Raw genomic sequence first — 115,843 nt, 5'->3', positions numbered from 1 at the left:
TTCCCCACGTGACAACATCAAAACAGGTTTGGCGCAAAATGATCTCCTTCCTCGCATTGGTCAGATGGATTGTGATTCGTAATAATCTGTGCTTTACACTATGCAAGAATATCCATTAGGAATTTACATGATATACCTGTCAGACTATGGAATTTACACAACTCTTTTCTGATGGCAGGGATTCGTTTCAGTGACTTGGGTCTTCCTTACTTTATTCATGAAAATGTGACTCTACGTGGGATATTCACCCGCACATCCGACTAGCATCACCACCCTGGATGGTTCCAACCTAGAATATGTGGACATCTATAAGTACCTAGGTGTCTGGCTAGACTGTAAACTCTCCTTCCAGACTCATATCAAACATCTCCAATCTAAAATCAAATCTAGAGTCGGCTTTCTATTCCGCAACAAAGCATCCTTCACTCACGCCGCCAAACTTACCCTTGTAAAACTGACTATCCTACCGATACTCCCAGAGATGGGATATTGACAGTACCAGGGATAGGATATTGATACTACCAGGGATGGGATATTGACAGTACCAGGGATAGGATATTGATACTACCAGGGATGGGATATTGACAGTACCAGGGATAGGATATTGATACTACCAGGGATGGGATATTGACAGTACCAGGGATAGGATATTGATACTACCAGGGATGGGATATTGACACTACCAGGGATGGGATATTGACAGTACCAGGGATAGGATATTGATACTACCAGGGATGGGATATTGACACTACCAGGGATGGGATATTGACAGTACCAGGGATAGGATATTGATACTACCAGGGATGGGATATTGACAGTACCAGGGATAGGATATTGACACTACCAGTGATGGGATATTGACACTACCAGGGATGGGATATTGACACTACCAGGGATGGGATATTGACAGTACCAGGGATAGGATATTGATACTACCAGGGATGGGATATTGACAGTACCAGGGATAGGATATTGACACTACCAGTGATGGGATATTGACACTACCAGGGATGGGATATTGATACTACCATGGATAGGATATTGATACTACCAGGGATGGGATATTGGCACTACCAGGGATGGGATATTGACAGTACCAGGGATAGGATATTGATACTACCAGGGATGGGATATTGACACTACCAGGGATGGGATATTGACAGTACCAGGGATAGGATATTGATACTACCAGGGATGGGATATTGACAGTACCAGGGATAGGATATTGACACTACCAGTGATGGGATATTGACACTACCAGGGATGGGATATTGACACTACCAGGGATGGGATATTGACAGTACCAGGGATAGGATATTGATACTACCAGGGATGGGATATTGACAGTACCAGGGATAGGATATTGACACTACCAGTGATGGGATATTGACACTACCAGGGATGGGATATTGATACTACCATGGATAGGATATTGATACTACCAGGGATGGGATATTGATACTACCAGGGATGTGATATTGATACTACCAGGGATGGGATATTGAGACTACCAGGGATGGGATATTGACACTACCAGGGATGGGATATTGATAGTGATATTGACACTACCAGGGATGGGATATTGATGCTACCAGGGATGGGATATTGATAGTGATATTGACACTACCAGGGATGGGATATCGACACTACCAGGGATGGGATATTGATAGTGATATTGACACTACCAGGGATGGGATATTGACACTACCAGGGATGGGATATTGATAGTGATATTGACACTACCAGGGATGTGATATTGACACTACCAGGGATGGGATATTGATAGTGATATTGACACTACCAGGGATGGGATATTGATACTACCAGGGATGGGATATTGACACTACCAGGGATGGGATATTGACACTACCAGGGATGGGACATTTATAGTGATACTACCAGGGATGTGATATTAATACTACCAGGGATGGGATATTGATACTACCAGGGATGGGATATTGATACTACCAGGGATAGGATATTGATACTACCAGGGATGGGATATTGATACTACCAGGGATGGGATATTGATACTACCAGGGATGGGATATTGATACTACCAGGGATGTGATATTGATACTACCAGGGATGGAATATTGATACTACCAGGGATGGGATATTGACACTACCAGGGATGGGATATTGACACTACCAGGGATGGGATATTGATAGTGATATTGACACTACCAGGGATGTGATATTGACACTACCAGGGATGGGATATTGATAGTGATATTGACACTACCAGGGATGGGATATTGATACTACCAGGGATGGGATATTGACACTACCAGGGATGGGATATTGACACTACCAGGGATGGGATATTGATAGTGATATTGACACTACCAGGGATGTGATATTGACACTACCAGGGATGGGATATTGATAGTGATATTGACACTACCAGGGATGGGATATTGACACTACCAGGGATGGGATATTGACACTACCAGGGATGGGATATTGACACTACCAGGGATGGGATATTGATAGGGATATTGATACTACCAGGGATGGGATATTGACACTACCAGGGATGGGTTATTGACACTACCAGGGATGGGATATTGACACTACCAGGGATGGGATATTGATAGTGATATGGATACTACCAGGGATGGGATATTGATACTACCAGGGATGGGATATTGACACTACCAGGGATGGGATATTGACACTACCAGGGATGGGATATTGATAGTGATACTACCAGGGATGGGATATTGACACTACCAGGGATGGGATATTGATACTACCAGGGATAGGATATAGACACTACCAGGGATGGGATATTGACACTACCAGGGATGGGATATTGATAGGGATATTGATACTACCAGGGATGGGATATTGACACTACCAGGGATGGGATATTGACACTACCAGGGATGGGATATTGATAGTGATACTACCAGGGATGTGATATTAATACTACCAGGGATGGGATATTGACACTACCAGGGATGGGATATTGATACTACCAGGGATAGGATATTGACACTACCAGGGATGGGATATTGATACTACCAGGGATGGGATATTGATACTACCAGGGATGTGATATTGACACTACCAGGGATGGGATATTGATACTACCAGGGATGGGATATTGATACTACCAGGGATGGGATATTGATACTACCAGGGATGGGATATTGATACTACCAGGGATGGGATATTGATACTACCAGGGATGGGATATTGATACTACCAGGGATGGGATATTGACACTACCAGGGATGGGATATTGACACTACCAGGAATGGGATATTGATAGGGATATTGATACTACCAGTGATGGGATATTGACACTACCAGGGATGGGATATTGACACTACCAGGGATGGGATATTGATAGGGATATTGATACTACCAGGGATGGGATATTGACACTACCAGGGATGGGATATTGACACTACCAGGGATGGGATATTGACACTACCAGGGATGGGATATTGATAGTGATATGGATACTACCAGGGATGGGATATTGATACTACCAGGGATGGGATATTGACACTACCAGGGATGGGATATTGATACTACCAGGGGTGGGATATTGATACTACCAGGTATGTGATATTGACACTACCAGGGATGGGATATTGACACTACCAGGGATGGGATATTGATACTACCAGGGATGGGATATTGATACTACCAGGGATGGGATATTGATACTACCAGGGATGTGACACCAAATAAATATTTCCTGCCACCCTGCCACCCTCTTACAAGAAGAGGGGAAAGTAGCACTATCTGATGAGAAAAGTATCTTTCTAAACTATTTTGAACTCAAAATAAATGCTGTATTTATTAACAATGCCAAACACAATTCCAGTCAAAATAGAAAATTGTATGAAACAATTTTGTAAAGCTGTTTTTAATATATACAGTTTATTAGGCACACCCATCTAGTCGGGCCAACCCACCATTTTGCCTCCAGAACAGCCTGAATTCCCTCCAGGCATGGAAACGTTGCTCAATTGGTATCAAGGGACCTTGACATGTGCCAGGAAAACTTCCCCAAATCTTTACACCCCCGTCACCAGCCTGTACCGTTGTCACCGGGCAAGATAGGTCCATGAACTCATGCTTCTTTCGCCAAATCCTAACTCTGACATCAGCACGATGCAACAAAAACCGTTATTCATCATACCAGGCAATGCTTTTCCACTCCTCAATTGTGCCCACTGGAGCCACTTCTTGTTTTTAGCCGATAGGAGTGGAACCCGGTGTGGCCGTCTGCTGCAATAGCCAATCCGTGACAAGGATCGAGGAGTTGTGTGTTTCCGAGATGCCGTTCTGCGCACCACTGTTGTTCTGTTACTTGCCTGTTTGTGGCCCGCTTTCTAGCTGGATGTTTTTTGTTTGTCGCACAATTCTCGGTAATGATAATTAGATTTTTGATATCGATAATGGAAAAAAATGTACATTGATAATGACATTATTGATATAAATCATTCAATTGTTTTTATATAAAAAAAGAGCTTGATACAAAATGTTTAAAAAATATATTAATAATTCTAATTTGTATATATATACAAATATTTTTTTATATCAATAATATAATTTTCTATATCAATAATTGTCTCGTGTATTTTAAGGCAGAAAAATGTGAAGACTGTGCAAGGTGTGTGTAGACTTTCGAGTCACTGTATGTAGGAAGGAGCATGCAAATGCAATCCCACCCCATGGTCATTATTTGATTTTTTTTATATAAAAAATGAAATTATCACTTTTCAAAAATTTGAATCATTGATATATTTTTTTATATGAAAAATGTAATTATTGATAAAATAATACAATTATTGATGTTTTTAAAAAGTCATTCATATACAGTACATTAAAACAGCCATAACCATGACTTTATCCAACTCAATATGCTGCCACTATCATAGTATCCCGGTAGTCTTCTTTTCCACCCGTGGCCCCCAAAACAGAGTGCCAAGAGGTCTGAACCTTTATTGCACAGAATCCTGGACCTACCCTTTAATCACTACATTATAAACTCAACAGATCAAAACACAAGTATGTAGAACATTTACAGTAGCCAACAATAAAATGGATAAGAACCTAGAAAGTGTTTATGATTTACCTTTATTGAAGGGGAAACTCAACAACAAAAAAACCAAGACGACCAGAGGCACCAGTAGATAGTTGAACCAATAGCTCTGCGTCGCGTCTCAGGGCTACAAGACAGTGTTTAGGTAGGTGACCTAACTATAAGCTCTCAACTTAAAAAAAAAAAAAAAAAGAATCATCATCAAAGATAGAAAGCTTTCATTGAATAATTTCCCCATTTGCTCTTTGTATCCACTTCCTATGGGTAACATCCAACCTATTCCTAGAACATGCATAAAATACATTACATTTCTTTTGTTTGTTTGTTGCTGTTTGTTGACATACCGAGCAGCGTTTGTTTGTCTGTTCACACATTTGGATACGAGGTGGTAAATATTCCTCTCAGGCCCATGTGTCGCAAACAATATTAAAAAGCATAACACTGCTTGCCATCGAAATGGCATCGAATTCTTGATAAAATGCACTACTTTAGACCGGGATTCACAGGGATATTCCCCTAGAAGACCGGGATCCACAGGGATATTCCCCTAGTAGCCCGGGATATTCCCCTAGTAGACCGGGATCCACAGGGATATTCCCCTAGTAGACCGGGATCCACAGGGATATTCCCCTAGTAGACCGATATCCACAGGGATATTCCCCTAGTAGACCGGGATCCACAGGGATATCCCCCTAGTAGACCGGGATCCACAGGGATATTCCCCTAGTAGACCGGGATCCACAGGGATATTCCCCTAGTAGACCGGGATCCACAGGGATATTCCCCTAGTAGACCGGGATCCACAGGGATATTCCCCTAGTAGACCGGGATCCACAGGGATATTCCCCTAGTAGACCGGGATCCACAGGGATATTCCCCTAGTAGATCAGGATCCACAGGGATATTCCCCTAGTAGACCGGGATCCACAGGGATATTCCCCTAGTAGACCGGGATCCACAGGGATATTCCCCTAGTAGACCAGGATCCACAGGGATATTCCCCTAGTAAACCGGGATCCACAGGGATATTCCCCTAGTAGACCGGGATCCACAGGGATATTCCCCTAGTAGACCAGGATCCACAGGAATATTCCCTTAGTAGACCAGGATATTCCCCTAGTAGACCGGGATCCACAGGGATATTCCCCTAGTAGACCAGGATATTCCCCTAGTAGACCGGGATCCACAGGGATATTCCCCTAGTAGACCAGGATATTCCCCTAGTAGACCAGGATATTCCCCTAGAAGACCGGGATCCACAGGGATATTCCCCTAGTAGACCAGGATATTCCCCAAGTAGACCGGGATCCACCCCTAGTAGACCGGGATCCACAGGGATATTCCCCTAGTAGACCGGGATCCACAGGGATATTCCCCTAGTAGACCAGGATATTCCCCTAGTAGACCAGGATCCACCCCTAGAAGACCGGGATCCACAGGGATATTCCCCTAGTGGACCAGGATATTCCCCTAGTAGACCGGGATCCACAGGGATATTCCCCTAGTAGACCAGGATATTCTCCTAGTAGACCAGGATATTTCCCTAGAAGACCAGGATCCACAGGGATATTCCCCTAGTAGACCAGGATATTCCCCTAGTAGACCGGGATCCACAGGGATATTCCCCAAGTAGACCGGGATCCACAGGGATATTCCCCTAGTAGACCGGGATCCACAGGGATATTCCTCAAGTAGACCAGGATCCACAGGGATATTCCCCTAGTAGACCGGGATATTCCCATAGTAGACCAGGATATTCCCCTAGTAGACCGGGATCCACAGGGATATTCCCCTAGTAGACCAGGATCCACAGGGATATTCCCCTAGTAGAACAGGATCCACAGGGATATTCCCCTAGAACATCTCTGGTTAAAAGTAGTGTATATAGGGAATAGACTGCCATTTCAGACACAGCCAACAACATCACACACCAGTTGGTGTATCCTGAAGAGACACGTCTGTCCGGTTTGGTCAGGTGTCTTCAACGTCCTCAGAACAACATGGATGGAACGCAGTCTAGTGGTTTAGTCTGATAACCAAGAGGCCAGTCGGCACGGCCGTATACGGTTGTTGCATGCTCAACATGAAGAGTTCAGAACCCATGAAAGACTTACATTAAAATGTTGTGTTTTTTCCCGCACTTAAATTAAACTAGTACACACGTTGACTGTCCGAGCAACAAACACTATCTTTTTAATAGCACATAAATGAAGGAGTGAAAATGGGGGCAAAATGAGTCTAATTCAATAACAAAATGAACAAAATAATGAAAACAAGCAATTGAAGTTGACTCCAGCTACGACGACGTTCTCCTTCCGATGATCCGTTCAGACCAGTCATCACATGGCGTATTTCTGCGTCCATTCTCTTGCTATTCTGCTGTATCTGTAAGAGGGAAAACAAACAAAAACAATAGAGGCAGCTTCCCAAACGGCACCCTATCGGCTGCACTACTTTTCACCAAAGCCGTACTAGGGTACAGTCACCATGTTTCCTGGTCTGCCAGGGGAACGTCCCTACGGATCCTGGTGTGCCAGGGGAACGTCCCTGCGGATCCTGGTCTGCCAGGGGAACGTCCCTGCGGATCCTGGTCTGCCAGGGGAACGTCCCTGCGGATCCTGGTCTGCCAGGGGAACGTCCCTGCGGATCCTGGTCTGCCAGGGGAACGTCCCTGCGGATCCTGGTCTACCAGGGGAACGTCCCTGCGGATCCTGGTCTGCCAGGGGAACGTCCCTGCGGATCCTGGTCTGCCAGGGGAACGTCCCTGCGGATCCTGGTCTGCCAGGGGAACGTCCCTACGGATCCTGGTCTGCCAGGGGAACGTCCCTGCGGATCCTGGTCTGCCAGGGGAACGTACCTACGGATCCTGGTCTGCCAGGGGAACGTCCCTACGGATCCTGGTCTGCCAGGGGAACGTCCCTGCGGATCCTGGTCTGCCAGGGGAACGTCCCTACGGATCCTGGTCTGCCAGGGGAACGTCCCTGCGGATCCTGGTCTGCCAGGGGAACGTACCTACGGATCCTGGTCTGCCAGGGGAACGTCCCTACGGATCCTGGTCTGCCAGGGGAACGTCCCTGCGGATCCCTACGTCCCTGACCGAGTCTGTAAGACCTACATGTTTCAAGCAGGACACCATAGTGCCTGCGCACAAGAATGTCAAGGTAATCTGCCTAAATGAGGCATCACTACAGACCCTGGTTCGATCCCAGGCTGTATCACAACCGGCCGCGATCGGGAATCCCATAGGGCAGCGCACAATTGGCCCAGCGCCGTCCGGGTTAGGGGAGGGTTTGGCCAGGGTAGACAGTCACTGTAAATAAGAATTTGTTCTTAACTGACTTGCCAGGTTAAATAAATGTTAAATATATATACAGAGGGGCAAAATAGTATTTAGTCAGCCAACAATTGTGCAAGTTCTCCCACTTAAAAAGATGAGAGAGGCCTGTAATTTTCATCAACTATGACAGATAAAATGAGAAAACAAATCCAGAAAATCACATTGTAGGATTTTTAATGAATTTATTTGCAAATTATGGTGGAAAATAAGTATTTGGTCACCTACAAACAAGCAAGATTTCTGGCTCTCACAGACCTGTAACTTCTTCTTTAAGAGGCTCCTCTGTCCTCCACTCGTTACCTGTATTAATGGCACCTGTTTGAACTTGTTATCAGTATAAAAGACACCTGTCCACAACCTCAGTCACACTCCAAACTCCACTATGGCCAAGACCAAAGAGCTGTCAAAGGACACCAGAAACAAAATTGTAGACCTGCACCAGGCTGGGAAGACTGAATCTGCAAAAGGTAAGCAGCTTGGTTTGAAGAAATCAACTGTGGGAGCAATTATTAGGAAATGGAAGACATACAAGACCACTGATAATCTCCCTCGATCTGGGGCTCCACGCAAGATCTCACCCCGTGGGGTCAAAATGATCACAAGAACGGTGAAAATCCCAGAACCACACGAGGGGACCTAGTGATTGACCTGCAGAGAGCTGGGACCAAAGTAACAAAGCCTACCATCAGTAACACACTACGCCGCCAGGGACTCAAATCCTGCAGTGCCAGACGTGTCCCCCTGCTTAAGCCAGTACATGTCCAGGCCCGTCTGAAGTTTGCTAGAGAGCATTTGGATGATCCAGAAGAAGATTGGGAGAATGTCATACGGTCAGATGAAACCAAAATATAACTTTTTGGTAAAAACTCAACTCGTCGTGTTTGGAGGACAAAGAATGCTGAGTTGCATCCAAAGAACACCATATCTACTGTGAAGCATGGGGGTGGAAACATAATGCTTTGGGGCTGTTTTTCTGCAAAGGGACCAGGACGACTGATCCGTGTAAAGGAAAGAATGAATGGGGCCATGTATCGTGAGATTTTGAGCGAAAACCTCCTTCCATCAGCAAGGGCATTGAAGATTAAACGTGGCTGGGTCTTTCAGCATGACAATGATCCCAAACACACCGCCCGGGCAACGAAGGAGTGGCTTCGTAAGAGACACGGGACATTATTTTGCTTTGTCTCGGCTGTAGACAATGATCGTGTGTACAGGTCCCCGACTGAAAGCAGACAGGAACATGTTATGTTTATCAACTTCCCAGTGAGCCAAAAAAACATGTTGAAAATAACGTATTTTCACTGGGTTATACAGAATGAAAAATGTCCTGACATCTGCAGTATATAAAATGACACTGAAGGGATGTCTCCAACAGACGGCAGTACAGGATACTTACTTGTCACTATCTGCTTTATAGATGCGTGCAATCTCTGGTACTAGAGGGTCGTCTGGGTTGGGATCACATAACAGGGAGCAAATGGAGAGCAGAACTGCAGAGGAAGACAGTTACAAGAGTTAGAAACCCCGTTTCTCAGCAGTGTAACTGGGAACGGGAGCAATGGGGGGGGTTGGATCCCCATTACAGACGACTCTCACGTAGACATCTAGGCCATGTGATGTAGTGACGTCTGATTTCTTATGATACACACACACACAGAGGCACATTAAACATTGTAGAAAACATCTCCACAATCTTCATTGAAATAACTTTGTAGTCCGAGACCAGGCTTAATCTGTGTCCGGTAAACTGCCCCATAATGCACCTTCAGTGAATCTGTCCTTCACAGAGTGGTCCTAACTCACCTTTAGAAATGGTTAAAGCCGGCGACCACTGTGATCGGAGAATATCCAAACAGATACTGCCGTTACTGTTAATATTGGGGTGGTAAATTCTTGTGGTAAACGCTAACTGGGGGAGAGAGAGAGACAAATATTAATTCAACAAAATGCTAATATATTTAGTAAATCACCCCTCCTACCACACATTAACTAGTAAATCACCCCTCCTACCACACATTAACTAGTAAATCACCCCTCCTACCACACATTAACTAGTAAATCACCCCTCCTACCACACATTAACTAGTAAATCACCCCTCCTACCACACATTAACTAGTAAATCACCCCTCCTACCACACATTAACTAGTAAATCACCCCTCCTACCACACATTAACTAGTAAATCACCCCTTCCTACCACACAACATTAACTAGTAAATCATCCCTCCTACCACACATTAACTAGTAAATCACCCCTCCTACCACACATTAACTAGTAAATCACCCCTCCTCCCACATATTAACTAGTAAATCACCCCTCCTACCACACATTAACTAGTAAATCACCCCTTCCTACCACATATTAACTAGTAAATCACCCCTCCTACCACACATTAACTAGTAAATCACCCCTTCCTACCACACATTAACTAGTAAATCACCCCTCCTACCACACATTAACTAGTAAATCACCCCTCCTACCACACATTAACTAGTAAATCACCCCTTCCTACCACACAACATTAACTAGTAAATCATCCCTCCTACCACACATTAACTAGTAAATCACCCCTCCTACCACACAACATTAACTAGTAAATCACCCCTCCTACCACACATTAACTAGTAAATCACCCCTCCCTACCACACATTAACTAGTAAATCACCCCTCCTACCACACATTAACTAGTAAATCACCCCCTCCTACCACACATTAACTAGTAAATCACCCCTCCTACCACACATTAACTAGTAAATCACCCCTCCTACCACACATTAACTAGTAAATCACCTCTCCTACCACACATTAACTAGTAAATCACCCCTCCTACCACACATTAACTAGTAAATCACCCCTTCCTACCACACATTAACTAGTAAATCACCCCTCCTACCACACATTAACTAGTAAATCACCCCTCCTACCACACATTAACTAGTAAATCACCCCTCCTACCACACATTAACTAGTAAATCACCCCTCCTACCACACATTAACTAGTAAATCACCCCTCCTACCACACATTAACTAGTAAATCACCCCTCCTACCACACATTAACTAGTAAATCACCCCTTCCTACCACATATTAACTAGTAAATCACCCCTCCTACCACACATTAACTAGTAAATCACCCCTTCCTACCACACAACATTAACTAGTAAATCACCCCTCCTACCACACATTAACTAGTAAATCACCCCTCCTACCACACATTAACTAGTAAATCACCCCTCCTACCACACATTAACTAGTAAATCACCCTTCCTACCACACATTAACTAGTAAATCACCCCTTCCTACCACACATTAACTAGTAAATCACCCCTTCCTACCACACATTAACTAGTAAATCACCCCTCCTACCACACAACATTAACTAGTAAATCACCCCTCCTACCACACATTAACTAGTAAATCACCCTTCCTACCACACATTAACTAGTAAATCACCCCCTCCTACCACACAACATTAACTAGTAAATCACCCCTCCTACCACACATTAACTAGTAAATCACCCCTCCTACCACACATTAACTAGTAAATCACCCCCTCCTACCACACAACATTAACTAGTAAATCACCCCTCCTACCACACATTAACTAGTAAATCACCCCTCCTACCACACATTAACTAGTAAATCACCCCTTCCTACCACACATTAACTAGTAAATCACCCCCTCCTACCACACATTAACTAGTAAATCACCCCTCCTACCACACATTAACTAGTAAATCACCCCCTCCTACCACACAACATTAACTAGTAAATCACCCCTCCTACCACACATTAACTAGTAAATCACCCCTCCTACCACACATTAACTAGTAAATCACCCCCTCCTACCACACAACATTAACTAGTAAATCACCCCTCCTACCACACATTAACTAGTAAATCACCCCTCCTACCACACATTAACTAGTAAATCACCCCTCCTACCACACATTAACTAGTAAATCACCCCTCCTACCACACAACATTAACTAGTAAATCACCCCTCCTACCACACATTAACTAGTAAATCACCCCTCCTATCACACAACATTAACTAGTAAATCACCCCTCCTACCACACATTAACTAGTAAATCACCCCTCCTACCACACATTAACTAGTAAATCACCCCTTCCTACCACACATTAACTAGTAAATCACCCCTTCCTACCACACATAAACTAGTAAATCACCCCTCCTACCACACATTAACTAGTAAATCACCCCTCCTACCACACATTAACTAGTAAATCACCCCTCCTACCACACATTAACTAGTAAATCACCCCTCCTACCACACATTAACTAGTAAATCACCCCTCCTACCACACATTAACTAGTAAATCACCCCTCCTACCACACATTAACTAGTAAATCACCCCTTCCTACCACACATTAACTAGTAAATCACCCCTTCCTACCACACAACATTAACTAGTAAATCACCCCTCCTACCACACATTAACTAGTAAATCACCCCTTCCTACCACATATTAACTAGTAAATCACCCCTCCTACCACACATTAACTAGTAAATCACCCCTCCTACCACACATTAACTAGTAAATCACCCCTCCTACCACACAACATTAACTAGTAAATCACCCCTTCCTACCACATATTAACTAGTAAATCACCCCTCCTCCCACATATTAACTAGTAAATCACCCCTCCTACCACACATTAACTAGTAAATCACCCCTTCCTACCACATATTAACTAGTAAATCACCCCTTCCTACCACACATTAACTAGTAAATCACCCCTCCTACCACATATTAACTAGTAAATCACCCCTCCTACCACACAACATTAACTAGTAAATCACCCCTCCTACCACACATTAACTAGTAAATCACCCCTCCTACCACACATTAACTAGTAAATCACCTCTCCTACCACACATTAACTAGTAAATCACCCCTCCTACCACACATTAACTAGTAAATCACCCCTCCTACCACATATTAACTAGTAAATCACCCCTCCTATCACATAAACTAGTAAATCACCCCTCCTACCACACATTAACTAGTAAATCACCCCTCCTACCACATATTAACTAGTAAATCACCCCTTCCTACCACATATTAACTAGTAAATCACCCCTCCTATCACATAAACTAGTAAATCACCCCTCCTACCACATATTAACTAGTAAATCACCCCTCCTACCACATATTAACTAGTAAATCACCCCTTCCTACCACATATTAACTAGTAAATCACCCCTCCTACCACACATTAACTAGTAAATCACCCCTCCTACCACACAACATTAACTAGTAAATCACCCCTCCTACCACACATTAACTAGTAAATCACCCCTCCTACCACACATTAACTAGTAAATCACCCCTCCTACCACACATTAACTAGTAAATCACCCCTCCTACCACATATTAATTAGTAAATCACCCCTCCTACCACACATTAACTAGTAAATCACCCCTTCCTACCACATATTAACTAGTAAATCACCCCTCCTACCACACATTAACTAGTAAATCACCCCTTCCTACCACATATTAACTAGTAAATCACCCCTCCTACCACACATTAACTAGTAAATCACCCCTTCCTACCACACATTAACTAGTAAATCACCCCTCCTACCACACATTAACTAGTAAATCACCCCTCCTACCACACATTAACTAGTAAATCACCCCTCCTACCACACATTAACTAGTAAATCACCCCTCCTACCACACAACATTAACTAGTAAATCACCCCTCCTACAACACATTAATTAGTAAATCACCCCCTCCTACCACACATTAACTAGTAAATCACCCCTCCTACCACACATTAACTAGTAAATCACCCCTCCTACCACACATTAACTAGTAAATCACCCCTCCTACCACACATTAACTAGTAAATCACCCCTCCTACCACACAACATTAACTAGTAAATCACCCCTCCTACAACACATTAATTAGTAAATCACCCCTCCTACCACACAACATTAACTAGTAAATCACCCCTCCTACAACACATTAATTAGTAAATCACCCCTCCTACCACACATTAACTAGTAAATCACCCCTCCTACCACACATTAACTAGTAAATCACCCCTCCTACCACACATTAACTAGTAAATCACCCCTCCTACCACACATTAACTAGTAAATCACCCCTCCTACCACACAACATTAACTAGTAAATCACCCCTCCTACAACACATTAACTAGTAAATCACCTCTCCTACCACACATTAACTAGTAAATCACCCCTCCTACCACACATTAACTAGTAAATCACCCCCTCCTACCACATAACATAAACTAGTAAATCACCCCTCCTACCACACAACATTAACTAGTAAATCACCCCTCCTACCACACATTAACTAGTAAATCACCCCTCCTACCACATATTAACTAGTAAATCACCCCTCCTACCACACATTAACTAGTAAATCACCCCTCCTACCACACATTAACTAGTAAATCACCCCTCCTACCACACATTAACTAGTAAATCACCCCTCCTACAACACATTAATTAGTAAATCACCCCTCCTACCACACAACATTAACTAGTAAATCACCTCTCCTACCACATATTAACTAGTAAATCACCCCTCCTCCCACATATTAACTAGTAAATCACCCCTCCTACCACATATTAACTAGTAAATCACCCCTTCCTACCACATATTAACTAGTAAATCACCCCTTCCTACCACACATTAACTAGTAAATCACCCCTCCTACCACATATTAACTAGTAAATCACCCCTCCTACCACACAACATTAACTAGTAAATCACCCCTCCTACCACACATTAACTAGTAAATCACCCCTCCTACCACACATTAACTAGTAAATCACCTCTCCTACCACACATTAACTAGTAAATCACCCCTCCTACCACACATTAACTAGTAAATCACCCCTCCTACCACACATTAACTAGTAAATCACCCCTCCTACCACACATTAACTAGTAAATCACCCCTCCTACCACACATTAACTAGTAAATCACCCCTCCTACCACACATTAACTAGTAAATCACCCCTCCTACCACACATTAACTAGTAAATCACCCCTCCTACCACACATTAACTAGTAAATCACCTCTCCTACCACACATTAACTAGTAAATCACCCCTCCTACCACACATTAACTAGTAAATCACCCCTCCTACCACACATTAACTAGTAAATCACCCCTCCTACCACACATTAACTAGTACATCACCCCTTCCTACCACATATTAACTAGTACATCACCCCTTCCTACCACACATTAACTAGTAAATCACCCCTCCTACCACATATTAACTAGTAAATCACCCCTCCTACCACACAACATTAACTAGTAAATCACCCCTCCTACCACACATTAACTAGTAAATCACCCCTCCTACCACACATTAACTAGTAAATCACCCCTTCTACCACACATTAACTAGTAAATCACCCCTCCTCCCACATATTAACTAGTAAATCACCCCTCCTCCCACATATTAACTAGTAAATCACCCCTCCTCCCACATATTAACTAGTAAATCACCCCTCCTCCCACATATTAACTAGTAAATCACCCCTCCTACCACATATTAACTAGTAAATCACCCCTTCCTACCACATATTAACTAGTAAATCACCCCTCCTCCCACATATTAACTAGTAAATCACCCCTCCTCCCACATATTAACTAGTAAATCACCCCTCCTCCCACATATTAACTAGTAAATCACCCCTCCTCCCACATATTAACTAGTAAATCACCCCTCCTCCCACATATTAACTAGTAAATCACCCCTCCTACCACATATTAACTAGTAAATCACCCCTTCCTACCACATATTAACTAGTAAATCACCCCTTCCTACCACACATTAACTAGTAAATCACCCCTCCTACCACACATTAACTAGTAAATCACCCCTCCTACCACACATTAACTAGTAAATCACCCCTCCTACCACACAACATTAACTAGTAAATCACCCCTCCTCCCACATATTAACTAGTAAATCACCCCTCCTACCACACATTAACTAGTAAATCACCCCTTCCTACCACACATTAACTAGTAAATCACCCCTCCTACCACATATTAACTAGTAAATCACCCCTTCCTACCACACATTAACTAGTAAATCACCCCTCCTCCCACATATTAACTAGTAAATCACCCCTCCTCCCACATATTAACTAGTAAATCACCCCTCCTACCACATATTAACTAGTAAATCACCCCTTCCTACCACATATTAACTAGTAAATCACCCCTCCTACCACATATTAACTAGTAAATCACCCCTCCTACCACACATTAACTAGTAAATCACCCCTCCTACCACACATTAACTAGTAAATCACCCCTCCTACCACACATTAACTAGTAAATCACCCCTCCTACCACACATTAACTAGTAAATCACCCCTCCTACCACACATTAACTAGTAAATCACCCCTCCTACCACACATTAACTAGTAAATCACCCCTCCTACCACACATTAACTAGTAAATCACCCCTCCTACCACACATTAACTAGTAAATCACCTCTCCTACCACACATTAACTAGTAAATCACCCCTCCTACCACACATTAACTAGTAAATCACCCCTCCTACCACACATTAACTAGTAAATCACCCCTCCTACCACACATTAACTAGTAAATCACCCCTCCTACCACACATTAACTAGTAAATCACCCCTTCCTACCACATATTAACTAGTACATCACCCCTTCCTACCACACATTAACTAGTAAATCACCCCTCCTACCACATATTAACTAGTAAATCACCCCTCCTACCACACAACATTAACTAGTAAATCACCCCTCCTACCACACATTAACTAGTAAATCACCCCTCCTACCACACATTAACTAGTAAATCACCCCTCCTACCACACATTAACTAGTAAATCACCCCTCCTACCACACATTAACTAGTAAATCACCCCTCCTATCACATATTAACTAGTAAATCACCCCCTCCTACCACACATTAACTAGTAAATCACCCCTCCCTACCACACATTAACTAGTAAATCACCCCTCCTACCACACATTAACTAGTAAATCACCCCTCCTATCACATATTAACTAGTAAATCACCCCTCCTACCACACATTAACTAGTAAATCACCCCTCCTACCACACATTAACTAGTAAATCACCCCTCCTACCACACATTAACTAGTAAATCACCCCTTCCTACCACATATTAACTAGTAAATCACCCCTCCTACCACACATTAACTAGTAAATCACCCCCTCCTACCACACATTAACTAGTAAATCACCCCTTCCTACCACATATTAACTAGTAAATCACCCCTCCTACCACACATTAACTAGTAAATCACCCCTCCTACCACACATTAACTAGTAAATCACCCCCTCCTACCACACATTAACTAGTAAATCACCCCTCCCTACCACACATTAACTAGTAAATCACCCCTCCTACCACACATTAACTAGTAAATCACCCCTCCTACCACACATTAACTAGTAAATCACCCCTCCTACCACACATTAACTAGTAAATCACCCCTCCTACCACACATTAACTAGTAAATCACCCCTCCTACCACACATTAACTAGTAAATCACCCCTCCTATCACATAAACTAGTAAATCACCCCTCCTACCACACATTAACTAGTAAATCACCCCTCCTACCACATATTAACTAGTAAATCATCCCTCCTACCACATATTAACTAGTAAATCACCCCTCCTACCACACATTAACTAGTAAATCACCCCTCCTACCACACATTAACTAGTAAATCACCCCTCCTACCACACAACATTAACTAGTAAATCACCCCTTCCTACCACATATTAACTAGTAAATCACCCCTCCTACCACACATTAACTAGTAAATCACCCCTCCTCCCACATATTAACTAGTAAATCACCCCTCCTACCACACAACATTAACTAGTAAATCACCCCTCCTACCACACATTAACTAGTAAATCACCCCTCCTACCACACATTAACTAGTAAATCACCCCTCCTACCACACAACATTAACTAGTAAATCACCCCTCCTACCACACAACATTAACTAGTAAATCACCCCTCCTACCACACAACATTAACTAGTAAATCACCCCTCCTACCACACATTAACTAGTAAATCACCCCTCCTACCACACATTAACTAGTAAATCACCCCTTCCTACCACATATTAACTAGTAAATCACCCCTTCCTACCACACAACATTAACTAGTAAATCACCCCTTCCTACCACACAACATTAACTAGTAAATCACCCCTCCTCCCACATATTAACTAGTAAATCACCCCTCCTACCACATATTAACTAGTAAATCACCCCTTCCTACCACACATTAACTAGTAAATCACCCCTCCTCCCACATATTAACTAGTAAATCACCCCTCCTCCCACATATTAACTAGTAAATCACCCCTCCTCCCACATATTAACTAGTAAATCACCCCTCCTCCCACATATTAACTAGTAAATCACCCCTCCTACCACACATTAACTAGTAAATCACCCCTCCTCCCACATATTAACTAGTAAATCACCCCTCCTCCCACATATTAACTAGTAAATCACCCCTCCTACCACATATTAACTAGTAAATCACCCCTTCCTACCACATATTAACTAGTAAATCACCCCTCCTACCACATATTAACTAGTAAATCACCCCTCCTACCACACATTAACTAGTAAATCACCCCTCCTACCACACATTAACTAGTAAATCACCCCTCCTACCACACATTAACTAGTAAATCACCCCTCCTACCACACATTAACTAGTAAATCACCCCTCCTACCACACATTAACTAGTAAATCACCCCTCCTACCACACATTAACTAGTAAATCACCCCTCCTACCACACATTAACTAGTAAATCACCCCTCCTACCACACATTAACTAGTAAATCACCTCTCCTACCACACATTAACTAGTAAATCACCCCTCCTACCACACATTAACTAGTAAATCACCCCTCCTACCACACATTAACTAGTAAATCACCCCTCCTATCACATATTAACTAGTAAATCACCCCTCCTACCACACATTAACTAGTAAATCACCCCTCCTACCACACATTAACTAGTAAATCACCCCTCCTACCACACATTAACTAGTAAATCACCCCTTCCTACCACATATTAACTAGTAAATCACCCCTCCTACCACACATTAACTAGTAAATCACCCCCTCCTACCACACATTAACTAGTAAATCACCCCTTCCTACCACATATTAACTAGTAAATCACCCCTCCTACCACACATTAACTAGTAAATCACCCCTCCTACCACACATTAACTAGTAAATCACCCCCTCCTACCACACATTAACTAGTAAATCACCCCTCCCTACCACACATTAACTAGTAAATCACCCCTCCTACCACACATTAACTAGTAAATCACCCCTCCTACCACACATTAACTAGTAAATCACCCCTCCTACCACACATTAACTAGTAAATCACCCCTCCTACCACACATTAACTAGTAAATCACCCCTCCTACCACACATTAACTAGTAAATCACCCCTCCTATCACATAAACTAGTAAATCACCCCTCCTACCACACATTAACTAGTAAATCACCCCTCCTACCACATATTAACTAGTAAATCATCCCTCCTACCACATATTAACTAGTAAATCACCCCTCCTACCACACATTAACTAGTAAATCACCCCTCCTACCACACATTAACTAGTAAATCACCCCTCCTACCACACAACATTAACTAGTAAATCACCCCTTCCTACCACATATTAACTAGTAAATCACCCCTCCTACCACACATTAACTAGTAAATCACCCCTCCTCCCACATATTAACTAGTAAATCACCCCTCCTACCACACAACATTAACTAGTAAATCACCCCTCCTACCACACATTAACTAGTAAATCACCCCTCCTACCACACATTAACTAGTAAATCACCCCTCCTACCACACAACATTAACTAGTAAATCACCCCTCCTACCACACAACATTAACTAGTAAATCACCCCTCCTACCACACAACATTAACTAGTAAATCACCCCTCCTACCACACATTAACTAGTAAATCACCCCTCCTACCACACATTAACTAGTAAATCACCCCTTCCTACCACATATTAACTAGTAAATCACCCCTTCCTACCACACAACATTAACTAGTAAATCACCCCTTCCTACCACACAACATTAACTAGTAAATCACCCCTCCTCCCACATATTAACTAGTAAATCACCCCTCCTACCACATATTAACTAGTAAATCACCCCTTCCTACCACACATTAACTAGTAAATCACCCCTCCTCCCACATATTAACTAGTAAATCACCCCTCCTCCCACATATTAACTAGTAAATCACCCCTCCTACCACACATTAACTAGTAAATCACCCCTCCTACCACACAACATTAACTAGTAAATCACCCCTTCCTACCACATATTAACTAGTAAATCACCCCTCCTACCACACATTAACTAGTAAATCACCCCTCCTCCCACATATTAACTAGTAAATCACCCCTCCTACCACACAACATTAACTAGTAAATCACCCCTCCTACCACACATTAACTAGTAAATCACCCCTCCTACCACACATTAACTAGTAAATCACCCCTCCTACCACACAACATTAACTAGTAAATCACCCCTCCTACCACACAACATTAACTAGTAAATCACCCCTCCTACCACACAACATTAACTAGTAAATCACCCCTCCTACCACACATTAACTAGTAAATCACCCCTCCTACCACACATTAACTAGTAAATCACCCCTTCCTACCACATATTAACTAGTAAATCACCCCTTCCTACCACACAACATTAACTAGTAAATCACCCCTTCCTACCACACAACATTAACTAGTAAATCACCCCTCCTCCCACATATTAACTAGTAAATCACCCCTCCTACCACATATTAACTAGTAAATCACCCCTTCCTACCACACATTAACTAGTAAATCACCCCTCCTCCCACATATTAACTAGTAAATCACCCCTCCTCCCACATATTAACTAGTAAATCACCCCTCCTCCCACATATTAACTAGTAAATCACCCCTCCTCCCACATATTAACTAGTAAATCACCCCTCCTCCCACATATTAACTAGTAAATCACCCCTCCTACCACATATTAACTAGTAAATCACCCCTTCCTACCACACATTAACTAGTAAATCACCCCTCCTACCACATATTAACTAGTAAATCACCCCTTCCTACCACATATTAACTAGTAAATCACCCCTCCTCCCACATATTAACTAGTAAATCACCCCTCCTCCCACATATTAACTAGTAAATCACCCCTCCTCCCACATATTAACTAGTAAATCACCCCTCCTCCCACATATTAACTAGTAAATCACCCCTCCTCCCACATATTAACTAGTAAATCACCCCTCCTACCACATATTAACTAGTAAATCACCCCTTCCTACCACATATTAACTAGTAAATCACCCCTTCCTACCACACATTAACTAGTAAATCACCCCTCCTCCCACATATTAACTAGTAAATCACCCCTCCTACCACATATTAACTAGTAAATCACCCCTTCCTACCACATATTAAACTAGTAAATCACCCCTCCTACCACATATTAACTAGTAAATCACCCCTCCTACCACACATTAACTAGTAAATCACCCCTCCTACCACACATTAACTAGTAAATCACCCCTCCTACCACACATTAACTAGTAAATCACCCCTCCTACCACACATTAACTAGTAAATCACCCCTCCTACCACACATTAACTAGTAAATCACCCCTCCTACCACACATTAACTAGTAAATCACCCCTCCTACCACACATTAACTAGTAAATCACCCCTCCTACCACACATTAACTAGTAAATCACCCCTCCTACCACACATTAACTAGTAAATCACCCCTTCCTACCACATATTAACTAGTACATCACCCCTTCCTACCACACATTAACTAGTAAATCACCCCTCCTACCACATATTAACTAGTAAATCACCCCTCCTACCACACAACATTAACTAGTAAATCACCCCTCCTACCACACATTAACTAGTAAATCACCCCTCCTACCACACATTAACTAGTAAATCACCCCTCCTACCACACATTAACTAGTAAATCACCCCTCCTACCACACATTAACTAGTAAATCACCCCTCCTACCACACATTAACTAGTAAATCACCCCTCCTACCACACATTAACTAGTAAATCACCCCTCCTACCACACATTAACTAGTAAATCACCCCTTCCTACCACACATTAACTAGTAAATCACCCCTCCCTACCACACATTAACTAGTAAATCACCCCTCCTACCACACATTAACTAGTAAATCACCCCTCCTACCACACATTAACTAGTAAATCACCCCTCCTACCACACATTAACTAGTAAATCACCCCTCCTACCACACATTAACTAGTAAATCACCCCTCCTACCACATATTAACTAGTAAATCACCCCCTCCTACCACACATTAACTAGTAAATCACCCCTCCCTACCACACATTAACTAGTAAATCACCCCTCCTACCACACATTAACTAGTAAATCACCCCTCCTACCACACATTAACTAGTAAATCACCCCTCCTACCACACATTAACTAGTAAATCACCCCTCCTACCACACATTAACTAGTAAATCACCCCTCCTACCACACAACATTAACTAGTAAATCACCCCTCCTACCACACATTAACTAGTAAATCACCCCTTCCTACCACACATTAACTAGTAAATCACCCCTTCCTACCACACATTAACTAGTAAATCACCCCTCCTACCACACATTAACTAGTAAATCACCCCTCCCTACCACACATTAACTAGTAAATCACCCCTCCTACCACACATTAACTAGTAAATCACCCCTCCTACCACACATTAACTAGTAAATCACCCCTCCTACCACACATTAACTAGTAAATCACCCCTCCTACCACACATTAACTAGTAAATCACCCCTCCTACCACACATTAACTAGTAAATCACCCCTCCTACCACACATTAACTAGTAAATCACCCCTTCCTACCACACAACATTAACTAGTAAATCACCCCTCCTACCACACATTAACTAGTAAATCACCCCTCCTACCACACATTAACTAGTAAATCACCCCTCCTACCACACATTAACTAGTAAATCACCCCTCCTACCACACATTAACTAGTAAATCACCCCTTCCTACCACATATTAACTAGTAAATCACCCCTTCCTCCCACATATTAACTAGTAAATCACCCCTCCTACCACACATTAACTAGTAAATCACCCCTTCCTACCACACATTAACTAGTAAATCACCCCTCCTACCACACATTAACTAGTAAATCACCCCTCCTACCACACATTAACTAGTAAATCACCCCTTCCTACCACATATTAACTAGTAAATCACCCCTTCCTCCCACATATTAACTAGTAAATCACCCCTCCTACCACACATTAACTAGTAAATCACCCCTTCCTACCACACATTAACTAGTAAATCACCCCTCCTACCACACATTAACTAGTAAATCACCCCTCCTACCACACATTAACTAGTAAATCACCCCTCCTACCACACATTAACTAGTAAATCACCTCTCCTACCACACATTAACTAGTAAATCACCCCCTCCTACCACACAACATTAACTAGTAAATCACCCCCTCCTACCACACAACATTAACTAGTAAATCACCCCTCCTACCACACATTAACTAGTAAATCACCCCTCCTATCACATATTAACTAGTAAATCACCCCTCCTACCACACATTAACTAGTAAATCACCCCTCCTACCACACATTAACTAGTAAATCACCCCTCCTACCACACATTAACTAGTAAATCACCCCTCCTACCACACAACATTAACTACATGCAGCATCACGAGGCTGCAGTCCAGAACAATAAAAATGTCCCTAAGTGTAACCACTGACAGGGACTTAGGAACGAGCCCCTTTCCAAACCTATGTGAAGGGACATGGACCCTTACCTTAGGGGGTTTGAAAGGATAGTCTGTGGGGAAATGAATGGTGAGGAAGAAAACGCCCCCCTGATATGGACTGTCATTCTGAAAGGAGAGAAAGAACGTCTGTCATGACGACTGATCCAACCACCTGTACGTCCAGGAAAATGTTATACCTTCGTCAAAACAGACATTCAAGACTTTAGAGTTCTCCCGTTCTAGTGGGATACGTGACTGGTACTCACAGGTCCCATGATCGTGGCTTGCCAGTGAAACACTGGCGGAAGGAGAGGGGGAGAAGGAGAGTTAGTGCACATTCAGGGTCATTGTAAATCTTTAACCAGTGTTTCTTAACGCACCTTTGATCAGGTGTATTAGTGCTTTTGGGCAAAAAACTAAAATATTCAGCCCTTTGGTTCTCCAGGACCAAGATGAAGAATAACTGCCTTCAACAGTTCCATAAAATGATAAAGTCTAAGACACCTACTGTCATCTCCCACTGGTCCTGCTGAGCACTGTGCTGGAGGGTCACGAGCCAGATCATTCAGCTCCTGCAATGGAATAAGAGAGACCAGGAACACTTAGCTCTAAACCAATCAACAAGAGAGACCAGGAACACTTAGCTCTAAACCAAGCAACAAGAGAGACCAGGAACACTTAGCTCTAAACCAAGCAACAAGAGAGACCAGGAACACTTAGCTCTAAACCAAGCAACAAGAGAGACCAGGAACACTTAGCTCTAAACCAAGCAACAAGAGAGACCAGGAACACTTAGCTCTAAACCAAGCAACAAGAGAGACCAGGAACACTTAGCTCTAAACCAATCAACAAGAGAGACCAGGAACACTTAGCTCTAAACCAAGCAACAAGAGAGACCAGGAACACTTAGCTCTAAACCAATCAACAAGAGAGACCAGGAACACTTAGCTCTAAACCAAGCAACAAGAGAGACCAGGAACACTTAGCTCTAAACTAAGCAACAAGAGAGACCAGGAACACTTAGCTCTAAACCAATCAACAAGAGAGACCAGGAACACTTAGCTCTAAACCAAGCAACAAGAGAGACCAGGAACACTTAGCTCTAAACCAATCAACAAGAGAGACCAGGAACACTTAGCTCTAAACCAAGCAACAAGAGAGACCAGGAACACTTAGCTCTAAACCAAGCAACAAGAGAGACCAGGAACACTTAGCTCTAAACCAAGCAACAAGAGAGACCAGGAACACTGAGCTCTAAACCAAGCAACAAGAGAGACCAGGAACACTGAGCTCTAAACCAAGCAACAAGAGAGACCAGGAACACTGAGCTCTAAACCAAGCAACAAGAGAGACCAGGAACACTTAGCTCTAAACCAGAGGCAGACATTTTGAATGATTAAAGCAACACGGTGAGCTCCAGTCTGAGAACAAAGAAGAATGAATGCCAGCCTATCAGCCCAGTGACAGGCTATCAGCCCAGTGACAGGCTATAATCCCAGTGACAGGCTATAAACCCAGTGACAGGCTATAAACCCAGTGACAGACTATAATCCCAGTGACAGGCTATCAGCCCAAAGTAGCCTACACCTACTACATACTCAGTAGCAAAACGTTTGGCAAAAGGAAAACAAGTGTTTTGTATTTGAAAGTTCAGGTAGTCCCTCCTCGTTGCTGTTTGTTTTCTTCCATTTGGTGCATACTAGTAGTGAATACAACCCAACTGGGTGTTCTTGTGAAAGGAAGATGCCATTTCTCCAAGAACCAGTCAGACGGTCATTCAACACCACCTATACAATGAGGTAAAGCATACCATGACCTCTACCATGACCTCTACCATGACGGAAAGTTGTTGTGCTGTTCACATTTACAGAAAACAGACCTATGGGCCCTGGTCAACAGTAGTACACTACCCTATGGGTCCTGGTCAACAGTAGTACACTACCCTATGGGTCCTGGTCAACAGTAGTACACTACCCTATGGGCCCTGGTCAACAGTAGAGCACTACCCTATGGGTCCTGGTCAACAGTAGTACACTACCCTATGGGTCCTGGTCAACAGTAGTACACTGCCCTATGGGCCCTGGTCAACAGTAGTACACTACCCTATAGACCCTGGTCAACAGTAGTACACTACCCTTTGAGTCCTGGTCAACAGTAGTACAGTACCCTATGGGACCTGGTCAACAGTAGAGCACTACCCTATGGGTCCTGGTCAACAGTAGAGCACTACCCTATGGGACCTGGTCAACATTACTACACTACCCTATGGGTCCTGGTCAACAGTAGTTCACTACCCTATGGGCCCTGGTCAACAGTAGTTCACTACCCTATGGGTCCTAGCTATGGGTCCTGGTCAACAGTAGTACACTACCCTATGGGTCCTGGTCAACAGTAGTTCACTACCCTATGGGTCCTAGCTATGGGTCCTGGTCAACAGTAGTACACTACCCTATGGGGCCTGGTCAACAGTAGTACACTACCCTATGGGCCCTGGTCAACAGTAGTACACTACCCTATGGGCCCTGGTCAACAGTAGTACACTACCCTATGGGCCCTGGTCAACAGTAGTACACTACCCTATGGGTCCTAGCTATGGGTCCTGGTCAACAGTAGTACACTACCCTATGGGTCCTGGTCAACAGTAGTACACTACCCTATGGGCCCTGGTCAACAGTAGTACACTAGCCTATGGGTCCTGGTCAACAGTAGTACACTACCCTATGGGTCCTGGTCAACAGTAGTACACTACCCTATGGGTCCTGGTCAACAGTAGAGCACTACCCTATGGGTCCTGGTCAACAGTAGAGCAGTGCAAAGCCAACCACCATTTTGACTGTTGACAACAATGTGATGGAGGAAGCAGCGGAGTTAGGAGATGAGAAAACACGACTTTTAACTGTCTAAGAAAACTGAGGAGAGAGGACACCAAATGAATGAAGTCTAGAATCAACAGCCTAACTGTTAAATGTGCCTGGCTTTAGAAATCATCCATATATACAATGCATTTGGAAAGTATTCAGACCACATTTTGTTACGTTACAGCCAGAAACAGGGTTTTACAAACACGCGCAATTTAAAAAAAAAAGCGATTACAGCCTCGAGTCTTCTTGGGTATGACGCTACAAGTTTGGCACACCTGTATTTGGGGAGTTTCTTCCATTCTTCTCTGCAGATCCTCTCAAGATCTGTCAGGTTGGATGGGGAGCGTCGCTGCACAGCTATTTTCAGGTCTATCAAGAGACAGTAGATTGGCTTCAAGTCCGGGCTCTGGCTGGGCCACACAAGGACATTCAGAGACTTGTCCCAAAGTCACTCCTGCATTGTCTTGGCTGTGTTCTTAGGGTCATTGTCCTGTTGGAAGATGAACCTTCATCCCAGTCTGAGGTCCTGACCAGGTTTTCATCAAGGAGATCTGTACTTTTCTCCGTTCATCTTTCCCTCAATCCTGACTAGTCTCCCAGTCCCTACCACTGAAAAACATCCCCACAGCATGATGCTGCCACCACGCTTCACTGTAGAGATGGTGCAATGTTTATATACAGGGGGTACCGGTACAGAGTCAATGTGGAGGCTATATACAGGGAGTACCGGTACAGAGTCAATGTGGAGGCTATATACAGGGGGTACTGGTACAGAGTCAATGTGGAGGCTATATACAGGGGGTACCGGTACAGAGTCAATGTGGAGGCTATATACAGGGTGTTACGGTACAGAGTCAATGTGGAGTCTATATACAGGGGATACTGGTACAGAGTCAATGTGGAGGCTATATACAGGGGGTACCGGTACGGAGTCAATGTGGAGGCTATATACAGGGGGTACCGGTACAGAGTCAATGTGGAGACTATATACAGGAGGTACTGGTACAGAGTCAATGTGGAGGCTATATACAGGGGGTACCGGTACAGAGTCAATGTGGAGGCTATATACAGGATGTTACGGTACAGAGTCAATGTGGAGGCTATATACAGGGGGTACCGGTACTGAGTCAATGTGGAGGCTATATACATGGTGTTACGGTACAGAGTCAATGTGGAGGCTATATACATGGTGTTACGGTACAGAGTCAATGTGGAGGCTATATACATGGTGTTACGGTACAGAGTCAATGTGGAGGCTATATACAGGGGGTACCAGTACAGAGTCAATGTGGAGGCTATATACAGGGGATACCGGTACAGAGTCAATGTGGAGACTATATACAGGGGGTACCGGTACAGAGTCAATGTGGAGGCTATATACAGGGGGTACCGGTACAGGGTCAATGTGGAGACTATATACAGGGGGGTACTGGTACAGAGTCAATGTGGAGGCTATATACAGGTTATTACAGTACAGAGTCAATATGGAGGCTATATACAGGGGGTACCGGTACAGGGTCAATGTGGAGGCTATATACAGGGGGTACCGGTACAGAGTCAATGTGGATGCTATATACAGGGGGTACCGGTACAGAGTCAATGTGGAGGCTATATACAGGGGCTACTGGTACAGAGTCAATGTGGAGGCTATATACAGGGGGTACTGGTACAGGGTCAATGTGGAGACTATATACAGGGGGGTACCGGTACAGAGTCAATGTGGAGGCTATATACAGGGGGTACCGGTACAGAGTCAATGTGGAGGCTATATACAGGTTATTACAGTACAGAGTCAATATGGAGGCTATATACAGGGGGTACCGGTACAGAGTCAATGTGGAGGCTATATACAGGGGGTACCGGTACAGAGTCAATGTGGAGGCTATATACAGGGGGTACCGGTACAGAGTCAATGTGGAGACTATTAGTTGAGCCAATATGTACATGACGGTAGGGATAAAGTGACCATGCATAGATAATAAACAGCGAGTAGCAGCAGGACCTCGACTTGGCGTTGCGGTACCACTTGCCGTGCGGTAGCAGACAGAACCGTCTGACAATTTGTCAGAATCCATTTGTCAGACTCTGCCTTCAACAGAGCTGTGCCTTGACACAATCCATTTGTCTGACTCTGCCTTCAACAGATCTGTGCCTTGACACAATCCATTCGTCTGTCTGTGCCTTCAACAGATCTGTGCCTTGACACAATCCATTTTAGAATAAGAATGTAAGGTAACAAAATGGGGAAAAGCCCAAAGGGGTCTGACTGCTTTCTGAAAGCTCTGTATGAAAGATGACAGAACCTGCTTCTGTTTTGAGTGTTTGTTTAATAGCCTACTGATTCCGTGAGCACCGACCACAACATGTCGCAAACAATTTAACCAATCTGTAAGGTAACAAAATGTTACGATGTTCAGAGTTTGTTATAACAAATGTATTGATACGATTATGATAGGCTATAGGTCAGGCCCTATTGATCACGGGCATGTGACGCATACGTTACACGTGAAGAGAGTCGGGGTTGACGGAATGTTTTTCCTAAACAAATGAGGGATTTCAGGATGATAATTACAGCCATTTCTGACTGAAAAGGTATGTTGCAGCTTCAGCGCGATAACATCCAAGTGTTAATGTGGTGGTCGCTGCAGCAGGGAGGAGAGACGGAGACAATGGGTGCTGGTCACTAGCAGTCCTTTTTAACATGGTGCAGCAAGTCTGAGCCAGACCCACAGGCCCAATCAAATCAATTGCGGGTCAGACTCCCTCTAGTCATTTGTGTGTCTTAATTATTTAATCAAACAGTGTGCTTAAAGCATCAGACAACCTCAGTGCATATAGTTGATTGGATTAAAACACATAGGATGCGTGTAAATATGGAAAAATACATGATAGAAAATTATGACCAATCAATTGTTCTAAAGAACATTTGGTCATTGGTCTACCAAAATGTTTTAGTTGGGGACAGCTCTGTTAATAAATAAAAAAATGTAACCTTCATTTAACTAGGCAAGTCAGTTAAGAACAAATTCGTATTTAAAATGACGGCCTACCGGGGAACAGTGGGTTAAACTGCCTTGTTCAGGGGCAGAAAGACAGATTTTTACCTTGTCAGCTCGGAGATTCGATCCACCAACCTTTCGGTTACTGGCCCAAAGCTCTAACCACTAGGTTACCTGCTGCCCCTATTAATAATGTTTACATACTGTAGTCATGGCCATCCTAGACAACTATTGCTGTACCTACACTGCAGTCTAGTCATGGCCATCCAAGACAACCTATTGCTGTACCTACACTGCAGTCTAGTCATGGCCATCCAAGACAACCTATTGCTGTACCTACACTGCAGTCTAGTCATGGCCATCCAAGACAACCTATTGCTGTACCTACACTGCAGTCTAGTCATGGCCATCCAAGACAACCTATTGCTGTACCTACACTGTTGAAGGGTTGTAAAAGCTTGCTGCCATTGGACTCTGGAGCAGTGGAAACGTGTTCTCTGGAGTGATGAATCACACTTCACCACCTGGCAGTCGAAAGGATGAATCTGAGTTTGGCAGATGCGGGCTTGACACTTTAGTTACAATGAAGGGACATCTTAACGCTACAGCATTGTGGGAACAGTTTGGTGAAGGCCGTTTCCTGTCTCAGCATGACAATTTGCATTTATTAGCACTAACTTCATTGGCAGGAACTTATCCCCGTAAGTTCCTGCCAAGGCAGCAGCTACTCTTCCTGGGGTTTATTATGGATCCCCATTAGTTCCTGCCAAGGCAGCAGCTACTCTTCCTGGGGTTTATTATGGATCCCCATTAGTTCCTGCCAAGACAGCAGCTACTCTTCCTGTGGTTTATTATGGATCCCCATTAGTTCCTGCCAAGACAGCAGCTACTCTTCCTGGGGTTTATTATGGATCCCCATTAGTTCCTGCCAAGGCAGCAGCTACTCTTCCTGGGGTTTATTATGGATCCCCATTAGTTAGTGCCAAAAAAGCAGCTACTCTTCCTGGGGTTTATTATGGATCCCCATTAGTTCCTGCCAAGACAGCAGCTACTCTTCCTGGGGGTTTATTATGGATCCCCATTAGTTCCTGCAAAGACAGCAGCTACTCTTCCTGTGGTTTATTATGGATCCCCATTAGTTCCTGCCAAGACAGCAGCTACTCTTCCTGGGGTTTATTATGGATCCCCATTAGTTCCTGCCAAGACAGCAGCTACTCTTCCTGGGGTTTATTATGGATCCCCATTAGTTCCTGCCATGGCAGCAGCTACTCTTCCTGGGGTTTATTATGGATCCCCATTAGTTCCTGCCAAGGCAGCAGCTACTCTTCCTGGGGTTTATTATGGATCCCCATTAGTTCCTGCCAAGGCAGCAGCTACTCTTCCTGGGGTTTATTATGGATCCCCATTAGTTCCTGCCAAGGCAGCAGCTACTCTTCCTGCGGTTTATTATGGATCACCATTAGTTCCTGCCAAGGCAGCTACTCTTCCTGGGGTTTATTATGGATCCCCATTAGTTCCTGCCATGGCAGCAGCTACTCTTCCTGGGGTTTATTATGGATCCCCATTAGGTCCTGCCAAGACAGCAGCTACTCTTCCTGGGGTTTATTATGGATCCCCATTAGTTCCTGCCATGGCAGCAGCTACTCTTCCTGGGGTTTATTATGGATCCCCATTAGTTCCTGCAAGGCAGCAGCTACTCTTCCTGGGGTTTATTATGGATCCCCATTAGTTCCTGCCAAGACATCAGCTACTCTTCCTGGGTTCCAAACACGGTAGAGCACTTACATTACACATAAAACAAAAGATCAGATGACATTATTACACCACTACATATCTACAATACAACATGTATAATACCACCATATAACAATACTACAATGTATGCGTATGTATGTACCTGTGTGTGTGGGTCTCTTCACAGTCACAGCTGTTCCATAAGGTGCATTTATACCAGTTTTTTATATATTTTGATGTGGAATAGAATTCCATGTAGCCATGGTTATATGTAGTACTGTGGAATAGAATTCCATGTAACCATGGTTATATGTAGTACTGTGGAATAGAATTCCATGTAGCCATGGTTCTATGTAGTACTGTGGAATAGAATTCCATGTAGCCATGGTTCTATGTAGTACTGTGGAATAGAATTCCATGTAGCCATGGTTCTATGTAGTACTGTGGAATAGAATTCCATGTAGCCATGGTTCTATGTAGTACTGTGGAATAGAATTCCATGTAGCCATGGTTCTATGTAGTACTGTGGAATAGAATTCCATGTAGCCATGGTTCTATGTAGTACTGTGGAATAGAATTCCATGTAGCCATGGTTCTATGTAGTACTGTGGAATAGAATTCCATGTAGCCATGGCTCTATGTAGTACTGTGGAATAGAATTCCATGTAGTCATGGTTCTATGTAGTACTGTGGAATAGAATTCCATGTAGCCATGGCTCTATGTAGTACTGTGGAATATAATTCCATGTAGTCATGGTTCTATGTAGTACTGTGGAATAGAATTCCATGTAGCCATGGCTCTATGTAGTACTGTGGAATAGAATTCCATGTAGTCATGGCTCTATGTAGTACTGTGGAATAGAATTCCATGTAGCCATGGCTCTATGTAGTACTGTGGAATAGAATTCCATGTAGCCATGGTTCTATGTAGTACTGTGGAATATAATTCCATGTAGCCATGGTTCTATGTAGTACTGTGGAATAGAATTCCATGTAGCCATGGTTCTATGTAGTACTGTGGAATATAATTCCATGTAGTCATGGCTCTATGTAGTACTGTGGAATAGAATTCCATGTAACCATGGCTCTATGTAGTACTGTGCGCCTCCCATAGTCTGTTCTAGCTTGGGGACTGTGAAGAGATCTCTGATAGCATGTCTCGTGGGGTATGCATGGGTGTCTTGAGCTGTATGCTAGCATTTTAAAAACAGACAGCTCTGTGCATTCAGCTTGTCAACACTTCTTACAAAAAAAAAAAGTAGTGATGACGTCAATCTCTTCTACTTTGAGCCAGGAGAGATTGACATGCATATTATTCATGTTAGCTATCTGTGTACTTTTAAGGGCCAGCTGTGCTGTCCTGAGGCAATTGCAATTTTCTTAAGTCCCTCTTTGTGGCACCTGACCACACGACTGAACAGTAGCCTAGGTGCGACAAAACTAGGGCCTGTAGGACCCGCCTTGTTGATAGTGTTATTTTTTATTTATCCATTATTTTACCAGGTAAATTGACTGAGAACACAATCTCATTTGCAGCAACGACCTGGAGAATAGTTCCAGGGGAGAGGAGGGGGATGAATGAGCCAATTGTAAACTGGGGATTATTAGGTGACCGTGATGGTTTGATGGCCAGACTGGGAATTTATTAAGGCAGAGCAGCACACTGATACTGATACTGTTGTATCAATATGTTTTGACCATGACAGCTTACAATCCAGGGTTACTCCAAGCAGTTTAGTCACCTCAATTTGTTCAATAACAAGATTTTGTTGAGGTTTATTAGGGTTTAGTCCTAAATACAATGCATTTAGTTTTGGGAATATTTGGGACTAACATCTTGCCACCGATTCTGGAACTAACTGCAGCTCTTTGCAGCTGGGGGAAAATGAAATGCACACAATGCTACAGTCCAATCAAGTTGAGGGAGCGTACAACTGGAATGCTGTCTCCAGGAATGTCCACCAGAGCTGTTACCTGATCATTTAATGTTAATTTCTCTACCATAAGCCGCCTCCAACGCAGTACGTCCAAACAACCAGCGACCACGGAGTTTGTGTGGCATTACCTATGTTGTATTTATGTAACTTAATTTAAGCCCCTTTAACACTGTTTTAAAATGACTTTAAATCAAATATGAACCGTTAACTACACCTGCTGATGTGTAACAGTGAGTGATAACCAGTGATGCCTGTATTCATGTGCCCCCCCAAACCCACCCCAGGGGACTCTCCATTGGGATATCAATGGCCCAACCTCATCAAAACGGCTGATGTGTCGCTGGCTAGTGGCTTATAGAGGAGCAGGTTCAGATAAGAGTACATGAATTAGATCCACACATTTATATTCAGTTACATTGTTAGTGACCCACCTAGCTAACGTTTTATCCACCTAGCTAGTTACCCCGTCTCTTACATGTACATTTTACTAACGTTTCGTTACCGGTAACTGTTAACTAGGTCTGGTTGTGATGGCTATCTACCGTTCAGCTAACATCTAGCTGGCAGCACAACAACAACGACGACTGAAATTCCCCTAATGTTAGCTAGACGTCCCTTAACATTAGCTAGACGTCCCCTAATGTTAGCTAGACGTCCCCTAATGTTAGCTAGACGTCCCTTAACGTTAGCTAGACGTCCCCCTAACGATAGCTAGACGTTCCTTAACGTTAGCTAGACGTCCCCCTAACGATAGCTAGACGTCCCCCTAACGATAGCTAGACGTCCCCCTAACGATAGCTAGACGTCCCCCTAACGTTAGCTAGACGTCCCCTTAACGTTAGCTAGACGTCCCCTTAACTAGATTGTATCAACAAAAAAAATCATAATGTATAAATTACAGGCTATTCTTTAGGTGCTGAAATCAGTAGTTTGACACCCAAATAACTAGTAATACATATGGTACTAGCTAGGTAGCTACATACTACCTAACGAGTTAGCCAGTCTAGTGTCAACAAACCGATGGTACAGATGGAAAGACAAAATACTATTTGGATATGGGAACGGGGCGTTAGCTAGCTATAGCTAACTTTAGCCATCATTAAAAACGTTAACTAGCGATAGCTAACGACGTACATCAACAATCGAGCTAACGAACGTTTTTTTTGGTTTTCACTAAAGCAACCTAGTGAGCCCGTTACCTTGTGGATCCTTTTCAGCGCCATCCTCACTCCGAGAGAATTACAAGCAATGTTGGAAAAAGCAAATCTTCCCCGAGTTTGCCCCCAACTGGGCAACTGACGCTGTATAACAGGGTAAATAACCTGACGGAAGGACAAATTCAGTGTTATCTGACGTTAGGCGTCGACCCCCTAATAAAGCTAGATGGGTGGACGTTAAGCGTCGACCACTAAAAAAGCTAGATGGGCTGACGTTAGGCGTCGACCACTAATATAGCTAGATGGGGTGACGTTAGGCGTCGACCCCCTAATAAAGCTAGATGGGTGGACGTTAAGCGTCGACCACTAAAAAAGCTAGATGGGCTGACGTTAGGCGTCGACCACTAATATAGCTAGATGGGGTGACGTTAGGCGTCGAACCCCCTAATATAGCTAGATGGGATAACGTTAAGCGTCAACCTCCTAATATAGCTAGATGGGGTGACGTTAAGCGTCGAACCCCCTAATATAGCTAGATGGGATGACGTTAGGCGTCGAACCCCCTAATATAGCTAGATGAGATGACGTTAGGCGTCGACCCCTAATATAGCTAGATGGGGTGACGTTAAGCGTCGAACCCCCTAATATAGCTAGATGAGATGACGTTAGGCGTCGACCCCCTAATATAGCTAGATGGGATGACGTTAAGCGTCGAACCCCTAATATAGCTAGATGGGATGACGTTAAGCGTCGAACCCCTAATATAGCTAGATGGGATAACGTTAAGCGTCAACCTCCTAATATAGCTAGATGGGATGACGTTAGGCGTCGACCCCCTAATATAGCTAGATGGGATGACGTTAGGCGTCGACCCCCTAATATAGCTAGATGGGATGACGTTAGGCGTCGACCCCTAATATAGCTAGATGGGATAACGTTAAGCGTCGAACCCCTAATATAGCTAGATGGGATGACGTTAAGCGTCGACCCCCTAATATAGCTAGATGGGCTGACGTTAGGCGTCGACCACTAATATAGCTAGATGGGGTGACGTTAGGCGTCGACCCCTAATATAGCTAGATGGGGTGACGTTAAGCGTCGAACCCCCTAATATAGCTAGATGAGATGACGTTAGGCGTCGACCCCCTAATATAGCTAGATGGGATAACGTTAAGCGTCGAACCACCTAATATAGCTAGATGGGATGACGTTAAGCGTCGACCCCCTAATATAGCTAGATGGGATGACGTTAAGCGTCGAACCCCCTAATATAGCTAGATGGGATAACGTTAAGCGTCAACCTCCTAATATAGCTAGATGGGGTGACGTTAGGCGTCGACCCCTAATATAGCTAGATGGGATAACGTTAAGCGTCGAACCCCCTAATATAGCTAGATGGGATGACGTTAAGCGTCGACCCCCTAATCTAGCTAGAAGGGATGACGTTAAGCGTCGAACCCCCTAATATAGCTAGATGGGATAACGTTAAGCGTCAACCTCCTAATATAGCTAGATGGGGTGACGTTAAGCGTCGACCACTAAAAAAGCTAGATGGGATAACGTTAAGCGTCAACCTCCTAATATAGCTAGATGGGGTGACGTTAAGCGTCGACCACTAAAAAAGCTAGATGGGCTGACGTTAGGCGTCGACCACTAATATAGCTAGATGGGGTGACGTTAGGCGTCGACCCCTAATATAGCTAGATGGGATAACGTTAAGCGTCGAACCCCCTAATATAGCTAGATGGGATGACGTTAGGCGTCGACCCCCTAATATAGCTAGATGGGATGACGTTAAGCGTCGACCCCCTAATATAGCTAGATGGGATGACGTTAAGCGTCGAACCCCTAATATAGCTAGATGGGATGACGTTAAGCGTCGACCCCCTAATATAGCTAGATGGGATGACGTTAAGCGTCGACCCCCTAATATAGCTAGATGGGATGACGTTAAGCGTCGAACCCCTAATATAGCTAGATGGGATGACGTTAAGCGTCGACCCCCTAATATAGCTAGATGGGATGACGTTAGGCGTCGACCCCCTAATATAGCTAGATGGGATAACGTTAAGCGTCGAACCCCCTAATATAGCTAGATGGGCTGACGTTAAGCGTCGACCCCCTAATATAGCTAGATGGGCTGAAGTTAAGCGTCAACCTCCTAATATAGCTAGATGGGATGACGTTAAGCGTCGATCACTAGAGTGTTATTCATGAGTAAAACAGGCTCCTATCGATCACTAGAGGGTTACTCATGAGTAAAACATGCTCCTATCGATCACTAGAGGGTTACTCATGAGTAAAACAGGCTCCTATCGATCACTAGAGGGTTACTCATGAGTAAAACAGGCTCCTATCGATCACTAGAGGGTTATTCATGAGTAAAACAGGCTCCTATCGATCACTAGAGGGTTATTCATGAGTAAAACAGGCTCCTATCGATCACTAGAAGGTTTTTCATGAGTAAAACAGGCTCCTATCGATCACTAGAGGGTTATTCATGAGTAAAACAAGCTCCTATCGGTCACTAGAGGGTTATTCATGAGTAAAACAGGCTCCTATCGATCACTAGAGGGTTATTCATGAGTAAAACAGGCTCCTATCGATCACTAGAGGGTTACTCATGAGTAAAACATGCTCCTATCGATCACTAGAGGGTTACTCATGAGTAAAACATGCTCCTATCGATCACTAGAGGGTTACTCATGAGTAAAACAGGCTCCTATCGATCACTAGAGGGTTACTCATGAGTAAAACAGGCTCCTATCGATCACTAGAGGGTTATTCATGAGTAAAACAGGCTCCTATCGATCACTAGAGGGTTATTCATGAGTAAAACAGGCTCCTATCGATCACTAGAAGGTTTTTCATGAGTAAAACAGGCTCCTATCGATCACTAGAGGGTTATTCATGAGTAAAACAAGCTCCTATCGGTCACTAGAGGGTTATTCATGAGTAAAACAGGCTCCTATCGATCACTAGAGGGTTATTCATGAGTAAAACAGGCTCCTATCGATCACTAGAGGGTTACTCATGAGTAAAACATGCTCCTATCGATCACTAGAGGGTTACTCATGAGTAAAATGAGTTTCTCATGAGTTTCTATTGGACAAATTCAGATAGTTCCTCCCTGTTTCATCCTGTTTCCTTCCGTTTGGTTCCTAGTGAATAAACCCCAGATAAACTGCAAGTCAGGTCCAGGAGAGCAGAGAGTTGTGATCTACTGGTGTAGAAGTCAGGTGCAGGAGAGCAGAGAGTTGTGATCTTCTGGTGTAGAAGTCAGGTGCAGGAGAGCAGAGAGTTGTGATCTACTGGTGTAGAAGTCAGGTGCAGGAGAGCAGAGAGTTGTGATCTACTGGTGTAGAAGTCAGGTGCAGGAGAGCAGAGACTTGTGATCTACTGGTGTAGAAGTCAGGTGCAGGAGAGCAGAGAGTTGTGATCTACTGGTGTAGAAGTCAGGTGCAGGAGAGCAGAGAGTTGTGATCTACTGGTGTAGAAGTCAGGTGCAGGAGGGCAGAGAGTTGTGATCTACTGGTGTAGAAGTCAGGTGCAGGAGAGCAGAGAGTTGTGATCTACTGGAGTTGAAGTCAGGTGCAGGAGACCAGAGAGTTGTGATCTACTGGTGTAGAAGTCAGGTGCAGGAGACCAGAGAGTTGTGATCTACTGGTATAGAAGTCAGGTGCAGGAGAGCAGAGAGTTGTGATCTACTGGAGTTGAAGTCAGGTGCAGGAGACCAGAGAGTTGTGATCTACTGGTGTAGAAGTCAGGTGCAGGAGAGCAGAGAGTTGTGATCTACTGGTGGAGAAGTCAGGTGCAGGAGAGCAGAGAGTTGTGATCTACTGGTGTAGAAGTCAGGTGCAGGAGAGCCAGTGTCTTCATCCTTTAACCTCTCCTATTCTCTTCTCTGTTCATGAGGTCTACAGTCCACCAGACTCCAGCACCCCCCAGTCAGTGTCTGTCCGTCTGACAGGAGACCCACAGAACAGCTGCAGCTCATCCGGGGATGTAGCCATTAGAACAGAGGTGGCCAACTTGTCTTCCTAGTCGATCAACAAACATTTCTGTAGAAAAGCCAACGATAAAGGCCCTGTGCATTAGTGTTGTGTGGTTGGTAGACAGGTGCACTTATTCCATAGGCCCTGTGTATTAGTGTTGTGTTGTTGGTAGACAGGTGCACTTGATTCAGAAGGCCCTGTGCATTAGTGTTGTGTTGTTGGTAGACAGGTGCACTTGATTCAGAAGGCCCTGTGTATTAGTGTTGCGTTGTTGGTAGACAGGTGCACTTGATTCAGAAGGCCCTGTGCATTAGTGTTGCGTTGTTGGTAGACAGGTGCACTTGATTCAGAAGGCCCTGTGCATTAGTGTTGCGTTGTTGGTAGACAGGTGCACTTGATTCCATAGGCCCTGTGCATTAGTGTTGCGTTGTTGGTAGACAGGTGCACTTGATTCAGAAGGCCCTGTGCATTAGTGTTGCGTTGTTGGTAGACAGGTGCACTTGATTCAGAAGGCCGTGTGCATCCCCATTTTATTTATCTGTTGCTAAATCGAGTGTGCCTACTGCTCTAGCCAATCGGATAGCTCAAATCACAGCGCCTACAGATTCCATGGCGCTGGTCACAGCGAAGTTTGATACAAGCCTACGTGAGATTTCATCACTTTCAAAACCATGACCAGAGAGAAACTGTCAAAGAGTACAGCAGAGAGTTGCTGTTTTTACTGACCGAGTTCATGTTTAAGTTGTTATTCAGCACTGTCAACGCAGTTTTATTCAACACTATTATAAAACGTAAACTATGCTTCTCCCAATGTCCACAGACGCTGCAGCTGCCATGAATGATTAGCCGAGTCGTGTCTATTTTAATATAGAGGAGTATTTCACTTTCTCTGGTAATAGGAACAACATGAATTAATGCACGAGGAAGATGAGGTGCGACTGGAGTTGACCATCAGGTGGAAGACGGGTGTCCCCTCTCTCTGGTCGGTGTCTCACCGGAGGAAAGGCCATCAGGTGGAAGACGGGTGTCCCCTCTCTCTGGTCGGTCTCACCGGAGGAAAGGCCATCAGGTGGAAGACGGGTGTCCCCTCTCTCTGGTCGGTCTCACTAGAGTTACCATCAGGTGGAAGACGGGTGTCCCCTCTCTCTGGTCGGTCTCACTAGAGTTGACCATCAGGTAGAAGACGGGTGTCCCCTCTCTCTGGCCGGCCTCACCGGAGGAAAGGCCATCAGGTGGAAGACGGGTGTCCCCTCTCTCTGGCCGGTCTCACCGGAGGAAAGGCCATCAGGTGGAAGACGGGTGTCCCCTCTCTCTGGTCGGTCTCACCGGAGGAAAGGCCATCAGGTGGAAGACGGGTGTCCCCTCTCTCTGGCCGGTCTCACCGGAGGAAAGGCCATCAGGTGGAAGACGGGTGTCCCCTCTCTCTGGTCGGTCTCACCGGAGGAAAGGCCATCAGGTGGAAGACGGGTGTCCCCTCTCTCTGGTCGGTCTCACCGGAGGAAAGGCCATCAGGTGGAAGACGGGTGTCCCCTCTCTCTGGTCGGTCTCACCGGAGGAAAGGCCACCAGGTAGAAGACGGGTGTCCCCTCTCTCTGGCCGGCCTCACCGGAGATAAGGCCATCAGGTAGAAGACGGGTGTCCCCTCTCTCTGGTCGGTCTCACCGGAGGAAAGGCCATCAGGTGGAAGACGGGTGTCCCCTCTCTCTGGTCGGTCTCACTAGAGTTGACCATCAGGTGGAAGACGGGTGTCCCCTCTCTCTGGTCGGCCTCACCGGAGGAAAGGCCATTAGGTAGAAGACGGGTGTCCCCTCTCTCTGGTCGGTCTCACTAGAGTTGACCATCAGGTGGAAGACGGGTGTCCCCTCTCTCTGGTCGGTCTCACTAGAGTTGACCATCAGGTAGAAGACGGGTGTCCCCTCTCTCTGGTCGGTCTCACCGGAGGAAAGGCCATCAGGTAGAAGACAGGTGTCCCCTCTCTCTGGTCGGTCTCACTAGAGTTGACCATCAGGTAGAAGACGGGTGTCCCCTCTCTCTGGTCGGTCTCACTAGAGTTGACCATCAGGTGGAAGACGGGTGTCCCCTCTCTCTGGTCGGTCTCACCGGAGGAAAGGCCATCAGGTGGAAGACGGGTGTCCCCTCTCTCTGGCCGGTCTCACCGGAGGAAAGGCCATCAGGTGGAAGACGGGTGTCCCCTCTCTCTGGTCGGTCTCACCGGAGGAAAGGCCATCAGGTGGAAGACGGGTGTCCCCTCTCTCTGGTCGGTCTCACCGGAGGAAAGGCCATCAGGTGGAAGACGGGTGTCCCCTCTCTCTGGTCGGTCTCACCGGAGGAAAGGCCACCAGGTAGAAGACGGGTGTCCCCTCTCTCTGGCCGGCCTCACCGGAGAAAAGGCCATCAGGTAGAAGACGGGTGTCCCCTCTCTCTGGTCGGTCTCACCGGAGGAAAGGCCATCAGGTGGAAGACGGGTGTCCCCTCTCTCTGGTCGGTCTCACTAGAGTTGACCATCAGGTGGAAGACGGGTGTCCCCTCTCTCTGGCCGGTCTCACCGGAGGAAAGGCCATCAGGTAGAAGACGGGTGTCCCCTCTCTCTGGTCGGTCTCACCGGAGGAAAGGCCACCAGGTAGAAGACGGGTGTCCCCTCTCTCTGGTCGGTCTCACTAGAGTTGACCATCAGGTAGAAGACGGGTGTCCCCTCTCTCTGGTCGGTCTCACTAGAGTTGATCATCAGGTAGAAGACGGGTGTCCCCTCTCTCTGGCCGGTCTCACCGGAGGAAAGGCCATCAGGTAGAAGACGGGTGTCCCCTCTCTCTGGTCGGTCTCACTAGAGTTGACCATCAGGTGGAAGACGGGTGTCCCCTCTCTCTGGTCGGCCTCACCGGAGGAAAGGCCATCAGGTAGAAGACGGGTGTCCCCTCTCTCTGGTCGGTCTCACTAGAGTTGACCATCAGGTAGAAGACGGGTGTCCCCTCTCTCTGGTCGGTCTCACTAGAGTTGACCATCAGGTGGAAGACGGGTGTCCCCTCTCTCTGGTCGGTCTCACTAGAGTTGACCATCAGGTAGAAGACGGGTGTCCCCTCTCTCTGGCCGGTCTCACCGGAGGAAAGGAGAGAGCAGGGACCGTGAGAGGTGGACCATCTGCTGCTGTCTCCCTCCCACTGAGACAAATGCTGTGTTCAAAACAACTTGGAACTCGGAAATCTCTGACTTACGATTTCAGTGCATTGAATACAACTGGAAACTCAGGAAAAAAACGAGATCTGACTGGAAAAAAATCTCTTTGAACGGTCACCCAACTCAGAACTCCAAATCAGAAACTCGGACGTCTTTCTCGAGCTCCGACTTCACGACCTGAAGATCACTGACATCATGATTTGACCTTGTCCCCCCCCCACACCATGATTTGACCTTGCCCCCCCCCCACCACATCATGATTTGACCTTGTTTCCCCCCTCCCACATCATGATTTGACCTTGTTCCCCCCCCCCACATCATGATTTGACCTTGTTCCCCCCCCCCCCCCACATCATGATTTGACCTTGTTTCCCCCCCCCCCACATCATGATTTGACCTTGTTCCCCCCCCCACATCATGATTTGACCTTGTTCCCCCCCCCCCCCCCCACATCATGATTTGACCTTGTTTCCCCCCCCCCACATCATGATTTGACCTTGTTTCCCCCCCCCCCACCACATCATGATTTGACCTTGTTTCCCCCCCCCCCCCACCACATCATGATTTGACCTTGTTTCCCCCCACATCATGATTTGACCTTGTCCCCCCCCACATCATGATTTGACCTTGTTTCCACCCCACATCATGATTTGACCTTGTTTCCACCCCACATCATGATTTGACCTTGTTCCCCCCCCCCCCACATCATGATTTGACCTTGTTTCCCCCACCACATCATGATTTGACCTTGTTTCCCCCACCACATCATGATTTGACCTTGTTCCCCCCCCCCACATCATGATTTGACCTTGTTCCCCCCCCCCCCCACATCATGATTTGACCTTGTTTCCCCCACCACATCATGATTTGACCTTGTTTCCCCCACCACATCATGATTTGACCTTGTTTCCACCCCACATCATGATTTGACCTTGTTTCCACCCCACATCATGATTTGACCTTGTTCCCCCCCCCCCACATCATGATTTGACCTTGTTTCCCCCCCCCACATCATGATTTGACCTTGTTTCCCCCACCACATCATGATTTGACCTTGTTTCCCCCACCACATCATGATTTGACCTTGTTCCCCCCCCCCACGTCATGATTTGACCTTGTTTCCCCCACCACATCATGATTTGACCTTGTTCCCCCCCCCCCCACATCATGATTTGACCTTGTTCCCCCCCCCCCCACATCATGATTTGACCTTGTTTCCCCCACCACATCATGATTTGACCTTGTTCCCCCCCCCCACATCATGATTTGACCTTGTTTCCCCCACCACATCATGATTTGACCTTGTTCCCCCCCCCACGTCATGATTTGACCTTGTTTCCCCCACCACATCATGATTTGACCTTGTTCCCCCCCCCCCTCACATCATGATTTGACCTTGTTCCCCCCCCCCCACGATTTGACCTTGTTTCCCCCACCACATCATGATTTGACCTTGTTCCCCCCCCCACATCATGATTTGACCTTGTTTCCCCCACCACATCATGATTTGACCTTGTTCCCCCCCCCCACATCATGATTTGACCTTGTTCCCCCCCCACATCATGATTTGACCTTGTTCCCCCCCCCCCCACATCATGATTTGACCTTGTTTCCCCCACCACATCATGATTTGACCTTGTTCCCCCCCCCCACATCATGATTTGACCTTGTTTCCCCCACCACATCATGATTTGACCTTGTTCCCCCCCCCCCCCACATCATGATTTGACCTTGTTTCCCCCACCACATCATGATTTGACCTTGTTCCCCCCCCCCACGTCATGATTTGACCTTGTTTCCCCCACCACATCATGATTTGACCTTGTTCCCCCCCCCCCCACATCATGATTTGACCTTGTTCCCCCCCCCCCCACATCATGATTTGACCTTGTTTCCCCCACCACATCATGATTTGACCTTGTTCCCCCCCCCCCACATCATGATTTGACCTTGTTTCCCCCACCACATCATGATTTGACCTTGTTTCCCCCACCACATCATGATTTGACCTTGTTCCCCCCCCCCTCACATCATGATTTGACCTTGTTCCCCCCCCCCCCCACGATTTGACCTTGTTTCCCCCACCACATCATGATTTGACCTTGTTCCCCCCCCCACATCATGATTTGACCTTGTTTCCCCCACCACATCATGATTTGACCTTGTTCCCCCCCCCCACATCATGATTTGACCTTGTTCCCCCCCCACATCATGATTTGACCTTGTTCCCCCCCCCCCCCACATCATGATTTGACCTTGTTTCCCCCACCACATCATGATTTGACCTTGTTCCCCCCCCCCACATCATGATTTGACCTTGTTCCCCCCCCCCCCACATGATTTGACCTTGTTTCCCCCACCACATCATGATTTGACCTTGTTTCCCCCCCCACGTCATGATTTGACCTTGTTTCCCCCACCACATCATGATTTGACCTTGTTCCCCCCCCCCTCACATCATGATTTGACCTTGTTCCCCCCCCCCCACGATTTGACCTTGTTTCCCCCACCACATCATGATTTGACCTTGTTCCCCCCCCCACATCATGATTTGACCTTGTTCCCCCCACCACATCATGATTTGACCTTGTTTCCCCCACCACATCATGATTTGACCTTGTTTCCCCCACCACACCATGATTTGACCTTGTCCCTCCCCCACATCATGATTCGAACCCCCCCAGAGCCGCCAGTTGTCTTGAAACCATCAGATACCATAAATCCAGTACAATAAGGATGATTTGACCTTGTTCCCCCCCCCCACGTCATGATTTGACCTTGTTTCCCCCACCACATCATGATTTGACCTTGTCCCCCCCCCCCCCCACATCATGATTTGACCTTGTTTCCCCCACCACATCATGATTTGACCTTGTTTCCCCCACCACACCATGATTTGACCTTGTCCCTCCCCCACATCATGATTCGAACCCCCCCAGAGCCGCCAGTTGTCTTGAAACCATCAGATACCATAAATCCAGTACAATAAGGATAATCATTTCAGAGTTCCTGCTCAGCGCTACACCGACTGATCTAATTTCTCATCAAAGCTTGAGTTGGGAGACATAATATGGTGTGAACAATACAGCCAGGTCAAGCCAGAGAGACAATATGCTGTGAAAATGTAACTTTTTATTAGGTTAATGTTACATTTTTTAAAATAAACGTTGTGGCGGTTGAGCTCGGGTTGGTTTTGACAAAGTGTTCTTGACTCAGAAAAGGTTGGTGCCCATTGCATCGGGGTATAACGGTAGCAAAACCAAGTTCAAGGTAGTCCCTTCGTTTCCGGTTTCTTCCGTTTGGCGCCTAATGAATAAAGGTCTACTTGATTACCGGAGTGTCCCCCCCAAAAAATGGCACCCTATTCCCTAAAATAGTGCACTACTTTTGACCAGAGCCCATAGGGAATAGGGGGGGGGGGGGGCCATTCGGGACAGCCCCGCTGTTAGAACCTGGGCTGGTATAAGGCGACGCGGCCACTGAGACAGCCTGACGCCAGCTGGCAGTGGGTTGGGGAGAACTTGGTGGTCAGGACCACATCACTGTGGGAGTAGATGGACCGCACCTCTCGGAGACAGCTGGTCTGGACGGGAAGGCAGTCAGACAGCTCCATACAGTTCTCATCGAAGGACAGCAGCCGTACTCCGTACCTGCTGGGACAAAACTTGATTACAAAAGTGGAAAATTGTGTCCGAGCTCCAAATAGACCCCAATCCCGGGGATTTGATAGCCTAAGCAATATGACAATAAGTGCACCGTGCCCTCTGATAGGCTAAGCAATATGACAATAAGTGCACCGTGCCCTCTGATAGGCTAAGCAATATGACAATAAGTGCACCGTGCCCTCTGATAGGCTAAGCAATATGACAATAAGTGCACCGTGCCCTCTGATAGGCTAAGCAATATGACAATAAGTGCACCGTGCCCTCTGATAGGCTAAGCAATATGACAATAAGTGCACCGTGCCCTCTGATAGGCTAAGCAATATGACAATAAGTGCACCGTGCCCTCTGATAGGCTAAGCAATATGACAATAAGTGCACCGTGCCCTCTGATAGGCTAAGCAATATGACAATAAGTGCACCGTGCCCTCTGATAGGCTAAGCAATATGACAATAAGTGCACCGTGCCCTCTGATAGGCTAAGCAATATGACAATAAGTGCACCGTGCCCTCTGATAGGCTAAGCAATATGACAATAAGTGCACCGTGCCCTCTGATAGGCTAAGCAATATGACAATAAGTGCACCGTGCCCTCTGATAGGCTAAGCAATATGACAATAAGTGCACCTTTCCCTCTGATAGGCTAAGCAATATGACAATAAGTGCACCTTGCACCTTGCCCTCTACCCGTAGGGGGAGCAGATGTCATAATACTCTCTACCCGTAGGGGGAGCAGATGTCATAATACTCTACCCGTAGGGGGAGCAGATGTCATAATACTCTCTACCCGTAGGGGGAGCAGATGTCATAATACTCTCTACCCGTAGGGGGAGCAGATGTCATAATACTCTCTACCCGTAGGGGGAGCAGATGTCATAATACTCTCTACCCGTAGGGGGAGCAGATGTCATAATACTCTCTACCCGTAGGGGGAGCAGATGAGCCGCCCGTCAGGACTGAAGCACAACTCCTTGATGTAGCCCCTCCCCACGTTAGCCTCCTCGATGTAGTGGGTCAGACGTAGAGAACAGCGCGGGGAGACGGGGGGACGTGTAGGGGAGCCATCCTGGAACTCATACACACATGTCCACTGGAGAGGAGAGAGAGAGGGGGGGAGGGGAGAAAAGGAGGGAGGAGGAGAGAGGGGGAGAGAAGAGGAGAGAGGGGGAGGGAAGAGGAGAGAGGGGGAGGGAAGAGGAGAGAGGGGGAGAGAAGAGGAGAGAGGGGGAGAGAAGAGGAGAGAGGGGGAGAGAAGAGGAGAGAGGGGGAGAGAAGAGGAGAGAGGGGGAGGGAAGAGGAGAGAGGGGGAGGGAAGAGGAGAGAGGGGGAGAGAAGAGGAGAGAGGGGGAGAGAAGAGGAGAGAGGGGGAGAGAAGAGGAGAGAGGGGGAGGGAAGAGGAGAGAGGGGGAGGGAAGAGAAGAGAGGGGGAGGGAGGGGGAGAAGAGAGGGAGGATAACAGGAAGACAGAGGAAGAGTGGAGAAACAGAAGAGGGTTAGAGACTAAACGTAACCTGCTCATCAATGCTGACAGACAGAGCATGTCCAAGTGCAATCTTAAATGGACCCCAAAGCCCTCGTGGAGATCTGAGAGGATTTGATTGGTACAAGCAATAATGAAACGTCCACCGAGCCAATCAAAGGGCAAGGTGGAGATACAGGGCCTTCAGAAAGTATTCACACCCCTCGACTTATTCCACATTTTGTTGTTACAGCCGGAATTAAAAAATAAACTCACCCATCTACACATAATAATGACAAAGTGAAAACCTGTTTTTTTAGAAATGTTAGCAAATTTATTGAAAACGAAATCCAGAAATATCGAATTTACATAAGTATTCACACAGCTCAGTCAATACTCTGTCAAGCCCCTTTGGCAGCTAAAACAGCTGAGAGTCTTTCTGGGTAAGTTTGAGAGTCTTTCTGGGTACGTTTGAGAGTCTTTCTGGGTAAGTTTGAGAGTCTTTCTGGGTAAGTTTGAGAGTCTTTCTGGGTAAGTTTGAGAGTCTTTCTGGGTAAGTTTGAGAGTCTTTCTGGGTAAGTTTGAGAGTCTTTCTGGGTACGTTTGAGAGTCTTTCTGGGTAAGTTTGAGAGTCTTTCTGGGTACGTTTGAGAGTCTTTCTGGGTACGTTTGAGAGTCTTTCTGGGTAAGTTTGAGAGTCTTTCTGGGTAAGTTTGAGAGTCTTTCTGGGTACGTTTGAGAGTCTTTCTGGGTACGTTTGAGAGTCTTTCTGGGTACGTTTGAGAGTCTTTCTGGGTAAGTTTGAGAGTCTTTCTGGGTAAGTTTGAGAGTCTTTCTGGGTACGTTTCTTTAAGACATTTCCACACCTGGATTCTGAAACATTTACCAATTACTATTTTTCTTTTTTTAAATTGTTGAAACTCTGTCAAATTGGTTGTTGATCAATGTTAAGACAACCATTTTCAGGTCTTACCATAGACTTAACTAGACTTAAGTCAACACTGAAACTCGGCCACCGTCCAATGTGTGATTCATAACTCTACCATGCTCAAAGGGATATTCAGTGGTGTAAAGATACTTCAGTAGTACTACTTCAGTAGTTTTTTGGGGGATATCTGTACTTTACTATTTATATTTTTCACTACTTTTACATTCCTAAAGAAAATAAAATTACTTTTTACTCCAGACATTGTCCCTGACACTCAAAAGTATTAGTTACATTGTCCCTGACACTCAAAAGTATTAGTTACATTGTCCCTGACACTCAAAAGTATTAGTTACATTGTCCCTGACACTCAAAAGTATTAGTTACATTGTCCCTGACACGCAAAAGTATTAGTTACATTGTCCCTGACACTCAAAAGTATTAGTTACATTGTCCCTGACACTCAAAAGTATTAGTTACATTTTGAATGGCCAGCAGGACAGGAAATTGATCCAATTCACAAACTTATCAAGAGAACATCCCTGGTCATCACTACTGCCTCTGATCTGGAGGACTCACTAAACAGAGAACATCCCTGGTCATCCCTACTGCCTCTGATCTGGAGGACTCACTAAACAGAGAACATCCCTGGTCATCCCTACTGCCTCTGATCTGGAGGACTCACTAAACAGAGAACATCCCTGGTCATCCCTACTGCCTCTGATCTGGAGGACTCACTAAACAGAGAACATCCCTGGTCATCCCTACTGCCTCTGATCTGGAGGACTCACTAAACAGAGAACATCCCTGGTCATCCCTACTGTCTCTGATCTGGAGGACACTAAACAGAGAACATCCCTGGTCATCCCTACTGCCTCTGATCTGGAGGACTCACTAAACAGAGAACATCCCTGGTCATCCCTCCTGCCTCTGATCTGGAGGACTCACTAAACAGAGAACATCCCTGGTCATCTCTACTGCCTCTGATCTGGAGGACACTAAACAGAGAACATCCCTGGTCATCCCTACTGCCTCTGATCTGGAGGACTCACTAAACAGAGAACATCCCTGGTCATCCCTACTGCCTCTGATCTGGAGGACTCGCTAAACAGAGAACATCCCTGGTCATCCCTACTGCCTCTGATCTGGAGGACTCACTAAACAGAGAACATCCCTGGTAATCTCTACTGCCTCTGATCTGGAGGACACTAAACAGAGAACATCCCTGGTCATCCCTACTGCCTCTGATCTGGAGGACTCACTAAACAGAGAACATCCCTGGTCATCCCTACTGCCTCTGATCTGGAGGACTCGCTAAACAGAGAACATCCCTGGTCATCCCTACTGCCTCTGATCTGGAAGACACAAATGCTTAGTTTGTAAATGATGTCTGAGGGTTGGAGCGTGCCCCTGTCTATTTGTAAATTAAATTAAATAAAAAATAAAAAATCATGCCATCTGCTTTGCTTAATATAAGTGAATTAATTTACTTTTACTTTTCATACTTAAGTATATTTAGAACCAAATACTTTATAGACTTTTACTGAAGTATTATTTAACTGGGTGATTTTCACTTTTACTGGAGTAAATGCTCTATAGGGAAAGAACGCAGGTTCTAGAACGCCCTTCAGGCCAATCAGAAACAAGTATCCAAGAAGCCATGGTATAATTTGAATGAATTTGGAAAACATGCCATTATGGGGTTATTGTGTGTCGACCAGAGAGAAACACAACCTCAACTTAATACATTTTACATTCAGGTTGTAACACACAAGACTTTGGCGTTACGAGAAAGAAGAATCATGAAGTAGATGATGTAGAGGAGAGGTGTGTGTTGATGTAGGGGAGAGGTGTGTGTTGATGTAGGGGAGAGGTGTGTGTTGATGTAGGGGAGAGGTGTGTGTTGATGTAGGGGAGAGGTGTGTGTTGATGTAGGGGAGAGGTGTGTGTTGATGTAGGGGAGAGGTGTGTGTTGATGTAGGGGAGAGGTGTGTGTTGATGTAGGGGAGAGGTGTGTGTTGATGTAGGGAGAGGTGTGTGTTGATGTAGGGAAGAGGTGTGTGTAAATGTAGGGAAGAGGTGTGTGTAAATGTAGGGAGAGGTGTGCGTTGATGTAGGGGAGAGGTGTGTGTTGATGTAGGGGAGAGGTGTGTGTAGATGTAGGGGAGAGGTGTGTGTTGATGTAGGGGAGAGGTGTGTGTTGATGTAGGGGAGAGGTGTGTGTAGATGTAGGGGAGAGGTGTGTGTTGATGTAGGGGAGAGGTGTGTGTAGATGTAGGGGAGAGGTGTGTGTTGATGTAGGGGAGAGGTGTGTGTTGATGTAGGGGAGAGGTGTGTGTTGATGTAGGGGAGAGGTGCGTGTTGATGTAGGGGAGAGGTGCGTGTAGATGTAGGGGAGAGGTGCGTGTTGATGTAGGGGAGAGGTGCGTGTTGATGTAGGGGAGAGGTGTGTGTTGATGTAGGGGAGAGGTGTGTGTTGATGTAGGGGAGAGGTGTGTGTTGATGTAGGGGAGAGGTGTGTGTTGATGTAGGGGAGAGGTGTGTGTTGATGTAGGGGAGAGGTGTGTGTTGATGTAGGGGAGAGGTGTGTGTTGATGTAGGGGAGAGGTGTGTGTTGATGTAGGGGAGAGGTGTGTGTTGATGTAGGGGAGAGGTGTGTGTTGATGTAGGGGAGAGGTGTGTGTTGATGTAGGGGAGAGGTGTGTGTTGATGTAGGGGAGAGGTGTGTGTTGATGTAGGGGAGAGGTGTGTGTTGATGTAGGGGAGAGGTGTGTGTTGATGTAGGGGAGAGGTGTGTGTTGATGTAGGGGAGAGGTGTGTGTTGATGTAGGGGAGAGGTGTGTGTAGATGTAGGGGAGAGGTGTGTGTTGATGTAGGGGAGAGGTGTGTGTAGATGTAGGGAGAGGTGTGTGTAGATGTAGGGGAGAGGTGTGTGTAGATGTAGGGGAGAGGTGTGTGTTGATGTAGGGGAGAGGTGTGTGTTGATGTAGGGGAGAGGTGTGTGTTGATGTAGGGGAGAGGTGTGTGTTGATGTAGGGGAGAGGTGTGTGTTGATGTAGGGGAGAGGTGTGTGTTGATGTAGGGGAGAGGTGTGTGTTGATGTAGGGGAGAGGTGTGTGTTGATGTAGGGGAGAGGTGTGTGTTGATGTAGGGGAGAGGTGTGTGTTGATGTAGGGGAGAGGTGTGTGTTGATGTAGGGGAGAGGTGTGTGTTGATGTAGGGGAGAGGTGTGTGTTGATGTAGGGAGAGGTGTGTGTAGATGTAGGGAGAGGTGTGTGTTGATGTAGGGAAGAGGTGTGTGTTGATGTAGGGGAGAGGTGTGTGTTGATGTAGAGGAGAGGTGTGTGTTGATGTAGGGGAGAGGTGTGTGTTGATGTAGGGAGAGGTGTGTGTTGATGTAGGGGAGAGGTGTGTGTTGATGTAGGGGAGAGGTGTGTGTAGATGTAGGGAGAGGTGTGTGTAGATGTAGGGAGAGGTGTGTGTAGATGTAGGGAGAGGTGTGTGTTGATGTAGGGGAGAGGTGTGTGTAGATGTAGGGAGAGGTGTGTGTTGATGTAGGGGAGAGGTGTGTGTAGATGTAGGGGAGAGGTGTGTGTAGATGTAGGGGAGAGGTGTGTGTAGATGTAGGGGAGAGGTGTGTGTAGATGTAGGGGAGAGGTGTGTGTAGATGTAGGGGAGAGGTGTGTGTAGATGTAGGGGAGAGGTGTGTGTTGATGTAGGGGAGAGGTGTGTGTTGATGTAGGGGAGAGGTGTGTGTTGATGTAGGGGAGAGGTGTGTGTTGATGTAGGGAGAGGTGTGTGTTGATGTAGGGGAGAGGTGTGTGTTGATGTAGGGAGAGGTGTGTGTTGATGTAGGGAGAGGTGTGTGTAGATGTAGGGAGAGGTGTGTGTAGATGTAGGGGAGAGGTGTGTGTTGATGTAGGGGAGAGGTGTGTGTAGATGTAGGGGAGAGGTGTGTGTTGATGTAGGGGAGAGGTGTGTGTTGATGTAGGGGAGAGGTGTGTGTAGATGTAGGGGAGAGGTGTGTGTTGATGTAGGGGAGAGGTGTGTGTTGATGTAGGGGAGAGGTGTGTGTTGATGTAGGGAGAGGTGTGTGTAGATGTAGGGGAGAGGTGTGTGTAGATGTAGGGGAGAGGTGTGTGTTGATGTAGGGGAGAGGTGTGTGTTGATGTAGGGGAGAGGTGTGTGTTGATGTAGGGGAGAGGTGTGTGTTGATGTAGGGGAGAGGTGTGTGTTGATGTAGGGGAGAGGTGTGTGTTGATGTAGGGGAGAGGTGTGTGTTGATGTAGGGGAGAGGTGTGTGTTGATGTAGGGGAGAGGTGTGTGTTGATGTAGGGGAGAGGTGTGTGTTGATGTAGGGGAGAGGTGTGTGTAGATGTAGGGGAGAGGTGTGTGTTGATGTAGGGGAGAGGTGTGTGTTGATGTAGGGGAGAGGTGTGTGTTGATGTAGGGGAGAGGTGTGTGTTGATGTAGGGGAGAGGTGTGTGTTGATGTAGGGGAGAGGTGTGTGTTGATGTAGGGGAGAGGTGTGTGTTGATGTAGGGGAGAGGTGTGTGTTGATGTAGGGGAGAGGTGTGTGTAGATGTAGGGGAGAGGTGTGTGTTGATGTAGGGGAGAGGTGTGTGTTGATGTAGGGGAGAGGTGTGTGTAGATGTAGGGAGAGGTGTGTGTAGATGTAGGGGAGAGGTGTGTGTAGATGTAGGGGAGAGGTGTGTGTATATGTAGGGGAGAGGTGTGTGTTGATGTAGGGAGAGGTGTGTGTTGATGTAGGGGAGAGGTGTGTGTTGATGTAGGGAAGAGGTGTGTGTTGATGTAGGGGAGAGGTGTGTGTTGATGTAGGGGAGAGGTGTGTGTTGATGTAGGGGAGAGGTGTGTGTTGATGTAGGGGAGAGGTGTGTGTTGATGTAGGGGAGAGGTGTGTGTTGATGTAGGGGAGAGGTGTGTGTTGATGTAGGGGAGAGGTGTGTGTTGATGTAGGGGAGAGGTGTGTGTTGATGTAGGGGAGAGGTGTGTGTTGATGTAGGGGAGAGGTGTGTGTTGATGTAGGGGAGAGGTGTGTGTTGATGTAGGGGAGAGGTGTGTGTTGATGTAGGGGAGAGGTGTGTGTTGATGTAGGGGAGAGGTGTGTGTTGATGTAGGGGAGAGGTGTGTGTTGATGTAGGGGAGAGGTGTGTGTTGATGTAGGGAGAGGTGTGTGTTGATGTAGGGGAGAGGTGTGTGTTGATGTAGGGGAGAGGTGTGTGTTGATGTAGAGGAGAGGTGTGTGTTGATGTAGGGGAGAGGTGTGTGTTGATGTAGAGGAGAGGTGTGTGTTGATGTAGGGGAGAGGTGTGTGTTGATGTAGGGAGAGGTGTGTAAATGTAGGGAGAGGTGCGTGTTGATGTAGGGGAGAGGTGTGTGTTGATGTAGGGAGAGGTGTGTAAATGTAGGGAGAGGTGCGTGTTGATGTAGGGGAGAGGTGTGTGTAGATGTAGGGGAGAGGTGTGTGTTGATGTAGGGGAGAGGTGTGTGTTGATGTAGGGGAGAGGTGTGTGTTGATGTAGGGGAGAGGTGTGTGTTGATGTAGGGGAGAGGTGTGTGTAGATGTAGGGGAGAGGTGTGTGTTGATGTAGGGGAGAGGTGTGTGTAGATGTAGGGGAGAGGTGTGTGTAGATGTAGGGGAGAGGTGTGTGTTGATGTAGGGGAGAGGTGTGTGTTGATGTAGGGGAGAGGTGTGTGTTGATGTAGGGGAGAGGTGTGTGTTGATGTAGGGGAGAGGTGTGTGTTGATGTAGGGGAGAGGTGTGTGTTGATGTAGGGGAGAGGTGTGTGTTGATGTAGGGAGAGGTGTGTAGATGTAGGGAGAGGTGTGTAAATGTAGGGAGAGGTGCGTGTTGATGTAGGGGAGAGGTGTGTGTTGATGTAGGGAGAGGTGTGTAAATGTAGGGAGAGGTGCGTGTAGATGTCGGGGTGCAGTGTGGTGAAAGTTACCTCCTGGGGGTTTTGGGGGGTCAGGTGACTCACCTCCTGGTCATCCATGTTGGAGGAGCAGCGTATGAGGGCAGCCCAGCCTTTAGGGTGAAGCTGGAGAGACGTGATGCAGTTCCCCCTGTCCCTCTCTCCTGGGATCTCTGGAGTCAACACCTCCAAACTATTCCTGGGGGAGAGACCTGGGAGAGGGAAGAGGGGCAGCAACATGAAGTTAACACGAGGGCTGGCACCACGACCTCCTAACCGCGTAGGTTAGTGTTAACACGAGGGCTGGCACCACGACCTCCTAACCGTGTAGGTTAGTGTTAACACGAGGGCTGGCACCACGACCTCCTAACCGTGTAGGTTAGTGTTAACACGAGGGCTGGCACCACGACCTCCTAACCGCGTAGGTTAGTGTTAACACGAGGGCTGGCACCACGACCTCCTAACCGTGTAGGTTAGTGTTAACACGAGGGCTGGCACCACGACCTCCTAACCGCGTAGGTTAGTGTTAACAAGAGGGCTGGCACCACGACCTCCTAACCGCGTAGGTTAGTGTTAACACGAGGGCTGGCACCACGACCTCCTAACCGCGTAGGTTAGTGTTAACACGAGGGCTGGCACCACGACCTCCTAACCGCGTAGGTTAGTGTTAACACGAGGGCTGGCACCACGACCTCCTAACCGCGTAGGTTAGTGTTAACACGAGGGCTGGCACCACGACCTCCTAACCGCGTAGGTTAGTGTTAACACGAGGGCTGGCACCACGACCTCCTAACCGTGTAGGTTAGTGTTAACACGAGGGCTGGCACCACGACCTCCTAACCGTGTAGGTTAGTGTTAACACGAGGGCTGGCACCACGACCTCCTAACCGTGTAGGTTAGTTATGTGTAGTTATGGGTAAAGACAGTCATAACCAATAAAATGTAACCGCTGTCATTACTGTGACCGCTGTCATTGCTGTGACCGCTGTCATTGCTGTGACCGCTGTCATTGCTGTGACCGCTGTCATTACTGTCACCGCTGTCATTACTGTCACCGCTGTCATTACTGTGACCGCTGTCATTGCTGTGACCGCTGTCATTGCTGTGACCGCTGTCATTGCTGTGACCGCTGTCATTGCTGTGACCGCGTCATAAAGCCTTAGTCTACACATCACATTACATTACTTAACATAGAGGGGGGAATGTAACACACTGACAGTCAACACAACACACTGACAGTCAACACAACGTTACACACTGACAGTCAACACAACGTTACACACTGACAGTCAACTAGGGCTGACCCCATTTAGTCGACTGGTAAATTGTTTGGTCGACAGATTTCATTAGTCGATTACGAAACATGTTCAAGGTGCACAAGACGGAGGTCTGATTGGCTCCTGTCTCAGTGGACTGATCCATTGCGGAAGCCGATTGGCTCCTGTCTCAGTTGAACTGATCCGTTGCGGAAGCCGATTGGCTCCTGTCTCAGTGGACTGATCCGTTGCGGAGGCCGATTGGCTCCTGTCTCAGTGGACTGATCCATTGCGGAAGCCGATTGGCTCCTGTCTCAGTGGACTGATCCATTGCGGAGGCCGATTGGCTCCTGTCTCAGTGGACTGATCCATTGCGGAAGCCGATTGGCTCCTGTCTCAGTGGACTGATCCGTTGCGGAGGCCGATTGGCTCCTGTCTCAGTGGACTGATCCGTTGCGGAAGCCGATTGGCTCCTGTCTCAGTGGACTGATCCGTTGCGGAGGCCGATTGGCTCCTGTCTCAGTGGACTGATCCATTGCGGAGGCCGATTGGCTCCTGTCTCAGTGGACTGATCCATTGCGGAAGCCGATTGGCTCCTGTCTCAGTGGACTGATCCGTTGCGGAGGCCGATTGGCTCCTGTCTCAGTGGACTGATCCATTGCGGAGGCCGATTGGCTCCTGTCTCAGTGGACTGATCCGTTGCGGAAGCCGATTGGCTCCTGTCTCAGTGGACTGATCCGTTGCGGAGGCCGATTGGCTCCTGTCTCAGTGGACTGATCCATTGCGGAGGCCGATTGGCTCCTGTCTCAGTGGACTGATCCGTTGCGGAGGCCGATTGGCTCCTGTCTCAGTGGACTGATCCATTGCGGAGGCTGATTGGCTCCTGTCTCAGTTGAACTGATCCGTTGCGGAGGCCGATTGGCTCCTGTCTCAGTGGACTGATCCGTTGCGGAGGCCGATTGGCTCCTGTCTCAGTGGACTGATCCATTGCCGAGGCCACGGGGAAGGCACAGCCCATCACTCTAAGACAAGTGATACTGAAATTGCACATATTGACATTACGTAAGAACAACGGTACAACTAATAAATTAATATTATTTTATAACAAATGCGCTTTCTCCTGGGTTGGATACAGGCGCCGTCTGCGGTTCTGAAACGTAATCTCCAGTGCGCTGTTGGCACCTTTCTCTTTGTCACGTGCATAGTAGCAAAGTTCCCCAGCAGATTGGGAACAATGTGGCAGCGGGGGCAGCAGAGATGAGGAAACAGTCCTTTACAGTAGCCTAATTATCAACAACAACAACAACAACTGGGGAGAGAGGAAACTCACTCAACTCTTAATGAGGTCTATAATCAATACTGTTCAACGTGCCTGGTTTTATAAATGATCCATATATAATCAACAGAATGACAGATCTTACTTCTGTTGCCTGTTTGTTAATATTATTATATGAATAGAGTATTAGGTTAATAATATTATATGAATAGAGTATTACGTTAATAATATTATATAAATAGAGTTTTAGGTTAATAATATATAAATAGAGTTTTAGGTTAATATTATATAAATAGAGTTTTAGGTTAATATTATATAAATAGAGTATTAGGTTAATAATAATGATTACATGGAGCTCTGATCCTCATGTAACGGCAAAATGTTGGATAAAGTAATTTCACCAACCAGCTCCTTTACCCTCCTTTGTCTGGATCTCCAGTAGTTTCCACAACTAAGTCAAATGTCTTCCACACATCTGACTTTCTCTTTCCCTCCTGAGCAACCAGTAAACATTTGCCTGTTTTGAGTATATTTGTCACGTCCCCTGCATCCATTTTGCTGTCATGTTACGGTGTTCAGTTTATAACCAATTTATTGACGTGATTATGATCGGTCAGAGGCTATTGATCACATTGAATGCGATGCTCACATGTATCACAAAGAGAGCAAGGGTTGAGGGAATATGGAATGTTTGTCCAAAACAAAATGAGGTATTTCAGTAACTTTTCAGTCAGAAACTAAATGTCTGTAATGATGTAGCAGCTTCAGCACGGACAGAGCTATAAACAACTTGCTGCGGTTCGCTGCAGTACCGAGGAAAGAGACGACCAATCACACAGGCACTCGCTGTCATTGTTTTGTTTTTTAACACCATGTGACCATCAGGCTCTTTCTTGAGTCATGTGTCTTAGTTATTTAATCAAACAGTGTGCTTAAAGCATCAGACAAGCTCAGTGCATATAGTTGATTCTATTCAAACACAGAATGTGTGTGTGTGTGTGTTATATATATATAAAACTCTGAAAAAAAATAAACGTTCTCTCATTGTCAAATGCATTTATTTTCAGCAAACTTAACATGTGTAAATATTTGTGTGAACATTCAACAACAGACAAACTGACATGTGATTAACAGAAATGGAAAAATGAGTCCTTGAACAAAGGGGGGGTCAAAATCAAAAGTAACAGTCAGTATCTGGTGTGGCCACCAGCTGCATTAAGTACTGCAGTGCATCTCCTCTTCATGGACTGCACCAGATTTGCCAGTTCTTGCTGTGAGATGTTACCCCACTCTTCCACCAAGGGACCTGCAAGTTCCCGGACATTTCTGGGGGGGGAGGGGAATGGCCCTACCCCTCACATTCCGATCCAACAGGTCCCAGATGTGCTCCGGGCTCTTCGCTGGCCATGGCAGAACACTGACATTCCTGTCTTGCTGGAAATCACGCACAGAACGAGCAGTATGGCTGGTGGCATTGTCATGCTGGAGGGTCATGTCAGGATGAGCCTGCAGGAAGGGTACCACATGAGGGAGGAGGATGTCTTCCCTGTAACGCACAGCGCTGAGATTGCCTGGAAGGACAACAAGCTCAGTCCGATGATGCTGTGACACACCGCCCCAGACCATGACGGACCCTCCACCTCCAAATCGATCCCGCTCCAGAGTACAGGCCTCGGTGTAACGTTCATTCCTTCAACGATAAATGCGAATCCGACCATCACCCCTGGTGAGACAAAAGGCGATGTTGTTGCCGGTGATGTCTGGTGAGGACCTGCCTTACAACAGGCCTACAAGCCCTCAGTCCAGCCTCTCTCAGCCTATTGCGGACAGTCTGAGCACTGATGGAGGGATTGTGCGTTCCTGGTGTAACTCGGGCAGCTGTTGTTGCCGCCATCCTGTACCTGTCCCGCAGGTGTGATGTTCGGATGTACCGATCCTGTGCAGGTGTTGTTACACGTGGTCTGCCACTGCGAGGACGATCAGCTGTCCATCCTGTCTCCCTGTCTTAAGCGTCTCACAGTACAGACATTGCAATTTATTGCCCTGGCCACATCTGCAGTCCTCATGCCTCCTTGCAGCATGCCTAAGGCACGTTCACGCAGATGAGCAGGGACCCTGGGCATCTTTCTTTTTGTGTTTTTTCAGAGTCAGTAGAAAGGCCTCTTTAGTGTCCTAAGTTTTCATAACTGTGGCCTTAATTGCCTACCGTCTGTAAGCTGTTAGTGTCTTAACGACCGTTCCACAGGTGCATGTTCATTAATTATTTATGGTTCATTGAACAAGCATGGGGAAACAGTGTTTAAACCGTTTACAATGAAGATCTGTGAAGTTACTTGGATTTTTACTAACTATCTTTGAAAGACGCGGTCCTGAAAAAGGGACGTTTCATTTTTGTTGCCATACTACGGTCCTCTGCCATACTACGGTCCTCTGCCATACCCTCGACGGCAGAGCCTCTCTCGCCCGTCCTCTCTTTCTGGTCTCTGCAGTGACCCCTTCAGTTATCAAGTCTCCTCAACATCAATCTTTTCCTGGCTGCCATTTCCTCCACCATCACTTCAACCTCTTGTTTGCTCTAGTTTTTTGTTTATTTCCCTGGTTATCCATTTTGTTTTTGATATAGCTAGTCTGATGGCTATAATGTGTGAGAAAAAAATTACATGTTTTTTTGTGCATAAAGGGTTCGCAAGCCAACAAAAAAAAATATAATTTTGAGACATAAAGCAGATAAATAAATGTAATAAAATAGAAAAATCAACACTTTATTATAGTTAATTATTATATTAAATCTTATCCTCCCTGTCACATAGGTTTATTAATTGGTTTCAAGCACGTCACTAATGTCAAAATAAGTTTATAAGATAGTTTTGTAAGTGCACTTAGTTTTGTAAGTGCACTTACATACGTAAGTGCACTTACAAAACTATCTTATAAACTTATTTTTTTTCTAACTTTATACGTTTTTTTTCCGTAAGTAATGTTTTGTGAATCCAGTCCCTGGTCTCCTGCTCCACTCCGTTGGTGGAGTTCATTAGGTGTTTATTCCCTCGACCTAATAGCTTGTGTCTGAATGGTTGTTCTACAATAGGACTGTTGTCTGACTGGTTGTTCTACAATAGGACTGTTGTCTGAATGGTTGTTCTACAATAGGATTGTTGTCTGAAGTAAGCCCAGCATGCCTCTAACTGACCTTCTCTGTGAGGGTGGATCTTGCTGGAGTCGTTACCCTGTCGAGGAGCTCCACTTGACCTCGACGCAGACGCTGAGCCATCTAGAGACAGATTCACAATAAATCGCCTGAGGTGATAATGATGGGGGGGGGTGATGCAGTGACATGGTCTCACCTGAGCTGAGGGAGGTGAGGGTGGGGTGGTGCAGTGACATGGTCTCACCTGAGCTGAGGGGGGTGAGGGTGGGGTGGTGCAGTGACATTGTCTCACCTGAGCTGAGGGAGGTGAGGGTGGTGCAGTGACATGGTCTCACCTGAGCTGAGGGTGGGGTGGTGCAGTGACATGGTCTCACCTGAGCTGAGGGAGGTGAGGGTGGGGTGGTGCAGTGACATGGTCTCACCTGAGCTGAGGGTGGGGTGGTGCAGTGACATGGTCTCACCTGAGCTGAGGGAGGTGAGGGTGGGGTGGTGCAGTGACATTGTCTCACCTGAGCTGAGGGAGGTGAGGGTGGGGTGGTGCAGTGACATGGTCTCACCTGAGCTGAGGGAGGTGAGGGTGGGGTGGTGCAGTGACATTGTCTCACCTGAGCTGAGGGGGGTGCGTCTGGCCCGCAGCATACGGTAGCTGCCCACCTCCAGAGACTGTGTGAGGTCCAGGTCGTGAAGGATCAGCAGGTAGCCAGATGAAGTGGAGATCAACATCTTGGAACAGTCTGGAGTCAGACGCATTCTCATCAGGTAGCGCGTGTGGAAGAACTTCTTGTGGGGGCAGCCATCCTCTGTAAACCTACAGGTAGAGGAGAGAAGAAGAGTCAGCCATCCTGTGTAAACCTACAGGCAGAGGAGAGAATAGTCAGCCATCCTGTGTAAATCTACAGGTAGAGGAGAGAATAAGAGTCAGGGGCTGCATCCTAATTGGCACCCACCGTATTCCCTAAATAGTGCACTCCTTTTGACCAGAAACCTATGGTAGTACACTATATTGAGAATAGCATGCTATTTGGGACACAGCCTGTCTGTTGTACAAACACCGGCCTATCACCGATAACACCGACCGATAACACCGGCCTATCACCGATAACACCGACAGATAACACCGGCCTATCACCGACAGATAACACCGGCCTATCACCGACAGATAACACCGACAGATAGCGCCGGCCTGTCACCGACAGATAGCACCGGCCTGTCACCGACAGATAGCACCGGCCTGTCACCGACAGATAGCACCGGCCTGTCACCGACAACACTGACCGATAACACTGACAGATAACACTGAGCTCAACGTAGACAGAAAACAACCTTACTGTGTTATTCTAAAGTGAAATCAAAACATTATTATGAAAGTCAACTTACTAATTAAACATGCTGTAGTGGAAACGTGTATACGCACTGACACACACACACACACCTGTTGGTGTCCCAGGTGATGACGTTTCCGTCAAAGCCAGAAGTGACAAGGAGTCGTGTGTTGGTGTCGTACTCTATGTTCTTGACCCAGCTGGCGTGACCGTGCAGAGAGCACACTTTAGAGTTGAGCTTCCTCAGGTCCCACAGAGCTATGGTGGTGTCATCAGAACAGGTGGCAAACAAACGGTTGTCCAGAAACCTGTAAAGAGAAGAGCAGAACATACATTATAATAACAATAGCGTACGTAGGCGATTCCTTGCCTCCTAATTCCTTGCCACCTTCTCTATCGTATTGGAGGAGAAGGTCCAGGGTCCCTCCCCTCAGACCTTATCGTCTAATGAGTTTTGAAACAGACACAAGAGAGGAATCAAGCTTGGATTCATTGAGATAGACATGTAGGCCGAACCATGAGACATATGTGAATTGATTGCTCCCCATCTATCTTCAGAGTTCATTCTGTTAGGTGACCTAAACTGGGATATACTTATCACCCCGGCAGTCCTACAATCTAAACTAGATGCCCTCAATCTCACACAAATTTTCAAAGAACCTACCAGGTACAACCCTAAATCCATAAACATGGGCACCCTCATAGATATTATCCTGACCAACTCGCCCTCTAAATACACCTCCGCTGTTTTCAATCAGGATCTCAGCGATCACTGCCTCATTGCCTGCATCCGCTATGGATCCGCGGTCAAACGACCACCCCTCATCACTGTCAAACGCTCCCTAAAACACTTCTGCAAGCAGGCCTTTCTAATCGACATGGCGCAGGTATCCTGGAAGGGTACTGACCTCATCCCATCAGTAGATGATGCCTGGTTGTTCTTTAAAAGTGCTTTCCTCACCATCTTAAATAAGCATGCCCCATTCAAAAAAATGTAGAACTACGAACAGCCCATGATTCACTCCAGACCTGACTGCCCTTGACCAGCACAAAAACATCCTGTGGCATTCTGGATTAGCATCAAATAGTCCCCGCGCCATGCAACTTTCAGGGAAGTCAGGAACCAATATACACAGGCAGTTAGGAAAGCTAAGGCTAGCTTTTTCAAACAGACATTTGCATACTGTAGCTCTAACTCCAAAACGTTCTGGGACACTGTAAAGTCCATGGAGAATAAGAGCACCTCCTCCCAGCTGCCCACTGCACTGAGGCTAGGAAATACTGTCACCGCCGATAAATCCACGATCATCGAGAATTTCAAAAAGCATTTCTCTACGGCTGCCCATGCTTTCCTCCTGGCTACCCCAACTCCGGCCAACAGCTCCGAAACCCCCCCACAGCTACTTACCCGAGCCTCCCCAGCTTCTCCTTCACCCAAATCCAGATAGCAGATGTTCTGAAAGAGCTGCAAAACCTGGACCCGCACAAATCAGCTGGGCTAGACAATCTGGACCCTCTCTTTCTAAAATTATCCGCCGCCATTGTTGCAACCCCTATTACTAGTCTGTTCAACCTCTCTTTCGTATCGTCCGAGATTCCCAAAGATTGGAAAGTTGCCGCGGTCATCCCCCTCTTCAAAGGGGGTGACACTCTAGACCCAAACTGCTACAGACCTATATCCATCCTGCCCTGCCTTTCTAAAGTCTTCGAAAGCCAAGTTAACAAACAGAATACCGACCATTTTGAATCCCACCGTACCTTCTCATCTTTGCAATCCGGTTTCCGAGCTGGTCACGGGTGCACCTCAGCCACGCTCAAGGTACTAAACGATATCATAACCGCCATCTGTAAAAGACAGTACTGTGCAGCCGTCTTCATTGACCTGGCCAAGGCTTTCGACTCTGCCAATACGGTGATTGACAGACTCAATAGCCCTCGTTTCTCAAATGACTGCCTCGCCTGGTTCACCAACAACTTCTCAGATAGAGTTCAGTGTGTCAAATCGGAGGGCCTGTTGTCCATGCCTCTGGCAGTCTATGGGGGTACCACAGGGTTCAATTCTCAGGCCGACTCTTTTCTCTGAATATATCAATGATGTTGCTCTTGCTGCTGGTGATTCTCTGATCCACCTCTACGCAGACGACACCAGTCTGTGTACTTCTGGACCCTCCTTGGGCACTGTGTTAACTAACCTCCAGACGAGCTTCAATGCCATACAACTCTCCTTCCGTGGCCTCCAACTGCTCTTAAAACACTAGTAAAACTAAATGCATGCTCTTCAACCAATCGCTGCCCGCACCTGCCCGACTAGCATCACTACTCTGGACGGTTCTGACTTAGAATATGTGGACAACTACAAATACTTAGGTGTCTGGCTAGACTGTAAACTCTCCTTCCAGACTCATATTAAGCATCTCCAATCCTAGATTAAATCTAGAATCGGCTTCCTATTTCGCAACAAAGCATCCTTCACTCATGCTGCCAAACATACCCTCGTAAAACTGACTATGCTACCGATCCTTGACTTTCGGCAATGTCATTTACAAAATAGCCTCCAACACTCTACTCAGCAAACTGGATGTAGTCTATCACAGTGCAATCCGTTGTGTCACCAAAGCCCCATATACTACCCACCACTGCGACCTGTATGCCCTCGTCAGCTGGCCCTCGCTACATATTCGTCACCAAACCCACTGGCTCCAGGTCATCTATAAGTCTTTGCCCGCAGCACCCACCCGTAGCACGCGCTCCAGCAGGAATATTCCACTGGTCATCCCCAAATATTCCACTGGTCATCCCCAAAGCAAACACCTCCCTTGGCCGCCTTTCCTTAGAGTTCTCTGCTGCCAATGACTGGAACGAATTGCAAAAATCGCTTAAGTTGGAGACTTATATTTCCCTCACTAACTTTAAACATCAGCTAACCGATCGCGGCAGCTGTACAGTCCATCTGTAAATTGCCCATCCAACTACCTCATCCCCATATTGTTTTTATTTACTTTTTTTTGCTCTTTTGCACACCAGTATCACTACTTGCACATCATCATCTGCTCATCTATCACTCCAGGGTTCATTTGCTAAATTTTAATTTCTTCGCTACTATTGGCCTATTTATTACCTTAACTCCTCACACCATTTGCACACACTGTATATAGAATTTTCTACTGTATTATTGAATGTACGTTTGTTTATCCCATGTGTAACTCTGTGTTGTTGTTTGTGTCACACTATTTTGCTTTATCTTGGCCAGGTCGCAGTTGTAAATGAGAACTTGTTCTCAATTGGCCTCCCTGGTTAAATAAAGGTGATCTGGTCTACCTGGTTAAATAAAGGTGATCTGGTCTACCTGGTTAAATAAAGGTGATCTGGTCTACCTGGTTAAATAAAGGTGATCTGGTGTCTACCTGGTTAAATAAAGGTGATCTGGCCTACCTGGTTAAATAAAGGTGATCTGGTCTACCTGGTTAAATAAAGGTGGAGGAAGAAAAATAAATAAATAAACCCACTGCAGGATGCCATAGCAGTCTAGATATAGATATATAGCCATGTATCAGAGCTGGAGCAGACCTGGGGAGACTACTTACAGGACAAACAGGAAGACAAATAGACCAACAGGAGGATAGACAGACAGACAAATAGACCAACAGGAGGATAGACAGACAGGAAGACAGACAGACAGGAGGACAGACAGACAGGAGGACAGACAGACAGGAGGACAGACAGACAGACAGACAAATAGACCAACAGGCAAATAGACCAACAGACCGACAGACAGACAGAGAGGAAGAAAGACAGACAAATAGACAGAGACAGACAGGACCGACAGGAAGACAGACAGACAAATAGACCAACAGGCCGACAGGAGGACAGACAGACAGGAGGACAGACAGACAGGAGGACAGACAGACATGAGGCGGGTTGGGAACCAGCTAGCAGTATCTCTGGTCCAGGGAGTTTGTGTCCTGCTCAAGACTCAGCATCAGTTAGTCACATGGAAAAGCCTTGGACCAGAGATGGGGAACACCCAGCCTGCATACCTGATGATACAGACAGACAGGAAGACAGACAGACAGGAAGATAGACAGACAGGAGAGAACAGGAGAACAATTACAAACCTTTCCTTGGGGACCTACATTCATTTTCACAATTGTTTTCTAGCCCTGAATTAGTAGACAAGGGCTTGATAACTAGTTGACAAGGGCTGGATAACTAGTCGACAAGGGCTGGATAACTAGTCGACAAGGGCTGGATAACTAGTCGACAAGGGCTGGATAACTAGTCGACAAGGGCTGGATAACTAGTCGACAAGGGCTGGATAACTAGTCGACAAGGGCTGGATAACTAGTCGACAAGGGCTGGATAACTAGTCGACAAGGGCTGGATAACTAGTCGACAAGGGCTGGATAACTAGTCGACAAGGGCTTGATAACTAGTAGACAAGGGCTTGATAACTAGTCGACAAGGGCTGGATAACTAGTCGACAAGGGCTGGATAACTAGTCGACAAGGGCTGGATAACTAGTCGACAAGGGCTGGATAACTAGTAGACAAGGGCTGGATAACTAGTAGACAAGGGCTGGATAACTAGTAGACAAGGGCTGGATAACTAGTAGACAAGGGCTGGATAACTAGTAGACAAGGGCTGGATAACTAGTAGACAAGGGCTGGATAACTAGTTGACAAGGGCTGGATAACTAGTTGACAAGGGCTTGATAACTAGTAGACAAGGGCTGGATAACTAGTAGACAAGGGCTGGATAACTAGTAGACAAGGGCTGGATAACTAGTAGACAAGGGCTGGATAACTAGTAGACAAGGGCTGGATAACTAGTAGACAAGGGCTGGATAACTAGTTGACAAGGGCTGGATAACTAGTTGACAAGGACAAGTTGAATGTGGTGTGATAACTCTGGAAGAGTTAAAAATACATGGAACGTCTGGATGTACCTGAGGAAAGGTTTGAGAAAGGCTGGGATAGAGAACACCAGTATCTGGGCGTTAAGAGACGTTGTCAATGAGGAGGTGCATTAAAGGCCCATGAAACTCCCATTCAAACTCCCATTCAAACTCCCATTCAAACTCCCATTAGACAGCTCTGCAAGTGTTATGTCAAAAATGTCTGACCTCTGACCTCTGCCTGGCAGTAATGATTGATTGCTGTTGTGCTGAATAGGCACATTTTTGTATGCTTGTACATTTTTACTTAGCCATTCTTTGGAAGGACATGTTGGCCATAAATGATCGTAGTTGCTCAGCGACACTTGGTAAATAAATAACATATTTTGACGTAAAGCTTGCAAAGCTGTCTATTGGGAGTTTGAATGAGAGTTTCCCAGGGTGTTTGAGAGGAGACACGACATACTCATCGTCGACATCTCTAAACGCCCAGATACTGGGGCAGAGAACACACCGCTATCTATGGTACCTGATGTTATTGACACAGTCTTCATGAGCCTCCACCAGGGTCTTGATGTGCTTGGAAGAGATGGGATCGAACAGGAGAACCTCCGTCTGTTCACAGGCCACTGTCAGGACAGACCTGGGGAGTGGTGAGATATAAGGTCACAACAACAGGCCCAGTCTGTATTGTGTTCTGTGCTCTGTGTTCTGTGTTCTGTGTTCTGTGTTCTGTGTTCTGTGTGGGCCCCAGGAAGAGTAGCTGCTGCTTTTGCAGCAGCTAACGGGGATCCTAATACAATACCAAAATACCTCGCCTAGGTCAACTTGTGTAATGTAAAATGTCTGTCTGTGGATTGTGACACCTGATCATACAACTTTGGCTTTCCTATTACCATTTTGCACAAATATGGATAAAACTTCGGTCTAAAAATGAACAAACACGTAACATCCATTTTCATCCTGCCCTTACCCGTCGGGGGAGTATTCCAAATTGAACACTGCGCCATGAGTTTGGGTACTGAGATTGACCGAGTCTGCAGCCGGACTCATGGAAGAATACAAGTTCGTCATTGTCCTAAAGTTATCTCTAGATGGATCCACGAACAGCCCTCTCCTTATAGTCCTGCTCTGTAGCATGGAGAACAGGCTGTTGGAGCTACTCTCAGGAGCTACCCTCCCTTGTCCCGAGGCGCCTTGTACATTCGGCTGACACCGGGGATTGTCCTGCGCGGCTGCAGAATCCGCCCTGGAGCTTCTCGGGTGAAGACTACTCTCCTCTCGGCTGCTCTGCGGAGGACGCGCCGGTGTCTTGTCTTCATCGGCGGAATCATCTGTCTGCGGGTCCTGTTCCTTGTCCGACACCCGGCTGCTGGACGTGTCCTGCGACTCGTCCGGGTCCACGCCGTCGCTCTGCTGCTCAGAGCTCATTGTGGCTGTTATCGCCAACGGGTGCCTGTGCAGGCCCCTTGTTTCACAGATAGTGTCTCGGTTCAACAACGAATTGTGCAATTATTGTATCTCGAATACACCTTACCTCTACTCCGTTAGGACAATCCCCACCCCCCACCCCCCCAACAAAAAAAACGTGGGTGGAATTTGACGAAACTAGACAAGAGACGGAATGGCTATTTGATGTAGCTAACCACACAACACTGGAGCAAAATAAACCAAGTGCTGTGACGGAGTTCAGCTTCCTTCTTCTTCTTCCGCGGAATTTCAGTGGTCAAAACGAAGATAATACATTGGATACCTCCACCTAGTGGACATAGTTATACTTTCATTTCATAAAACAGTTTCATAAACAACAGTCTAAATCAAATTTGATTTGTCACAAGCACCGAATATAACGAGTGTAGAGTTAACCGTGACATGCTCCTGTAAGAGTTCTCCCCAACGATGCAGAATAAAAATAAATTAAAATAAAATAAGTAACACAAGAATGGAGCTTTATACAGGGATTACAATATCAATGCTATTACCAGATCAAATGTTGTATTTATTTATTTATTTGTATATACACCTTTATTTAACTTGGCAAGTCAGTTAAGAACAAATTCTTATTTACAATAACGGCCTACCAATATGCAGAGGTACGAGATATTTGAGGTAGATACGTACATGAAGGCAGGGTAAAGTGACTAGACATCAGAATATATAATAATAAGGTATTAGAGGTAGATATGTACATGAAGGCAGGGTAAAGTGACTAGACATCAGGATAGATAATAATAAGGTATTAGAGGTAGATATGTACATGAAGGCAGGGTAAAGTGACTAGTCATCAGGATAGATAATAATAATGTATTAGAGGTAGATATGTACATGAAGGCAGGGTAAAGTGACTAGTCATCAGGATAGATAATAATAAGGTATTAGAGGTAGATATGTACATGAAGGCAGGGTAAAGTGACTAGACATCAGGATAGATAATAATAAGGTATTAGAGGTAGATATGTACATGAAGACAGGGTAAAGTGACTAGACATCAGGATAGATAATAATAAGGTATTAGAGGTAGATATGTACATGAAGGCAGGGTAAAGTGACTAGTCATCAGGATAGATAATAATAAGGTATTAGAGGTAGATATGTACATGAAGGCAGGGTAAAGTGACTAGTCATCAGGATAGATAATAATAAGGTATTAGAGGTAGATATGTACATGAAGGCAGGGTAAAGTGACTAGACATCAGGATAGATAATAATAAGGTATTAGAGGTAGATATGTACATGAAGGCAGGGTAAAGTGACTAGACATCAGGATAGATAATAATAAGGTATTAGAGGTAGATATGTACATGAAGGCAGGGTAAAGTGACTAGACATCAGGATAGATAATAATAAGGTATTAGAGGTAGATATGTACATGAAGGCAGGGTAAAGTGACTAGACATCAGGATAGATAATAATAAGGTATTAGAGGTAGATATGTACATGAAGACAGGGTAAAGTGACTAGACATCAGGATAGATAATAATAAGGTATTAGAGGTAGATATGTACATGAAGGCAGGGTAAAGTGACTAGTCATCAGGATAGATAATAATAAGGTATTAGAGGTAGATATGTACATGAAGGCAGGGTAAAGTGACTAGTCATCAGGATAGATAATAATAAGGTATTAGAGGTAGATATGTACATGAAGGCAGGGTAAAGTGACTAGACATCAGGATAGATAATAATAAGGTATTAGAGGTAGATATGTACATGAAGGCAGGGTAAAGTGACTAGACATCAGGATAGATAATAATAAGGTATTAGAGGTAGATATGTACATGAAGGCAGGGTAAAGTGACTAGACATCAGGATAGATAATAATAAGGTATTAGAGGTAGATATGTACATGAAGGCAGGGTAAAGTGACTAGACATCAGGATAGATAATAATAAGGTATTAGAGGTAGATATGTACATGAAGGCAGGGTAAAGTGACTAGACATCAGGATAGATAATAATAAGGTATTAGAGGTAGATATGTACATGAAGGCAGGGTAAAGTGACTAGACATCAGGATAGATAATAATAAGGTATTAGAGGTAGATATGTACATGAAGGCAGGGTAAAGTGACTAGACATCAGGATAGATAATAATAAGGTATTAGAGGTAGATATGTACATGAAGGCAGGGTAAAGTGACTAGACATCAGGATAGATCATAATAAGGTATTGGAGGTAGATATGTACATGAAGGCAGGGTAAAGTGACTAGACATCAGGATAGATAATAATAAGGTATTAGAGGTAGATATGTACATGAAGGCAGGGTAAAGTGACTAGACATCAGGATAGATAATAATAAGGTATTTGAGGTAGATATGTAGTACATGAAGGCAGGGTAAAGTGACTAGACATCAGGATAGATAATAATAAGGTATTAGAGGTAGATATGTACATGAAGACAGGGTAAAGTGACTAGACATCAGGATAGATAATAATAAGGTATTAGAGGTAGATATGTACATGAAGTCAGGGTAAAGTGACTAGACATCAGGATAGATAATAATAAGGTATTTGAGGTAGATATGTAGTACATGAAGGCAGGGTAAAGTGACTAGTCATCAGGATAGATAATAATAAGGTATTAGAGGTAGATATGTACATGAAGGCAGGGTAAAGTGACTAGACATCAGGATAGATAATAATAAGGTATTAGAGGTAGATATGTACATGAAGGCAGGGTAAAGTGACTAGACATCAGGATAGATAATAATAAGGTATTAGAGGTAGATATGTACATGAAGGCAGGGTAAAGTGACTAGACATCAGGATAGATAATAATAAGGTATTAGAGGTAGATATGTACATGAAGGCAGGGTAAAGTGACTAGACATCAGGATAGATAATAATAAGGTATTAGAGGTAGATATGTACATGAAGGCAGGGTAAAGTGACTAGTCATCAGGATAGATAATAATAAGGTATTTGAGGTAGATATGTACATGAAGGCAGGGTAAAGTGACTAGACATCAGGATAGATAATAATAAGGTATTTGAGGTAGAAATGTAGTACATGAAGGCAGGGTAAAGTGACTAGACATCAGGATAGATAATAATAAGGTATTAGAGGTAGATATGTACATGAAGGCAGGGTAAAGTGACTAGTCATCAGGATAGATAATAATAAGGTATTAGAGGTAGATATGTACATGAAGGCAGGGTAAAGTGACTAGTCATCAGGATAGATAATAATAAGGTATTAGAGGTAGATATGTACATGAAGGCAGGGTAAAGTGACTAGACATCAGGATAGATAATAATAAGGTATTAGAGGTAGATATGTAGTACATGAAGGCAGGGTAAAGTGACTAGACATCAGGATAGATAATAATAAGGTATTAGAGGTAGATATGTACATGAAGGCAGGGTAAAGTGACTAGTCATCAGGATAGATAATAATAAGGTATTAGAGGTAGATATGTACATGAAGGCAGGGTAAAGTGACTAGTCATCAGGATAGATAATAATAAGGTATTAGAGGTAGATATGTACATGAAGGCAGGGTAAAGTGACTAGACATCAGGATAGATAATAATAAGGTATTAGAGGTAGATATGTACATGAAGACAGGGTAAAGTGACTAGACATCAGGATAGATAATAATAAGGTATTAGAGGTAGATATGTACATGAAGGCAGGGTAAAGTGACTAGTCATCAGGATAGATAATAATAAGGTATTAGAGGTAGATATGTACATGAAGGCAGGGTAAAGTGACTAGTCATCAGGATAGATAATAATAAGGTATTAGAGGTAGATATGTACATGAAGGCAGGGTAAAGTGACTAGACATCAGGATAGATAATAATAAGGTATTAGAGGTAGATATGTACATGAAGGCAGGGTAAAGTGACTAGACATCAGGATAGATAATAATAAGGTATTAGAGGTAGATATGTACATGAAGGCAGGGTAAAGTGACTAGACATCAGGATAGATAATAATAAGGTATTAGAGGTAGATATGTACATGAAGGCAGGGTAAAGTGACTAGACATCAGGATAGATAATAATAAGGTATTAGAGGTAGATATGTACATGAAGGCAGGGTAAAGTGACTAGACATCAGGATAGATAATAATAAGGTATTAGAGGTAGATATGTACATGAAGGCAGGGTAAAGTGACTAGACATCAGGATAGATAATAATAAGGTATTAGAGGTAGATATGTACATGAAGGCAGGGTAAAGTGACTAGACATCAGGATAGATAATAATAAGGTATTAGAGGTAGATATGTACATGAAGGCAGGGTAAAGTGACTAGACATCAGGATAGATCATAATAAGGTATTGGAGGTAGATATGTACATGAAGGCAGGGTAAAGTGACTAGACATCAGGATAGATAATAATAAGGTATTAGAGGTAGATATGTACATGAAGGCAGGGTAAAGTGACTAGACATCAGGATAGATAATAATAAGGTATTTGAGGTAGATATGTAGTACATGAAGGCAGGGTAAAGTGACTAGACATCAGGATAGATAATAATAAGGTATTAGAGGTAGATATGTACATGAAGACAGGGTAAAGTGACTAGACATCAGGATAGATAATAATAAGGTATTAGAGGTAGATATGTACATGAAGTCAGGGTAAAGTGACTAGACATCAGGATAGATAATAATAAGGTATTTGAGGTAGATATGTAGTACATGAAGGCAGGGTAAAGTGACTAGTCATCAGGATAGATAATAATAAGGTATTAGAGGTAGATATGTACATGAAGGCAGGGTAAAGTGACTAGACATCAGGATAGATAATAATAAGGTATTAGAGGTAGATATGTACATGAAGGCAGGGTAAAGTGACTAGACATCAGGATAGATAATAATAAGGTATTAGAGGTAGATATGTACATGAAGGCAGGGTAAAGTGACTAGACATCAGGATAGATAATAATAAGGTATTAGAGGTAGATATGTACATGAAGGCAGGGTAAAGTGACTAGACATCAGGATAGATAATAATAAGGTATTAGAGGTAGATATGTACATGAAGGCAGGGTAAAGTGACTAGTCATCAGGATAGATAATAATAAGGTATTTGAGGTAGATATGTACATGAAGGCAGGGTAAAGTGACTAGACATCAGGATAGATAATAATAAGGTATTTGAGGTAGATATGTAGTACATGAAGGCAGGGTAAAGTGACTAGACATCAGGATAGATAATAATAAGGTATTAGAGGTAGATATGTACATGAAGGCAGGGTAAAGTGACTAGTCATCAGGATAGATAATAATAAGGTATTAGAGGTAGATATGTACATGAAGGCAGGGTAAAGTGACTAGTCATCAGGATAGATAATAATAAGGTATTAGAGGTAGATATGTACATGAAGGCAGGGTAAAGTGACTAGACATCAGGATAGATAATAATAAGGTATTAGAGGTAGATATGTAGTACATGAAGGCAGGGTAAAGTGACTAGACATCAGGATAGATAATAATAAGGTATTAGAGGTAGATATGTACATGAAGGCAGGGTAAAGTGACTAGTCATCAGGATAGATAATAATAAGGTATTAGAGGTAGATATGTACATGAAGGCAGGGTAAAGTGACTAGTCATCAGGATAGATAATAATAAGGTATTAGAGGTAGATATGTACATGAAGGCAGGGTAAAGTGACTAGACATCAGGATAGATAATAATAAGGTATTAGAGGTAGATATGTACATGAAGGCAGGGTAAAGTGACTAGTCATCAGGATAGATAATAATAAGGTATTAGAGGTAGATATGTACATGAAGGCAGGGTAAAGTGACTAGTCATCAGGATAGATAATAATAAGGTATTAGAGGTAGATATGTACATGAAGGCAGGGTAAAGTGACTAGACATCAGGATAGATAATAATAAGGTATTAGAGGTAGATATGTACATGAAGGCAGGGTAAAGTGACTAGACATCAGGATAGATAATAATAAGGTATTTGAGGTAGATATGTACATGAAGGCAGGGTAAAGTGACTAGACATCAGGATAGATAATAATAAGGTATTAGAGGTAGATATGTACATGAAGGCAGGGTAAAGTGACTAGGCATCAGGATAGATAATAATAAGGTATTAGAGGTAGATATGTACATGAAGGCAGGGTAAAGTGACTAGACATCAGGATAGATAATAATAAGGTATTAGAGGTAGATATGTACATGAAGGCAGGGTAAAGTGACTAGACATCAGGATAGATAATAATAAGGTATTAGAGGTAGATATGTACATGAAGGCAGGGTAAAGTGACTAGACATCAGGATAGATAATAATAAGGTATTAGAGGTAGATATGTACATGAAGGCAGGGTAAAGTGACTAGACATCAGGATAGATAATAATAAGGTATTAGAGGTAGATATGTACATGAAGGCAGGGTAAAGTGACTAGACATCAGGATAGATAATAATAAGGTATTAGAGGTAGATATGTACATGAAGGCAGGGTAAAGTGACTAGACATCAGGATAGATAATAATAAGGTATTAGAGGTAGATATGTACATGAAGGCAGGGTAAAGTGACTAGACATCAGGATAGATAATAATAAGGTATTAGAGGTAGATATGTTCATGAAGGCAGGGTAAAGTGACTAGACATCAGGATAGATAATAATAAGGTATTAGAGGTAGATATGTACATGAAGGCAGGGTAAAGTGACTAGACATCAGGATAGATAATAATAAGGTATTAGAGGTAGATATGTACATGAAGGCAGGGTAAAGTGACTAGACATCAGGATAGATAATAATAAGGTATTAGAGGTAGATATGTACATGAAGTCAGGGTAAAGTGACTAGACATCAGGATAGATAATAATAAGGTATTTGAGGTAGATGTGTACATGAAGGCAGGGTAAAGTGACTAGACATCAGGATAGATAATAATAAGGTATTTGAGGTAGATGTGTACATGAAGGCAGGGTAAAGTGACTAGACATCAGGATAGATAATAATAAGGTATTAGAGGTAGATATGTACATGAAGGCAGGGTAAAGTGACTAGTCATCAGGATAGATAATAATAATGTATTAGAGGTAGATATGTACATGAAGGCAGGGTAAAGTGACTAGTCATCAGGATAGATAATAATAAGGTATTAGAGGTAGATATGTACATGAAGGCAGGGTAAAGTGACTAGACATCAGGATAGATAATAATAAGGTATTAGAGGTAGATATGTACATGAAGACAGGGTAAAGTGACTAGACATCAGGATAGATAATAATAAGGTATTAGAGGTAGATATGTACATGAAGGCAGGGTAAAGTGACTAGTCATCAGGATAGATAATAATAAGGTATTAGAGGTAGATATGTACATGAAGGCAGGGTAAAGTGACTAGTCATCAGGATAGATAATAATAAGGTATTAGAGGTAGATATGTACATGAAGGCAGGGTAAAGTGACTAGACATCAGGATAGATAATAATAAGGTATTAGAGGTAGATATGTACATGAAGGCAGGGTAAAGTGACTAGACATCAGGATAGATAATAATAAGGTATTAGAGGTAGATATGTACATGAAGGCAGGGTAAAGTGACTAGACATCAGGATAGATAATAATAAGGTATTAGAGGTAGATATGTACATGAAGGCAGGGTAAAGTGACTAGACATCAGGATAGATAATAATAAGGTATTAGAGGTAGATATGTACATGAAGGCAGGGTAAAGTGACTAGACATCAGGATAGATAATAATAAGGTATTAGAGGTAGATATGTACATGAAGGCAGGGTAAAGTGACTAGACATCAGGATAGATAATAATAAGGTATTAGAGGTAGATATGTACATGAAGGCAGGGTAAAGTGACTAGACATCAGGATAGATAATAATAAGGTATTAGAGGTAGATATGTACATGAAGGCAGGGTAAAGTGACTAGACATCAGGATAGATCATAATAAGGTATTGGAGGTAGATATGTACATGAAGGCAGGGTAAAGTGACTAGACATCAGGATAGATAATAATAAGGTATTAGAGGTAGATATGTACATGAAGGCAGGGTAAAGTGACTAGACATCAGGATAGATAATAATAAGGTATTTGAGGTAGATATGTAGTACATGAAGGCAGGGTAAAGTGACTAGACATCAGGATAGATAATAATAAGGTATTAGAGGTAGATATGTACATGAAGACAGGGTAAAGTGACTAGACATCAGGATAGATAATAATAAGGTATTAGAGGTAGATATGTACATGAAGTCAGGGTAAAGTGACTAGACATCAGGATAGATAATAATAAGGTATTTGAGGTAGATATGTAGTACATGAAGGCAGGGTAAAGTGACTAGTCATCAGGATAGATAATAATAAGGTATTAGAGGTAGATATGTACATGAAGGCAGGGTAAAGTGACTAGACATCAGGATAGATAATAATAAGGTATTAGAGGTAGATATGTACATGAAGGCAGGGTAAAGTGACTAGACATCAGGATAGATAATAATAAGGTATTAGAGGTAGATATGTACATGAAGGCAGGGTAAAGTGACTAGACATCAGGATAGATAATAATAAGGTATTAGAGGTAGATATGTACATGAAGGCAGGGTAAAGTGACTAGACATCAGGATAGATAATAATAAGGTATTAGAGGTAGATATGTACATGAAGGCAGGGTAAAGTGACTAGTCATCAGGATAGATAATAATAAGGTATTTGAGGTAGATATGTACATGAAGGCAGGGTAAAGTGACTAGACATCAGGATAGATAATAATAAGGTATTTGAGGTAGATATGTAGTACATGAAGGCAGGGTAAAGTGACTAGAAATCAGGATAGATAATAATAAGGTATTAGAGGTAGATATGTACATGAAGGCAGGGTAAAGTGACTAGTCATCAGGATAGATAATAATAAGGTATTAGAGGTAGATATGTACATGAAGGCAGGGTAAAGTGACTAGACATCAGGATAGATAATAATAAGGTATTAGAGGTAGATATGTACATGAAGGCAGGGTAAAGTGACTAGACATCAGGATAGATAATAATAAGGTATTTGAGGTAGATATGTACATGAAGGCAGGGTAAAGTGACTAGACATCAGGATAGATAATAATAAGGTATTAGAGGTAGATATGTACATGAAGGCAGGGTAAAGTGACTAGGCATCAGGATAGATAATAATAAGGTATTAGAGGTAGATATGTACATGAAGGCAGGGTAAAGTGACTAGACATCAGGATAGATAATAATAAGGTATTAGAGGTAGATATGTACATGAAGGCAGGGTAAAGTGACTAGACATCAGGATAGATAATAATAAGGTATTAGAGGTAGATATGTACATGAAGGCAGGGTAAAGTGACTAGACATCAGGATAGATAATAATAAGGTATTAGAGGTAGATATGTACATGAAGGCAGGGTAAAGTGACTAGACATCAGGATAGATAATAATAAGGTATTAGAGGTAGATATGTACATGAAGGCAGGGTAAAGTGACTAGACATCAGGATAGATAATAATAAGGTATTAGAGGTAGATATGTACATGAAGGCAGGGTAAAGTGACTAGACATCAGGATAGATAATAATAAGGTATTAGAGGTAGATATGTACATGAAGGCAGGGTAAAGTGACTAGACATCAGGATAGATAATAATAAGGTATTAGAGGTAGATATGTTCATGAAGGCAGGGTAAAGTGACTAGACATCAGGATAGATAATAATAAGGTATTAGAGGTAGATATGTACATGAAGGCAGGGTAAAGTGACTAGACATCAGGATAGATAATAATAAGGTATTAGAGGTAGATATGTACATGAAGGCAGGGTAAAGTGACTAGACATCAGGATAGATAATAATAAGGTATTAGAGGTAGATATGTACATGAAGTCAGGGTAAAGTGACTAGACATCAGGATAGATAATAATAAGGTATTTGAGGTAGATGTGTACATGAAGGCAGGGTAAAGTGACTAGACATCAGGATAGATAATAATAAGGTATTTGAGGTAGATGTGTACATGAAGGCAGGGTAAAGTGACTAGACATCAGGATAGATAATAATAAGGTATTAGAGGTAGATATGTACATGAAGGCAGGGTAAAGTGACTAGTCATCAGGATAGATAATAATAATGTATTAGAGGTAGATATGTACATGAAGGCAGGGTAAAGTGACTAGTCATCAGGATAGATAATAATAAGGTATTAGAGGTAGATATGTACATGAAGGCAGGGTAAAGTGACTAGACATCAGGATAGATAATAATAAGGTATTAGAGGTAGATATGTACATGAAGACAGGGTAAAGTGACTAGACATCAGGATAGATAATAATAAGGTATTAGAGGTAGATATGTACATGAAGGCAGGGTAAAGTGACTAGTCATCAGGATAGATAATAATAAGGTATTAGAGGTAGATATGTACATGAAGGCAGGGTAAAGTGACTAGTCATCAGGATAGATAATAATAAGGTATTAGAGGTAGATATGTACATGAAGGCAGGGTAAAGTGACTAGACATCAGGATAGATAATAATAAGGTATTAGAGGTAGATATGTACATGAAGGCAGGGTAAAGTGACTAGACATCAGGATAGATAATAATAAGGTATTAGAGGTAGATATGTACATGAAGGCAGGGTAAAGTGACTAGACATCAGGATAGATAATAATAAGGTATTAGAGGTAGATATGTACATGAAGGCAGGGTAAAGTGACTAGACATCAGGATAGATAATAATAAGGTATTAGAGGTAGATATGTACATGAAGGCAGGGTAAAGTGACTAGACATCAGGATAGATAATAATAAGGTATTAGAGGTAGATATGTACATGAAGGCAGGGTAAAGTGACTAGACATCAGGATAGATAATAATAAGGTATTAGAGGTAGATATGTACATGAAGGCAGGGTAAAGTGACTAGACATCAGGATAGATAATAATAAGGTATTAGAGGTAGATATGTACATGAAGGCAGGGTAAAGTGACTAGACATCAGGATAGATCATAATAAGGTATTGGAGGTAGATATGTACATGAAGGCAGGGTAAAGTGACTAGACATCAGGATAGATAATAATAAGGTATTAGAGGTAGATATGTACATGAAGGCAGGGTAAAGTGACTAGACATCAGGATAGATAATAATAAGGTATTTGAGGTAGATATGTAGTACATGAAGGCAGGGTAAAGTGACTAGACATCAGGATAGATAATAATAAGGTATTAGAGGTAGATATGTACATGAAGACAGGGTAAAGTGACTAGACATCAGGATAGATAATAATAAGGTATTAGAGGTAGATATGTACATGAAGGCAGGGTAAAGTGACTAGACATCAGGATAGATAATAATAAGGTATTTGAGGTAGATATGTAGTACATGAAGGCAGGGTAAAGTGACTAGTCATCAGGATAGATAATAATAAGGTATTAGAGGTAGATATGTACATGAAGGCAGGGTAAAGTGACTAGACATCAGGATAGATAATAATAAGGTATTAGAGGTAGATATGTACATGAAGGCAGGGTAAAGTGACTAGACATCAGGATAGATAATAATAAGGTATTAGAGGTAGATATGTACATGAAGGCAGGGTAAAGTGACTAGACATCAGGATAGATAATAATAAGGTATTAGAGGTAGATATGTACATGAAGGCAGGGTAAAGTGACTAGTCATCAGGATAGATAATAATAAGGTATTTGAGGTAGATATGTACATGAAGGCAGGGTAAAGTGACTAGACATCAGGATAGATAATAATAAGGTATTTGAGGTAGATATGTAGTACATGAAGGCAGGGTAAAGTGACTAGACATCAGGATAGATAATAATAAGGTATTAGAGGTAGATATGTACATGAAGGCAGGGTAAAGTGACTAGTCATCAGGATAGATAATAATAAGGTATTAGAGGTAGATATGTACATGAAGGCAGGGTAAAGTGACTAGTCATCAGGATAGATAATAATAAGGTATTAGAGGTAGATATGTACATGAAGGCAGGGTAAAGTGACTAGACATCAGGATAGATAATAATAAGGTATTAGAGGTAGATATGTAGTACATGAAGGCAGGGTAAAGTGACTAGACATCAGGATAGATAATAATAAGGTATTAGAGGTAGATATGTACATGAAGGCAGGGTAAAGTGACTAGTCATCAGGATAGATAATAATAAGGTATTAGAGGTAGATATGTACATGAAGGCAGGGTAAAGTGACTAGTCATCAGGATAGATAATAATAAGGTATTTGAGGTAGATGTGTACATGAAGGCAGGGTAAAGTGACTAGACATCAGGATAGATAATAATAAGGTATTAGAGGTAGATATGTACATGAAGGCAGGGTAAAGTGACTAGTCATCAGGATAGATAATAATAATGTATTAGAGGTAGATATGTACATGAAGGCAGGGTAAAGTGACTAGTCATCAGGATAGATAATAATAAGGTATTAGAGGTAGATATGTACATGAAGGCAGGGTAAAGTGACTAGACATCAGGATAGATAATAATAAGGTATTAGAGGTAGATATGTACATGAAGACAGGGTAAAGTGACTAGACATCAGGATAGATAATAATAAGGTATTAGAGGTAGATATGTACATGAAGGCAGGGTAAAGTGACTAGTCATCAGGATAGATAATAATAAGGTATTAGAGGTAGATATGTACATGAAGGCAGGGTAAAGTGACTAGTCATCAGGATAGATAATAATAAGGTATTAGAGGTAGATATGTACATGAAGGCAGGGTAAAGTGACTAGACATCAGGATAGATAATAATAAGGTATTAGAGGTAGATATGTACATGAAGGCAGGGTAAAGTGACTAGACATCAGGATAGATAATAATAAGGTATTAGAGGTAGATATGTACATGAAGGCAGGGTAAAGTGACTAGACATCAGGATAGATAATAATAAGGTATTAGAGGTAGATATGTACATGAAGGCAGGGTAAAGTGACTAGACATCAGGATAGATAATAATAAGGTATTAGAGGTAGATATGTACATGAAGGCAGGGTAAAGTGACTAGACATCAGGATAGATAATAATAAGGTATTAGAGGTAGATATGTACATGAAGGCAGGGTAAAGTGACTAGACATCAGGATAGATAATAATAAGGTATTAGAGGTAGATATGTACATGAAGGCAGGGTAAAGTGACTAGACATCAGGATAGATAATAATAAGGTATTAGAGGTAGATATGTACATGAAGGCAGGGTAAAGTGACTAGACATCAGGATAGATCATAATAAGGTATTGGAGGTAGATATGTACATGAAGGCAGGGTAAAGTGACTAGACATCAGGATAGATAATAATAAGGTATTAGAGGTAGATATGTACATGAAGGCAGGGTAAAGTGACTAGACATCAGGATAGATAATAATAAGGTATTTGAGGTAGATATGTAGTACATGAAGGCAGGGTAAAGTGACTAGACATCAGGATAGATAATAATAAGGTATTAGAGGTAGATATGTACATGAAGACAGGGTAAAGTGACTAGACATCAGGATAGATAATAATAAGGTATTAGAGGTAGATATGTACATGAAGTCAGGGTAAAGTGACTAGACATCAGGATAGATAATAATAAGGTATTTGAGGTAGATATGTAGTACATGAAGGCAGGGTAAAGTGACTAGTCATCAGGATAGATAATAATAAGGTATTAGAGGTAGATATGTACATGAAGGCAGGGTAAAGTGACTAGACATCAGGATAGATAATAATAAGGTATTAGAGGTAGATATGTACATGAAGGCAGGGTAAAGTGACTAGACATCAGGATAGATAATAATAAGGTATTAGAGGTAGATATGTACATGAAGGCAGGGTAAAGTGACTAGACATCAGGATAGATAATAATAAGGTATTAGAGGTAGATATGTACATGAAGGCAGGGTAAAGTGACTAGTCATCAGGATAGATAATAATAAGGTATTTGAGGTAGATATGTACATGAAGGCAGGGTAAAGTGACTAGACATCAGGATAGATAATAATAAGGTATTTGAGGTAGATATGTAGTACATGAAGGCAGGGTAAAGTGACTAGACATCAGGATAGATAATAATAAGGTATTAGAGGTAGATATGTACATGAAGGCAGGGTAAAGTGACTAGTCATCAGGATAGATAATAATAAGGTATTAGAGGTAGATATGTACATGAAGGCAGGGTAAAGTGACTAGTCATCAGGATAGATAATAATAAGGTATTAGAGGTAGATATGTACATGAAGGCAGGGTAAAGTGACTAGACATCAGGATAGATAATAATAAGGTATTAGAGGTAGATATGTAGTACATGAAGGCAGGGTAAAGTGACTAGACATCAGGATAGATAATAATAAGGTATTAGAGGTAGATATGTACATGAAGGCAGGGTAAAGTGACTAGTCATCAGGATAGATAATAATAAGGTATTAGAGGTAGATATGTACATGAAGGCAGGGTAAAGTGACTAGTCATCAGGATAGATAATAATAAGGTATTAGAGGTAGATATGTACATGAAGGCAGGGTAAAGTGACTAGACATCAGGATAGATAATAATAAGGTATTAGAGGTAGATATGTACATGAAGGCAGGGTAAAGTGACTAGTCATCAGGATAGATAATAATAAGGTATTAGAGGTAGATATGTACATGAAGGCAGGGTAAAGTGACTAGAAATCAGGATAGATAATAATAAGGTATTAGAGGTAGATATGTACATGAAGGCAGGGTAAAGTGACTAGACATCAGGATAGATAATAATAAGGTATTAGAGGTAGATATGTACATGAAGGCAGGTTAAAGTGACTAGACATCAGGATAGATAATAATAAGGTATTTGAGGTAGATATGTACATGAAGGCAGGGTAAAGTGACTAGACATCAGGATAGATAATAATAAGGTATTAGAGGTAGATATGTACATGAAGGCAGGGTAAAGTGACTAGGCATCAGGATAGATAATAATAAGGTATTAGAGGTAGATATGTACATGAAGGCAGGGTAAAGTGACTAGACATCAGGATAGATAATAATAAGGTATTAGAGGTAGATATGTACATGAAGGCAGGGTAAAGTGACTAGACATCAGGATAGATAATAATAAGGTATTAGAGGTAGATATGTACATGAAGGCAGGGTAAAGTGACTAGACATCAGGATAGATAATAATAAGGTATTAGAGGTAGATATGTACATGAAGGCAGGGTAAAGTGACTAGACATCAGGATAGATAATAATAAGGTATTAGAGGTAGATATGTACATGAAGGCAGGGTAAAGTGACTAGACATCAGGATAGATAATAATAAGGTATTAGAGGTAGATATGTACATGAAGGCAGGGTAAAGTGACTAGACATCAGGATAGATAATAATAAGGTATTAGAGGTAGATATGTACATGAAGGCAGGGTAAAGTGACTAGACATCAGGATAGATAATAATAAGGTATTAGAGGTAGATATGTTCATGAAGGCAGGGTAAAGTGACTAGACATCAGGATAGATAATAATAAGGTATTAGAGGTAGATATGTACATGAAGGCAGGGTAAAGTGACTAGACATCAGGATAGATAATAATAAGGTATTAGAGGTAGATATGTACATGAAGGCAGGGTAAAGTGACTAGACATCAGGATAGATAATAATAAGGTATTAGAGGTAGATATGTACATGAAGTCAGGGTAAAGTGACTAGACATCAGGATAGATAATAATAAGGTATTTGAGGTAGATGTGTACATGAAGGCAGGGTAAAGTGACTAGACATCAGGATAGATAATAATAAGGTATTTGAGGTAGATGTGTACATGAAGGCAGGGTAAAGTGACTAGACATCAGGATAGATAATAATAAGGTATTAGAGGTAGATATGTACATGAAGACAGGGTAAAGTGACATCAGGATAGATAATAATAAGGTATTTGAGGTAGATATGTACATGAAGGCAGGGTAAAGTGACTAGGCATCAGGATAGATAATAATAAGGTATTAGAGGTAGATATGTACATGAAGACAGGATAAAGTGACTAGACATCAGGATAGATAATAATAAGGTATTAGAGGTAGATATGTACATGAAGGCAGGGTAAAGTGACTAGACATCAGGATAGATAATAATAAGGTATTAGAGGTAGATATGTACATGAAGGCAGGGTAAAGTGACTAGACATCAGGATAGATAATAATAAGGTATTAGAGGTAGATCTGTACATGAAGGCAGGGTAAAGTGACTAGACATCAGGATAGATAATAATAAGGTATTAGAGGTAGATATGTACATGAAGACAGGGTAAAGTGACATCAGGATAGATAATAATAAGGTATTTGAGGTAGATATGTACATGAAGGCAGGGTAAAGTGACTAGACATCAGGATAGATAATAATAAGGTATTTGAGGTAGATATGTAGTACATGAAGGCAGGGTAAAGTGACTAGACATCAGGATAGATAATAATAAGGTATTAGAGGTAGATATGTACATGAAGGCAGGGTAAAGTGACATCAGGATAGATAATAATAAGGTATTAGAGGTAGATATGTACATGAAGGCAGGGTAAAGTGACTAGACATCAGGATAGATAATAATAAGGTATTAGAGGTAGATATGTACATGAAGGCAGGGTAAAGTGACTAGACATCAGGATAGATAATAATAAGGTATTAGAGGTAGATATGTACATGAAGGCAGGGTAAAGTGACTAGACATCAGGATAGATAATAATAAGGTATTAGAGGTAGATATGTACATGAAGGCAGGGTAAAGTGACTAGTCATCAGGATAGATAATAATAAGGTATTAGAGGTAGATATGTACATGAAGGCAGGGTAAAGTGACTAGACATCAGGATAGATAATAATAAGGTATTAGAGGTAGATATGTACATGAAGGCAGGGTAAAGTGACTAGACATCAGGATAGATAATAATAAGGTATTAGAGGTAGATATGTACATGAAGGCAGGGTAAAGTGACTAGACATCAGGATAGATAATAATAAGGTATTAGAGGTAGATATGTACATGAAGGCAGGGTAAAGTGACTAGACATCAGGATAGATAATAATAAGGTATTAGAGGTAGATATGTACATGAAGGCAGGGTAAAGTGACTAGACATCAGGATAGATAATAATAAGGTATTAGAGGTAGATATGTACATGAAGGCAGGGTAAAGTGACTAGACATCAGGATAGATAATAATAAGGTATTAGAGGTAGATATGTACATGAAGGCAGGGTAAAGTGACTAGACATCAGGATAGATAATAATAACGTGAGGTAGATATGTACATGAAGGCAGGGTAAAGTGACTAGACATCAGCATAGATAATAATAACGTGAGGTAGATATGTACATGAAGGCAGGGTAAAGTGACTAGACATCAGGATAGATAATAACAAGGTATTAGAGGTAGATATGTACATGAAGGCAGGGTAAAGTGACTAGACATCAGGATAGATAATAATAAGGTATTAGAGGTAGATATGTACATGAAGACAGGGTAAAGTGACTAGACATCAGGATAGATAATAATAAGGTATTAGAGGTAGATGTGTACATGAAGGCAGGGTAAAGTGACTAGACATCAGGATAGATAATAATAAGGTATTAGAGGTAGATATGTACATGAAGACAGGGTAAAGTGACTAGACATCAGGATAGATAATAATAAGGTATTAGAGGTAGATATGTACATGAAGGCAGGGTAAAGTGACTAGACATCAGGATAGATAATAATAAGGTATTAGAGGTAGATATGTACATGAAGGCAGGGTAAAGTGACTAGACATCAGGATAGATAATAACAAGAGTAAAATGAAGAACATGATGAATATAAAAGTTTTCTTTACAATAAAAACTGTTTTGTTGTTGTTGTTGTTGTTGTATTTTATAGTGATCTGCACCACAATGAAATTGAAGAGCTGCAAGCTGACACATTCCAGGGACTGACTTCCCTACGGTCTCTGTGAGTACACTGGTCTGGGTGGGCGGGTGGGCGGGTGGGCGGGTGTGTGTGTGTGTGTGTGTGTGTGTGTGTGTGTGTGTGTGTGTGTGTGTGTTTGTTGTCGGTATGCATGTTTGTGTTATAGGTGTGTGTGTATTTATATAGTGTATGTGAATGTGTGTGGGTTTTAGGTAAGTGTCAGTGTGTCTGTAGCGTGTCCATAGCGTGCCTGTAGTGTGTCTACAGTGTGTCTATAGCGTGTCTGTAGTGTGTGTACAGTGTGTCTATAGCATGTCTACAGTGTGTCTGTAGTGTGTCTACAGTGTGTCTATAGCGTGTCTGTAGTGTGTCTACAGTGTGTCTATAGCGTGTCTACAGTGTGTCTGTAGTGTGTCTATAGCGTTATTATGTAGCGTGTCTATAGTGTGTCTATAGCGTGTCTATAGTGTGTTTATAGCGTGTCTATAGTGTGTCTATAGCGTGTCTATAGTGTGTCTATAGTGTGTCAATAGCGTGTCTATAGTGTGTCTATAGTGTGTCTATAGTGTGTCTATAGTGTGTCTATAGCGTGTCTATAGCATGTATATAGCGTGTCTATAGCGTGTCTATAGCGTGTCTATAGCGTGTCTGTAGCGTGTCTATGGCGTGTCTGTGGTGTGTCTATAGCGTGTCTACAGTGTGTCTATAGTGTGTCTATAGCGTGTCTATAGTGTGTCTATAGCGTGTCTATAGCGTGTCTATAGTGTGTCTATTGTTGTGTCTATTGTTTGTCTAAAGCGTGTCTATAGCATGTCTATAGCGTGTCTATAGCGTGTCTATAGCGTGTATATAGTGTGTCCAGTGTGTCTATAGCATGTATATAGTGTCTATAGCGTGTCTATAGCATGTATATAGCGTGTCTATAGTGTGTCTCTAGCGTGTCTATAGCATGTATATAGCGTGTCTATAGTGTGTCTATAGCGTGTCTATAGCATGTATATAGCGTGTCTATAGCGTGTCTATAGCGTGTATATAGTGTGTCCAGTGTGTCTATAGCATGTATATAGTGTCTATAGCGTGTCTATAGCATGTATATAGCGTGTCTATAGTGTGTCTCTAGCGTGTCTATAGCATGTATATAGCGTGTCTATAGTGTGTCTATAGCGTGTCTATAGCATGTATATAGCGTGTCTATAGTGTGTCTATAGCGTGTCTACAACAAAAGTGGATGTTCTGAGTCCATGTCAGGGGTTAAATTATGTAAGAGGACAATTGTTGGGGGATCTGGTCCTTTAATTGTGTATCTAGCGAATGAGGAATGTTTATTTTATATATATGTATGTATATATACATATATATATATATATATTTATATATTTGTATATACATTTTCTTGTATTATTACAATTCAAATTACAATACAATAACAACAAAAACATAGGATATCTTTACACATTTTCTCTGAAGAAACATAAAATAACAGATTAAAGTAAAATAATAAAATCCCTACACATGAATTGAGTTACCTAAAATAAAATAACTAAGGTACGGGGTTACAAATGTACAAATCTATGAGAGATTTGTAAGAATACAGTGTTTTTGTTGTTGTTGTTGTTGTTGTTATTGACTAATTCTCGAGATTTGATGAAATATTGGATTTCAGACGGAAATATGTTGCATTTGAGGACAGACTTCCAATATGTGTTGTTGTGTATATAAAATATAACAGAGATAAAATACTAATTCAGTGGTTCTGTTTTCATTTGCATAATAATGTATTGCATCTTTCATTGTAAATACAGTAGTCATATTGATTAAATAAAACACGTAAATACTAAACTCGCTCTGAAATAACTTCACAGAATCACACTCATAAAAAAATGTGTATTATAGTTGTGTTGTATTCAGCATTTCACTGTGAGGTCTACTACACCTGTTGTATTCAGCATTTCACTGTGAGGTCTACTACACCTGTTGTATTCAGCATTTCACTGTAAGGTCTACTACACCTGTTGTATTCAGCATTTCACTGTAAGGTCTACTACACCTGTTGTATTCAGCATTTCACTGTAAGGTCTACTACACCTGTTGTATTCAGCATTTCACTGTGAGGTCTACTACACCTGTTGTATTCAGCATTTCACTGTGAGGTCTACTACACCTGTTGTATTCAGCATTTCACTGTGAGGTCTACTACACCTGTTGTATTCAGCATTTCACTGTAAGGTCTACTACACCTGTTGTATTCAGCATTTCACTGTAAGGTCTACTACACCTGTTGTATTCAGCATTTCACTGTGAGGTCTACTACACCTGTTGTATTCAGCATTTCACTGTGAGGTCTACTACACCTGTTGTATTCAGCATTTCACTGTGAGGTCTACTACACCTGTTGTATTCAGCATTTCACTGTAAGGTCTACTACACCTGTTGTATTCAGCATTTCACTGTAAGGTCTACTACACCTGTTGTATTCAGCATTTCACTGTAAGGTCTACTACACCTGTTGTATTCAGCATTTCACTGTGAGGTCTACTACACCTGTTATATTCAGCATTTCACTGTGAGGTCTACTACACCTGTTGTATTCAGCATTTCACTGTGAGGTCTACTACACCTGTTGTATTCAGCATTTCACTGTAAGGTCTACTACACCTGTTGTATTCAGCATTTCACTGTGAGGTCTACTACACCTGTTGTATTCAGCATTTCACTGTAAGGTCTACTACACCTGTTGTATTCAGCATTTCACTGTAAGGTCTACTACACCTGTTGTATTCAGCATTTCACTGTGAGGTCTACTACACCTGTTGTATTCAGCATTTCACTGTGAGGTCTACTACACCTGTTGTATTCAGCATTTCACTGTAAGGTCTACTACACCTGTTGTATTCAGCATTTCACTGTAAGGTCTACTACACCTGTTGTATTCAGCATTTCACTGTGAGGTCTACTACACCTGTTGTATTCAGCATTTCACTGTAAGGTCTACTACACCTGTTGTATTCAGCATTTCACTGTAAGGTCTACTACACCTGTTGTATTCAGCATTTCACTGTAAGGTCTACTACACCTGTTGTATTCAGCATTTCACTGTAAGGTCTACTACACCTGTTGTATTCAGCATTTCACTGTAAGGTCTACTACACCTGTTGTATTCAGTATTTCACTGTAAGGTCTACTACACCTGTTGTATTCAGCATTTCACTGTGAGGTCTACTACACCTGTTGTATTCAGCATTTTACTGTGAGGTCTACTACACCTGTTGTATTCAGCATTTCACTGTAAGGTCTACTACACCTGTTATATTCAGCATTTCACTGTGAGGTCTACTACACCTGTTGTATTCAGCATTTCACTGTGAGGTCTACTACACCTGTTGTATTCAGCATTTCACTGTGAGGTCTACTACACCTGTTGTATTCAGCATTTCACTGTAAGGTCTACTACACCTGTTGTATTCAGCATTTCACTGTGAGGTCTACTACACCTGTTGTATTCAGCATTTCACTGTCAGGTCTACTACACCTGTTGTATTCAGTATTTCACTGTGAGGTCTACTACACCTGTTGTATTCAGCATTTCACTGAACATGTGACAATTAACACACAGAACACATTTTAATTCACAGGAAATAAAGATAAAACACATGGTAAGAAACTGAGGTGTTAATTTGTGCATCACCTCAATTGTGCATCACACATTAGGAATGTGACCAAAATAGATGTTTACCACCTGAGGAACATTGCCAAGGTGCAGATGTTTCTCTCTCAGGCTGATACAGAGAGACTCATCCATTACAAGCCGGCTTGACTACTGTAATGCTCTCCTGTCTGGTCTACCCAAGAAAGCCATTGGTCAACTGCATAACATACAGAAGGCTGCAGCACGGGTACTGACCAAGACCAGACGGAGAACACACGTTACACCGGTTTTAAGGTCTCTCCATGTCTGAAATGTGCTGTGTGAATAAAGCTTGATTTGATTTGCACGCTACACTCTGAGAAAAAAAAGATGCCGAAAAGGGTTCTTCAGCTGTCCCCATAGGAGAACCATTTTAAGAACTCTTTGATTTAGAAGTCAGACGACAGCCATGCAGACCTTCCAGGGCTCCTAAAAGGCACAGCGGTCTAAGACAGTGCAAAAAATAAAATCAAATTGCATCACTGCAAAATCCTGGGTTCAAATCCAAGCTGCATCACATCTGACTGTGATTGGGACTCCCATAGAACAGCACACCATTGTTTTTTTTTTACCTTTATTTAACTAGGCAAGTCAGTTAAGAACAAATTCTTATTTTCGATGATGGCCTAGGAACAGTGGATTAACTGCATGTTCAGAATGACAGATTTGTACCTTTTCAGCTCAGGGGTTTGAACTTAGCAACCATTCTGGTTACTGCTCTAACGCTCTAACCACTAGGCTACCCAATTGGCCCAATGTCACAGCGGTAGGCTGTCATTGTAAATAACATTGTTAACTGAATTGCCTAGTTAAATAAAGGTTAAAAAAAAACTTTTCAAGCACCATGTCAACATTCTCTGTTGAATAAATGTGTATTTGTCTCCCTCTGGTGGTTGGATAAATCATACATGTATTACGTCACTACAACGTTCATTCAAAGGGGCGGTCTTTGGAAAAACATTTTTCCGGCTCATCTGCTTCACAGCGCAGACATGGCAAAGCAATCTCTGAATTTGTCTCGAGCAGGCGGATCGAAATAACTTTAATAGCTCTATGATACAGAATGACACCTACACACTTCCTTAACCTTAAAATAAGTAAGGAAGTAATTTTGTCTGGAAGTCAAACTTTTGTGATTTCACGTCGGAGGCAGACACATTGCACATGCTCAGAACAACAAAATGGAGCCCTTTACATTGCCCGTCTCCCCTCGGCTATCGGAGGGACACACACTGTTTTAAATGGCGCAAATGGGGATTTAGACGTTCACAAATTTAACAGATTTGAACAATCACTAATGTCATGACATGTTTGGTAAAGTAATAAAGAAGGTGAACTATTTGGGGTAGATGTTCCTAAAACAGGTTCTAACTACAGTACTGGTCAAACGTTTGGACACACCTACTAGTGATTCCACAGGTTTTCTTTATTTAAAAAATATATATTTACTACATTGTATAATAATAGTAATGACATCACAACTATGAAATAACACAAAAGTGTTAAATCAAAATATGTATTTTTAGATTTGAGATTCTTCAAAGTTGCCACCCTTTGCCTTGATGACAGCTTTGCATACTCTAGGCATTCTCTCAACCAGCTTCCCCTGGAATACCTTTCCAACAGTCTTGAAGGAGTTATTTCCTGTGATGATGGAAGGGCTAAGCAGCACAAGATGGCCCAGCTAGCAATGAGGAATCGGCCCAGAAGCAACTGATTAAATCGGCCCGGAATCAAAATGAATGACTGCCCAGAATCGGCCCAAGTACATCGGGCCGTTATCGTCTACCGGAATTCAGCCGGAATTCAGCCGGCATCCCCCCAGAAGCGCCCCGATGCAAATTTAAATAAATGTAAACAAAATGACCAGATTTTGTCATTTTAAATATTACTATTATACATTTTTTACATACAAATTATACCCATCCACAAAAAAAAAATGGTGTCGGAGGAAACAACATACATCTGGGGACCATGTGCATGCGCCCGGCCCGCCACAGGAGTTGCTACAGCGCAATGGGACAAGGACATCCCGGCCGGCCAAACCCTCCCCCAACTCGGACAACGCTGGGCCAATTGTGAGGTGAGGAATATATGGGAAATCGTATATATATCGTATATATGGGGGATCGTAACAGCGGGATGGATATGGGACCCAAGGTAGTAATCCTAAACTAGACAAGGTCTGTCGCTGGTCTTCCTACCCATCCCTGCCCCATAAGGAGGCTCACCCACACCCCTCAGAGAGGCACCCCGAGGGTCCTCTGGGTGTCCCAGTCTGAGGAGAGACAGACAAACCTCCACCTATTCTGGGTGCTCCAGTCTGAGGAGAGACAGACAAACCTCCTCTGGGTGTTCCAGTCTGAGGAGAGACAGACAATAGCATGTTACTGGACAGCCTGACCTGATGTATAGCATGTTACTGGACAGCCTGACCTGATGTATAGCATGTTACTGGACAGCCTGACCTGATGTATAACATGTTACTGGACAGCCTGACCTGATGTATTACTGGACAGCCTGACCTGATGTATAGCATGTTACTGGACAGCCTGACCTGATGTATAGCATGTTACTGGACAGCCTGACCTGATGTATAGCATGTTACTGGACAGCCTGACCTGATGTATAACATGTTACTGGACAGCCTGACCTGATGTATAGCATGTTACTGGACAGCCTGACCTGATGTATAGCATGTTACTGGACAGCCTGACCTGATGTATAGCATGTTACTGGACAGCCTGACCTGATGTATAGCATGTTACTGGACAGCCATTTCCAACCTGTGTACGGGTATGAGTGTAAAGGGTTAAGCAGAGAAGGGGGCACTCGTGTTTCTGGGATATGTAGTTGGTAAGGCAGGTGACAGCAGGTGGTTGTGGCACAGCGATAAAAGAGTATAAAGTAACAGGAAGTAGCTATGCAGATTCAGGGTGTCACGTTCGTCGTAACGAGGAGACCAAGGTGCAACGTGATTGGAATACATTCTTCTTTTATTAAAACAAATAACACTTAAACAAACTAACAAAACAACAAAACAAACGTGCCGCTATAAACAACTAGTGCTGACATGCAACTACACACAGACAATAACCCACAAAACCAAAATGGAAAATGGCAACCTAAATAGGATCCCCAATCAGAGACAACGATAAACAGCCACCATAGACCTACAAATATACCTAGACAATACCAAAACCCCATAGAAGTACAAAAACCCTATAGAAGTACAAAAACCCTAGACAAGACATAAAACACACATACCACCCTCATCACACTCGGACCTAACCAAAATAATAAAGAAAACAAAGATAACTAAGGTCAGGGCGTGACATAGGAGGAGGTGGTGATAAGACTATAAAGTAACAGGAAGTAGCTATGCAGATTCAGGAGGTGGTGATAAGAGTATAAAGTAACAGGAAGTAGCTATGCAGATTCAGGAGGTGGTGATAGGAGTATAAATTAACAGGAAGTAGCTATGCAGATTCAGGAGGTGGTGATAGGAGTATAAATTAACAGGAAGTAGCTATGCAGATTCAGGAGGTGGTGATAGGAGTATAAATTAACAGGAAGTAGCTATGCAGATTCAGGTGGTGGTGATAGGAGTATAAATTAACAGGAAGTAGCTATGCAGACCCAGGAGGTGGTGAGACCAGCACACAGTAAGATATAGGGGCTCCCGAGTGGCGCAGCGGTTGGGAGGCGTCACTACAGACCCTGGTTCGAATCCAGGCTGCATCACATCCGGCCGTGATAGAGAGTCCCATAGGGCGGCGCACAATTGGCCTAGCGTCGTCCAGGTTTGGAATCCAACCTGTTGTTTTGTTATGAGATGTGTAGTGTTCTAGTTTTTTGCCAACTAACACATCTCTTCTTGTCCATGGTTCTCTCATCACGAATGAATAAACCCTGCCTAGTGGCAGTTGCTCCAACCACTGACCAAGTAAGACAAAGGAACACAGGACTAACTGACTGACTGATTGTTAACAAAGAAAATAAACTTGTCTCCAGGTATGAGAGCCATTGTTATGTTTTTCTATTGAAACATTTGCAGATACACACAAAAATACATTGTTTGCTACTGTATGGCATGGGTGAAAAGATGTGTTTTTTTGTGAGTGTTTGGAGGGAATTCGGGATGCTAGTGTCTTGTTGTGTTTGGAGTGAAGTTGGGATGCTAGTGTCTTGTTGTGAAGTTGGGATGCTAGTGTCTTGTTGTGTTTGGAGTGAAGTCGGGATGCTAGAATCTTGTTGTGTTTGGAGTGAAGTTGGGATGCTAGTGTCTTGTTGTGAGGTCGGGAGGCTTGTGTCTTGTTGTGAAGTTGGGATGCTAGTATCTTGTTGTGTTTGGAGTGAAGTCGGGATGCTAGTGTCTTGTTGTGTTTGGAGTGAAGTCGGGATGCTAGTGTCTTGTTGTGTTTGGAGTGAAGTTGGGATGCTAGTGTCTTGTTGTGTTTGGAGTGAAGTTGGGATGCTAGTGTCTTGTTGTGTTTGGAGTGAAGTTGGGATGCTAGTGTCTTGTTGTGAAGTCGGGATGCTAGTGTCTTGTTGTGTTTGGAGTGAAGTTGGGATGCTAGTGTCTTGTTGTGAAGTCGGGATGCTAGTGTCTTGTTGTGTTTGGAGTGAAGTTGGGATGCTAGTGTCTTGTTGTGTTTGGAGTGAAGTTGGGATGCTAGTGTCTTGTTGTGAAGTTGGGATGCTAGTGTCTTGTTGTGTTTGGAGTGAAGTCAGGATGCTAGTGTCTTGTTGTGTTTGGAGTGAAGTCAGGATGCTAGTGTCTTGTTGTGTTTGGAGTGAAGTCGGGATGCTAGTGTCTTGTTGTGTTTGGAGTGAAGTTGGGATGCTAGTGTCTTGTTGTGTTTGGAGTGAAGTTGGGAAGCTAGTGTCTTGTTGTGAAGTCGGGAGGCTTGTGTCTTGTTGTGAAGTTGGGATGCTAGTATCTTGTTGTGTTTGGAGTGAAGTCGGGATGCTAGTGTCTTGTTGTGTTTGGAGTGAAGTTGGGATGCTAGTGTCTTGTTGTGTTTGGAGTGAAGTTGGGATGCTAGTGTCTTGTTGTGAAGTTGGGATGCTAGTGTCTTGTTGTGTTTGGAGTGAAGTTGGGATGCTAGTGTCTTGTTGTGTTTGGAGTGAAGTTGGGATGCTAGTGTCTTGTTGTGAAGTTGGGATGCTAGTGTCTTGTTGTGAAGTCGGGATGCTAGTGTTTTGTTGTAGTTTGGAGTGAAGTTGGGATGCTAGTGTCTTGTTGTGTTTGGAGTGAAGTTGGGATGCTAGTGTCTTGTTGTGTTTGGAGTGAAGTTGGGATGCTAGTGTCTTGTTGTGTTTGGAGTGAAGTTGGGATGCTAGTGTCTTGTTGTGAAGTCGGGATGCTAGTGTCTTGTTGTGTTTGGAGTGAAGTTGGGATGCTAGTGTCTTGTTGTGAAGTCGGGATGCTAGTATCTTGTTGTGTTTGGAGTGAAGTCAGGATGCTAGTGTCTTGTTGTGTTTGGAGTGAAGTCAGGATGCTAGTGTCTTGTTGTGTTTGGAGTGAAGTCGGGATGCTAGTGTCTTGTTGTGTTTGGAGTGAAGTCAGGATGCTAGTGTCTTGTTGTGTTTGGAGTGAAGTCGGGATGCTAGTGTCTTGTTGTGTTTGGAGTGAAGTCAGGATGCTAGTGTCTTGTTGTGTTTGGAGTGAAGTCGGGATGCTAGTGTCTTGTTGTGTTAATTTTAGTAATTTAACCTCTTGATTTATTTTAGTCATATAACCTCTTGGTTTATTATAGTAATTTAACCTCTTGGTTTCGTCTTGTCATGTAACCTCTTGGTTTATTATAGTAATTTAACCTCTTGGTTTATTATAGTAATTTAACCTCTTGGTTTATTATAGTATTTAACCTCTTGGTTTATTATAGTAATTTAACCTCTTGGTTTCGTCTTGTCGTGTAACCTCTTGGTTTATTATAGTAATTTAACCTCTTGGTTTATTTTAGTCATATAACCTCTTGGTTTATTATAGTAATTTAACCTTTTGGTTTATTTTAGTCATTTAACCTCTTGGTTTCGTCTTGTCATGTAACCTCTTGGTTTATTATAGTAATTTAACCTCTTGGTTTCATCTTGTCATGTAACCTCTTGGTTTATTATAGTAATTTAACCTCTTGGTTTCGTCTTGTCATGTAACCTCTTGGTTTATTATAGTAATTTAACCTCTTGGTTTCGTCTTGTCATGTAACCTCTTGGTTTATTATAGTACTTTAACCTCTTGGTTTATTATAGTAATTTAACCTCTTGGTTTATTATAGTATTTAACCTCTTGGTTTATTATAGTAATTTAACCTCTTGGTTTCGTCTTGTCATGTAACCTCTTGGTTTATTATAGTACTTTAACCTCTTGGTTTCGTCTTGTCATGTAACCTCTTGGTTTATTATAGTATTTAACCTCTTGGTTTCGTCTTGTCATGTAACCTCTTGATTTATTTTAGTCATGTAACCTCTTGGTTTATTATAGTAATTTAACCTCTTGGTTTATTATAGTAATTTAACCTCTTGGTTTCATCTTGTCATGTAACCTCTTGGTTTATTTTAGTCATTTAACCTCTTGGTTTCGTCTTGTCATGTAACCTCTTGGTTTATTATAGTACTTTAACCTCTTGGTTTATTATAGTATTTAACCTCTTGGTTTATTATAGTAATTTAACCTCTTGGTTTCGTCTTGTCATGTAACCTCTTGGGTTTATTTTAGTCATTTAACCTCTTGGTTTCGTCTTGTCATGTAACCTCTTGGTTTATTTTAGTCATTTAACCTTTTGGTTTATTTTAGTCATTTAACCACTTGGTTTATTTTAGTCATGTAACCTTTTGCTTTCTTCTTGTCATATAACCTCTTTGCTTTCAACCGTGATTCGCTTATTCACCCGACTAGGCTAGCCAGTCACAGAGTAGATAAATTAAGATTTGAAACCTCTCTAAGGTGTCAAGGCGTGGTCCATTTTTCTGGGACATATTTCAGTACAATGGAGTGTAATTACTCGTGTTTTAAGGAGTTTTTCATTTTAAGAGTATTTCCACATGTCAGTTGTTGAGTGATAATTACAAATTTTGATGATGTTTGCAATAGTGTTTTTTTTTAAAGTGGTTCTATCTGAATTTTCTGTTGTTGCTCCCTGATATTTTAACGTTTGTTGAAGGATAGTGTGACGTGTTGTGGTCTGAGATTGCCATTCTGAGATTCGGTTTTGCAGTGATGGAAAACTGAAGAACACAGAGACCTAACGGTGTGTGTTCTAGAATATGTTCTAGTGACGGTTCTAGGATGTGTTCTACTGACGATTCTAGAATGTGTTCTACTGACGGTTCTAGAATGTGTTCTACTGACGATTCTAGAATGTGTTCTACTGACGGTTCTATAATGTGTTCTAGTGATGGTTCTAGAATGTGTTCTAGTGACGGATCTATAATATTTTCTAGTGTCGATTCTATAATGTGTTCTAGTGATGGTTCTAGAATGTGTTCTAGTGACGGTTCTATTATATTTTCTAGTGTCGGTTCACTGTGTTCCTATACGTGAACAGGTGTGTATGATGATGGTAGATCATTTGTCCTCATTGTTGAGACAGACGTGATAAAAATTCAAAGTAATCCCTGTTTGTTAGTTTATTTTATTTCACCTTTATTTAACTCATATGAATGAGTGGGATTGTACTTACTAGTAATTATTGGGTATTGCTGTGAATCTTTTGTGGAAGGCATCCAGAATGTGCGTGTTTGTTTAAATAGAGCAGGGAGGCTATCCCACAGTAAGTAAGTCCCACAGTAAGTAAGTCCCACAGTAAGTAAGTCCCACAGTAAGTGTTTGTTTAAATAGAGTAGGGAGGCTATCCCACAGTAAGTAAGTGTTTGTTTAAATAGAGCAGGGAGGATATCCCACAGTAAGTAAGTCCCACAGTAAGTAAGTGTTTGTTTAAATAGAGCAGGGAGGATATCCCACAGTAAGTAAGTCCCACAGGAAGTAAGTGTTTGTTTAAATAGAGCAGTGAGGATATCCCACAGTAAGTAAGTCCCACAGTAAGTGTTTGTTTAAATAGAGCAGGGAGGATATCCCACAGTCAGTAAGTGTTTGTTTAAATAGAGCAGGGAGGATATCCCACAGTAAGTAAGTCCCACAGTAAGTGTTTGTTTAAATAGAGTAGTGAGGCTATCCCACAGTAAGTAAGTGTTTAAATAGAGCAGGGAGGATATCCCACAGTAAGTGTTTGTTTAAATAGAGCAGGGAGGCTATCCCACAGTAAGTAAGTGTTTAAATAGAGCAGGGAGGCTATCCCACAGTAAGTAAGTCCCACAGTAAGTAAGTCCCACAGTAAGTGTTTGTTTAAATAGAGCAGGGAGGATATACCACAGTAAGTAAGTCCCACAGTAAGTGTTTGTTTAAATAGAGCAGGGAGGATATCCCACAGTAAGTAAGTGTTTGTTTAAATAGAGCAGGGAGGATATCCCACAGTAAGTAAGTCCCACAGTAAGTGTTTGTTTAAATAGAGTAGTGAGGCTATCCCACAGTAAGTAAGTGTTTGTTTAAATAGAGCAGGGAGGATATCCCACAGTAAGTAAGTCCCACAGTAAGTAAGTCCCACAGTAAGTGTTTGTTTAAATAGAGTAGTGAGGATATCCCACAGTAAGTAAGTCCCACAGTAAGTGTTTGTTTAAATAGAGCAGGGAGGCTATCCCACAGAAAGTGTTTGTTTAAGTAGAGCAGGGAGGCTATCCCACAGTAAGTGTTTGTTTAAATAGAGCAGGGAGGCTATCCCACAGTAAGTAAGTCCCACAGTAAGTAAGTCCCACAGTAAGTGTTTGTTTAAATAGAGCAGGGAGACTATCCCACAGTAAGTGTTTGTTTAAATAGAGCAGGGAGGATATCCCACAGTAAGTAACTCCCACAGTAAGTGTTTGTTTAAATAGAGTAGTGAGGCTATCCCACAGTAAGTAAGTCCCACAGTAAGTAAGTCCCACAGTAAGTGTTTGTTTAAATATAGTAGGGAGGCTATCCCACAGTAAGTAAGTCCCACAGTAAGTGTTTGTTTAAATAGAGTAGGGAGGCTATCCCACAGTAAGTAAGTCCCACAGTAAGTAAGTCCCACAGTAAGTGTTTGTTTAAATAGAGCAGTGAGGCTATCCCACAGTAAGTAAGTCCCACAGTAAGTGTTTGTTTAAATAGAGCAGGGAGGCTATCCCACAGTAAGTGCTTGTTTAAGTAGAGCAGGGAGGATATCCCACAGTAAGTGTTTGTTTAAGTAGAGCAGGGAGGCTATCCCACAGTAAGTGTTTGTTTAAATAGAACAGGGAGGCTATCCCACAGTAAGTAAGTCCCACAGTAAGTAAGTCCCACAGTAAGTGTTTGTTTAAATAGAGCAGGGAGACTATCCCACAGTAAGTGTTTGTTTAAATAGAGCAGGGAGGATATCCCACAGTAAGTAACTCCCACAGTAAGTGTTTGTTTAAATAGAGTAGTGAGGCTATCCCACAGTAAGTAAGTCCCACAGTAAGTAAGTCCCACAGTAAGTGTTTGTTTAAATAGAGTAGTGAGGCTATCCCACAGTAAGTAAGTAAGTCCCACAGTAAGTAAGTCCCACAGTAAGTAAGTCCCACAGTAAGTGTTTGTTCAAATAGAGTAGTGAGGCTATCCCACAGTAAGTAAGTCCCACAGTAAGTAAGTCCCACAGGAAGTGTTTGTTTAAATAGAGCAGGGAGGCTATCCCACAGTAAGTAAGTCCCACAGTAAGTGTTTGTTTAAATAGAGTAGATAGGCTATCCCACAGTAAGTAAGTCCCACAGTAAGTAAGTCCCACAGTAAGTGTTTGTTTAAATAGAGTAGATAGGCTATCCCACAGTAAGTAAGTCCCACAGTAAGTGTTTGTTTAAATAGAGTAGTGAGGCTATCCCACAGTAAGTAAGTCCCACAGTAAGTGTTTGTTTAAATAGAGCAGGGAGGTTATCCCACAGTAAGTGTTTGTTTAAGTAGAGCAGGGAGGCTATCCCACAGTAAGTAAGTCCCACAGTAAGTAAGTCCCACAGTAAGTGTTTGTTTAAATAGAGCAGGGAGGCTATCCCACAGTAAGTGTTTGTTTAAGTAGAGCAGGGAGGCTAACACACAGTAAGTAAATGTTTGTTTTGAAGGATGACTGTTTGTGTAGAGAGGAAGATGGTATGTTGAGGGGTTGAAGAGATTGAGGAACAGAATCAGGACCCAATTCCCACGCCATACCTCAAAGCACCTCTGATGACACACATGACACGAACCAAGCTGATGCATCATCGCGCACCAAACTTTTTTTCTGTTATTGTATTAAAAAACACACATAATTATATTTTATATCAATGTGAAAGAATGTTCAACCAATGATCTGGTCGTTGTGACACCTTATCCGTGTAGTGGGCAGCTCCGGGTTGTACACACGCGGGGGGTTGTTGAAGGTGTGTGTTGTGCTGAGGTCTCTCTCTGGTCAACCTGTGATCTCTAACAGAGGTCGTCATCTTCAGGAAGAGATACCTACAGACGTGTAACCTAAACTCCTCCCCTATTATCTGAGGCAAAACATACCCCCGGTCCTTTAATCTGATCATCCCCGAGTTTCTACGATCAATTTGTTAACCAGTTTTTGCCGACCGGTTGTGCTACAGATATTTTATTAGAGAACGTTATCAAATAGAACAAACCTTGAAATATAAATTATATATATATATATGTTTATATTTGCAACATAATACAAGCCTCTGTTTTATTTTGTCTTTCATTTGTAGTTGTGTATGTGCTTGATAAGAATGTCTTGAACTAAAAGGACTCTGACTGAACAGCGGTTTAGCTCACTTCAACAGATTTGACTGTTTTTGAGAAATATCCTCGAATTCACTGGAGAACTACGGATACAAGCAGAGCAACCAATAACTACACAATTATTTATTGGGTTAAAATGTTTAAAAATGCATTACACTCATTTGACCGAAGCTTTAGTATGAAACCACAAAAAAAAACAGTCCAACCCATAGTCATATTCACGTCTTCATACGTTGAACCCACCCTGTAGGGAGCTCTTCACCAGGCTAGGGAGGCTTCAGCCTGGTCCTGGTTGTTCAGCGGAGGAGGAGGAGGAGGAGGAGGAGGAGGAACTAGGGAGGCTTCAGCCTGGTCCTGGTTGTTCAGCGGAGGAGGAGGAGGAGGAGGAGGAGGAACTAGGGAGGCTTCTGCCTGGTCCTGGTCGTTCAGCGGAGGAGGAGGAGGAACTAGGGAGGCTTCAGCCTGGTCCTGGTCGTACAGCGGAGGAGGAGGAGGAGGAGGAGGAGGAGCTAGGGAGGCTTCAGCCTGGTCCTGGTTGTTCAGCGGAGGAGGAGGAGGAGGAGGAGGAGGAGGAACTAGGGAGGCTTCTGCCTGGTCCTGGTTGTTCAGCGGAGGAGGAGGAGGAACTAGGGAGGCTTCTGCCTGGTCCTGGTTGTTCAGCGGAGGAGGAGGAACTAGGGAGGCTTCAGCCTGGTCCTGGTCGTACAGCGGAGGAGGAGGAGGAACTAGGGAGGCTTCTGCCTGGTCCTGGTCGTACAGCGGAAGAGGAGGAGGAGGAGGAACTAGGGAGGCTTCAGCCTGGTCCTGGTCGTACAGCGGAGGAGGAGGAGGAACTAGGGAGGCTTCTGCCTGGTCCTGGTTGTTCAGCGGAGGAGGAGGAGGAACTAGGGAGGCTTCAGCCTGGTCCTGGTCGTACAGCGGAGGAGGAGGAGGAGGAGGAGGAGGAACTAGGGAGGCTTCTGCCTGGTCCTGGTTGTTCAGCGGAGGAGGAGGAGGAACTAGGGAGGCTTCTGCCTGGTCCTGGTCGTACAGCGGAGGAGGAGGAGGAGGAGGAGGAGGAACTAGGGAGGCTTCTGCCTGGTCCTGGTCGTACAGCGGAGGAGGAGGAGGAGGAGGAGGAGGAGGAGGAGGAGCTAGGGAGGCTTCTGCCTGGTCCTGGTCGTACAGCGGAGGAGGAGGAGGAGGAACTAGGGAGGCTTCTGCCTGGTCTTGGTCGTACAGCGGAAGAGGAGGAGGAGGAGGAGAAGGAACTAGGGAGGCTTCTGCCTGGTCTTGGTCGTACAACGGAAGAGGAGGAGGAGGAGGAGGAACTAGGGAGGCTTCTGCCTGGTCCTGGTCGTACAACGCAGGTTAAGGAGGAGGAGGAGGAGGAGCTAGGGAGGCTTCTGCCTGGTCCTGGTCGTACAGCTGAGGAGGAGGAGGAGGAGGAGGAGGAGAAACTAGGGAGGCTTCTGCCTGGTCCTGGTCGTACAGCTGAGGAGGAGGAGGAGGAGGAGGAGGAGAAACTAGGGAGGCTTCTGCCTGGTCCTGGTCGTACAACGCAGGTTAACGAGGAGGAGGAGCTAAGGAGGCTTCTACATGGTCCTGGTTGTGCAACGCAGGTTAACGAGGAGGAGGAGCTAAGGAGGCTTCTACATGGTCCTGGTTGTACAGCGGAGGAGGAGGAGGAGCTAAGGAGGCTTCTACATGGTCCTGGTTGTACAGCGGAGGAGGAGGAGGAGCTAAGGAGGCTTCTACATGGTCCTGGTTGTACAGCGGAGGAGGAGGAGGAGCTAAGGAGGCTTCTACATGGTCCTGGTTGTACAGCGGAGGAGGAGGAGGAGCTAAGGAGGCTTCTACATGGTCCTGGTTGTACAGCGGAGGAGGAGGAGGAGCTAAGGAGGCTTCTACATGGTCCTGGTCGTACAGCGGAGGGTAAGGAGGAGGAGGAGCTAAGGAGGCTTCTACATGGTCCTGGTCGTACAACGCAGGTTAACGAGGAGGAGGAGCTAAGGAGGCTTCTACATGGTCCTGGTTGTACAGCGGAGGAGGAGGAGGAGCTAAGGAGGCTTCTACCTGGTCCTGGTTGTACAGCGGAGGGTAAGGAGGAGGAGGAGCTAAGGAGGCTTCTACATGGTCCTGGTTGTACAGCGGAGGAGGAGGAGGAGCTAAGGAGGCTTCTACATGGTCCTGGTTGTACAGCGGAGGAGGAGGAGGAGCTAAGGAGGCTTCTACATGGTCCTGGTTGTACAGCGGAGGAGGAGGAGGAGCTAAGGAGGCTTCTACATGGTCCTGGTTGTACAGCGGAGGGTAAGGAGGAGGAGTAGTGTTCTTAGTCGGTTCTGTCTGTTCTATGTCAGTCTCATTGGTCCATTGGTAGGACTGACAGATTCTACAGACACTTTTCTGTCGAATCTGTGTATCAGTGTTTCAGAACCTGATAGGGGGATTATTCCGGTTCCCACGGACCGACTGGCTGGTTCTGGGTCAGGAAGCCTGAAACTGAAGGAAAGAAGCACTGGTCCTTTTCCACCACGTCTCCAGTCCCTCCGTTGTCCATTGGAGAACTGTGGTCTTCACTGGAGCGATGTGGAGAAGAGGCTTGGCAGAGCACCACGCTGGGTAGGGTTGATATCAGGTGGGAAACATACGACATTAGGTATTATAGGGGAGGGTCCGATTAGCCAGCAGGCAAAAGGCTTTGAACGCCAGGCGCAGATTTTCCCAGAGGAATGAAACAGTGAATATTTGAAAAGATGGATATTTGATGGATCATGAAGAAGCGGCTCTGATACCTCACTCTGGTATCATGACAGAAAAAGAGAGGTTGTGTGTGTTGGATGCCTGAGATAAAGACTTGTACATGTGGTAAGGAGGGGGGGGGGGGGGGGGTCTGTAAATAAAAAATACAAAAAATGCAGATTCAGAAGAGACTGACATTTCAGTAATACTGGGAAATGGACATGGTTAGGAGAGGAAACGAGAGAAACCTGAGACCTAGTGAAGAGGGAAGGAGAAGGTTAGAGGGAGAGAGAGAGGGAAGGAGAAGGTTAGAGGGATAGAGAGATGGGGAAAGAGAAGGTTAGAGGGAGAGAGAGAAGGAGAAGGTTAGAGGCAGAGAGAGAGGGAGGAGAAGGTTAGAGGGAGAGAGAGAGGGAAGGAGAAGGTTAGAGGGAGAGAAAGAAGGTGAAGGTTAGAGGGAGAGAAAGAAGGAGAAGGTTAGAGGGAGAGAGAGAGGGAAGGAGAAGGTTAGAGGGAGAGAAAGAAGGAGAAGGTTAGAGGGAGAGAGAGAGGGAAGGAGAAGGTTAGAGGGAGAGAGAGATGGGTAAGGAGAAGGTTAGAGGGAGAGAGAGAGGGAAGGAGAAGGTTAGAGGCAGAGAGAGAGGGAAGGAGAAGGTTAGAGGGAGAGAGAGTGGGAAGGAGAAGGTTAGAGGGAGAGAGAGATGGAGAAGGTTAGAGGGAGAGAGAGATGGGGAAGGATGTGATGGAGTTGTAAGTAGTATGGACTGGTAAGAGTAGCAGTCTATTGTGAGGACTGGGGGATGACGTGAGGTGAACAGGACGAAGGTGGTGGATGTGGTACTGGCAGGGTTAGCGCTACGGTCTGGCACTGTCACGACTGAGGTAAATGCTGGTAGTTCGCCTCTGTTCTTCACGTTGGGTGGGTGTCACCAGAGAGGCCGATTGGCTGAGAACACCTTTCTGGAAATCTAGGCATACATGGTCAGCTGGAGCCACTGGACATAGAGGAGAGACATAGAGGGGTATTATCAGTTAGGACATAGAGGAGAGACATAGAGGAGAGACATAGAGGGGAGACATAGAGGAGAGACATAGAGGAGAGACATAGAGGAGAGACATAGAGGGGAGACATAGAGGGGTAGTATCAGTTAGGACATAGAGGAGAGACATAGAGAGGTATTATCAGTTAGGACATAGAGGAGAGACATAGAGGAGAGACATAGAGGGGAGACATAGAGGAGAGACATATAGAGGTATTATCAGTTAGGACATAGAGGAGAGACATAGAGGAGAGACATAGAGGAGAGACATAGAGGAGAGACATAGAGAGGTATTATCAGTTAGGACATAGAGGAGAGACATAGAGGAGAGACATAGAGGGGAGACATAGAGGAGAGACATAGAGGAGAGACATAGAGGAGAGACATAGAGAGGAGACATAGAGGGGTAGTATCAGTTAGGACATCGAGGAGAGACATAGAGAGGTATTATCAGTTAGGACATAGAGGAGAGACATAGAGGAGAGACATAGATGGGAGACATAGAGGAGAGACATAGAGAGGTATTATCAGTTAGGACATAGAGGAGAGACATAGAGGAGAGACAGAGGAGAGACATAGAGGAGAGACATAGAGGGGTAGTATCAGTTAGGACATAGAGGAGAGACATAGAGGGGTAGTATCAGTTAGGACATAGAGGGGAGACATAGAGGAGAGACAGAGGGGTATTATCAGTTAGGACATAGAGGAGAGACATAGAGGAGAGACATAGAGGGGTAGTATCAGTTAGGACATAGAGGGGAGACATAGAGGAGAGACATAGAGGAGAGACATAGAGGGGTAGTATCAGTTAGGACACAGAGGAGAGACAGAGGGGAGACATAGAGGGGAGACATAGAGGGGTAGTATCAGTTAGGACATAGAGGAGATACATAGAGGAGAGACATAGAGGGGAGACATAGAGGAGAGACATAGAGGAGAGACATAGAGGGGAGACATAGAGGAGAGACATAGAGGAGAGACATAGAGGGGTAGTATCAGTTGAACAAATCAGATCTCTCTCTATATACACTGAACAAAAAAACACAGTGGAACACGAGCTGAAATGATTAAAGATCGCAGAAATGTTCCTTACTCACAAAAAGCATATTTCTCTACAATTTTGTGTACAAATTTGTTTACATCCTTGCTAGTGAGCATTTCTCCTTTGCCAAGATAATCCCTCCACCTGACAGGTGTAGCATATCAAGGAGCTGATTAAACAGTATGATCATTACACAGGTGCACCTTGTGCTGGGGACAATAAAAGGTCACTCAAAAATGGGCAGTTTTGTCACACAACACAATGGCCACAGATGTCACAAGTTTTGAGGGAGTGTGCAATTGGCCTGCTGACTGCAGGAATGTCCACCACAGCTGTTGCCAGATAATTTCATGTTCATTTATCTACCATAAGCCGCCTCCAACGTCGTTTTATTATAATTTGGTCGTCCAACCGGCCTCACAACAGCAGACCATGTGTAACCACGCCAACCCAGGAATTTCACATCCATCTTCTTCATCATTTGAGACCAGCCACCGGGACAGCTGATGAAACTGTGGGTTTCCTTTAACCGAAGAATTTCTGCACAAACTGTCAGAAACCGTCTCAGGGAAGCACATCGTCGTCCTCACCAGGGTCTTGACCTGACTGCAGTTCGGCATCGTAACCGACATCAATATGGCAAATGTTCCACCTTCGATGGCCACTGGCACGCTGGAGAAGTGTGCTCTTAATGGATGAATCCTGGTTTCAACTGTACCTGGCAGACAGTGTGTATTGCATCTTGTGGGTGAGCGGTTTGCTGATGTCACCGTTGTGAACAGAGTGCCCCGTGGTGACGGTGGGGTTATGGTATGGGCAGGGATAAGCTACGAACAACAAACACAATTGCATTTTATCGATGGCAATTTGACATGTCTGGTGAGTACGCAGGCCATGGAAGAACTGGGATATTTTCAGCTTCCAGGAATTGTGTACAGATCCTTGCGACATGGGGCCGTGCATTATCATGCTGAAACATGAGGTGATGGCGGCTGATGAATGGCACGACAACGGGCCTCAGGATCTCGTAACGGATTCTTTGTGCATTCAAACTGCCTTTGATGAAATGCAATTGTGTTCGTTTTTCGTAGCTTATGCCTGCCAATACCATTAAAGCACACTTCGCCAGCGTGCCAGTGGCCATCGAAGGTGGAACATTTGCCATATTGATGTTGGTTACGATGCCGAACTGCAGTCAGGTCGCAGTTGAGCTTCCCTGAGACGGTTTCTTACAGTTTGTGTAGAAATAACAGTAGCAGTTTCATCAGCTGTCCGGGTGGCTAGTCCCAGATCCCGCAGGTGAAGAAGCCAGATGTCGAGGTCCTGAACTGACGTGGTCTGCTGTTGTGAGGGCGTTTGGGATGCCAAATAATCTGAAACGACGTTGGCGGTGGCTTATGGTAGAGAAATTAACATTCAATTCTCTGGCAACAGCGCTGGTGGATATTCCTGAAGTCATTATGCCAATTGCACGCTCCCTCAAAACTTGTGACATCTGTGGCATTGTGTTGTGTGACAAAACTGCACATTTTTGAGTGGCCTTTCACAGCACAAGGTGCACCTGTGTAATGTTCATGCTGTTTAATCAGCTTCTTGATATGCCACACCTGTCAGGTGGATGGATTATCTTGGCAAAGGAGAAATGCTCACAAGCAAGGATGTAAACACATTTGTGCACAATATTTGAGATAAATAAACTTTGTTCGTAATTTCTGGGATCTTTTATTTCAGCTCATGAAACACGGGACCAACACTTTCCATTTTGCATTTATATTTTTGTTCAGTGTTCAATACAATGTCATATTTTTTTTTATCAACAATGTAAATTCTTAACCCTGGGCAACATGGGCCTGGGAAGCTCACAGGGATATTGGTATCCACAGTACTCCACCAATTATACATGGTTTAACTCAATTCTTCTTGTATTTCCTCAAAATGTATTTACTCAAACATAAATGTAATTTAAACTTTAAAACTGTAAAAATGTAAAATATAAAACTGCTCTCAGATGAGGGGCCTTTAAAATGTTCCTTCCCAGCGCCGAGACTTGGTTCGTCCGGTCATGCACTGCCGAAGTCATAGTAAAACTCCCTTCTTTAATCTCCCCTGAGTTGTGTTCTGGTTATGAATTCACGAAAGGGGTCCCCGGACCCAAAAGTTTGAGAACCGCTGAATTTGGTAACACAACATAGACAGGTAGTGTCAGTTAGGTTGATAACACAACATAGACAGGTAGTGTCAGTTAGGTTGATAACACAACATAGACAGGTAGTGTCAGTTAGGTTGATAACACAACATAGACAGGTAGTGTCAGTTAGGTTGATAACACAACATAGACAGGTAGTGTCAGTTAGGTTGATAACACAACATAGACAGGTAGTGTCAGTTAGGTTGATAACACAACATAGACAGGTAGTGTCAGTTAGGTTGGTAACACAACATAGACAGGTAGTGTCAGTTAGGTTGGTAACACAACATAGACAGGTAGTGTCAGTTAGGTTGATAACACAACATAGACAGGTAGTGTCAGTTAGGTTGGTAACACAACATAGACAGGTAGTGTCAGTTAGGTTGGTAACACAACATAGACAGGTAGTGTCAGTTAGGTTGATAACACAACATAGACAGGTAGTGTCAGTTAGGTTGGTAACACAACATAGACAGGTAGTGTCAGTTAGGTTGGTAACACAACATAGACAGGTAGTGTCAGTTAGGTTGGTAACACGGTTGTTGTCCTTATACCTGTGCAGTAAGGGGCTATGTCGACAGGGTACGACAGGCTCCGTTACAGATAAGCTGCGAGCTGAACGTGAGCTGGACCAAAGGCGGTAGTAACAACATGTTATTACTCTGTTCCGTAATGTATGATAGAATGAGCAGCATATCCTTACCTCCAAGACACTGAGTCTGATCGTACCGTCTCCATTCTGGTCGAAGGCCTGGAACGCCCCTGCAAACAAACCCCATGTAATGAATCAATCAATAAATCATCCATTTATATAATTAAGAGGACCAACATTGAAATATATATATTTTTTTAACTTTGGTTGTGTTATCCACATTTACTTTGAATTTGTTGTGTACATGTGTGGTTGAGTTGTTTTAAATGTGTTTATTTTTTGTATTTTTAATTTATTTTTTAACCCTTTATTTAACTAGACAAGTCAATTAAGAACACATTCTTATTTATAGTGACGTTTTACCCCGGCCAAACCTGGAAAACGCTGGGATAATTGTGTGCCGCCCTACGGGACTCCCAATCACGGCCGGATGTGACGCAGCCTGGTTGTATTCACATGTGTGGATGAGTTGTGTTTTTAAATGTCACATAAATCAAACCAACTCAAATGTAAAGCCCTTTTTACATCACTATGTACAGTAACCAGACCTGCATGGCCAGGAGTGGACAAACAGATCTGGGATCAGTGTAATACGGAGATGAGGTGTTTGTGTGTGACTTACTGAACATGGCTTCGAGCCGGACCAGACAGCTGATGAAGCTGTCAAAGTCGATGTTCATGCCCTCGTTGGCGTAACGCATGGTGATGATGTCATAGAGCTGATTGTTGAGACGGAAGCCTGAACAGTCACATGACCGTCAGAGATGGGAGATATTGGAGAGACACATTAGGCTGTTCAGTCACCATTTAAAACAAAACAACATGTCTTTCCATCTCCTTGTAGATTAAAAAACCAAAAAAATCACCTTTATTTAACCAGTTTGCTGAGACAGAGATCCAATCTACCTGAAGATTTTCTTTCATTTAAACCTGGTAAACACAACTTTAAAATGCTCTTACCTGCATCGTTGACAGCATTTCTCATTTCGTAGCTGTTGATGCTACTAGCCTGGTCCGAGTTGTAGTGTTGGAAAATTCCCTAAAGGAACAGAGCAGTTGTAAATCTATACATCTGACTAGGTCTACAGTGCCATTGGGAAGTTCAATAAAAGGGGAAATGAGGGAAAACGCAGCTTTCTGACGAGGAGGAGGAAGAAGAGCTCACCTGCCACTGCTTGATCTTGTTCCAGAGATGTCTGAACTCCTGCAGGTTGAGTCTGCCCGTCCCGTCCATCTAGAAAGCTGCCGTTAAGACACCAATGACGGGAGACACATGGGAACTCACAATCAACCATTTCAACAAACAGTCCCTTAGCTCAGAATGACCTGTTTCTACACTCCTGTCATTACTGGCTGGCTCGGGTCAGGTTACCGTGGACCGCAATCCTACGGAGACATCTTTCACACCCAGCAGAGGGAAAGAGATGGAGAGGTATGGAGATGGGGTGATTTTATGACACCTCACGCCCATTGTAAAACTAAGGCAGAAGACAAAATTCCTCTCTCACTTTGGAGAATCGGCCTCAGAACATTAACATGCAATTAATGGACTTTGGTTTCGTGACGAGAGATGGAATATGAAAATGTAATGTCATTCTTTTGTTATGTTATTAAAAGTTAAAGGACGACGTTATAACGAAAACATTGTACCTGTAAGGGTTTTCCTAGTATGTGCCTGTACCTGTAAGGGTTTTCCTAGTATGTGCCTGTACCTGTAAGGGTTTTCCTAGTATGTGCGTGATGTTTAAACATTGTACCTGTAAGGGTTTTCCTAGTATGTGCCTGATGTTTAAATATGATACGTTGGGGGGAAAATGTCCAGATCAAAGAGAATGTTTCTGTAAAGATGAAATGGGAAGTTAGTTAGTTAGTTTAAATCGGATCTGAGTCAAATCCAGACCTTGCCTCGTAACTAGTTACGCCCAGAGAATTGCCCTAAAGGCGGCGACACCCATTTCTGACCCGAGGGTGAGTTAAGAATGAACATATCAGACTAAGTGACCCTGAGCTGCAGCCAAGGTCTGAAAGGTCAGCAACTCCAAAACGCAACATGAGGTTGAAGACAAAGGAACCTTCTACCAAATCCATGCTACGAATCATTAACTGTGTCTAAGAGGGTGAATTCAAGCAGGACCACCCGGTCACCACTCTCCATCCAATCGTGTGTCTACACTGCTTTCATTAACTGTGTCTAAGAGGGACCACCCGGTCACCACTCTCCATCGAATCGTGTGTCTACAATACTTTCATTCCTAACGCTGTGAGCCCTGAGCTACAGGGCTGGCTGTTCTCAAAAGACCCCCTTCAGAACACGGGTGAGGAAACAGACCACTAAGACAAAAGGACCCTGACATCGTCAGGACAACCAGAGAGTTACACCCTGTAACCAGAGAAGTGTGTCATCAGAGAAGCAGAAAGTCGTCCACGAAGAGACACCCTGTCGGAGACCTTCGACACGTAATTACATGATTATATTCTGACCCATAAGAGACGGCAGTTCGGGGCTAAACTAACCATAGTTTACAAATGTACACAAGTGTGCTTTTCTCTCTTTCTCTCTCTTTTAAATCCCCATTTCGCGTAACAAGTGTCATATTGTGTTGGTCTGCTAGGGACCTGTTTTATCGTACTAAGTTCTAATCAATAGCCTATACTGTGTGCTTGTGTATGTGTATCTTACATTATCATCTTAGCTTGTTAGCAAATAAATAATCAACTCAATTGGTGTGGTACGGACTCATTGATGGGACTCGGGTTTGTGCAGGTTCCCGGATTATGCGGCATTCGAAATTAGACTGTAGAGGAAATTGATTGATTAGCGACTGTTGTAAAATCAATATTCTGATATTCTTTGAGTTAATTTGGGAAATAGAAACTCAATAAAACCAAACTTTCCCATGGTGCCCCAGGTTAATGAGTTGATAATTACCTGATTCATTTAATCACGTACGTATAAACCGTTAATCATTTGATGAGCAGCTGTCGTCACATTAATCAAAACAACGTCACTACACTCCCTTAGCTCAGATTAACCTGTTTCTACACTCCCTTAGCTCAGATTAACCTGTTTCTACACTCCCTTAGCTCAGATGAACCTGTTTCTACACTCCCTTAACTCAGATGAACCTGTTTCTACGCTCCCTTAACTCATATGAACCTGTTTCTACACTCCCTTAGCTCAGATTAACCTGTTTCTACACTCCCTTAGCTCAGATTAACCTGTTTCTACACTCCCTTAGCTTAGATGAACCTGTTTCTACACTCCCTTAGCTCAGATTAACCTGTTTCTACACTCCCTTAGCTCAGATTAACCTGTTTCTACACTCCCTTAGCTCAGATGAACCTGTTTCTACACTCCCTTAGCTCAGATTAACCTGTTTCTACACTCCCTTAACTCAGATTAACCTGTTTCTACACTCCCTTAGCTCAGATTAACCTGTTTCTACACTCCTTTAGCTCAGATGAACCTGTTTCTACACTCCCTTAGCTCAGATTAACCTGTTTCTACACTCCCTTAGCTCAGATGAACCTGTTTCTACACTCCCTTAGCTCAGATGAACCTGTTTCTACACTCCCTTAGCTCAGATTAACCTGTTTCTACACTCCCTTAACTCACAAACCCTGGTTAATACATTCGTTATTTCCTGTAACATGTCATGGCCTCGGGCTACTGAGAACTACTGCAGTAAATGGTGAATTTAGACCACTGTAGGCCCTGTCCCAGGTCACAACAAACAGTGATTTCTCTATAGACTAGTGGTTCCCAAACCTCTCCTCAGGAACCCCCTGCTAATCTCAACCATCTCCTCGGGGACCCCCAGCTGTTCTCCAACTTCTCCTCAGGGGACCCCCAGGCGTTCTCTAACCTCTTCTTGGGGACCCCCAGCTGTTCTCCAACTTCTCCTCAGGGGACCCCCAGCCGTTCTCAAACCTCTCCTTGGGGACCCCAGGCGTTCTCTAACCTCTTCTTGGGGACTCCCAGCTGTTCTCTAACCTCTTCTTGGGGACCCCCAGGCGTTCTCTAACCTCTTCTTGGGGACCCACAGCTACTGCAGTAAATGATGAATTTAGACCACTGTAGACCCTGTCCCAGGTCACAACAGACGGTGATTTCTCTATAGACTAGTGGTTCCCAAACCTCTCCTCAGGAACCCCCTGCTAATCTCAACCATCTCCTCGGGGACCCGTTCCATGTATTTGATCTATTCCAAAGCTTTCACATCTCCGTTGTAGCTCAGTTGGTAGAGCACGGTGCTTGTAATGCCACAGTAGTGGGTTCAATTCCCAGAACCACCCATTCATAAAATGTTTGAACACATGACTGTTGCTTTTGTTAAAAGAGAATGCCATATTGCTTATTATATATTGCCAGCTAATCATCAAGCCCTTGACGAAGTGAATTAGTCAGTGGTGGAAAAAAGTTCCATACTTGTTTTGTCATACTTAAGTAAAAGTAAAGATTTGTTAATAGAAAATTACTCAAGTGAAAGTCACCCGGTAAAATACTATTTGAGTAAAAGTACTTGGTTATAAATATACTTAAGTATCAAAAGTGAATGTAATTGCTAAAATATCCTTAAGTATCAAAAATTACAATGTGTGTGAATTGGACAATTTCCTTGTACTGATAAGTATTTATAATTTAACGAGTACTTTGTGTGTCTGGGGAAATGTTTTGAGTAAAAAGCACATCATTTTCTTTAGGAACGCAGTGAAGTAAATGTAAAAGTTGTCAAAAATATAAATAGTAAAGTACAGAAACCTCTATCTACAGACAACACAACCTGATCCGGGAGGGTCTCTATCTACAGACAACACAACCTGATCCGGGAGGGTCTCTATCTACAGACAACACAACCTGATCCGGGAGGGTCTCTATCTACAGACAACACAACCTGACCCGGGAGGGTCTCTATCTACAGACAACACAACCTGATCCGGGAGGGTCTCTATCTATAGACAACACAACCTGACCTGGGAGGGTCTCTATCTACAGACAACACAACCTGACCCAGGAGGGTCTCTATCTACAGACAACACAACCTGACCCAGGCGTGTCTCTATCTACAGACACCACAGATACAGAGGATACGTCCATGAGAGAGATCATGCTCCTGCAGCACTCCAGGCTAAAACCCTCTGTGTTCAGGTCCTTATCTGTGGGAGAGAGAGAGGATTAACAAATCGACAAAACTGTTGACTATCCGTGGTCGCGGTGGACCGGGTTGAGGGCTGGGAAACAATGCTGTAGGTGATTACTGGGAGAATAACAACATAGAAGAAGACTTCTATATGTATATGTGTGTGTGAGAGAGAGAGAAAGAGAGAGAGAGAGAGAGAGACTTCTATAGTTATCAGTGTGAGAGAGAGAGAGAGACTTCTATAGTTATCAGTGTGAGAGAGAGAGAGAGAGAGAGAGAGAGAGAGACTTCTATAGTTATCAGTGTGAGAGAGAGAGCGGGGGAGATTTAGGACAGTGTTTCCAGACTCTTCTGGGGACCAGACAGTCCATACAGCATATAGATGCTGTAAAGAGGAATGGTCTCAGATCCCTTCCAAAGTGTTCTCCAATCTCATAAAACATTGTAGAAAAAAAGGCTCAGTGCAAGGTGAGGCATTGAAAACATGGTGTGCATTTTGACTCCTACTTGTTTTTGAGAGGTATTTGTTTAACCTGATAAACAACATCTCTTTATCTGAGCAATTGTAATAGTATAAAATAATACAATTTACCCCCCCCCCCCCAAAAAAAAAAAAATATGCATACATGTTAGCTCAATATTTGAATTATATATTATATTAAGTAATTTTTGCTCATCAATGGCAATAATTTTGGACCCCATTGTAAACGGTGAAGAAAACAGGTCCTAGAATGGATCCTCCGGAAGCCCTTCTGTTATGATAATGTACTGAAGCACTGTAAAACTGTGGTTTTAGTCTTACGTTTGGAGACGATGCTGTTGAGGACATTCTTCAGCTCGTTGGCGGTTATTTCCATTTCCTGTGAGAGAGGAGACAGTGGGAGAAGGACACATGGAGATCATCTGACGGGAATTTTACATGTTAATTTTAAACTGGCATTCGTTTTTTGTGTTAATCTACAGAAGCCCTGAAGCCCAAGGGGGAAAAACAAATCTAATTTGAACAACTCAGTATCTCGTTTGAACAAATTTATAGTATATATTTATATACAGAACCAGTCAAAGGTTTGGACACACCTACTCATTCAAGGGTTTGTCTTTATTTTTACTATTTTCTACATTGTAGAATAATAGTGAAGACATCACAACTATGAAATAACACATATGGAATCATGTGGTTAACGAAACAATGTTAAACAAATCAAAATATATATTTTATATTTGAGATTCTTCAAAGTAGCCACCCTTTGACTTGATGACAGCTTTGGACACTCTTGGCATTCTCTCAACCAGCTTCATGAGGTAGTCACCTGGAATGTATTTCAGGTAACAGGTGTGCCTTTTTAAATATATTCTAATGATTTTTGGGTTTGTTTTTACTAAAATCTCACGAACGAGATACTAAGTCGTTCAAACAAGATAATTCAGGGCTTCCGTAGTTAATCTATTGATGTCTGAAAGCATCCTTATACGATAAAATAACCTAATCAGATTCATTTTTTATAACCAGACCTGAGTTCAAGTAGTATTTGTTTTCCTTTGTATAATTCTTGCTTTAAATCGGTTGATTAAGCCTACCTGGAGTGACAGTTTCCACTTTTGGGACAAATCCATTGGTTTCATTGCACCAGGCTAAATGAAGCGTAGATACGGTATTTGAACCCAGGTCTGGGAACAACTGTAATATGCCAGAAATACAGTAGGCATACATACATAGGAAATATAGGCCGGGATTCAATCAGACCGCTTTTAAAGGCAATGTTCCCGTGTTCGCGGAGATTGCATTCACGGTAAATGCCGCATATGTCAGCTCAATCGGAAATGACCTTAGACAGGTCAAGCACGCTATAACGCAGATCTAATGCAGATCGGATTGAATCTCGGCCCTAGATTGGAAGCACATTGATTGACCACCCACCCCAGCACTATACTCACACTCCCCCAAGCGCTCACTGGCCTCACTGGCCTCCCTGTACTCCCCGTACTCACATCCCCGGCTATCTGCTGAAAGAGGCTCCGGAACTGCTGGTCCTCCTCACTCTCCTCCCCCGCATTGGCTGGGGCCGGCTGATAAGGAGAAGACGACACAGAGGGAGGGAGGGAGGGAGGGGAGAAAGAGAGGGGCGAGGGTGGTGGGAGGGAGGGAGGGAGGGAGGGAGGGAGGGAGGGAGGGAGGGAGGGAGGGAGGGAGGGAGGGAGGGAGGGAGGGAGGGAGGGAGGGAGGGAGAAAGAGAGGGGCGAGGGTGGTGGGAGGGGAGAAAGAGAGAGAGAGGGAGGGGAGAGAGAGGGAGGGGGGAGGGAGGGAGGGAGGGGAGAAAGAGAGGGGGGGGGGGGAGAAGGGAGGGAGGGGAGAAAGAGAGGGGGGAGGGAGGGAGGGAGGGGAGAGAGGGAGGCAAAGTGTCTGAAGCAGATACACTTCTGAAAACCGAAGAAACGAATACTGTCGTTTTCATGTCATTTCTCATTGAGATAATATCGGGCCAATTTCCCTTTCAAAAGGCAAAATTCTGTTGTTTATTTATTAACCACACTAATCCATGGTGAAAAAATAGAGACTGTAGAAGACTGACAGAGACAGGAAGTTGGGCTGTGGACTGTGAGACAGACAGATACACGATGCTGGACAGAACGACAGACAGACACAGGAAGTTGGGCTGTGGACTGTGAGACAGACAGATGGATACACGATGCTGGACAGAATGACCGACCTCTGGAAGTTGGGCTGTGGACTGCGAGACAGATAGACACGCGATGCTGGACAGAACGACAGACAGAAAACTAACTCACCACTGGATGGTCAGCCTCGATCCTGTTCTCTATCTCCCTGATTAGAAACCGAACAAACAGCAGTCACCATGGTGACACCGACAGAGATGACATCATCTGGATCACATTGTCTTACAGAGAATGAAACGCTTTCAACATCCTAATTACACATTATTTCATCACATTTCCCATCAGCAGCTCTTCCTAAATGTCTATACAGTTTATCTCTGCATACTGTTAGGAACTGTAATGTTGCAACATCAATCACAGAGAATTATACTGTTTTATTAAAACTGGCA

General features: G+C 43.7%; 3 protein-coding genes across 5 annotated transcripts in view; all 3 read right to left on the bottom strand.

Annotated features, from left to right (window-relative positions):
• Positions 1-5,084: 5,084 nt before the first annotated feature.
• LOC110498306 (ubiquitin-conjugating enzyme E2 D2) lies at positions 5,085-35,563 on the bottom strand. The gene is made up of 7 exons (XM_036955409.2): positions 35,116-35,563; positions 24,894-24,957; positions 24,652-24,683; positions 24,434-24,511; positions 10,209-10,314; positions 9,802-9,895; positions 5,085-7,453 (listed from the first exon to the last, which is right to left on the bottom strand). Exons 1-7 carry the CDS (start codon positions 35,137-35,139, stop codon positions 7,408-7,410), a joined length of 444 nt encoding a protein of 147 aa, XP_036811304.1. The 5' UTR covers positions 35,140-35,563; the 3' UTR covers positions 5,085-7,407.
• Positions 35,564-45,351: 9,788 nt separating this feature from the next.
• Positions 45,352-67,845, bottom strand: dcaf10 (DDB1 and CUL4 associated factor 10). 2 transcript variants are annotated; one of them, XM_090209675.1, is made up of 8 exons: positions 67,091-67,845; positions 66,647-66,760; positions 61,334-61,531; positions 60,507-60,709; positions 59,944-60,024; positions 54,288-54,433; positions 46,825-46,991; positions 45,352-45,889 (listed from the first exon to the last, which is right to left on the bottom strand). In XM_090209675.1, the coding sequence occupies exons 1-8, from the start codon at positions 67,546-67,548 to the stop codon at positions 45,685-45,687; spliced, it is 1,572 nt and encodes a 523-aa protein (XP_090065801.1). In that variant the 5' UTR covers positions 67,549-67,845; the 3' UTR covers positions 45,352-45,684. The 2 variants fall into 2 exon arrangements, with proteins under 2 accessions (XP_090065801.1, XP_090065800.1); XM_090209674.1 differs by having other exon boundaries at positions 54,255-54,433; positions 67,091-67,841.
• Positions 67,846-102,173: 34,328 nt separating this feature from the next.
• LOC110498417 (calpain-3-like) overlaps positions 102,174-115,843 on the bottom strand; it is a 43,429-nt gene continuing 29,759 nt past the window's right edge. The window contains exons 13-21 of one of the 2 annotated variants that reach the window (XM_090211722.1): positions 115,566-115,602; positions 114,714-114,845; positions 113,581-113,638; positions 112,730-112,794; positions 108,803-108,871; positions 108,598-108,676; positions 108,260-108,376; positions 107,689-107,747; positions 102,174-103,710 (exon numbers count right to left, since the gene is read on the bottom strand). In XM_090211722.1, the coding sequence (XP_090067848.1) occupies positions 103,684-103,710; positions 107,689-107,747; positions 108,260-108,376; positions 108,598-108,676; positions 108,803-108,871; positions 112,730-112,794; positions 113,581-113,638; positions 114,714-114,845; positions 115,566-115,602 (643 nt within the window). In that variant the 3' untranslated portion in view covers positions 102,174-103,683. The remainder of the gene's footprint in view (positions 103,711-107,688; positions 107,748-108,259; positions 108,377-108,597; positions 108,677-108,802; positions 108,872-112,729; positions 112,795-113,580; positions 113,639-114,713; positions 114,846-115,565; positions 115,603-115,843) is intronic. The other variant, XM_090211723.1, reaches the window with a different exon arrangement.

The sequence above is a fragment of the Oncorhynchus mykiss genome, chromosome 19, assembly GCF_057628025.1.
Source record: "Oncorhynchus mykiss isolate SJ-2025 chromosome 19, ASM5762802v1, whole genome shotgun sequence".
In the NCBI taxonomy this organism is placed as follows: Eukaryota; Metazoa; Chordata; class Actinopteri; order Salmoniformes; family Salmonidae; genus Oncorhynchus; species Oncorhynchus mykiss.
Note: the sequence above shows the minus strand (reverse complement) of the source record. Positions and strands in the feature narration are given on the sequence as shown.

What these genes read in the sequence shown, in the direction of transcription:
- LOC110498306 (XM_036955409.2), bottom strand. Translation starts at nt 35,139, where the DNA reads ATGGCGCTGAAAAGGATCCACAAG. An exon ending in CGCTGAAAAGGATCCACAAG is followed by an intron (nt 24,958 to 35,115) that starts GTAACGGGCTCA and finishes ATTCCATTGCAG; the next exon opens with GAGCTGAATGATCTGGCTCG. An exon ending in TATAAAGCAGATAGTGACAA is followed by an intron (nt 7,454 to 9,801) that starts GTAAGTATCCTG and finishes TCCCTCTTACAG; the next exon opens with ATACAGCAGAATAGCAAGAG.
- dcaf10 (XM_090209674.1), bottom strand. Translation starts at nt 67,548, where the DNA reads ATGAGCTCTGAGCAGCAGAGCGACGGCGTGGACCCGGACGAGTCGCAG. An exon ending in TTGGAATACTCCCCCGACGG is followed by an intron (nt 66,761 to 67,090) that starts GTAAGGGCAGGA and finishes ACCACTCCCCAG; the next exon opens with GTCTGTCCTGACAGTGGCCT. An exon ending in ACGCACCCCCCTCAGCTCAG is followed by an intron (nt 60,025 to 60,506) that starts GTGAGACAATGT and finishes ATCTGTCTCTAG; the next exon opens with ATGGCTCAGCGTCTGCGTCG.